This window comes from Rutilus rutilus (assembly GCF_951802725.1).
Source record: "Rutilus rutilus genome assembly, chromosome: 2".
In the NCBI taxonomy this organism is placed as follows: domain Eukaryota; kingdom Metazoa; phylum Chordata; class Actinopteri; order Cypriniformes; family Leuciscidae; genus Rutilus; species Rutilus rutilus.
Genome location: NC_140210.1, coordinates 7,081,794 through 7,225,972, shown reverse-complemented (window position 1 = coordinate 7,225,972; position 144,179 = coordinate 7,081,794). Strand labels below are relative to the sequence as shown.

Below are 144,179 nucleotides of genomic sequence, written 5' to 3'. Positions count from 1 at the left end.
AGACTTAAATTCTGAGCTTAAACCATGTCTTGAAATGAATATAAGATAATCAAATCCAACACGTTTTGCATGTTAACAATCCAGGGAACAACAAATACTTTGCTGAAGGTATTGGTCATATCAATGTCTTAATGATTAAAGCATTTGGATTACTTGCTTTTACCACACATCTGCATAACTTAACAGCCAAAGCCATCATCTTCTAATCTGAGGAATCACCATCCACCACAGTCTTCTGATGCCCTCTGCATGGACTCCAGCCAGATAAACATATAGTGAAGGAAGGCATGGAATCTCCACTCTCAGTGATGTTTGAACTTTGTCTGATTGGCATCGCTGCTCTGTAGCGACCGCTATCCTGCTGATCCCGTCGCAGGGAAGAGCAAGATCCCAACAAGTTTAGGAAGCGGCGGTGACAGTGCATTGTCTTCCAACAATACTGCGCAGACAGTGGGCAAAGGAGATGGAGGAGAGCAGAGGGGATGAGGGACAATGGTGAGGAAGAGACACGCATGAACAGTTGCTGCTTCTTTTATTTCGCTTGTCTAGACAGCGATGTTCCACCCCAAAAGTTTTTTTTTTTTGCAAAACAAATGAAAGGGTGAGGTGTGAAAGTGATCACCAATGAGGAGCTGAGAACCTTCTACCCCCCTGATATCTGCAGAGCCGTACTGGCTTTGAGCTGAAGACACCACCGGTATCTCTGGGCTATATGTCTCAAACGTTGTTATAATATTCCCATATTTGACTTCTTCAAATTAAAATACTTTATAATCTCTAAACTGAGATCATTTAGTGTCAAAGTGTGCTGTCATTTCAACCTACCTCACTACCAGGCTGAGTTTTAATGCTAATATGGTAAATCATTAGTTTACATTTGTTGTGGCGATTAAATTGTCAGTGTAAACTGCAAATAAAATTAGAAACAAATACACTGTAAGAAAAAAAATTCCATAAACACACACTGGCCACTGTGAATTTTTTTCTCTCCATGATTTATCTTTTTTTTTTTCTTTTGTCAAATCAACTTATTCACTAATGTTGTTTAGATAACATATTTTTTTGAGTTGCTGTCTCTTTCTCTGTTTTAACTCAATAAACTCAAATTCTTAAGGTAAACAAGTTACTTACTTCTTTAAGTTAAAGCTACACTGTGTAATTTTTTAAGTTGATTCTTAGCAAAAAACACTTTCTTTCAAAATGATATGTGCTCATTATTGTGTAATTACTAACACCAACTAATCAAGTATTCTCGTAAGCGTAGAATCTGCCATTTAGAATACACACCAGCGAGTCGCTCGAATGGCGACAGCCATGTTGCGCCTCCATCTTGAAAATACATTAGCCAAAGAGGGACATACCTGGAAATTCAAGCTTGGCCTTTCACGTTTTTACACTCAGTGGCACCGTGACGAATGCGAGGGGGAGATTACTCACGACTGCCGGTAGATTTGAAATAATACGGCCACCGTAGGAGTTAAAACGCCCTCGGAATGGGAGGGGCTAGGAAGATATATTCAGTTGGTAGTCATAAACAATTTCACTGCTAGATGGGAGAAAATCCTACACAGTGTAGCTTTAAACCAACAAGTTTAGATATTTCCTTTAACCATAAAACAACAATGCAATGCGTAATTCAAAATATAGTTAGAACACCTGTGAAAAATCAATAAAGAAACTTCCTTTAGTAAACCACAGTATAGTGAGGCCTAATTTTAATTTATTTATAGAATAAACACATTTGAACTTGGCATCACTTAATTTGACTTAAAACAAGGAAGCAATTAAACTTGAATATTTTTTCTATAGTGTACACTAATTACTATATTTACTCTAGACCTTTTTTTGTATTGTAAAATGTTGGATTGTAAGCATAAATATTATTGCAAAGCCAGGCCAAATGCTTAGCTTTAAACGCTTCAATGTACTTCACTTTGCTGAAGTATTTCTACTCTCAGAATGCACAGGTGGTAAGACAACTCACTAAGAAACATGGGAAAGGCATGTATGAGGAAGCCTACAAGTACACAAACACTCAATAGCATAAGTGTACACTTGCATAGACTCTCTCTCTCACACACACACACACACACATGCACACACAGTCATGAAGGTCTAGCCATGAATAAGCCAGGATTTACACAGTGGCTCCACCTTTCATCATATCATGTCTTGTGGACCTCATTGTGTCATTGATAAACAGCACAGACAGCTTCACGGAGCAGTCTCACATTCTTATCAACACATCTATGACAGGACACAAGATTCTGACACATACCGCTTCATAGAATATCAAGTGGGGAAACATGAATATAAACCTATTAGTTTTTGCATTTGCTTTAAAGGGTTAGTTCACCCCAAAATTAAAATTCTGTCATCATTTACTCACCTTCATGTCGTTCCAAAGCAGTAAGAATTGCGTTCATCTTCAGAATATGATAATGAAGATATTTTTTATGAAACCTGAGATTTCTGTCTCTCCATTGACAGTATGCGTAACTACTACCACTTTGACACTTCAAAAAGTTCATAAAGAGATCATAAAACGTCTCAGGTTACGTATGTAACCCTGGTTCCCTGAGAGGGAACGAGACGCTGCGTCGAGACGCGGTGGGAACGCTCTGCGTGATTGCGTCGTGAAGCACGTGTATAATCAGTCCAATGGAAAGACGAGACGTCATAGGCGGGTGACGTCATCGACCAGGAAGCTATAAAGCACCCCTGAAAACAGACCGCGACAGCTTCTGAAAAGCCGAAGCAAGTCGATCACAGGCATGCAGGGAGTATGGCAAGGCGACGCAGCGTCTCGTTCCCTCTCAGGGAACCAGGGTTACATACGTAACCTGAGACGTTCCCTTTCAAGGGAACTCGAGCTGCGTCGAGACGCGGTGGGAACCCTATACCCACGACGCCATATGACAAATGCCTGTTCTGTATGAAGACCATGCGCACACTAGGAACAAGCACCCTAGACCCTGGAGTGGAGCCTAGGTCCAAGTTATAAATCTAACAAATGTATGCGGTGAGGACCAGCCTGCCGCATTACAGATGTCATAGAGTGAAACTCCTGATAATAAAGCCTTAGAGGCCGCCATACTCCTGGTAGAATGGGCCGGGACAGCCAAAGGTGAAGGCTGTCCGGCCGCTTCATAAGCAAGTGAGATAGCCTCAACTACTCACTTGCTCATTATCTGTTTAGATGCAGGGCAACCCAACTTAGGTAACCCGAAGCAGACAAATAATTGCTCTTATATATATACGCCACAGGGAGCTCTGTGGACATAAGCATCCAAAGCCCGGACAGGGCATAACAGATTAAGTTTTTCCTGATCTGGGGTATTAAGGTGGAGGACAGAAGGCCTGCAGCACAAAATACCCACAAATTTAATAGGGACCTAGGAATACAACCCGGCAAGGGGTGAGGAAAGACTACCACCATACCAGGTGCAAATCCAAGTACGTGCAGGCCTCAGCCTCATGTACCACGGAGAAGATGAAATAAGGATCTCTCCTCAGAGATAACCCAGCAAAGAAACATTCATTGCAGAAATCAAGTACTGTACCATAGGGCAGATAGCAAGATTCAGATGGCGTTCTCCGCACCAGGCAGAGAACAGTTTCCATTTCAATGCATATTCAGTCTTCTCGTGGAGGGAGCTCTAGACTGGAGTATGGTCTCCACGACCTCAGTCGAGAGACCTGAATCTATGAGCTGGGCCCCCTCAGAGACCGAGCCCACAGTATCCATAACTCTAGATGAGTGTAACTCCCGGGAGCAAAGATATCGGGAAATGCGTACAGGTGAAGCCTCAACCACACCTAATACGTTGCATCCAGTTCAAGCAGAGCTGGACGCGTCAGGGAGAACCACGTAGAGCAATGCGTTGTATAAAACGATGCGAAAAGTAGACTTGAGTCTTGACCGAAGTTCTCCCAAAGGAGCTCCACCACCTCGGGGTGAAGTCTCCATTCCCCGGGCCTCAGCCCCTGCCTCAACAGGATATCTGCTCTGATATACGAGACCATCAGTGCATTGTCCAGAAGGACAAGCACATGGTGACCTCTCAGGTCTGGCAGGAAGTATTTGAGAGCTCGAAATACTGCCATCATTTCTAGCCGATTTATGTGCCAAGAATGTTGATGGTCCCAAAGACCTTTCGCCGAGCGGCCACTCATGACCGCCCCCCATCCCGTGAGGGAAGCATCCATCGAAAGCATACGCGTCGATAAGAAGCCCCCAGCACTGGGCCCTGGGCGAGGAACCAAGGTTTCTTCCACATGACCAAGGCACGAAGGCATCGCCGCGTGACCTTGATCATGCGAAACGGATTTCCCCTCGGAGAAAACCCCTTGGTCCTGAGCCACCACTGCAGAGGTCTCATGTACAGAAGGCCAAAAGAGATACGTTGGACGCAGCTGCCATGAGCCCCAACAGTCTCTGAAACTGTTTCACAGTGAGTGACTGGCCTAGTTTTACCCCCTTTATGGCTGTGAGATAAAACACCCGGAAAAGTGGTCCTCTGAGCTGGGAGGAGCACACTCTTCTTGGCGTTGAGCCACAACCCCAACCTCTTTAATAGAGACAGAACGACATCTCGATGCCGAACTGCCATCTGCTCGGACTGAGCTAAAATCAACCAATTGTCGAGATAATTCAATACGTGAATGCCCTGGAGTCTCAGAGGAGCCAGAGCTGCATCCACACATTTTGTAAAGGTGCGGGGTGATAAACCTAGGCCGAAGGGAAGAACCTGATACTGGTATGCTTCGCCCCCGAAAGCAAACCTCAGGAACCTCCTGTGATGAGGATGGATAGATACATGGAAGTACACGTCCTTCAAGTCTATTGTGACAAACAAGTCCTCGGACTGAGACTGTGACACAATCATATATAGCGTAAGCATACTTTGAACTTGAGATTCTGAAGCCTGTTGTTTAATTGACGCAGGTCTAGAATAGGACGCAACCCCTCATCCTCTTTCGGAACAATGAAGTAATGGCTGTAGAACCCTGACTGTCTGATGGGAGGAGGAACCCCTTCTATAGCTCCTTTTGCAGAAGTGTCAGTACTTCGTGCTCCATAACCAGAGCCTGCTCGGGGTCCACCACTGTGGGGAGGACCTCTAGAAATCTGGGCGGACGAGAACCAAACTGAATTCTGAAGCCCTTTTCTATAGTGTGCAGGACCCACTGAGAAATATATGGCAGTAGTTTCCACGCTGCCAGAAATTCTAATAGGGGAACCAGTCTCTCAAGACTGGCCTCTGGATTTGGTTGAACAGTCACTTTGGTGCCCTGAAGCGGCGAACCGGCAGGGAACAACCGAACTGACCGCTCTACGCCCCTCCTCGGAGGATCGTATGGGGACGCTGACACCTCGGTGCCCTGAACGGAAAACCGGCAGGGAACAACCGAACTGGCAGCGCTGCGACCCTCCTCAGAGAGTCGCACCCCAGAGGGTGCCGAGGAGAAACGATTTCTCAAAACCGTCCCTGCCCCGGAGGAACCTTCAGAAGCCTGATAGCCTCAGCGTCACGACTTCTAGTCTAAGTTTTATTAGAGATAACGACAGTCCTCAGATCTTGCCTACCTCTAACTAGCTTTGTTCCTACGACCCTCCTCGGAGGATCGTTGGAAAAAGCAGGCACCTCAGTGCCCTGAAACGGCGAACCGACAGGGAAACCGAACTGACTGCTCTACGACCCTCCTCGGAGGATCGTTTGGGGATGCTGACACCTCGGTATCCTGAAACGGCGAACCGGCAGGAAAACCGAACTGGCAACATTGCGACCCTCCTCAGAGAGTCGCACCCCAGAGGGCGCCGAGGAGAAACGATTTCTCAAAACCGTCCCTACCCCGGAGGGGACCACCCTCAGAAGCCTGCAGCCTCGGCGTCAGGGCTTCTTCTTCCAAGATATTTTAGAGATAAAACAGTCCTCAGATCTTGCATATCTCTAACTGGCTAGACTGCGACCGCCACCCAAGTCACCTTCGATTGTGGATGAACCCGAATGGCGAATCTCTGTTTTGCCGCACTCTATGCTGCGAGGAGCTTTAGTAGGCTGAGACTGCTCCCGCCCAGCAGTCTCAGGAACATTAGATCGGTGAGGAAGAAACCTCTGGAACGCCGCTGAAGAGTTATTTCTTCGTTTTTTTGAAAGCGGAGCGTCCAGAAGAACAGACATATTTTAATTTCTCTTTACATCAGAAAAAACTATACATATATATATATATATATACATATAAATATATATCACTCCGTGGCCACCAGCAGGAAACAACCGAACTGACAGCGCTGCGACCCTCCTCAGAGAGTCGCCACCCAGAGGACGCCGAGAAGAAACGATTTCTCGAAACCGTCCCTCCCCGGTATAGTTTATCTGTTGCACGACGCAATTCTCGAATAGCGTCAGTGCTGTTACATCCTCGCATTCATCCATGTCCTTATATACTTTACCTACCAGTGCTACCTAATAATATTTATCTAATATTTATGATGGCTGGTGGGTAACATCGGGGTTATGATGACGACCCGGGAGAGAGATAGCTCGCAAGCGTCTCTTTAACCCGAGGCACTGTCATACCATGATACTTTATACCCATAACATTACTATAGTAGAAGTTTAGGGATAAACACAAATAGAAACCGGTTTATTCCACGATCTCGACACCTCAGTGTGGAGATAGGGAAAAAACGGCACTCCCCGACGAGGAGGCTGAGATATAGAGTTTTCCTTATATTTTCACTCTCATATATGTTTGGCTGGCCAGAAATATTTAACTTAGCAACAGCACAGGATAAAACCTCCTTTATAAGCTCCTCTTTATTCAACAGAGTTATGAGCTCACTTATTTATTTATTTATTATGAAAACTCAAAAACATCTGCCTTATATATATATATTTTTTTTTTTAAAACACACTAACGATACCAATTCCTCGGAACTGGAAATCGCAGGATGAATGCCTCATCCCGGGGAGGAGAAACCGCAGAGCGTGCTTCTCCCCGAGATAAAACACTGGATCTAACAGGTGTTTGTAAGAACCATTTGCGATCCCCAAGATGCGCGTCGACGCCGTGCCTCGGCAGCAGCGGGACCCGCGCCTCGGGGCGCGCGCACCGAACCGTCCTCCTCGAAGAACGGCCGGCGGGAGCGGAGCGTCCTCACGGACAGCTTCTCGCAATGCTCACAGTCAGCCCCCTCGAGAACTGACTGTTGGCATGCTCCACTCCCAAACAAGCAACACAAAGCTTTTACTCTGGAGTGTGTGTCCCCACCCGTGATATAACGCGGGCAGGGAACAACACAATGCTTGCTTGCTCTCTTTTGCCATAATATATATATATATTGCAACTTGACAGACAACAATAAATATGACAAGGACAGAATACACAGATCGCTTGCTGAAGGCACAGAAGCTGTCGCGGTCTGTTTTCAGGGGTGCTTTATAGCTTCCTGGTCGATGACGTCACCCGCCTATGACGTCTCGTCTTTCCATTGGACTGATTATACACGTGCTTCACGACGCAATCACGCAGAGCGTTCCCACCGCGTCTCGACGCAGCTCGAGTTCCCTTGAAAGGGAACTAATCCATATGAATTGAGTGGTTTAGTCAAATATTTCTGAAGAGACTCGATCGCTTTTATATGATGAACAGACTGAATTTATAGGTTTTTATTCACATATAAACATTGATCAGCGAATATAAATGGAAGCTCAACTGAACCTGCTTGATGCGCGGGAACAAACCTCTTACTGAAGCTCAAATGTGCTGCGTAACTCGAGAATGAACCTCATTGGTTCTTGCGGAAGCTCAAACATGATGCGTAACTCGAGAATGAACCTCATTGGTTCTTGAGGAAGCTCAAATGTGCTCTGAACTCGAGAATAACTCGAGAACCAATGAACTCATTGGTTCTTGCGGAAGCTCAAATGTGATGCGTAACATGAGAATAAACCTCATTGGTTCTCGCTTGTCAAGCGATTATGCTTGAGCTTCCGTTTACCACAACTGATGTGTGAGTTGATGAATGTTTATATGTGAATAAAAGACTAATTTAAAGCTTTAGAAAATTTTGTCTAAACCGCTAAATTCACATGGATACGTTTTACGATCTCTTTATGAACTTTTTGAAGCATCAAACCGGTAGTTGCGTAGCTGTCAATGGAGGGACAGAAATCGCTCAAATTTTATCAAAAAGATCTTCAACGAAAGTCTTACGGGTTTGGAACGACATGAGGGTGACTAAATGATGGCAGAATTAAAATTGTGTGAACTAACCATTTAAGTCGTTGAGTAACATTTTCTATTTATTACAATTTATTTTAAAAAGTGTTCCATCTTGATGCCATAGGATGACCTTCAAAAGTTCTTATTTGTTTCTTTAGAAAATATGCATCTACAGTACCGTTCAAAAGTTTGGGGTCATTACGATTTTTTTTAGCAATAGATTAATACTTTTAGCAAGCAAGCAAGCAACTTTATTTATATAGCACATTTTCAAACAACAGACGTTGCCCCAAAGTGCCTTACAAAAATGAAAACATTAAAATCACATAACAAAGCAAACATAACTTATTCGAAAGCTAAAGAAAATAAATACGTTTTTAAATAAGACTTAAAAGTGGCAATTGATGGAGCTGACCTCACGTGGAATGGGAGACTATTCCAGAGTTTGGGACCTACCACAGAAAAAGCACGATCTCCTTTTGATTTTAAATGACAACGATGGACCTTTAAAAGTCAGAGGACCTGAGAACTCTAGAAGGAGAGTAGGGAATAATAAGATCATTGATGTACTGGGGGGCAAGGCCTGATAGGGCCTTGTAGACAAACAAGAGAACTTTAAAATCAATCCTGAATTTAACAGGAAGCCAATGTAAGGATTGCAGTACAGGGGTAATATGGTCTCTCTTTCTCACGCCCATTAAAAGCCTTGCTGCTGCATTTTGCACTAACTGTAAGCGGACTAGCATAGTCTGGGGGAGACCAATATAGAGAATTACAATAATCAATCTTTGATAAGATAAAATACATTCTTACTGGATAGAAAATGCTTTACTTTAGCAATTGATCTCAGGTTAAAAAAGCTACCTTTAACAACGGCACCAATTTGTTTCTTAAAATTTAGTGATGAGTCCATAATTACCCCTTTTGTTCAGCAAAAATGCATTCAATTGTGACTGTAAACACATTTATAATGTTACAAAAGATTTCTTTTTCAAATAAATGCTGTTCGTTTGAACTTTCTATTCATCAAAGAATCATGAAAAAAAAAATGTATTAGTTTCCACAAAAATATTAAGAGAACTCTTTTCAACATTGATAGCAACTATTAAAAAAAAAACTATTTTCAACATTGATAATAACAATGAGTTTTTATGGTATTTTGTTATCAAATAAATGCAGCATTGTGAGCATAAGAGACTTTAAAAACAAAAAAAATCTTAATGACCACAGAATTTTAAAAGTTAGTGTACTTCAGAAAATGTGTAGGTTTTTACGCTCACGTAGAACCTGATTTGAATTTTTTTTTTTTTTTCAAGTGTTTCTAGAAAAATATGCGCTAACATATTGATAAATCTGTGACTACTGAAGAAGAGCAGCTTTTTTTAGGCTCATACTAACTGGTTCATTCTATCAACCCCCCGACCTGCTCGGCTGTAAATCGTGCAGCAACTGTGCCGGGATATGCCACCCACTGTGCTACTGCAGCATGCAGAGAATGGGCATGTCGCATGCCAGCAAAGCTGAACTCAATAGGCCTGTATGCTCCTCATGGGTCAGCTGGTGAAAAGGGTGTGTGTGTTTAGGAGTGGGGAGACTTGTAGGGATCAGATCCTCAAGCCCCCATGCAGGGACTAACGCCTCGTTGTGGTAACCTGATCTGTGTGTGTCTGCGTGTTAATGCTAAGCGTTTCTGTTGAAGGCAAGACACTGGCTCTGCAATATTCAAATAGACAATAGTTTTAGTTCAAATCTAAGCGATGATTAAGGATGCAATTTAAAATTTTGTTAAAAATAAAGCTCTCAAATGCAAAATACAGTCAAAGAAAGCAAAACTGATGAGGTGATGGTGTTTCTTTGGCGCCGTTCCATCCGCTGCGTTTAACCAGACGGAGGGTGCTCGGCCTTGCTTGCCAACCACGTTCAGTGTCCATGGCAACGTCTAAGTGATGTCTGCATAATCAGGGAGATTAAACGGAAACAAAGGTGTGGCCTGAGTCTTATTGGGCGGCTGGAGGAGCATGTTTACATAATACTGTTCAAATAGTCCTTTCTTTTCTTTAAAACAACAGTTGTGCAGACACAACAATTGTGAGATGAATCAGCAGTTAAGACCAGTGTCGTTAATACATGTATATACACGCCCACTCACACTTCAAAGATAGGCACAAAATAGGCTTCAGATTTTTTTTTTTTCAATATAATATAATTTAATCTTAATTCTATTTACGTAGTATTTACTTACAGATCAGGTTATACAGTATGTGTGTGTATATATCCACATACATATATACACACCATTTCAATTAAAAATATATATATTTACAATATATTTTATATATAAATTATATATTATATAGAGCTCACCATTTCGTTAGTAATATCCGCTGCCGATCAAAAGTTCAGAATCTGATTTTTTTTTATGTTTACGTCTCTTATGCTCACATATGCTGCATTTCTGTCTTGACAACTCTCAGAGAGATTGGCATGGTAATGGATATGGCTGTAATGTATTTGGTCTGCTACGCTGCTGTCGCTGCAGAGCAAGTACCGATATTTGCTACTGCCAAATACATTCACAGACCTTGTTGTGAGCATGTAAGACATGCTGTTGCTGCTGCACATGTAACATACATGAAATAACCCCCCGTAGCAGATCTATACAAGTGGAGCTGGGAAAGGTGGAGGGTTTCTGAAAGCACACTGCAGACTGATAACAGCAAACAGTATTTGAATATTGAGCTGTAGCTCATTGGCCGCTGATGCAACAACAACCAATCAGCTGCGCTATGTAGATGATGACGCAATCTCTACCAACTGAGTTAAGGACCAATCAGCCTGCGCCATCTAGAGTTTCATGGCAGAACATGGCAGAACTTCATGGCAGAACTCTATTTTAAAATATTTTAAAATTCAATTTATTCCTGTGATGGCAAAGCTGCATTTTTAGCAGCCATTACTCCAGTCTTCAATGTCACATGATCCTTCTAATATATCAGTGTTGAAAACATTTGCTGCTTAAGTTTTTGCTGCTTGATATTTTTTTTGTTGGAGCTGTGATACATTATTTTTAAGGATCCTTTGATGAATAGAAAGTTCAAAAGAACAGCAAATCTTTATAACATTATAAATGTCTTTGGTCAGTTTTGATCAGTTGTTGAATAAAAGTATTCATTTTGTTCTTTTTTTTTAGGATCCTTTGATGAATAGAAAGTTCAAAAGAACAGCAAATTTTTATAACATTATAAATGTCTTTGGTCGGTTTTGATCAGTTGTTGAATAAAGGTATTCATTTTGTTCTTTTTTTAATCTTTCTTACTCCAAACTTTTGAATGGTAGTGTATCACCATTTCCACAAAAAATATTAAGCATTAAAGGTGTTCTTTTAAAATGTAATCATTTTTCAAATTATGATATATCAATGTAGCCACACATGATTAGTAATATTGCTTCGTTTGTTTTGTTTTTTCAGTGACCATAGCTAATACTTCATGAACTAAATCTTAGGAGCTGGCAACTACAATTTATTTTCTTGTATTTAAATTAGTATGTTTTTGAACATATGATACACACATACTTGAGACGTCGCACTGTGCGGTAGTCCCTATTTAGCACTGCCCTTCCCCCTTTGTTCATTCTTACCCTCTCAACCCAAGCAAACCCCCCTGGTCTCAGTTCCTGTTTAGGCTGGTATCATCCATTCAGTGCTATGCTAGCCCGGGATGCATTAGCATGAGAAAGTGCCGGGTGCTGCCTGGTGGCCAGGGAGTCGCTGCAGACATCCAGCTGTCCATTGAATCCAATTTCCCCCTCTCCGACAGCCTCCGCCTGAATCAATCATGTTTACTCTGCCTTTTTTGATTTGCATTGTCACTACGCTCAAGACCCCCTCTCTTTCTGCGGTTCACGCTCATCTGCCCATCTCGCCGATATCGTCCGCTCCCCCTCGACCTTTCGTAGCTGCTCATTCTGTTGGGCGACACCAGTCCTCCCACCCTACTGCCTTTACACCGGGGCACATGACTTCTGTTACCATCCGTCAGTGCTTGACAGCTCTTGGAGTGCTGATTTATCTAATTAGCAATCAATTAGCTTGTTACAACTGGATGCAATTACCTTTTACAGAGAGAGAGAGGAGGGCAGCTGGTGGAGGTAATAAATCCCGGTTAAGTGGACCACTCCCTCCCCTTTCCTCCTCTTCACAGGAGTGTCTGACAGAATTACAGGGCCAGCGCTGAAAACGCAAACACAGTCTCCAGGGGCTACTTTCTCCTCCTTTGCTAATGTGCCGAAATCCCACTTTAATGAATATTGGATGACTGAAAAGAAAGAAAAGGGGGGGTCGAAAATCGCCAGGCTTTTTAATAATAAGGCCAGATTTCCGCCCGTTATAATCCTTGACAAAGGCTGGGTTGTTTTACAGCTGCTCCCGACGCAGAGGTGTGTGAAGGGTCAGTGAATAATTTTCTGCATGGTTTGAAGCCATTAAGAGTGACCGGTGACTAAATACATAGCTCCCCTCTCACTATAACCTACTGATCGTGTCATTCTACTACACACCATAAATAGCCTGAAGAGACAGGGCTGTCAATGGTTGATGTCACCTAAACATCTCTGTGATAAAGGTTATGCGCATCGTTTTTTTTAGAATGTTCTAACTTAATATGCAGAGAATAACTATAAATAAGCCATTTGTATCAATACATTGCTCTGTTAGTTTGAGTGTCCCGACCACCCTGTACCTTTATCTCAACCAATGGTCTGAGTTTGGGGCAGGACTATTTGTTTGGCTGACCAACGTAAGACCAATGAATGACACATCAGTTTGGTGACGCTAGTGGCACCAAAATGATATACATCACCTTTAAAGAGATAGTTTACCCCCAAAATCATTTTCTCACCCTCATGTTGTTCCAAGCCTGAATGACTGTTCTATCTAGAACACAAAAGAACATTTTGAATAACATAGGTGTCCTAACTCATCTCACCACATCTCTTTAGCCAAGTATTCGCATAATGCCAGTGCTTGTGAAGACTTCAGATAATGCCAACTTTGAAATGATATACAAAACTGTCAAATATTATCCTTATATATATATATATATATATATATATATATGCTATGTGGTTAGTTAACATGTATTCAGTATTCAATATTTCCTGATTATAACATTGAAACAAGCATTCTCTGTGAAGCTGCAACTTGAAACAATTTGTATAAACATGAATTGAATTAAAATTAATTTAAATCCACAGATCTTTTGTGTTCGGTTAAAAGTAAGAAACCCTAACCCTAAGGTTTGGAACAACATGAGGGTGAGAAAATGATGACAGAATTTTTATTTTGGTGTGAACTATTGTTATTTCACCCATTCCATCTGCATTTTGTCCCAAATGTTAGATCCCAATTACAATTAAATTATGTTCTGAACCTCTAAACTGAGATTGTCTAATACTCCTACAATAGTTAGCAGTCTTAATTTATTCTTTGATTGATATGCTCATTACCGCACTGGTCTTGACAGCAGGAGTTCAGCTTAACCCTGATTGAAGGTGAAAGGAGAGGAAGTCTTAAAGGCTAATAAGAGAGAAGGGTCATATTCCCGAGGATGTCGTGATTAAGCAGGCTTAGTTATCATTAAAAGGTCAGGCCCATGTATATGGTAAGTGTAAAATATTTTAAAGTTCACTTGAAATACATCCAATTCACCCACATAAATAAACTGAAAATAGATTTGCATCATCTGTGGTAGATTTCTCTCAATTACATTTATTCATTAGGTAGACGTGATCTCTGGGAATTGAACCCATGACCTTGGCATTGCTAGTTCTGTAAACAACTTGAGTTGCAAGAACACTTGTTTTGAACAATGGTTATGATTGGTAAATGGTAATGATAATCATAATTTGATTTGAAAATTTAAGTTATAATATTGCAAAGCTATAATTTGCATTTAAAAGCTTAATTTGTGCTTTGGCGTATTAGGTAAAAATATTGGATATGGTTGTTATATTTTGGTTCAAAACTCGATTCAATGTAATTCTCCGAAAAATCATATTTAAAAAAAAAAAACAAAAAAAAAAAACTTATTTTTATATCTGGTAAAATAAGTAAACCTTTAACATTAATAGTTCTCACACATTACCAAAAAAAGAGAGCATATATGACTCTGGACCACAAAATCAGTCACAAGGGTAAAACATTTTTAAATTGAGATTTATACATCCTCTGAAAGCTGAATGAATAAGCTTTCCATTGATGTATGGTTTGTTAGGATATAATTTTTGGCCGAGATACAACTATTTGAAAATCTGGAATCTGACGGTGCAAACAAATCCAAATATTGAGAAAATCGCCTTTAAATTTGTCAATTTTTGTTCGCGATATTGCTGCATCCACTCACAAAAATATTTTTTTTATACATTTACGGTAGGAAATTTACTAAATATCTTCATGGAACATGATCTTTACTTAATATCATATTGATTTTTGGCATAAAAGAAAAATCGATAATTTTGACCCATACAATGTACAAATATATCCATGCGACTTGTGACTGGTTTTGTGATTTTATTTTTTATTTTTTAACTGTATTGAACTATTTTTAAGCATTTTTTCCTTTACAAACTATATTTATAAAAACCATTGTAAGTATTTTTTAAATAATAATAATAATAATAAATAAATAAAACACTTATTCTGTGTGCTTTCCTGAAGCTCAAAGAGAAGCAGCATGGCTAAAGATTCCCAGCTACGCCATCAACACAGTGAAAATTTCTTCAGATAAAAGCATATGGAAAATGCATAAATGTAAACACCTATAGAGGGTAGATGAGCAACTGACTTGAGGAAATAAATAATTGTCTATTTTACTTTATTCTGTATTAGCTTTGGGTCAAATTGACGCGCCAACATAATAATCGTAATAGAAATTTGGTACGCACATTCCACAACACATCAGACTGATGAAATTTTACATGCATGTTCATGTTCAATGAGAAAAAGCCACAATATCAAGAAAAAATCATATGGGTTAACCAGTATTTCTCAACTTGCAACTTAAAATCAGTGTCAAATTGATCAATAAAATAATATGTGTTAAAAAGTACAGATTGCCATTGATTGTGGATATATTTCTGCTAACACCATGTAAACATTTTCTTCATATATTGGTCTCATTTCATAATGCTGACCATTTTTTTTCCCCCATTGAATGTCTATATGCTTTCAGATTAGCTTTAGCAAGCTATATCTGTAATAGAGTAAAGGTGAAAATAAAGAGTCTACGCCGCCTGATGTCTTTCACTTTCTCCCCTATTCAATGAGAGGTTTATTTTCACTACCTCTCAAAGAAAAGACTATCTGTTTAATCCTTCTCCGCAGCTTAGCCGCGGCCCATGAAATGAATCTTAAATCCAGGTATAGGTATTGGTATAAATATCTCTTTTCCCCTGCTTGTGTACTCCGCCGCCGCATTCGGGATAACAATAGTGGCGTCTGACAAGGCAAGGTTAATCCTATATGCTTGCGTATTATGCAGGGTCAAACTCCATATCGCACGTTTGCCGTGTCATTAATTTCCAAACCTGCGGCCCGGGGTCCCTGGGCACACAATGACTCGCTACATTAGCTAAATGGCCAGCAGTCTGTAGTTCGTAATGAGATGAGTCGCTAGCATGGTCGCTCGTTCATCATCCTGCTCGGTCCAATACAAGTGTTCTTTTATCTAGTTTCTCTCAGAGCTGATGTCATCACAGTGGACATTAATCAGCTGTCAGGGGAACCAGGGACTCCCATAATGCCCTATTAGCAGCCCTGTTCCAAAATCATTACCTGCAAATGAATGACCAGAGATTGGCCATGACGACCACTCCCAAGTCTCTCAAAGTGTGCGGCAGGACCGAACGGACACCTGGAGTTGAACTTGGGTGCTAAAGGATTCAGCAGGTATGGATGGGACTGTTCCATTTCTTTATTTCAGATAGTATGGTGTTGTTTGAAGTTAAGCAGTAGAGAAGGGAAGATAAAATAAGCCAATGCATTTGTAAAGCCATGCAAAATAAATTCAGACCATACTGAGTTAATAAAACATCAAACTATGGATGATTAAAATTCAGCTTTAACATTCCAAGCAAATATGTTTGGGCTATGGTTTGTTATTTGTTCCATTTCTTTTTCTTTCTTTCTTGTCCTCAAACTATCCCTCAACTTTTGCCTCGCAGTCTCAAAGACACAAATTCCTTTCAAGTGAGTCCCAAGGTTAGCGATGTCATTTCCTGTCTTTTAAAATCGGTGCAAAGGGAATGTCATCAGCTCTGCAAATAGTATGAAGTGGAAAAAAGCTCTCCAGTTTCCCATGAAGCTCACAGAATGCTAAATAATTGTACATATTGTCAGATATTTCTCCTTTGGGACTGCATGAATGAGAAGACATTAATGTGAGGACCCTTGCCTCCCTTCTCTTCCATTCAGAGCATCTATTTCAATAAGGTGTCCATATGTCGAGCTCCTCTGAAACACCGCACCAGCAAAAGTGATTACTGTGGTTAATAGGTGTCACCAGTCTATTGTAAAGGACATAATTACTGGGGGTCAAGTATCGTATTAATCAAATGCCATTTTGCCAATTCATCTAGTGTCACTGGCCCCAGTTGCTTTGAATGCGTCCGCTCGTCCCCTCATGTATTTCAATTAAACTCCAGATGAGCTTGTGAACATTAGCAGTGGGAATGATCGGCATTATATTGGACATGTGGAAAATATGTGGCATTTATGGGCATGTTATTTAACATTTTTAAGAAATATAACACACACACACATTGTGTTTTCACATTTTATGGGGACTTTACATAGACATAATGACTTTTATACTGTACAAACTGTACATTCTATCCGCTAACCCTAACCCTAAACCTACCCATCACAGACATTTTTGCATCTTAAAAAACATCACTTTTAGGTTCACGAATTATAAGCTGTTTTCCTCATGGGGACCAAAAATGTCCCCACAAGGACAAGGATTTCAGATATTGACATTTTTGTGGGGGACATATTGTCCCCATAACGTAGGGTGACCAGGCCACACACACATACATACTATTTTGGGGATGCATGATGACTTTTCATTATCTCATAATCCATAATAACTAAAAAATAGTCATGATAGTATTAAAACCGCAAAAGGTAATAAATAAAAAACCTAAATAATTGCCCAAATAAAAAACACTAAATCATCTAAGGCCTTCGTGACATTTATATGCTGATGCCGTTGTGTGCTTCACTTATACTCATTCATCTCAGCCATACCCCGTTTGTGCTGTATTTAAGAGGCTGATATCAGATTAATACCCCCATTAAGCGAATGAGAGGATCCATTTGCATAGATGGGAAGGAATATGCAGATAAGACAGGACAGCCCATGATAATGTAGGGGGAGGGGCACGGAGGGAATCTAGCTGGATAATATAGCTGAGCACTATTCAAGGCAAGGAAGGAGCTGTCAGTCAAATTTGATTTCCTTTTTGTGTCGTGCACTCTGGTATCAGTAAAACATGAATGGGTCATTTCAAATGGCCTGTGAGCTTATTCCAGTTTTGGAATTAGGGGGAAATGGAATTAGTTTTGGGGATATTAAAAGCCTATGTGTGATAAAATGAAAACACTGTAACAAGTGCATTGGTAATGTTTGAGGAATACAATCACATAGGAATATTGAAAGGGTTATGAACATCAAGACTTACACTCTTAAAAATAAATATTCCCAAAGGTTTGCATCAATGCATAGAACAACATTTTTGGGTTCCCCAAAGAACCCATCAGTGAATTATTCTTAAAAAAAAAATGCATTCAAATTCATTAGTCAAAAGCATTAAGTAATAGTATTTTGTACTTGTAAAATGAAAGGGATTTATATCTACATTTTTGGGCATGTCTAGGTTGGTGCTTTAGAGAAGCACCTCAGCTCCTCAACAAATAAATGGAAAAAAAAAAGATGCAAAAATTCTGCTTTTATCTTTGCCGTAATGTAAATGTATTTCTCACATTGTTTGGTGAAATGAAAAATAGCACGACGTGGTTGGATGAGCTGTCTGAAAATAAAAAAAATACACCAAAAGCAAGTGAAACCATTTTTATTCATAACATATTTCTCTCCCATATGTTTCTAACTTCCCCCATTTTTCTCTCTCTAGCTTATAAATTCTCATTCTTCCTCATTTAGAAGTCATTTTCCTCTTCTGTCACCTACTTTGTTTTCACTCCGTCTTCTCCTTGGATCCGCCGTTGTTTGTATAAATTACCATTCATTGCAGAGTCACTAAAGCATAAGTGGTCTGCTATCCTGTGTCAGTAGCTTGCCTCGCCAAGCATGGCAGAGAAGCGAACCCTTAAACGAAACAAAAGTATCGCATGGGAGGTTGAGGAGGAGTCGCTGTTGCAGATGACACAAACACGGCGCCAAACGTTCTCCCTCGTAATCAGCCAATAAGGCGGAGAGATGCGAACACGGGAAGAACAGCTTTACCATTCCAGCTGACTGGTGGCGAGCCAAGTGCGCAGTGGCGTTCAAATGGCAACACTCACTCAACACCTGTTCTCACCACCTGGCTAACACAACCTAGGCCATGGGAGTGTGTCAATAAAGGCAGCGGGGAGAACGTATATGAGTGTGTGTGTGTGTGTGTGTGTGTGTGTGTGTGTGTGTGTGTGTGTGTGGAGAAAGAAACTGAGAGAAGGAGAATATGTGTGTGTGTGTGTGTGTGTGTGTGTGTGTGTGTGTGTGTGTGTGTGTGTGTGTGTGTGTGTGTGTGTGTGTGTGGAGAAAGAAACCGAGAGAAGGAGTGTGTGTGTGTGTGTGTGTGTGTGTGTGTGTTGTGTGTGTGTTTTACGATAAAGGTAGGCCTATCTGCGGCCCTTTCAAACAGTCCAGCATCATTTGCATGTTGTAATTGGATTGTGTGGAGTGCCAGCTTTGCAGCGTATTGTAATGAGGCACGTTTTTTGTTTAGGTCTTTTATTCACTGGAAAGAGGCTCCTTATTATCAAGCCATATTTTGCGGTCTAGCTATTTGATAGATATAGCCGATTCGCAATAGGCTGCTGTGTACTAAGTTGTAGACCTGGAGTTACTTAGTTAATTCTATGCATTATTTGTTTGTTCAAATTTAAAGGAGTCAGAGTGAAAATTAGCATAAAATGAGAAACTAGACTTTCACAATTTCTAAAGAAAATGTGAGTGCTGTTTGCCTGTGCATTTAGCAGACGCATTTATCCAAAGCTACTGTTTGAGCTTGTGTAGAACTACAGGTTGTGCAACAAGGGTGGACATTGCAAAGGTGTTCTGGTGGTTGCTACAATGTTAAGACCTAAACCATTTTAAGTCCTTTAAATCCCATTTTAAGGAACAAATCATCCTTTCTAAACGTTTCAATTACCGCAACACTCGTTGACTTATAAATTAATTTAAATCAAAAGTCACCATAATAAATTGATGAGCAAAAAACAACAGTAATTTAAAAGTACAAATGACTCTGGACCTACACCTACCTATCCGAGACCTAACTAAGACCTCTCTAGTCTTCAGAAGGTACCAGTTGAGAGGCATTTTGGAGGAATACCTCCAAAAACAACAAACTAAAATAATAAAGAAAACAATAAATCAGTAAACCATAATGAGGGCTGGTGCTAGACACGGTCCCCCTGGTTTACACTACCAACCCGGAGATCACTTAGCACCATAACTATTATCTGATCAACAAAACAAAATTAAACAGATCTATCCCGGACGAGCCCCCAATTTTTGTTACAAACCCCTATTTAAATTTGGCAGGACCCTTCCTGATTTGCATGTTCATGAACGTAACATAAAGAAGGACATATGAAACCAAAATACAATGCGTAAACATTTATTAAATAACGAAATTATCCATAACACGAAGGAAACACGCATAATAATAATAATAATAATAATAATAAAGATATTTCTAAAATAATTAACAAAAGATAATAAACCCAGACAAACTCCAAAGGTGGTTGGGTGGTTGCTAGGGTGTTGCTAAGTTGATTTGGGTGGTTGCTAAGGTGTTCTGGTGGTTTGTAGGGCGTTGCTATGTGGTTACTTAGGTGTTGCTATATGGGTGCTAGAGTATCGATATGTGGTTTTTACAGTGTTCTAGATGGTTGGTAGGGTGTTGCTATGTGGTTGCTAAGGTGTTCTGGTGGTTGCTTACTGGCCCTAGAAAAATATAAGCTCAACCCTGGTCTGTAGATATGGCCCTGCTTTCAATGTACAACTGTGGGATTTTTATTTTATTTTATCATCCACAAGGCAATGATTTTAAAGGGTTAGTTCACCCAAAAATGATAAAAATTATGTCATTAATTAGACAGACTCATGTCGTTCTAAACCCATAAGACATGCGTTCATCTTCAAAACACAAATGAAGATCTTTTTGATGAAATCTGAGAGCTTTCTGTCCCTACATTGACAGCTATTAACATCTTTACCTTTCTGAGGCTTGAAAGTGGTAGTTGCATAGGCTGTCAATGGAGGGAGAGAAAGCTCTCATTTGTGTTCTGAAGATGGACAAATGTCTTATGGGTTTGGAAAGAGATGATGATGAGTAATTGATGACAGAATTTTCATTTTTGGGTGAACTATCCCTTTAAGTCAGATTGTTTAAAAATAGCACACCTCTACTCAATAATTTGCACATATAATTCTCGTTTGTAACATAAATGTTGTGGCATGCATTATTTAACAGAAGTTTTCAACCCCAAGTATGAACAATAGTGATACTTGCCTATAAGCAAGCACCATTAAATAGTAACATCTGTCAGAGCAAAACATTTGTATTGCATTACAGTTATAGGGAATGCTTTTCCAAACTGTACAGCTTCCTGTGGCACACTGTTTTTGCTTGTGTTACCAGCAGCGATTACCGCAACCCCCCCCCCCCCCATGGACAGCCTGCACGCTGTCACTGAGGAGCAGTTATTGATCTGTTGTATTGGTAACAGAGGGGACAAGCAGATTGGGACGATTTTCCACCCACCAGCAGTGCAGAATGCTAAGCAGAACGCTGGCTGTGCGCCAGGATATCTCCAAGAGTGAGCAATACTCAGGAGGAAACAGATTTACGGCATGTTTTTGAACATATTGCCAAACAGCCTGCATTTCTGAGAGGACACTGACCTTTTGACATCTTTTTGAAGGCACGTGTCTCTAAAGTACACAATGCTATGATATTTCATTGGAGATACATTCTCGCTAATGCCCAAAACTGATTTGCCTTTAAATTCCTTCTTGTATTCTCTGATTTATAGATTTTAAAAAATCCACAAGCAGATTTCCACTGCCATATTGATTAAACAAATCTATACATGTAAAGTTTCTAGTGCTCGGCTGCTTGTTAATTATGAGGAATGGAAGATTTTATTTGACACCGATCAATGTTTTGTGGTTCTAAACTGACATAACATGCTTGGATAAGATCCAAACATGGAGTTATTGCATCCTGTTGATAGCTAGATCGAATTTGAGATGTTTTACATAACTAATAAACATGCAGGCAGATTGTGTTGCTGTCTGCAGTCTTAGAATAGACTTTATAGCATCATCAGCAACCCAGAGGAAAATATTATTGCGCATAGGTCTTTTCATAGGAAACTTAATGGAGTTCTCAACCAGTAAGCGTCAGCTTTATCTGAAATATTTCTCCTGAAAGTCCTTTAAAGCTGGAAACATACACTTTGGAAGTATAGGGAGAATTTGATGAGAAAAGTTTGCGTTGACACCTCTGACTTGGCAAACCTGAGCACAGTTTGAGATGTTGATATATGACATTAATGGTTTTTTTTTTTTTCTCAAGAGAAAATTCTGTCTTAATTTTCTTAATTTTCTTATTACTGTCTAAGAGAAGCAATTGAGATCTAATTTAGAAATATGAGTGATGCACTGAGTAGAATTGTCTTTTTAATCGATGTTATATCCTTATAATGTCCAGTTTGATCAACAACAAAAAAATACAGTAAAACTGTAATATTGTGAATTATTATTATTATAATAAAATTATAATATATATTTTTTTAATTAAAAAAAAATTTATATATATATATATATATTATTTTTTTTATATATATACTATACCAACCTCAAACATACAGAAACACATAGAGATACAACTTATTTTAGAAAAGGCAATCTTTAGATGGATAAACAGCAATAGCATAAACAAATAGTGTTTCAGTGATGCACAGCCTTATGTTTAAAGTTAAATGTATAGCTTCTTATAGAAGCTATGTAAATCAGAAACAGATTCTTTAATTACGCACCATCATTATGGAAAGCTTATCCCATTCTGCATGATAGTTTGGAACTCACACTTGCGTAGGCCACTTTTTCTATGTGTGTGTGTATGTGTGTGTTGTGTCAGCAGTGTTTCCTCATCTCTCCTGAGTCGTACAGGGAAGAGCTGACAACTGGATAATAGCTTTTTACTTTTCCACAGCACAGACCTGCCACTTTAATGTGAGTATAATTCATTATTCAAATAGAGAGGTGGGGTGCGATGTGCAGGAGAGAGACAGGAGGAGCATTACAATAGCATAATTACATTATATTTTATTATTGACTTTATGCAAAGGTTGCAAGGATTCTGAAATGAGAGTGGTAAAGGATTATTCCTCCTTCAGTGGAGTATGAGTACACGGATGGAGAATGGGGAGCGATTTTTGCATCCGTTCACCCATCCACTATCAATTTTTCGAATATGAAAAATGAGCATGCCTGATCATGATTTCCAAGACCCACAATTAAACCAGTAATTAGGTCTTTAAAATTAACTAATAGTTCGGTGAATAAAATTATTCTTTCATCACACTGTACATTTCCTTGTTGTATCAGATTTATTTATTTTTATTTATCATCCAAGTTTATTTGTTTTGATCTATTCCGCAATGCAATGATACTGTGCAGTGATAATATCTGATGCTAACATACTGCACAAACAACAACAAAAAAAGGAAACGGTCTACATTTAACAGTAAACATATCCATAACAGTATGAAATGCAGATGAACTTTACTAGTTCCAGGCCCTGAATACTGAAAGCATAATGAATAAATACAATGTGAAGTATGAGTAATTTTATATTCTTTTTTGTAACACAGTTAACATTATGAAAGCAACAGGGTGAGCCAAGGGTTGTGCTTGGTACTTTCACATGAAAACCATTAGGCCTTTTGGCATTTTTAGACTTTGTTCTGTGTAGCACATCCACGTCACATGAAACGCGAACAACTCCTGTCATGAATGCGTCTAGATTCACTTGACCTCGCTTTGTTCTACATTACTGACATCTGAATGTTTATTCTAAATGTTAACAACAAAAATCTAAAGACAGATATCTTTATACACACAATTTCAGCGCGTCGACAATTAAAATAATAATATGTAAATGTTTCACTGTCAAGAGAGAGAGAAGTCTCACATTTGTGTTGCAGCTGATTCCCTTAAACGCTGGAGGCCCAGCTCCATAACTTTATTTTTGGCCAGCCGCTGAGCCTTTAAGTTCTGCAGATGTGAAAGTAAACTCCTTATGACTCCTAGCCTGGAAAACCTTTCGACTCTGGGGACAGGGATACCAAGCGTGCTCTAAAACATTTCTCCCACTCAATACTGAGGTGCTTGAACCAAAGCCATTCTCACACTCTCTCTAACAATGTTGCTAAACCGAAACAGAAAATGTGGGAGATTTGAAGGAGGGCATAGGCGCCATAAAATTCAGATGGTTTCAGCAGGACGTAACTGATTTGCTGGTGCTGATTGGGAAATATTTCACATGCACAATAAAGACACAGAATGAAGTAGAATGCATTGTGGGTAGTGGAATCTAATTAAATTCCTTGTTAATCTCAAAGCTGCAGCTGTCGTATGGTTGTTCATACAATATAAATTAATTAGCTGTACTAATTTTTATCTATCTATCTATTTATCTAGAGTCTATCTATCCATCCATCCATCCCTCCATCCATCCGCTTTGCTTTTCTAGCTAAAAAGTTACGATTATTTGGATTTGTATAATTCCACTTTCTTAGATTCTAATTCTAATTGCAATTCTGAATCCTGGTAACTTTCACAGACTCTAAATCATGTCTTCAAATAATGGAAGCTTTAAAAACTGATCATCCTTTGGTGGACTGCATTTTAACTAAAGTGGAACACTTACAGGATGAATTATTTTATTATCATCTTGTCCGGGTCAAGTTGGTCTATCAGGAAATGAACAAGCTAAGTAGAAGAATTTCAGATTCCTCCTTCAGACCTTAGACCTACAGTCAATCATTATGTATTAAACAAGTGGCAAGAAGAATGGGATAGGCCATATACAAACAACAGATTACTTGAAATCCTAAAATCCCCAACAGACTTTTAATCTCCTTTATTTGATCAAGTGGTGTTCACTATATGTCCCATATGTCATACAAGATTGCATTTTTGCTTAAAGGCAAAGACCCAAATATATGCATGTCCTGCAAGACCCCCCTTCCCATTAAACATATTTTATTGGACTGTCCCACCTTTAATGCAAGTAAACAAAAAATAATTGTCTATGTAGTAAGCTCACTTAAGGACTTTTTTAATCAAATGTTAATGTAAAATATGTTGTATAATATTAACTGCTTTCTTTTTCTTTTCTATTCTTTTAAAAATGTTGTTGTATTTATGGAACTCCTTTTTGTAACTCCGTTTTTGCCGTGAAGTTAGCCTCATGCTGACATGGCGTTAAAAAGCTATATTACTACTACCTCAATTCAAATTCAGGTATTCACATTGTTAAATTCAATTCTAAACACACCTGATTTTGTAATATAATGCAATGACATTCACACAATTTTTTAAAAGTGTAGTTTAAGGGTTCAGCATATACTTCTTAGGGCTTAAATATATAAACTATTCTCACACGCTCAGGATACCTCTACAGACAGACAGAATAAATCTTTAATAGCTGTCTACACGTACACCTCTGTTTTTGAGCAAGGAAGAGAGAAGATATCTAGTGTCGCCCAATCTCTCAGAATCATGGTTCTCTACATCTCTTAGATGGCTAAAAGGGATCCAGGAAGATGATTATTCCCAGCTGTAGTGCAGTGTCCACAGTGAGGATCGGATCTCCAGTATGTCTGTGGTAGCCTTGATTAATGACACTCAAAGCAAAGGGAACCCCCATGTCCACGTCTAATGAATGTCTCTGGGAGCAGGTAAAACTAAGCCTCTCTTGCCTCCACGCTGAGATCATTTTGACTTATGACTTCAGAGAAGAGCCTCTATATGTACATCTCGTGGTTGCTGCAGTCTTCACTGTGAAACTGGAGCAATGCGAATTACATATCTGGATTTGCATTTCCTGAGGGAAATACCAGTGCTTTACAGGCAGCAAAAGAATCGTGTAAAGTTTTAGATAAGCGTAGCTTTTAGCCTTTGAGTCACTGTAAATAAAGTAATGATTCAGAGCTGCTTTAGTGTTTTCAGGACACTTGCATGGTTTATGGTTGCTGTGTATTCACAACATTTTTGCAAAAATAAAGGTTCTTATTGTAATCAAAAAGTGGTTTATTGCAAAATATTACCCTTACGTCATTGCAGTATATTGATTGATTTGTTTAGCCAGTCATATTTAGTCAGTTAGTTACTTATTTAGTGTTCAAAGTAATAAAGGGAATTGGATATTCTCAAACTTATTATAATATATTTAAATGTACACTATGTAACTTTTTAGTTTTTAAAATAAAAAAAATAAAAAAGTCAAAGTAAAGAGTCAAAACATCATCAATCCTTCTTCCAAAACTTGTATTTGGAGACACTGCATACATACGACACACACACTTGCCTGTCTTGCCATGTCGGTATAGTTCCTTTGACACGTGTATGGTGTGGGACTGTCACAACTAGCGAGAAGGCTTGACATGAAACGTGCTAAATCTCCAACCTCCGGGAATCACCTGTTCAAAAAAAAAAAGAAGCCAAACTGAGGAGAGTCTACTTGCAAAAAGGGATTAGAGCTTGCAATAAAACGAGAACAAACATTGGCTTGGCTTTTCGGAGATGCTTTAACTGAGAGATTTTAAATGTTGTAAAAGCGAAGTGGAGATGGATTTGTATTACTCAACGGGTGAGTAAGGTATTTAATTGGACAGATAAATTGCCATATGTCGCTCTCTAACAGAGTTCATTGGAAAGCATTATCTATTGTGAGGGATCATTTCATTGTGGTTGTTGTAGCGCTGTGCTGGAATTTATTTTCAAGGAAGATTAATGGGTAAAGCTAGTAACGTCTAAGCTTGAGAAACTGGTTATCTCTTAAGCCTAGTGTAGGATAATCTTTCTCTCTTTTTTAGTTTTGAGAAAAAAACATATTCATCCACACAAGTCATGCAGAGCAGAAACACAACCATAATAATGTTCTTCTGCAAAATGCATGCAATTTACCTCTAATCTTATAATACATAATATATCTTATTATAATACATTGTTAATAAAAAAAAAAAACGATAGCACACTGACAATTTAAAAAACTTATTGACAAAAAGTCTAAATGGAGTATGTACATTAAGTGATAAAAAATGAATTAACTGCAGAATATTGTGTAGAAGAACAAAAATGTAGCCATAACATTAATTGTACTTATATAATGAATTGTTCTTTATTGTCAAATAACAACTAGAATGCTAAATATTTTGAAGTTTTGGTTTAGGGAAGTTAATCCAAAGAGGAAACACTGCTATTGTTCAAGAGGTCGGATCGATCCAAGGAATAAATTTGAAGCCAAACATATCACGGGAGCAGCGATTGTTTGTGTATCTTTTCTTCCACAACTCTCCACACTTCAGATGGCGACTGCACATTGCACGCAGGCCACCCGCGATACCTTTCAACGTCCATCCAACAAATCTACGTGTTTAGTGCCATGCCAGATTTACTTTCACCCAAGGCTGACTCCCAAACTCATAAATAGAATTGACAAACTGATCAAGAAGATGCTTAATTGTTGATTTTGGCTCCTTTGTCTGGCTTTTGATCCTGTTTTTGAAAGGCCTCGGGTGCTAGACTAAATATATGCACCTCCCTCATTTAAGTTCATGCACTGAATTTGCACCAGTTCTTTGTTGTGAAACTCGATTTAATGAAAATCTGGTGGCAGCATGTGATTGATGGAACTTGCATCCAATTGGAACCCCGCTAGCTGCAAAATTGATTTCACTTAAACCAACAGTGGCAGCAAAGTTCTTCATTACATGAAACGTTCAATAATTCTTTCCATCTTCCATATAATACAAAGAATGCTGCGAATAACGGCAGAGTCTGACCGATTCTAAACCAGATGTTCAACAGCGTACCCAAAGTTTCATTTTTTCATTATTAAATGACGTGCAGCCGACGAATTAAAGTCTTGCATATTTTGCTGAATGATTTCTGGGCAACGCTAGGGTCATGCTCCTCAGGAAGCTATAGTGAAGCCTCCTTGAGTTATCATGTTATCATTCTTTGCTGACAGTACATTATTATTTGGAGGATGGTTGATACTTGTATTATGTTTCACTCCATGTTTCTCTGCCCCCGAACCTGCTGTGCCCACTCATAACCAAGAAAGTTTTAGGACTTCATAAGTTTTTCCCAGGAAAAGCCACAAGACTGATTTAGCCGTAATCTTATACAATGTCTTTATAGAAGCCAGATCTTCCTCATTGTTCTGTATGAGTCAGAAGATATAAGCTTTGGGACTGAAAGAGTATACTTCTTTTTCCTGACTTCCAGTCCCTAAGAAAACAAAACCAAGCAGACAGATAAAAATACAAGAGGTACGTATGGGGAAAAACCTTCATCCATACAGTATATAACACTCAATACGGCATGATGAATAGGAATTCTACTTGCTATTAATAAGACATTAAAGGGAAAGTTCACCCCAAAATGAAAATTAGCCCATGATTTACTTACTCTGAAGCCATCCAAGGTCTATAAACTAACTATCCCTTTAAACTAACTATAAGCAACTTTGCAACTACAAGTCAGCTAGCAGTCATTAGAGTATAACTTGACTGTCTGCTTAATATCTGTTAACACTTTATTTTGATTCTCCCTAAACAGACATTTTTACTGACTATAAGTAACTTTGCAAGTATGTCAACTTATTCTACTAACATGACAGTTAGTTGACATGTAGTTGTCTAGAATGTCTAAAATAAAACCTTGTAGAACAGTAACATGTTCCCATGAGATCATTTAGTCAGTCTGTCTGGTCAAGCTCTCGAAACTCTAAAAACATTTAGCTTAAAGGGATAGTTCACCCAAAAATGAAAATTCGGTCATCCTCATCCTCAATTTATTCCGAATCTGAATTTATTTATTTTGCTGAACACAAAAGAATATGGATAACCAAACAGTTGATGGGCCCCACTGACTTCCTAGTATGAAAAAAATATATATATACTATGGAAGTCAATGGTTACCGTAAAAAAAAAAAAAAAAAAGAATACTATGGAAGTCAATGGTTACCATCAACTATTTGGCTACCGACATTCTTCAAAATATCTTCTTTCCTGTTCATCTTTTCTTTTCTTTTTTAAAGGAGTGAACTCTTTGGAGTGCATTTTCTCTTTGAGATTGTTCCTACTGTGGATAACTGTGCCATCAGCAACACAATACCGACCGAAAAAAGTGAGCCATAGAAACTCAAAATGTACTCAAACAGTCCCTTAAATACACACTGCTTGCCCTAAAATAACTGAACAAGCTTTCTATAAAAACCAGCTCTGCTGTGGAATTCAGCCTCAACTTTGAACAAACATTTCGGAGTATGCAACTGTGCAGATGTTGGGATACTGCATTGTAAGGTATTACCATGGTCTATTTGATCTGACATCGAACATAGCATATCTATCTTAGTAATGTATAGCAGAGAAGAGAAAGTGACCCGATCTAACCGACTTAGACAGACCTCAGCATTTATTGTCTTTGCCCTTTAATAGTATCAATATGGACATTGATATGTTGCTTTTAATGACGTATTTGATTTAAGAAAATTGAAAGCATGTTCGAGGAATTGGGCAACAGGAATCAAGGCATGCAGCTTTTTCTCAGTAGTGGGTTTGCACTGTAAAACAATGACTTGAGAATGGCTTCGATTTTGAACCTATATGAGCAGTCCCTTTCTGTTACCATGGTTAAGAATGCCTGGGATCTTGTGCTGTTTTACTTTCCTATTCATTTTAAGATGTAGTTGTCAGATTATTTGGATTTAAATGGAAATGCTTACCATAGGCACTGTTTAATGGTTTTGAGAAATGCATAATTTGTTTAGATATAGAAGCATGCAATGCATGTAATGTCTATATTTGTAATGTATTTGAGTGTATATATGTATACGTTTATTTACATGTATATAATATTTCAATTAAGGACAAAGATTGAAAATTATTTTCCCAGACTCCTCCAATATATGTCAAAAGCTTCAAAATGCAGCCAAGCATTGATATCAAAAGATTCATATAAGTAAAAATGTGGTCCAAATTGTATGGTGTTGATATTTAGATAGCTGTATAATTGTTTTGACACTATTGAACTGGATGGATGGATGGCTGGATGGATGGATGGAAAAAGTGAGAAAGCGATAGATAGATAGATAGATAGATAGATAGATAGATAGATAGATAGATAGATAGATAGATAGATAGATAGATAGATGGATAGATGGATAGATGGATAGATGGATAGATAGATGGATAGATGGATGGATGGATGATAAGGAAAGTGAGAAAGCGAGAGCTGTTTAGTGGTTGTAGACATCTGAACTCTGGCTGAACCCCTGACTCTGGCAGACTCCTTTAGGAGGTTGCATGGAGATGAGGCTTTTGGGTTTGAATCTGCGAGGCTGACATAAGGCAGACAGAAAGACATGATATCTTATTTTCTTGAGCTGGCCTGACACAAAATCCACCACACTTATTAATCTCTTATGCCGGTTGTTTTTTTGTGTGTTTTTTTTTTTGGTAAAAGTTGCACTCTGCAATCGAGTGGCTCTATGAGCAGATGTGCCTGTGTAGTGCTTTTTGGTTTTTATATAGGCAATTTGTTTCTTTTGGGGAAGAGGATGAAGACATTTACCAATTCTGATTTGGGATCATGATCCTGTAGCAAAGCTTGGCACTCAGGAGTCCTCAAATTAAGCAAAGTTGACTCTTAAGCATGTGCATGCAATTGAGCCTGCCAATCTTAAAAATGGGGCATATGGATAGTATATGTGAATATGTAGAAATTGAGGACGAGTGCACAGAGACAGACAGATGGAGTGAAGGAGTGCAATAATAATATTTACATCAGTTGAGTCCTGACAAATGAATTAGGATTAGACAGTGATCGGAATCAGTCTATTCACACGTTTTCTGCATGTGTTGCAAAGATGCTCCCTCCCTTTTTAATTAGGCAACATAAATTTTCCATGGGTTCTAAAGGGTGAAGCAAACCGTCATTGCAATTGCACATAATCATCTTTATGTTTCTCTTACTCATTGATATTGTTATCAAAACCACAGAAACTGATTTTGTCCTGCATGGTGTCACTAAAAATAAAAGTATTCAAAAGGAGATTTGCCATAAAATAACCATTTTTGGATCCCCAAACAACCTTCCAGTGAACAGTTAAAATATGTATTTTTTTCTTAGACAGAGAAATATGTTAATAATCTAATGAACCTTTTTCAATAATAATGAACTTTTTGTGTAATGAAAAGGTTTAATTGATGTTAAAGGTTCTTCAAGAAACTATCAATGCCAATAAAGACCTTTTACTTTTAAGATAATAAGGTAAAGTACAGGTGAATTTCTCAACAGCAAAAGTATTTATCAGTTATTTAATAATTTGGCGGAAATAAATGTGTTTTTTTTTATGCAAATGTACTTTTTTCTAAAAAGTATAGTAATTGTCAACATTCTGTGTAAACATTGTGACTCTCATTGATTGTGTGTTTGAGCATCTCACTTGCAGATGGAGACATGTTCATTCAAAAGTTTGTCAGTAATATTTTTTTTTTTTTTTTTTTTTTTTTTTTTTTTTTTAAAGAAGTCTGGAGTAATGATTCATCTTTGTCATTGCAAGAATAAATTACAATTTAAAATGTGAAAATAGAAAAATCGCAAAAATCGAGACATTTTAAATGAATTTTTCCTCAAATAAATGCATAACTCTATGTGAGCATACAAATCTTACTGACCTCAAACTTTTGAACAGTGTGTATCTTTTAATTCTCTGTGCTAGCAGTAGCTTACTGTCCAAAAACCTAACCCCAAACATCACCGACTGAGACAAACACAGACAACAACTTCCTATTAATTCATTATTCAAACTTAATTTGTCCCACAATCGCCTATTAGATTCCCATCAAGCCCTTAACCAAACATTCCTCAAAGAGGACAGACAGGCAAAAGAGGCTGCCAAAGCACTGTGAATTAGCATAACTGCCATGTCCCATATGTCAGAAGAGAACTTTAATGATTTCTGCCCGCTCCCTTCTCCTCACTTGGCCATGTTTTGGAAGGAAGTCGTGAACCCAGCGCAGGGAGAGGCAGTGTGGACTGCTATTGCTCCCAGTGTAATTTGAAGCAGATTCTGACGTTTGGGGTATTGAGCTCATCATAATTTCCTTTCATGCTCATCTTCGATGCCTAAACACAGGCATAAGGAGGCCACATGCAAACAAACATGATCACTACATTTGTATACTGATCCCTGACTTTATAGAGAGGGTTCTCCCAAAATTGAAAATAATGTCATTAATTACTCACCCTCATGTCGTTCCAAACCCGAAAACTTTCGTTCATCTTCGGAACTAGACGATGCCATCGCCCATCGCGATGGCTGACAGACATCACGATGTTGAGCCGTGGTGACGCGTCATGCTTGGCACGTGATTCACCACAGCCAAAATAGCGCTGACAGATGTAGCGCTTTTATTTCTCAATATTAAACTTGCTTACCATGTCATCAACTATCTTCTATTCTGATTCTCAAATACGTGTAAGTGAGTTTGTTTTGTCGTTTAAAAACCTTTATAAATGATCTTGATCTTTAACGGGTGGGCGCCAAAAAAACGGGCGCTGCCGTGTTTGTTTGGGCTGCAGTTAAGAGATTCCTGTATTGGATTTATTTAAGCACGTGAACTCATCAGTTTCTCCCGAAATACATGAAAGTAAGTGGCCGGTGAACTGGGAGAAGAATAGAGTAAACTTTATAGTTACTTACACTGTATCTGATGAATAAAACACGTCGGCAAATATATTTGAAAGGATTGTTATTGCTGCTTCCATAGACACCATTGTGTATTTTACAAACTATAAATGTATTGTTTTGCTATAAATGTGTATAAAAATGTAAAGTTGCTGATGAGATGTTTTGCTGATATTAGATATTTTCCACTAGATAATATGAGATTGTAAAACTAATCCATATGAATTGAGCGGTTTAGTCCTAATTTTCTGAAGAGACAAGATCACTTTATATGATGAACAGATTAAGTTTAGGCTTTTATTCACATATAAACATTGATCAGCGAACATAAACAGAAGCTCAACCTGACACGCGAAAACAAACCTCAATGGTTCTTGCGGAAGCTCAAATTGCTGTGTAACACAAGAATGAACTTTATTTGTCTCGCACGTCAAGAGAACATGCTTGAGCTTCTGTCTACCACAACTGATGTGTGAGTTAAGGAATGTTTATATGTGATTAAAAGCCTAAATTAAATCTGTTCATCATATAAAGCGATCATGTCTCTTCAGAAAATTTGTTTTAAACCATTGAATTCATATGGATTAGTTTTACGAACTCTTTATGAACTTTTTGAAGCGTTAAAGTGGTAGTTGTGTAGCTGTCAATGGAGGGACAGAAATCTCTCAGATTTCATCAAAAAATATCTTTATTTGTGTTCCGAAGATTTATTTGCTTGTTTTCATCTGAATTTAAGTTACAGAATTTATAATTGTTCCATAAATTTAAAATTAAAGTTACAAATTTATCTTGTACCAAGATGCATAAAAATATAGAAAGCATTTACAGAAATAAGGGTACACTTTCATGTGTGTTTATTTTGGGTGAACTGTCCCTTTAAGATACATTTGTAAGGTGTAGTATATAGATGTGGATTGTCTGGCTAAGAGATCAGGAAACACTTTGACATTCCAGTCTTTCATATGCAGGAATCAGAGCAGTGGCCAGTGTGGCTCCACCACTGCATGGCTCGTATGCCAGCAGGCATCTGTTACTGATCTGCCCGGCTGGTAAGTGATTCCTCATAAACATCGCTCACCAGTTCATTAGCAGTGTGTGTGTGTGTGTGTGTGGACTGGTAAGTTGGCCTGATGAATGCAGTGTGGTAATGCCCTTCACAGTTCCTCTGTCTTAGGGCTTCCCGCCTGAGAGAGATACTTAGAAAGACAAACATTTGAGAGAACCACCACCAGTGGACTCTTTTTTTTTTTTTTTTTTGGAATACCGGATAATTTATTTATTAATTTAGGCCTATTTATAATAATTGTTTACAAAATCATTAAACTAAAACAAAATAAAGTGTCAAGCACTGCAGACAAAAATTAATGACCCACAAACTGAAAAAGAAAATGCAGCAAATTGCAATTACCCTGAAATCAATTTTTGTTTAAGATCATTGATGATTGCTGTGCATGTAGGCTATGCATCTAATGTATGTGTCATTATGTGTTTGCGCATGTGCATAATATGTGCATGCATGTGTTAGCAAATGGTTATGACATCATCATCAATCTGTCCAAATTTCATAGTATAAGCCTCTGTAAAATGGTGATGTCTGTTCTGCTATTTTAACCGATTTGAGACAGATTGGTTAACAAGCCAGGAATGTCACTGGGTTGATTTTGAATTTGGCCAGGGGCTTCGTTCCACATCAAGAGATGCTCGGCCCTGTTTGTTAACAGATGATGTTCTGACAAATGTGAAAATGTGCTAAAACATCAACCAAGATCACAGGCCCAAATATATGTATATTCAGATTTTGTAATGAACATGTGATGTCAACCTCTCAACTTTATTTATTTATGGTTGTTTGTTTGTTTGTTGACAAGACATTGAGTGTGCTTACAATAACTATGAGAACTTGTTTCATAGCCGATGATAAATTGAATCTGAACTATGAAAAAAAAAGCAGCTTATTTTAAAAACACGATGACAGAACAAAATATGTATCATAAAAATGTAATAGTGCAATATTTTAAATAAATATTTAAAGAAAAATATATTGATTATACTAGAATACTTGTTTATTTTTTTACTTGTTTATTTAAATCATTAAAATTATGTATTTTAAATAAATTATTATTATTATTATTAATTATTTTATTTATTTTAAATTTTAAATAAAATGATGTATTATCAATAAATGTAATAATGTATTTATTATCTTTTATAAAACTTGTTTTTTATTTATTTATTTATTTTAATTATTTAGCGAGGATAACAGATACTCTGATACTACTACCTTAAAAAACTAATGACAATATTCAATATAGAGAGTTTTACAATTCACTTTAATAAATATGGACAAAATGTTGAGTGTGCTTACATGTACAGTAACTATGAAAACTATGATGATAACCTATAAAACTGAAATATGACAATTCCTGAGATTTTTAAAACCTGACAACAGATATTATACAATATATCGTTTTTTTTTTTACATGACTTAAACATGTAAACAAAGAGACATGCAAACTGAATAATTCTTGCTTGCAGTCAAAACTGGGGTGATCAGATCAGGTGTTGCTTAAACTTTATGACCTTTCCCTGACAAAGGAGCACTGTTTAAAGTGTTTACATTATTAAGCATAATCTGTCTAACATTGTGCATGCAATCTAGAAAATAATAACAAAACAAGGAATAAATGATATACACTGTACATCCAGCTGATTTAAGTGCTAACATTTGAATGATCATGAGTATGTGACATCAGTTTAACATGCATGCACATCACCATTCCTGAGAGCTCATTACAAATTTAAAATGACATAAAAATGGCACGCTCTTCATTTTTACTGTCTCTATACACAAATTATAATGACAAAATGACAAAGTAGTTGTACGTTTCTGCTCTTCTAAGAGCCAACCCCTTACAGTCTCCTCATTATCAGCTCAGTCCATGTGGTTCAACTTTTCACCCTTCTCTTCTCAGTGGGGCCCGAACGCGAACACAAACACACACCTGTGTTCTATTAGGACATCAAGCCATCCATCCCAATAGCCAAAGATAGCACTATCTCAATCAGTGGGAACACTGGTAGCTGCAGAGCTTCCCTGTGAGTAAACATGAAGTTCTGGTTGAAGGGATGAGGGTCATGTTGCAGACAATCCGTCAAGAAAAATACCATACTGTGTATTTCTCGGCTTCAGGAGCAGCACCATATTGTCACCATATTTTAGCCTTCAGCCTCCTGACTCACAGCTGAAGTGACTTGATTCTTCTCAGAGACTTTTGGTTTGCTGCATATTCTGTATTCATGAGCTGAATATGGAAAATGATCAGAAATACCATTTGGGGTCTATAATGAAAATCCTTTAAAGGCCCTTTCCAGTGGTTTCACAGTACTGAGATGATACGGTTTCCGAATACGGTTTACGCATGTCCTTCTGCTTAACCTCTGACCCACTGACCCAAAGACGGGTCTCGCAGTGGCCTCCAGTGAGGTTTTCAGGGAAGCTGAAGTAGATCCTGTCAATAGAAAGAGACTCTGGGGAGCAGGGATGTCTAGTCACCACTGTGGGAACTAATACCACACTAACACCATGGATTATGAGAGGATTAAATGCTTGGATGTAATTGACTGCTTTTGCTCACTGCGCGTTGTAACTCAAGGTGTCAGAGTTTGATAGGACTATGGAAGCCTGTCTTTTGGGAGTAGGGCACAAGTGTAGATTATTTTCTTGATTGATTGATTTCATATAAAATCATATTATCAAGTAGAAACGTGAATTAATTTATTTGGTTGGTTTTATTTTTTGATGTTTATTTTTTGTTAACGATTTTCTTAAGTTTTTAGTAAAATCATATTTTTATTATCTTCTTAACTAGGCCTACTTGTTTATATTTTGTTTGTTTGTTTTTTAAATAAAAAATATTTTTAATAACTAAAATATATTTAGCTTCTAGATATTATAATATATAAATATTCTAGCTATGTTTTTATTATTCAATAAATAAAATATATTTATATTCTAGATTACTTGTTTTATATATATATATATAAATCATTAAAAGGATTTATTATAATTCATATAAAAATTATTTAAAATCATATTAGAGATGTATACATTTATTTGTTTGGTTGGTTTTGTTTTATTTCAAAACTAGTGATTTTAATGAAATTTTACTAAATAAAATATATGTATATTCTAGATTACGTGTTTTATATATCTGTTTATGTAAAACATTAAAAGTATTATTTTAAATAAATATTTTCATCATCTTCTAGATTACTTGTTTATATTTTATTGTTTGCTTGCTTGTTTGTTTATATCATTAAAATGATTTATTAAAAAATTATAAACTTACATATTTATTATCTGTAAAATTATTTGTTTGTATTTATTTATTAATTAAAATGATTCATTTAAAATAAAACGTTTTTATTTTATTTTATTTTTTTTACATATTTAATCAGAAATACGATATTTTTGTGGATACGGATTTATTTTTGAAGGCAGGTTGTGGAACTCATTTGAATGTTTTTTTGTTTGTTTTAATAACAACATAAGTTTCAATATTTAAACATGAAGGCGAAACACACGCATTACAGAACGATCACCTTGATGAATATGAGAACCTAGACCAGCATCAGGTGCTGAATCCTCATGTTAGCTATAGTCCTCTGGAGCTTTTAGGCCAGATGACAGGAACAGCTTTCTGATCAGATATGCTTGCGAGAGAGGCCATTACAACAACATCAATAATGAGCGGCCGGCCATACTAAGACTGCATACTGCGGAGAACAGGCAGAGGAGAGACGTTTATCTAGGCCTGCAGAGGGCAGAGAGTGTTGGAAAAGAGGCCTGGAGAGATTTCACGCTCTGGGCTGTCCAGATGATTTGTGCCGACCCAGGGCTGAAAGCACAGCTACTTGCCGAGAAACGCTCCCAATGGGTTAAACTGATGCAGATGTATCTTAATGCCACACAGACACACACTCATTGTGCAGCAAACTGATATTCACACACTTTCTCCCAGACTTCAGACATGTCCCAGACATCACATGTGAAGCACCACACAACAGACGCATCGTTCTATTTCAGTCAGATTCAACAAACTTCCTCCCTAAATGATAAAACGTTTTATTTATCATTTTTGAATTAGACTATTTTTCATCGAACCTCATCACTGATTGTTTTAGAACAAAATCAATACTGATTTGCCATCCCATTCAAATCCTTTGCAATCCAATCAAGTGATCTATTTACTTAGTCAAGCTTAAACATGAAAACAATTGCTGTGCATCAGACAAATGTGTGTTCACATCAAATAAATAATTACGCTCCCTGTTTTTTTGGGCGCTCAATAGTCTCATCAAGATCAAAGAAAATGTTTATTTTACATTGTCATCAATGGAGGACCCAGACCTATGGAAAGCCGTTTTTCCATTTAAAAATGTTATTGATATTTCGTCTGTCACTTGAAGGGGCTGCATGTTGAATTCAGAAACCCTTGTTATTAGCGGTGGCCATTAAGTGAACTGCAGCCAGCAACATTATTGCTCATGCTCGCGCACGTGCGCACACGTAACATACAAGTAGCGTACGCAATTCCAGGTCCGACTCCAATATATGCTGCTCACAATGAAATTTTTTCATTCTTTGCTTAGAAGTAAAAAGAAGTAGGCAATAGGCATATACTGCTGACATCGACGTTTAGATCAATATGTAAATATATGCTGTGCTTTCCTCTCAATAACAAAATATTAAGCACAACAAAAATGACAGTGGTGAGAAAGCAGCAGTTAAGCAAGCATCTGATCATAGCGATGTTGATATGCAGTGCACAAGCTTCGCAATTCACCGGCATCATGTCGAAAGACGAGGTAATTGAAATTACACTGTTATGATTATAAAGTAGGCCTATATTTGAGATTATAGACTATGAATTCATCTTTTGCATCATGATACATTGACAGTACAGAAATGCTATTATCATAAACATTTTTATAAGCATTGGTTTCATTTGCATAGAACGGAGGAGAGGGTCCTAGGAGCGCACGTGTTGCATCCTTTTGATTTTCCAGGGGGAAAAACATCCCTATTCCTTCACATAAAAAAATCAGTCTACATGCTTTCAGAGACAACCTAGGAAGTCGGGGAAGGTCTTGTTTTTTAAGTTTTGTTTCAAGCTGTTCACAAAAAGCGATTAACACATGAAAATACTTACATATCCCTTTTAAAGCGATCGTTCACCCAAAAATAAACATTCTGTGTCCAGTGTTGTTTTGGACCCCATTGACTTTCATTGTATGGACAAAAACATTCCTAAAAATATCTCCTTTTGTGTTCCACAGAAGAAGGTAAGTCAGAAAGACATGAGGGTGAGTGAATGATGACTGAATTTGTATTTCTGGTTGAACTCTTCAAACTCTTTATCAGTTTATGGGAATTGAATTTGAAGCATTATGTGTATACCATTACATTACATTACACACTTGACCATTTTCTTGTAAACGATTCTTTGCTGGAAGTTTTCAAAACAATTTAGAGAAACCATGAATGAAAGCAGTTTTGACAAGAACTATACGAGCTCTCTGATGATGCCATTTTTTTTCTTCAGTGCTGTCGTTAACTTCTGACAATACTGTAAGTGCTGACATTAGCCCTGAATTTATCTTCACTGTTTGGGAATATTATGTAGTCTGAAGCACTTGAGTGAACGGCTACTCGTCGGTTCACGTTGACTGGGTAGAGTTAGTTTTTGTGAAATTACGTGGTGTGCATCCACATCTGGCAGGGAGTTACTGCACACCCCCCCGAGTCTGTATAAGTGTCTCTGAACATCTGTGTTTCCAGACCCCACATTGTTTTTTGCTTCACATTGCTTTTTTTTCTAGTGTCTCCCATGTTGGCTCTCTTATTCCTCTGGGTTTACCTTTGCAAATATTCTCAAACAGGTTTGCAGCTTTCCAGCATCTCTCAGGATGATCCCTGGAGTATGGCAGATTCTGTTTAATCTATTTATGTGTTTGTTTTTTGTATTGTAATATGTGCTGAAGCGTTCAGGCATTTCACATGTTAGCACAGTACGCTACAGGGTAAATGGCAAAATAACTGTTACATGAAAAATACAGTAGACAGGCATTTCAGCATTATTTCCCTGCCTCTGATCTGAGAATAAGTGTGCACACTCTCACTTTGTAAAAGGTGCATTAAAACATCTCTAAATTGAAACAACACTTAGATAGTGTTTAAGAACTGAATCTGAGGTTTTATGCTCTGTAGTAGTAACTTTAATAAAATTATATGTGACCCTGGATCACAAAACCAGTCACAAGGGTCAATTTATTGACATTGAGATTTATAAATCATCTGAAAACTGAATAAATAAGCTTTCCATTGATGTATGGTTTGTTAGGATATGACAATATTTGGCTGAGATACAACTATTGAAAATCTGGAATCTGAGGGTGCAAAAAAATCGAAACATTGAGAAAATCTCCTTTAAAGTTGTTCATTTATGTTCACGATTGTGCTGCATTCACTCACAAAAATACATGTTTTATATATTTACGGTAGGAAATGTACAAAATATCTTCATGGAACATGATCTTTACTTAATATCCTAATGATTTTTAACATAAAAGAATTATTGATAATTTTGACCCATTCAATGTATTGTTGGCTATTGCCACAAATATACCCGTGCGACATGTGACTGGTTTTGTGATCCAGGGTCACATATAGGTATACAATATAGGCTATATTGCAAGTCAAAACAATATACAACAGTGATCCTGTAACTGTCTTGTTAGTGTGTTGTAAGTGTTCACTAATTAAGATTCTTCAGTACGAGATGGTCTGTGTTTACTTGAACTCTGCACCATTGTGATCGACTGCTGGAGTTAATGACTTGAGGGTAATGGCTAATGAGTGGAGGATCGACCTGTTGCCTAATTTTTACACTAATGGAAAACCAGTCGGTCAGCCAAGCCCATTAAAGCATTTAGAGCTTATAAATAAGAGTAGCCTAATATCATCAGCTACCATAGGAATAGGGAATACACTGTTAAATTACCTTTTTAGAAATATTGAGTTTGTGAGGAATGAAAGAGTGCATAAAAATGTTTTGGCTCTATATATATTTATATACATATACGTATAGGCCTATATATATTAGGGGTGTAACAATATATTGTGTCACAATGTACTGCAAAACAAAAATGCAACAATGCATCGTGGATAGTTCACCCAAGAAAAAAATTACTGTGTGAAAACTTTATCAGAGTTTTAGTGCCGGTACTACATTAAACTAGTATAATGTTGAATACAATGTATAATAATGCAATGGGGGAATATTTGTGTAAAAAGTGGCCTACATTATTTTAAATGTATCTAGTCAGTTACAGAGTGCAAACATATTCATCTAAAATAATTATATATTTTCAGCTTCAAAATCATGATTTTTTTTTATTCTGGTGTCGCAATAGCTTGTTTGCATATGACGTCACCTCACTGCGTTGCCATGGCGCGAAATGCAGATGGAGGGCAGGAAGTGATTTGCTACATTTAGAACCACTATAACAAACTCAAAATGCCTATGTTTTGCGTCGTTTATGGTTGCTCAAATGAAATCGATGAAACCACGAGGAGTTTTTATCGAGTACCAAAAGTTGTTGTTCATAAGGGGGAAAAAGGCAAGAAATTGACCGAAAAACGCCGGAAAAAAATGGCTTTCAAACCTACGTCGGAAAATGCCTGTGTGTGCAGTGATCACTTTGTCAAAGGTGAATTAACTTATGTGGCTATGTTTGTGTAACGTACCAGTTTCTGAACTTTGTAAAGTCAAAGTAATTGTTTCTTCTTTGAGTTTGTAAGTTACCCCTGTAACTGAAGACAAACTCGTAACGTTACAGGCAAAATCTTTCAATTCAGTTGAAAAATCGCTCCTCTTCATAACGTAAGGATCACGTCCAACATATGTTTCGATTTTTTTGTTGTATATTTCTCTTGTAATAGCGTCAAAAGTAGTCCAGTACGGACTTTCCGCCATCTCGTCCATTCCGCTCTTCACTTCCTGCCCTCCATCTGAATTTCGCGCGTCATCACAATCACGTGACTGCAAACCACCTATTGTCCTGTGCATTGGGTTACCAGCACCAAGTCCAAGTCTATTCATTTCCGCCCCCAATGTAATACCAAATTTAGCATTTTAATCAACAGTCAATTTTTTGTTTACCTTTTATCATATGTCTTGGAGTATTGCAATAATATCATATCATGAGTTCAGTATTGTGATATGTATCGAATCGTGACATGATCATCTCTTACAGTATCGTTACACCCAGGGCTAATATATATATATACAGTGCAATGCATAAGTGAATACACCCATGCTAAAGTTGACTAAAAAGAGGAATAAAAAATAATATTTTGGAAATTGAACTTAATGCCTTAATTATAAAAATTAGGAAAAATCCAACCTTTAAGGACACCAATTTTCTTTGTGAATGAATAATGTATCGTAAATAAATAAATGTTCTTCCTTAAAATACATGGTGCATAAGTGAGTACACCCCTATGTTAAATTCCCATAGAGGCAGGCAGATTTTTATTTTTAAGTATTTTTTTTATTTTTTTTTTAGGATACTATGCATCCTGATAAAGTTCCCTTGGCCTTTGGAATTAAAATAGCCCCACATCATCACATAGCCTTCACCATACCTAGAGATTGGCATGGTTTTATTTCAGTTAGCCTATAGTTTGATTTGCATTGAGAGATGATCTTATGGAAAGTACCCCATGCCAATCTCTAGGTATGGTGAAGGCTATGTGATGGTGTGGGGCTATTTTAATTCCAAAGGCCAAGGGAACTTTATCAGGATGCATAGTATCCTAAAAAAATAATAAAAAAAAATACTTAAAAATAAAAATCTGCCTGCCTCTATGGGAATTTAACATAGGGGTGTACTCACTTATGCACCATGTATTTTAAGGAAGAACATTTATTTATTTACGATACATTATTCATTCACAAAGAAAATTGGTGTCCTTAAAGGTTGGATTTTTCCTAATTTTTTAAATTAAGGCATTAAGTTCAATTTCCAAAATATGATTTTTTATTCCTCTTTTTAGTCAACTTTAGCATGGGTGTATTCACTTATGCATTGCACTGTATATATATATATATATATATATATATATATACAGTGCCCTCCACAATTATTGAACCCCCTGGTAAATATGATCAAAATTGGCTGTAAAAAATAAATCTGCATCGATTATCCTTGTGATCTTTCATTCAAAAAATGTGAAAAATTCTAACCTTTCATTGAAGTAAAAGAACTGAAAGTGGGGGGAAATCACATTATGAAATAAATGTTTTTCTCCAAAACACGTTGGCCACAATTATTGAAACCCTTTTATTAAATACTTTTTGCAATCTCCTTTTGCCAAGATAACAGCTCTGAGTCTTCTTCTATAATGCCTGATGAGTTTGGAGAATAACTGACAAGAGATCAGAGACCATTCCTCCATACAGAATCTCTCCAGATCCTTCAGATTCCCAGATCCATGTTGGTGCTTCTCCTCTTCAGTTCAGCCCACTCATCAGGTCAGGGGACTGAGACGGTCATGGCAGAAGCTTCATTTTGTGCTCCACAACAAATTTTTGTTTTGATTTTGATGTTTGTTTTGGATCGTTGTCCTGATGGAAGATCCAACCACGGCATATTATAAGATTTCTAGCAGAAGGCATCAGGTTTTGATTTTTTATCTGTTGATATTTGATAGAATCCACAATGCCATGTATCTGAACAAGAAGTCCAGGACCTCCAGCAGAAAAATATGCCCACAACATTAAAGATCCAGTGGTATATTAAATTGTACACATGGGGTACTTTTTATCCTTGTGTTCACCAAACCCATCTAGTGTGTTTGCTGCCAAAAAGCTCTGTTTTAGTCTCATCTGACCACAGAACCCTGTGTTGTTTGAAGATCCAGTCGTGTCTGACAATTAAATTTGCTGGAATTTGTTTTTGGATGAGCGAGGAGGTTTTTTTTTAAACCCTCCCAAACAACATGTGGGGATGTAGGGGTTGTTTGATAAATTTTTTTTTTAGGCTTTCTGACCCTAAGACTCAACTAATCTCTGCAATTCTCCATCTGTGATCCTTGGAGAGTCTTTGGCCACTCAAACTTTCATACTCGCCGTGCATTAAGACAGTATAGACACACGTCCTTTTCCTGGCAGATTCATAACATCTTTAGTTGGTTATAACTTCTTAATTATTGCCCTGATGGTCAAAATGGGGATTTTCAATTCTTTAGCTATTGTCTTACAGCCACATTCTAGTTTGTGATGCTCAACAATCTTTTGCTACGCATCAGAACTATATTCTGTGGTTTTACTCATTGTGATGGATGATTAAGGGGATTTGGCCTTTGTGTTTCCTCATATATAAACTTCTGTGAAACACGAAGTCATAGCTGGACAGTTTCATGTTCCTAGTCACCCTGGTGTACTAAAAAAGGTAAATATTAATGGGAATATACTTCAGAGATATTTTACTCGTAAAAAATTCTAGGGGTTTCAATAATTGTGGCCAACATGTTTTGGAGAAAAACATTTATTTCATAATGTGATTTCCCCCCACTTTCAATTCTTTTACTTCAATGAAAGGTTAGAATTTTGCACATTTTTTGAATGAAAGATCACAAGGATAATCGATGCAGATTTATTTTTTACAGCCAATTTTGATCATATTTACCAGGGGGTTCAATAATTGTGGAGGGCACTGTATATATAAACTCCAGTTTTCAGTGTTACATGAACCTTTATAAATCATTCTTGACTGTTGTGCTGCTTAAAGGGCACATAACATGCAGTTTCTGATTTTTTCAATCTCATGTTAATCTTAAGTACCTAGAGTAGTATTACATCCTTCATATATTTTATCATATTTATAAAAGACATACACTGTGACTGTACCGATTCTTTCCGAAAACAGACGAGCTCCTGGAATCGTGCCTTGGGCGGAGCTAAAGAGTCAGGCTCACATCATCGCATTATCCCTGGATAACTTATTCGGCTACGTTCGTGTTGTTTATATTATATGCACTTACACGCCGATTGCCAACAAAACACAGACATGTGTTACTTACCGCCTGCAGTTCCGACTCTTGACCGGGATATTTTAGCGATGGTACCACTCCATCTTTCAGTTTCAAACGATCTGCAAATCCAACGTCGAACTGGGCCTTGTTTAAAACATTTGTCAGCGAAATGGCGGGAACAAACAGACACACTTGCACAAATATGTTGCTGCCCCGGAAAAACTAATTGCATCCACTGTTCCCTAATGCTGGGTTCTTTGGAAAGCTGAACAAGGTTATCTTTCCCTCACAACCAAAAACACACTTATTTGGTGACATTGTTGATTTTGTGGTCTAAAAACAAAATGACAGCGCTGCCGACGGCCTTCATAACCCGAACTTGCATGTTGGTGGATGCGCGCTCTTCCTCTGGTGTGCGTTTCGAACAACGACTTTACTTGCTGCTTAACTACCATAGCACCATGCATCTAAGAAATCAACTAGCTAGTCACGACTGTTTCCCCGAAACTGTATTGTCGCAAAGGTTTTTCTTTATTTTTTTCCTTTTTTTTTTTTTTTATTGTTGCAAAGTGGTAGTTCAACGTTGGTTCATGACGTCATGCACGTGGTGAAGTAATAACTTATTTTAATGAATCTGTTTAGGCTAGATGTTTTGCTATAAATTACAGACATGGTAGCCTATCTGACGACTATTTCTCATTTTTCTCAGTTATTTCCTTTATTTCCAGATTCAATCATAGGCTCGTTCTTAGAGCACGTTCGCACATGCGCAGTCTTCAAAAACGGTGCTTTAAATCTCTTGAGAAACTCAAAGACGCAAATGACATATGTATTCTAAATAAAAAACACAGGTTGTACTGAATGTCATCTTGCTTATTTTGCTCAAGATAAGGATTGTCATGCTAGAAACTCTGCTTCTAACCACAGCTCGAGTCATTCCAGCCACACAACTTTGCAATGCTGTTTGCAAATGTTCGTTGGAATGATGGTTTCAGGAAACACGACTCATTGAACTATGCTGATAACGACGGAACTTGCGACCATAGTTGGCTAATGATGCTTTCGGAAATGCACCCCTGATTGATGTGTGCATCTTCCGGGAGAAGTGACCATACAAGGTATTCTGCCCTTTATGACGTCATTCCGGGCCTTAAAAAAAAACGTTCCGAAACTTTTACTAATCCTGAAGGTGTATTTGTCAAACGTCCAACTCATTATTTTTTTATTTTTTTACTTTGGCCATGTTTAGCATGAAAATCCAACTCTTTAACAGTGTAAATAAGTCAGAATGCATGAAATAGAATTAGTGATCCAGGAGCTTTATACAGCTTTCTATACCTTTTTTAACCTGTCATGGCGCTGGCACGCGCTGCTCTTTACTCCATCTAATTATATAGTGTGAACTGGTGAATTATTGCGCTTAAATGATCAAATACACAATGTTATGTCAAAAACACAAAAAGTTAACATAAACACAGTCGTTTATGTCTCTGAACGTAAAGAACAAGTAAAGAAATCATGTGAAAAAAGTGAAAGCAGCGTAATATAGCTACAGTACCTACTGCCTTATTATGCTGTTAATATGATTAAAAAACAAAAGATAAACAGAAAACCACTCACTACTCTTGATTGAATAACTTCAGTAGCTTTAATAAGAATCAATTTCTTGAATGCTGCTGTTAAATGCTCTTGGACATGGTGGACTGTGTACTGTGGGCGGGGCCTACGCATTTGTGACATCACAAAAGCTACAATCTGCAAATGCCTTGTTCCAAGACACTGTTTATGATTTATGAGAATTTTTACCATTTTTACCGAACGGAGGTCACGTTATCTGAGAATTTTCCATCATTGACAAAAAAAATTTAGCAGAGAAGGAAAAATCTTAAAGGGGTCATCCATCGGATGCAAAGTTCACTTGTATATGGTGTTTGCATATAAATGTGTTTTTGCAGTGTGTGGACACAACCACCATACAATGAAAAAAATCCATTCACTTATTTTTTTTAATCCTCAAAAAGCCTAAACACTCTCAAGGGTTTGAATTTTCTGCAGCAATATATTTCATATTGCTGATGCTCCGCCAATGACCACTGACGGACTGTTCTGTATTAGCATATTTCCACCCTCAAAGCAGCACTTTACTGTGTCGACACGCCCCACGGAAGAGAGGGGTGGGGTGAGCAGTTGCTCATTATCATTTAAAGAGACATGCACCGAAACGGGTCGCTGTGAACAGACCTGTTTTTGAGGTAAAAAGGGTGTTGTTTTACACAACCATTGAGGAATTTTAACCAAAGTATGTTACAAACTTGACCCTAAAGAATCATACCAACTTGTGGAAAATGGGCATCCGATGACCCCTTTAAGGCCGTCCGTCATTTTGACAGATTACACTAAAGGTGATCTATCAACTTGTAACTGTAGTTGCCCTTGTCTAGTTAGTGGCAAGTGCGCTCCAGTGTGGCAGCAGAGCGTAGGCTATTTTTATATAGGCTATGCAGCCTACATGAGACATGATATGGATTTCAGTAAGTTGTACTGTATCTTTCAACATATCCCGATATGTTTATGCTTGTAAAGTTTGTGTAAATCTACGCGTAAAGTTTAAGAGATGATCGGTTCATGTGGGCTTCGTTCGCACTGCCGCACTTTGGCCACTTTAAAGAGCGCCAAAACGGTATTTATTGTTTGAATTTCGTAATAAAGAGGACAGAATTTGAACGATGAGACGTTGTTTCATAAAGTAACAAAACACAAAGCAATATTGCAATTTATTGGACAAACATTCATGATGAAAACTGAAAATGGATAGAGTCTCTGTTCAACTTTCTATTCATAAATACATAAATGCATATTCTTGTCCTGTAGGCTAAGTGCGAGAATAAAAATTAAAATGTAAACCAAAACATAAGCTATTAAATGTCTAATCTTACATCATTGAAATATGAAAATTAAAATGACGGGTAATAATAGATTATGACGGATTTCTTTATGACCCTTACGTCAAAATGACAGACAATGCGAAAGGCCGCGACCTCTGCTGCCAACACACATTTATGTTCAAAGACCATGGGAATTTTGCATAATAGGCCTAGGTCTGTTTAAGGAATCCCAACAACCAAGGAATGTCGTTCATTTATGGGTTTTTATTTAAACGTATAGAAAACTGAAGACTGGAAAGTAGAGTCAGGAAAGTAGAGTCAGGAAAGGGATCAGGGTGCGATGCAAGCCGAATTTGAAGTTGCATCCCAGTAAACTTGCACTTTACTGTGTCATGGCTCCAACCCCAATGACCTTTAAAACACACATAGAATGGAAATGTTATGTGAAAGCTACAAGTAGATCTAATTGCAATGAATAGATAGATACTGTTCTTTGAGTGACAGCAGCCGAATGTTTGGTTTGATGGTGATGTCTGACAAGTGCTCTTGTGTTCATTAGGCTTCAGGTAAAATATATAGCACAGCAGGTGATGTGTGTGTGTGTGTGTGTGTGTTTGTGTGTACTTGTACATCTATCTTTGTGAGGACGGTTTGAATTTTAGACAGCGGAGTGAAAACAAAGAGAGTAAAGTGGAGGACATTTCTTTCCCCTTTAAAGGCCTGTTTGACTTGGCTTTAGGGAAAAGGTTATAATTAGGTTAAGGGTAGGTTTAGGGTAAGGGTTCAGGGTGGGCACTTAGTTGTGATGGGTAAGCTAGAGATTGCATTGTGTCAATGAATGTACTGTGTGTGCTGTCCTGGTAAACCCTACGTTATGTGGACAAAATGTCCCCACAAAAATGGCAATATCTGAAATCCTTGTCCTTTTGGGGAAATGTTTTGATCCCCGTGAGGAAAACAACGTGACTAAGTGATTTTTTTTTTTTTTTTGTGAAAACCTAAAAATGAAATGCAGAAAGTTTTCTGTGATGGTTTAGGGGTAGGGTTACTGTGTAATTATGTCTATGGAAAGTCCCCATTAAACATGAAAACACACATGTGTGTGTGTTACTCTTTAACCTATACATTGTGAGGACAAGTGTCCCCACAAAGATAAAATGTGAAAATGTTGATGAGGAAAACAGTTTTTTTGAAAATGTAAAAATGCAAAAAGATTTCTGATGGGTAAGGGTTAGAGGATAGAATATACTGTTTGTACATTATTAAGAACCATTATGTCTATGGAAAGTCTACGTAAATATATAAAAACAAGTGTGTGTGTGTGTGTGTGTGTTTTTGTTTGTTTATAAGGGTGATGGAAACATAAATAGATGAGCATGCAAGCATATATGTGTGATTTTGTGTGTGCCTGAACATGAACATGAAGAGAAAGAGAGAGATGCCTGTTAACATGCTGCACTGTGGACACACACTGCTGTTTAAACACAGATTGATGGAGTAATGTCACGCTGCTTGGAGGTCCATTCTGTAGAGGGCATGAGGGGGAACTGACATCCGGGCCTCCTCCGTAAGTATTTCCATGCTCGTGTTCTACAACACTGCATAAAACATAAATAAAATATATTTATGTATTTTTTAATCAATGATGTACTTGATGGTAATTTTGTTCAGATCAAACAGTGTTTGCATCCATAAAAGTGACTTTGAAAGGAATGTGAGAAGTATGTGACACAGTTCGTCCGTTGATTCAAGGCAGATTTGGGCAGCAGCTGTGTGTGTCAGGATCTCTTTTTTTCATAGACATCTGCGACTGCTCGATGGAAACGTGTTTTTAACCAGTCGTCTCGGCTTCTTAAACACGCCGGCGTAGATTTTGCTTGATTCTTCACCACAAGTGCATCACTAAACTTTGTATTTGGGATAAAAATTGAACGAATACAAAAGTGCAGAAAGACAGGACAAAAGATGAATATTTGGGTAGACTTTTATTATTTTAAATTGCTTTATGACTGAAAATTGATTGTAAGCAGTATTAGTGATCTGGCCAAACTTTTTCCACTTCTACACTCAGAAAAAAAGGTACAAAACCTTTCAAAAAGTACACCTTTGTACCGTACGTTATTTACCATCAAAGAGTGCATATTATATTAGTACCTAAATGGTACATACTTTTTTTTTTTTTTTTTAAAGGGGTACCGCCAGTGACAGCTTTTGTACCTTTTTTTTCAGAGTAAAAATTTGTGTCAGGACTACAGGTGTCTTGGACACCGGCACCTGTTGTCATGGGACAGATCAGCCTGCAATTCTGATAAACCCTGATGCATTCCAGCGTATTACCCTCTTTACGCTACAGCCCAGCCATCCCACCCTGATCCCAACACAAACTTCCTGAACATCCATAAAATGATTTACTCGCATGGAACAGTTGTTGCTGTAATGTGTGTGTCTGTTTTTTTTTTCCCTTCTTGTCTGGGCAGACACACAGTGAGCTCACACACACACAAGACAAAGAGAGAGGATTGGAATAGCACCCTTCGGACCACACATCTCGCAGGCTGTGTAAAAGGACTTCTTCATGCTCAATGCTGTGCGGCTACCCCAGAAATCACTCGTTCTCTTGAGCTGGTTCTGTCATCTGAAAGGGCGAGTGAGTTAGTAAGTTAGTTGAGTGAGCGAGTGAGTGAATGAGTCAAGTGGGGATGATGTGGTGTACTGGTTAAATCTCAGGGCTCGTAACTGGTTTGAGAAAATCTAAATTTGCCTTTAAGCAAGATCCCAGGTTACTACAGGTGAACAAGTGAGCAATAAAGATAAAAACATAAATGACTACTTATACTTGTATAAATAGATATATACCTAAACACTTATATAGTTATACTTGCTATATAAATACACTGTCCGTTCAAAAGTTTGGGGTGGGTATACAATTTTTTAAAATGTTTTTGGAAGAAGTCTCTTTTGCTCTCCAAGGCTGTAATTATTTGATGAATACAGTAAAAACAGTAATATAATGAAATATTATTACAACGTAATTCAAATAACTTTTCATGATTTTATATACTTTAAAATGTGATTTATTTCTGTGATGGCAAAGCTGAATTTTCAGCTGCTTAAGAAACATTTCTTATTATTATCTATGTGGAAAACATAGATAAAAAACCTAATATTTTTGTCTTTACTATCACTTTTAATTAATTTAATGCATCCTTGTTGAATAAAAGTTTTTTTTTGTTTGTTTTTTTTGTTCATTATTTTTAAAAATATATATATTTTTTTGCCTTTTATTTTTATCTTTGTCTCACATTCACTTCATTCATGAAGGTAAAAAACTGTCTCTATACTGTTAGTTTATATCTGTGACTCTCATCCAAAACTATTGAACTCCCATCCTGAAGTGATACTTTCAGAAAGGAAAACAAGCATATGCCTATTATCATGTTATATATTTTCTCAAAAATTTACACGAATCATCTTGCCAAGAAATGATGCCAAGCCTCTCTCTGTTAATAATGTGAAAGCACCCACAAGGTAGTTATGAACAGAAATTGCATTCCTATGTGTTTGTCACACAGTTATTTTACTATCATCAGATATTTCATTCAACATTAATCTTTGGTTCACTTCAAATGAAATCATCTTTAGCTTGAAGATGGCTTTCCACTTCTCTTCTCTTCTGTCGGCTCTGCAACTTCAGCTGTATCGTTGATGCCACCCCTTGACCCATCCCGACCCTGGAGTTTATATTCCTGCGGGTGAAAGCCGACGCCGCAGACCACCCCTCCTGTACGGTACTCCATCAGACCCTGGTACATATTAATGTTATTTTCGGGTCATTTAACTTCGCTGTGCAGGAGGGCTAAGGGCTGACGCAAAACCGTAAATCATGGAGTTGAGGAGCGGGCTGGTGCCATAACAGATCGTCATAAGGATTTTAGGTGAGGTAAAAGTAGTCCCTGAACAGGACCTTATTTGGGTAATGATACAGGCATATGCAGATGCGTTGACAGGCGTGTTTCACCACTGACACCTACACAACATGCATTAACAGGCCTACCACTTTAAATCAGTTTTGAGAATTTAACAAAATGCAGTAATGGATAAAAAACAGACACAAATACACTAAGTCTCAAGCGACTTTTAAACCATGCCTCTTTGTTGAAAATTTTAAAGATGGAGAGATGACACTTAAATACACAGGATATTAAAGTGGCTAAGTTGTATAAGAGAGATTTAGACATGGTTGAAATTAAATGGCTTTTGAAATTGTAGGTATCTTTATACACCATATGAAAGGGGGGTTGTGCCGTTTTGTTCTTATTGCTCAGATAATTTGAGATAGAAATTGAGATAAAAATTTGTCAAGCAACGTAAAAATGTGCGGTAACACTTTATTTTACATTGTCCTTGTTACACGTTACATTTTCTGTAGTAATTACTATAATAATTACATGCAACTAACCCTAAACCAATCCTAATCCTAACAGTACATGTGGTTAATTAATATTACTCAGTGCTTGAATGTATAATTACACTGTAACAAGGACACCTTAAAATCTAAATAAACTGGCTTTATTCAAATCAAAAATGTTATTTGTTATTACTGAACAAACCTGAATTGCTATACATTAGGGCTGCGCACCAATAAAAATCAATTTAAAGGTTGGACCAGATATAGGTTGTTGCATTTTTGTGTTATACAAAATAGCATAAAGAGCTGGCTAGTTATTAAAATGCATGTGCTTGTATGCTTGCAAGTCATTTGACAATAGCCATCTGGGTGATTCTTCAATTAAACTTACTTTTGACTACTTCAAATCAGAGTTTAAAATGTTAAAACATGTAGGCCTATCACATGTCAACTTTCAGTGTTGACATGTGGCTCTTTTTGGAGGAAAAAAAAATAGTTTGGAAAACCCTAGTTTAATGCATTTTCAAAACTGTCTTATATAGAGGGGAAGTTAAATTTTGGGTTAGGACAAGCCCCAAATAGTAGGCTATTAAAATGAAAATGAATTAAACGTTTTTCAAAGGTAATTAAAGCTAATAACCTGTGCTTTGTGTTTTGTGTTAAAATCATTCCAGGGGACAGAATAGTTCCCATAATTGAAGAATCGCCCATTCATAAGCTCATTGTTTTAATATCCAATTTTTTATATAGGCCCTACCCTGATGCTCTGTGGTCGTAGTGCTTGTTTCTCAGATCATGTCTTCTCAAAGGTGGGACAATCGTTCATATTCTCTCGCGGGGAATGACATCACGGCCTGTGACAGCCGTGTGCTAATTGAATATGACGAAGTGTTCTCCGGCTCACCTCTCTCCACCTCGGGACTGCACACAGCCAGCGATGAGAGACCGAGAAGGAGACTTCGCGAATCACTCGCCTTTTGAAGTGCAAGGCCGACGGTGAAAACATAGCCGCTAATGCTAGCGCGCATCGTGGAAGGCCCTGTCTGTCTGTCTGCGTCTGCCGGAGCCGGAGCCGGGAAAGTAATACCACATGTGAGAGGCACGCGGAGTGAAGAGCCTCTTGACCACCCATCGCATATTATGATACCAGGTGTCCCGCGCTTTGTTCTCTTTGTGCGTGTACCTTCATTATATAAAAAAGCGCCTTGACAGGATGGGCTCTGAAAAATCTGCACAGCAGATGCCATTGTGAACGGGGTGAACACCCACCGCTGTCCCACGATAGGACCCCTTCTGTTTGTAATTAGAATTCTTGTCAACTCTTCTTCCTTTCATATATGGGTCAATGACGTGACACTTATTTTTGTCCGAAACTATTAAGTTATTTAAAAATAAATTAAAAATGCAATGCATACGAAAAATGTCTTAATTAAAATCAATAGTGATTTTAAATATTAGGCCTAGCAATTTAAAAACCGGCCGACGATATTTTGTTGTCATCTGACAGTACCCCAAGATTGTGTCAAGGTCATTACGTTTTTGTTTTTGTTTTTAAATCACATTTTGACATTTTATGAAAAGGGATTTTTTTTAAAACTAGATTTATTTTTTTAAATCTCGCACGTTTCTATCTTCTCAGACATTCATATTTGTCATTAACCCACATTACGGTTGCGACGAAACGGAAATTTTGTTTGAGAAAAGTGTTGGGATGGGAATGGGATGGGGTTGAATAGGCTGTCGTGGATCACTGAAAAACTAGTAGCCTAGGCCTAGGTTATTTAACACATCCTAAATATTGCCATAGCCTATATGAAGCTGAAAAGCCTATTATGTTTTATCAACATCGTGCATCTAAACCGGTTGACCAAACTAACTGTGGTAAGACAAATTGCTACTTGAAAAAAGCCTACATTTGAAAAATTAAAAATATATATATAGCCTATATTTTTTTTAAATAATGCATAGGCTATAAGAGGTTTATGCATTTGCAGGCTAATGAATGGACAAACTTAGAAATTTACTGACAATAAATAAAAAGTAAATAAAGTACATTTTTCTGACTCTGAGGGGTTTAATTGCCTCAATAATAAGTGAATGTATTCAAATAATTTCACAAATAGGTCTATTGTCTCTGTGTTTGCAGTACAAATGTGGTATTATTTTCTCTTACTTGTATGTAAATAATGTGTGAAATAAAATAAAATAAAAACGGGCTAATAACTTAAATAATAACGGAAAGTGTGTAGAAAGTCAGTCAGCAACAGATACAATGTTATGCAGATTATTATTATTATTATTATAAATGTGTATTGATATGCGTATATCTCACCATACTCTTCTTTTACAAAGCCTTTGCAGCAGTGTGTTTGTGTCTGGCCCTGTGCTGCTGACCAGTTAGGGGTGGGTGGAGGGGAATGAAGGTACTTGGTTGTATCCACCATGTAATGTTCATTTATCTGCTCCCACATTTGTGGCTGCTCTCCCAGTAGTCCTAATGCCTACACTGGCGCATTGGGAGGTTAACATTCAATGCCATCCTTTGTTGAATCACCCCACCAGTGTTGCCTCTGTATGCATTTGTCACACATTTCAACAGCAAAAACTGAAGTGATGTGGAACTTAAAGGAGGGAGGGGGCATGTTTAGAATAGGACAGTGCATTTTTTCGAAGGCATAGGCTATTCTGAAAACATGAGAGAATTAACAGACGTTTGACCTCAGAGCACCTTTTACACTAAAGGTTAAATAGTTTTGTCATAATGCATAAAAAAATAAAAAAAATAAAAATAGATAGAACAAGTAGATTTGCCAGAGCATGTGTGAATTAACTTCGCGTCTAAGGTTTTTTTTTTTTTTTTTTTTTTTTAGAAGTTTGCGAAAGAAAGGCATCCTCTTTCCAATGCAAGTCTCACTGATTTGATGCTTTTATCACACTTTCTGCTCAGTAATTCCTTGGGGGATTATATTTGAGTTAAGCAGTGGGGCCGCACTGGCGATGATGCCTCTGCATGCGTGCGCGCGTGCGCACAACAGAAACACATGTTAGCTGTGTGTGTAGTACAAGAGCACTGCCGTGTGTAAGCATCAAGGGCTGGTAGTGTTGAGACGCGAATAGCCCCTGAACCGCTGGCCCCCACCCACAGTGTTTTCTAATAGGATTACCAATCACTTAGCTCATATATTTGCATCCTTTAGTCCTATTCAGGGTCACTGGCCTCTTCCGCTGTTCTTTGATCAATGGTGCGCGTTCGCCTCTGGTAAACGAGGGCACAAACCGAGACAACCAAGCGAGGCTGTGAAATTTGTGCAAGCTTTTCCTGTCCTCAACCCCAGTGCCATGGCCTTCGCCTTTTCTCGTGCTTTCTCTTAAGTCCACCACTTGCCATTTTGCAAAACATCATGTCCTCCTCTCCTCCCACCTATTTTTTCATTGAAAATAGACTGGCGTTCTCTTACCTTTGCTTTGTCTGAAGTTGCTAAGTTTCTAGTGTTTCGTTTGCAGCTATACCCTGTTAAATAATCTCCATAGTTTCGTCTTTTATTGCTTTCATTTGCATATATATTAAATACATGTTGAATGGTAGCTGTAGGGCAGAATGTAGTGAGGACGCGCCGATCTCAGTTGCCTTTTGTTTTAGCGAAGCACCTGCTGAACGAAGCAAGGCGGTTTTGTGCCGTTTTTGAATGAGTTCTATATATTTTAACAAGGTAATGTCAGTAATTATGGTCCTTGCAGCAGATTGGATTGAACCTTTATTTGGCCCACCGCATATACGGTTATCTATGGATAAAAATAATGCATAGGCTATAGTAGCCTATAGCCCAGTTCCACAACCTTCATTATATTAAGGTTGATACGTTCATGCACTTTACCCTTGATTTTGAGGCTCAAAAGATTGACACAAAAACCTATAATATGTATAATCGTATTGTTTGAACGACTGAAGGATATTGGAACAATATTATTTTAATGTGTGATATTTTGATGTGAACAGCTAGCTGCGAATTCCGAAGGCTTTCCCCCAAACAATTGTGCAAATAGGATTTGTTAAAAACACCAGATTGCAGGTAAACGCATTAAAGAAAAAAATAAATAATGGGGGAATCTATTTTGTAGCCTACACAATATTTGCCCGGGCCTTGCAAGGATTTTTATTTGGATAGTCGGTAGCCTAAATAATGCAAATTTCACCTTCAATATCTCGCTGTTATTAGGTTATTTTATTAGCAAAGTACCTAAAAAAACATAGGTTCTTCATTCGCTCTTTATTGTACAACTTAAAATGAATAATAAGGCCCTTCATATAACATTTTATTAAATGAGCAGAAAAGCACGAGGGATTGGCTTGTCCAGGAAAGCAAATTAATAATCGTTCAAGCCTGTTTAAATAAGTAATGTCAATCGGTTTATGGCTATTCATATTTAATGTACAGGTGTTTTTGAAATGGTTCTCTTTGCTATATGTGAGTTTGTTAATTAAATTCACTGAATATTATGCGCAGCAGTTATATTAGCAGCAGAATAATTACAAATAAAAGCCGCCTGCGGGCTCCTGCTAAAACCCTCGTAGGCTATTCCACATGGAAAGGCAAAATATTTATTAATTCCACCTTTTTTTTAAGTTAAAGAAAGGAATTATTCTAGTCTATATTAGAAGAGTGAAAGAAAGTATATTTAAATTAGTAAATAAATTCCATGTTTGTCTGTAATTTGTAAAAATTACGTAAAAAATGCAGAACTATAATTAATAACAATAAAACGAGAAATCCTGTAACATTAGGCTATACCTCTGCCTGCCCATTCCGATATTGTCACCGTTGCTATAAAAACACATTTATGACAATAAGTAAACTCTTAGCTTCAATATATCATATCATGTCCCACAATAAATGCTTCAAGAACTGAAGGTTAAAAATTGGTAAACTTATAGTAATGCAAGCACAATTGTCAAGAATTTTTTTAAATCGGGAATTCAACTAAACGATCTGTGGCAGTATACTTTTGTAACAATCGTCCCAAAAAAAAAAAAATATATATTTTTTTTATTGCAACCAGCACAACACCAGTCCCGTAAACTTAGATAGTCTCTTAACATGGAGACAAAATAGCTGTAAATCATTTTCTTACGAATCACCGACAACACTGAATATTCCAAAACAATTTATTTTAACTAATAAATGATGATAGCTACACTTCTGATGTGAACTCGTTCTGTTTATAGACATGCCTCCAAGTCCAAACATTCTAAGGCGAGGCCTGCTGGAGCAAAGAGACAAATGTTTTGTTTTTGCTACAAAGAGCGCTTATAGCCTGTACATTTAGACAGTTGATTGTTGTTGTTAAGTCTTGTTTATAATATATTTTAGTATTGAGTAAGCCTTCAGAAGTAACTGTGGGAATGAACCATAGGCTAATTAAATGTGCCCATAAGTCTCGTCCCAACAATACCTGACAGCGCATTTTACATCAAGACTCATTGTATTATACATCAAGACTGATTTCTTGTCCCTTCTTGTATTGTTTTAGTCATCATGACTCGCGTGTAAAAATATGCACGTGCATACATTGAATGCAATGCATTAGCGGGGTTATTGGCGAATATTTTTTTATTTTATTTGCACCGTTAGACCTCTAGGTTAAAATGATTATATTATTGTAAACAAATTGCTTCAATTTTCTGCACATTTAATGATCAATATAGGCCTAAGATACGTTTCACATAAAAACAAATTTATTATTCACCCAAATACGGGCCGCCAGCATACTTTTATTAAACTAAAATTTCATAAGATTCTTTATTGCCCTATTTTGAAACGCAATGTTCAGTGCGCTTTGTCTTGAGATAATACGCGGACTGTTCAGAGAGAATGTGGTGTTTTTAAACATCCATGATTTTGTTTTGACTGCTCAGCTTGACCTTTTAACCTCGTTGGGAGAGTTTTCTGAATTTGTTCTTTGATCCCTAGACACAGGCTCCTGCACACTGCCTCGCAAAGACACTCCGCAATCCGAGCGCTTTCTGCACTGCTGTTGTCATCGCAAGAAGTCAGATGTGTGACGTTGATGCAAATTATGATAGCCTGCTAGAAGCGAAACCAGCAAATACAGAGATTAATGCATGCAATCGTAGGCCTTCACGTAAAAAAAAATAAAAAAATAAAATAAAAAAAAATTATATATCTATAGATACTTATACTTTCACTTGGAATAATAGTAGCCTATAGATTTTTTAGTAGCCTATTATATATATATATATATATATATATATATATATATATATATATATATATATATATATATATATATATATATATATATATATATATATATATATATATATATATATATATATATAATGTGGGTGTGTGTGTGTACACATTTATATTTATATAGGCTATAGGCTATTGTACATATATTTTGTGGAAGAGAACTATACGCAATACTATCAGCAAGGCTCAATTTGTATAGGCTATCTATTATTTATATTAGCTTCCCTTAAAAATGCCCTTACATTTTGTATTCCATGTTTTATACTTAATTGTGTATCAAAATGGCACATATAGTTAGGCCTACATTTAGTCCTATATGAATTGAATAATCATAAATAGTAAGGAGTTTAAGAATAAATTTATATATGTAGACCTTGTTATTTCTTAAAGCACTTTTTTTTTTTTTTACTCTCCCAATATTATAATCTCTTCCATCATATAACAATTGCAATGCGTTATCCGTAAAACACCTTTCTCTTGCAGTGCAACCACACTGCCTCATTCAAACAAATTAGAGTAGCGTAGAAAAGCATCGTTTTGTGATACATTTATTAAACAAAAATCTCTCAAGGGTTTGGGAGAACGACAAGTCATCGTAGCGTTTAAATAGCTACAGATCGTGTAATTATGTTAAGGGTTTGTAGACTAGGAAAAAAAGCAATGGCACATTCTACCTTTTTTATTTCAGACAACATCATCTGAACATATTAAAATCTTTGGCTTGAAGCGTTGGTTCAGTCACGCATTTGAAGAACTGTGAGATAAGGGATTTAAGAGACAGGGCTATCACAAAAACTCTAACAAGCCTGACACTTAGGCCTACTGAAACGGTGAGCAACCACATTGGGAAAGGAGAAGAAACGTTAGAAATATACAGCAAGTAAGGAGTAATATAGACATCCCCTTACCTGGAATTAAATATATACATCTTACAGTTTTGGCTATATATAAATTTTCATAGTGTTCGTATTTAGATGCATGTCCATATACTGTGTGATAAACAGAAATTTGTTTAAATATCGTATCTTCGTTTCGCAGAATTCGAAGACATCTCCTTTTCATTTGATTCATAAAAATATGAAAAATCACTTTTGTTGGGGTCAGCGTCCATGGCCTTTTCAAGAAGAGGACCCGGGCCATTTTATTCGCTATCTTCTTTTTCATCTTGAACTGTGGTTGTGGAATGGTTGTAGAGTCCTTGAGCCATAAGCTGAAGAGCAAGGCCGTTCTTATAGCCAGTGGCCTTTTTTATTTTGGCCCTCTTATTCTGGAACCAGATTTTTATTTGTGACTCATTGAGGTTGAGTTCCTGGGCCAGCGACTGTCTCCGCTGCTCCGTAATGTACCGATTGGCCTGAAACTCGGCTTTAAGTCTCTGCAGCTGTTCAGCCGTGAAAGCGGTTCTCGGTCGCTTGTCTTCTTTCTCGCTTTTCTTCTTTTTCAATTTTCGTGTCCTTGGGCCTAGTGTAGAAACAACAATAAAACGAAGACATAAATATCATAAAGCAGTATAAACACTACATAGGTTACCCACACCTGACAGAGAATGCAACGATTGATGCGGTGTTAACATGAGGGCCTACCTGACACGTCCGTATTGGACAAGCTATTTCGGCTGCGTTCTTTTAGAAATGTCGACAAAGATTCATACTGCAGTTCATTACGCAGCCCTTTCTCTTTCGTTACTGAATAAACAATGAGTGTTTGCAATGAAACATAATGAGTGTTGGGGTGGACTATATTACGTCAGCTGACAAGTAGACATCCAATTGCCAAACAGGCAGTGAAACAAAAATAGCCGCTGGAAAAAAATAGTTTCGTTTGTTTTATTTCTAAGCCACAAAATATAATAGCTGTAACCATGAAATGCACTGTTAAATTTAGAAGATATTTAATGATAAGCAAATCGTAGACCTGCAATGAAAGCTTGCATGTAGGCCTCAGTCCTCGAATGTCACTTGAGCTTACACCCAGCTAACATGGCGGGAAAGCCGAATGAGTCTTTGTGTGAGTCAGCTTATTCTTACAAAAGTTATCTCTTTTTTTTAGGTTGCATTAAATGCACAGAGTATAATATAGTATATTATTACTACCATCATATCAGACAAAATGACAACATGTCAACACATAGGCTAAGTAGGCCTACATTCGCCGTTTTCGACAACAATAGCAGTAAAGTTCGAAACCACCTTGTTATTGTCAGTCACAGAGAAAAATCAAATCGATAGATTAATACGTTTTTGTTTTTCTCAATATAAAACAGTCAAGCGATTGGGTATTATATATATATTAAAAAAACACTATATTTTAATAAAACATTTCAAAATGCAAGCTAAACTTGAAAGACGTAATGCACATAAAAACTAGCTAGCTCTATAAGGTAACCTTTGCAGACGAGCTGTGTTGATTGCTAAAGATAACTCTATTTTACTTTCTCCCGACATTATATCTTTGATTTTACATTTGTACGTTTTGCTCCATTGCAACAACTGTCTTGTTATTGTTCTAGACATAGTTTTTACCTTTAATGTATCCATGAATAATGCAGCTCATATCCAAACCCATTCATGCACAGTGTGCAATTTAAAAAATAAAATAAGAAAAGCTAAAGATCTGCTTACAGCATATTATGCAAAGCAAATATCACCACGCATGTGACATTACACGCTCGTCAAGAAAACAATTTTCTGCATTATCAACAACAGATCAGGACCAAAAGCTTTTCCTTCAGGAAACTGCACTCAGATGATCGAAATTCTGCTTGCCGTCTGTGAAAGTCCAGTGCCTGATCGCTCAATCAGTAAGTCAATCAGTGAAGTCAATCAAAGCATCTTTTCCAACAAGCCAGCTGACTTTATGGCAGGTATGCCGTGTAAAAATATTTTGCAGTCAACCTAAATATGTAGGCTACTTCGTGTGGTAACATCTAAACGAACTGGCTTTTGTTGAAGTCAAACAATATTTACAAAAAAATAAAAATAAAAAAATAATACTGAAACCATGGGAATACACTGGGTTTAAGACAGGTACAAAAACCGCCTAAAGGTAAGAACTGAACACTTTTACAGCGTGAGGAGATTAATAATAACAGACAACAAAAATCAATCAATTCGAGTTTTAGCCCTATAACAAAATAGTAATTCATATAGGCTATTTATGCAAATATCTATTGAATATCGAATAATATCCTGCTATCATAAATTAATTATAAATATTGCCAGCAGCATAAAGTCATGGTGGATTTAACGAACGCCACAAAACTTGGTTGATTAAATCTCGGCACTTTCCTCTTCTTATCTTTCCTTTATTAAGATAAAGCTGTTTGTACTGAGATTATAAACAAACTACTTTCAGATTAACGCATACCCATGATCACAGACTAAGATAAATTAAGCGCTATACTGAGAAAAGATATGCTCGTTATTGTTGTTATTATGAATTTCATTATGCTGCTGGGAAACTGTGGTTAGACAGACTAATTTAAAACGGATTATTATCTAAATATATAGCCTACTTGTTATCTATTACACATTATCTATAGGCTACTTGACATTAACGTATCCACCATTCCTTTTATTGTCAATGATTGTAAGATGGTTTTATAGTAGGCTACAATTATTTTGTATTGAAAAAGGTTAATACTTTACAGTAAGGTTTCATTAGTTAACACAATTAGTTACCATGAACTAATAATGAACTGCACTTCTACAGCATTTATTCATCTTTGTTAATGTTAACATTTATAATACATTATTAAAATCCAAAGTTGTATTTGTTAACATTAGTTAATGCACTGTGAACTAACATAAACGTTGAACAGCTGTGTTTTTATTAACGTTAACACATATTGTAACAATTGTAGGCCTATTGCTCATGGTTAGTTCATTTTAGTTAATACATTAGCTAATGTTAACAAATGAAACCTTATTGTAAAGTTTCACCAGAAAAAGGCTAGAAATTTAAAGGACGATCAGAACTATATAATGTTTTTCAACTACACAATAAACGCACTTTGCATATTTTGTTTTTCTCCAGAAAGTGAACAAAATGGTGTGCGGCCTAAGTGACTATTGTTCGCTCATGCCTCAAAACAACCCAAGACTGCTGAGTATGACAGCTTCAGACGCTATAAACGAGTTTGATCAAAACGCGCTGTAGCCAATCATAAAAAATAAATAAAACATAGCTCACTATGCGACCTCCAAAAAAAAAAAAGAACAAAAAAAAAAAAAAAAGTTTTTCGCGTGCAGCGTCAATCGCTGTTTGTGAATTATGCAATGCAATTAAGAAACTAGCGCCTTACCAGATGAAGGTCTGTCCGAGTACCTGGTGCAGTACACCCACGCAGGCCATAGTAAAGGCTGCGACTCTTTAGCCGGCGGAGTTCCCCCGTTAGCGTTCACCACCACTATCGACGTCGTATTCTCCCCGTACCTTGCTGTGGTAGTTCCATTTCCCTCGACAAGCTTTGCCGAGGTCTGCTTTGAGGATGGTGAAGACGACGAGGACGAAGAAGTGCTGTCACTACTGCAGTTTGAATCCTGGCAAAGGCTGCTATTATGCGACGGCCTTATTACCATAGGGTTAACATTCTCCCTACCCGAGGTTTGCGCGCGGTCCCTACTCCCAAGATCTTTCTTGCAGCCGAAATCTGGCCGTAGAATATTGTCGATGAAAAAGTTCGTGGTTCTGTGGGCTTGCTGCGCAGCCTGGTGAGGTAAAATCGGAGGGGATGGTATATTGGGTGAGAGCGAGACGCTATCAGATTCAGTCGAATCACGACTATTTTGATCCTTTTGCTCCTCCATGACAAGCTGGATCGTGGTCTGCACTCCAAAATTCCACTTGTTGCAAAGAGCAGTATCCGGATAGCAACAAACAAGAATACAGTCTATACTGTTAAAATAAAGGTATACGAAATACCTTAAGAGGAGCGACTGTCATAGCATCGGAATGCTTTCCGCGATCAAGGCGTTTCAAGTGTCAAAACGCACCCGTTATTCATGTCAGATAATGCATCGCGCGATGCTCCGCAGTCCCCGACTCGCTGCCCCGTGTGACAGCTCGCGCTTAACAAACTCTTTCTAAAATCACTGTGCCCCTCACATACTTTTTTTCCTGAACCGGAAGCACGTGAGCGAGACACACGTGCAATAGACCAATGGGGTACCAACATCCTTGGTGTCACAAGAAGAGAATATCCAATAGAATTTTACAATCTTATGCAAATGGATGGATTTCCAAGACCAAATACGCTGGCGAACGGGAAATCCACTCTAATGAGGACTGGATGTTTTTGGATCGGCATTGGCTTTTGACAGAAAAGATCTGACACTGCTGCCTGATAATTCATTATTTTAGTTGCTCGTTGTATTTTTGTCAAAACTAGACACTAATAACATCGCGAATAGCTATTTTCTGGGATTCTTAATCTAGGTATGGCGATAGACGGAGCTAGTGAAAGAAAACAGGAGTGAGCCTTCATAATTATTATTCTTTGAGACAATGAAATACATAATGGTTAAGAAGCAGAATTACCATAAAATTAGATAGATTGATAAATAATATTAATATTAAAGTTTGCAATTATATGTCAAAATATTATAGTCTGATAGCATATAAGGTCGGCCTATAATTCGCCTAATTATCGTAATAACAAAACAACAGACTAGTCCATATTTATATACTTGTTTACTTATTTTTCAGTCGAAACGTTTTAACCAGACACTGTCAAAAGTGGTAATTAAATTGCAATTGCTAGCCTACCTTAAGGATTTCTACCTGACCTAAACCATAATTCAACACACTTTTGCTGGTGTAACCTATCCTAATGTCTAGTCATATTAATGCAGCCATATTAAATAATATTTTGATTTGAATGAAAGCGTGTTAATTAGATAAATGAATCGCATTCGGGTTACGTTTATAAAACAACGGACAGTTTACTGTTTACTCGCATGATCCTTTAAATGATTCACAAATGGATGGCCACATCAAGAAAATGTGGCAGCAACCGTGTTTAGTTAAAACGAAAAAAGAAAAACTCACAACATAAAAGCAGGACGTGTTAATAACAAGTAGACTAAATGGTTTAAAGTTTCACCAATTAGGCTACGCAAAATAATACGCCAAAAGGGCAAGCAGGAACGCATGCACACAAAACATTTAGAATAATAACACGGAATTTTAGTAGGCTACATGCAGCATTTATTCATATAAAACTGGTTGGGTTGAAATCTTTATTCGAAAAGCTCGAGTGGGTACTTAATAAATTTCTAATTAGGACACTATCAATATGCTATTTGAGCCAAGTAGCCATTGTGAGGCACGCTCCTTTTCAGGCGGTAAATTAGCACTCCAGCTCTTATCTCGGCTGCATGCGACGTCTTGAGAGGGGCTGCAAAAGATAATTTATAGGTTTTAATTAGCGCCCATTCCGCCTGATCAGCTTGGCGTTCATCACTAGCGAGTGAATAAAAGCCGGTCAAAAGCACTGTCACTAGCCGCTGGCAGGGCGCTTTATCAAGGTAAGCAGGGCCGTATTACATGAGGTGTAGAGGCGACGTAATTTCCCCAGTGCTGATAAAGCCCGTTGAATAATGCCGGAGTCATCTGAGACACCATTTACTGAAATGACTTTATTGACGACTTAACGTCGGTAATTCATTTTACCCTTCACGAATCGGACCTGGATTGGGTACAGTAATGGGATGATGAATGTGGCAACGGGCCGCACCTCGTATTATTGAATATAATACACACGCCCTTCTCTAAATGTCTCGAAAATCATGTAAAAATCGAAGTTGTAACTATTTTAATTTCATTATGGACAGGTTGAAATATTGTCCGGTCTTGAATAGCTCTGTTGCAATGATAGCTCACGGGATCTTTAATTACATAAAATAGGCGCTCATAGCGAGAACCTGACAACAACACAATAGGATTTTGGGTTAAACATAAATAAATATTCCATATACAAAACTTTACACACGCATCCATTTTCATCCCAGGTGTGTTTTATGGATTGTGCTTTTGGTTGTGCTTTTCAGAATTGTTTCAGCCAATTAGCTAACAGCATAATTGCCTTGATTAAACTATGAAAAATCCACCTCTGCCTACAAGAATAACTACACCTTGTCGAGCAAAATAAATCAATGTGAAACGCTGCCAGTCGCATTCACTGTGAACAGTGAACACGTTCACTAAAAGGGATGTTTTACTTAGGACATGTTTTCCCGCAAAGAAAATGTGAGCAGTAGCTCTCGGCTTTGCACTTCAAATCAAAGAAAAAGACAATATAGGCTATATTTATATATTAATAGGCTAATGATAAAAAAAGATAAAACAACTTTTTGTTAATTTCCTCCCATAAAAAGGCTGGGGGCAAACTATCTAAACTTGTCTTTTCAGATGTTGATTATAGGCTAACATATTTCTAAATAATTCTAAATCTTCCTGGATGTTTGATCACGATACGACGTTCACAGATAAGGTGAGAGCTTCTTGAAGAAAGATGGTGCTTCATCTCCTTTTGTTATTCGTTCTGCTTCAGTGCATTAGCCTACATAACATTTGCAAAGATTTTACTGTATCGGACATTCAGTTATTTTCATTGTTTAACTTCAGTTTTGCAAAACAGGTTGCTTGAACTTGCCTTTGTCATAAAAATAAAAGGCAAAGTTTCAGGAAGTGCAGTTTAAGCACCGGTTCACAATAGATGTAGCCAAAACGAATTAAATTTTAGCGCATTATTTTTTAGCTCACGTCAGCAAATCAGCCGCTATTATTAATGTTGCATACGGGGTTTACATGACGTTGCCATATGGTGTAGGTTAAAATACCTTTATTACTTTAATTATTCTAGACTAATTTAAATATTAGATTGGCATGATTTAATCACAAGCGATCTGCATAAAAGTGATGAAGCCTATTGTCTAAAAGCCAGAGTTAAATGATGGTTGCTGTCCTTATGATTCCATTCCTTATTTTTATTTCATTTTATTCAAACATTTTTGTATAATTATAATTATTTTGTTGCAATTTCACATGCTAATAATTTCATTTTAATCTAGGCCTATAGTTTACTGTGTAGGCCTATAAAAACAGAGGTAATTCATTGAACAACGGGCCAGCTGCATGTGAGCCGAAAGGTGTCGTTTTTTTCCCATCAAACTGGTTTATATTTTGCAATTACATGAACGCCTCCCAATGGATGTTCTGTGTAGGGTAGAGTGGGTACAGTCCTTAAGGACTGTAATTGTTTCTGTGAAACAAAAGTTAAATGTGTCTAGAATAGTTATCCAGTGACAATGACATAAATTATAAACCAAGTATGAAAAATGTCCAGTTTTCATGTTATTAGATTTAAAATAAAATAAAAAACTGTACCAAGGTGGGGGTAAAAGGCCCCCACTCTGACAAACAATTTGATTATGCATTTACAGCTAAATCAGAGTACACGCAGCTTTAGCTTAAAATGAAAAATAACAGCAAGTTAGATAAATATGAATATTGATTAAAGTAACCATGCTGAAATTCAGCCTTTTTGAAAAATATTGTTAGCTGATTCTAATTGGCTAGCTAACTTGCTAGCTAATGCTAACTTGAGGTAATTTTTTAACATAATTCCAAATATTTTTTTATTCAACCACCTAGTTAGATTACATTTGATGGAAAAACAAAGGATGTGTTGTTCAGAACATGGTAACTACAGTAATAATGATAGTGGGAAGCGATGCCCCCTGGGGGCGTTTTACCCCACAGACTATAGCCTGTTGTCTATGAATTGCCATTCTCAAAATATAATTATATTTTTCTTAAATAACATGTAGGCCTACTCCCTGACGACTATTCTCATATCATGCATAACTGTGATGATGATGACAACAAAAACTACAACTTTAAAACACCTTTTTTTCTTACTGCTAAAAATTACATCACTTAACGTGAAAACCTTTTTCTCAGATAAGCTAGCCTACGTCGCCAGTGCAAGCTTCACAGCGAATACATTACTTCTACATCACTCTTGTCAACTTTTCATAGCAACAACAAAAATGTATCTGGACTCCATCTAATAGCCTATTTATTTTGGGATAAACAGATGGGGGGGGGGGGGGGGGGGGGGGGGGGGATCTGTTGAAGAAGGAGGAAAAAAAAAAGACATGATCAAGGCACGAGGAAATGCATTAGAAGACTTAGTCGTAGAAGTAGCAGATAAACGAATAAAACAACGGCCAAAGAACAAGTTCTTTGGGCTGCTTTTTAAGTCATTTATTTATCTATTTTTAATAACATGTAGCCTAGCCCATAGCCTATGTAATAGCATTTATTAAGAGTGAACCTTTTTAAGTCGAGAGGTTTCGGTCGAAAAACGGTTTACGAGGATTAGCCAAGCTATAAACGGTCCACTGCGACAAATGTCCCGGGCTGAGAGAAGATGGTTGACTTGGACACAAAAAGCAAAACAAACAAAAGTTCTCAATTTCCGAACCTTTATGTCCGAGAAGCGTGATATCGTCCTTCAATATTGGCATTTGGCGAAACCTGGCTGCCATCATGTGGTCAAAGGAGTAAAGTCCACATGAGTGTTGCCAGTCCTTGCTGTTGCTGACATGACATTAGCCTATAAGTTTTATAAAATGAAGTAAATATATATTTCTTGTACACACACTCCATACCAACATAAAGAAAAAGCAACTAAAGGAAATAAATATTAATTAATATAGCCTGGCTATGCGTGTGTAGCTTACTTTACTCAACATCATGCTAAATAAAATAGGCTATTGACAAATTATGTAAAACACATTTTCATATAAATATAAAACAGTTTCCTTACGACATTAAATGAACATATAGCCTACCACCTTGGAGTATTTACACAAAATTTGGTTTTGCTCCATCCATGTATCTCATAGGCTACTTGATTACTGACGTAGCATTTGGGAGGAGTTAAGTCTCATCTTGCAGTTGCTTTATTTGACCAGCAGGTGTCATGGTAGTGTTGTTTTAGTAGGCTACATTTTTGACAAAGACCAAGCTCATGTTAGGGACGATATCATATAAAAATCCTTTTATGTTAAAAGGATTAATTGAAACGGTTTATACTAACGGATCTTCATAAAGGTGATATTAAGATAGTTAATGTGTAAGTCCAAGAGAGACTTTTACAAACATCAAGCTTTGTCAACGTTATACAATTCATGTATAGGCTATAAGGAAAATAAAAATAAATTAATAATTAAAATGATGATTAAAGTTTTAACACAATTTCCTTCAATAGTTCATTTTAGAATTCTCTAAAGCCGGGTACACACTTTAAGAAGAAATATTGGTATGCTTTTATTTTATTTATTAATTTGATCTAAAAAAGCCTGCATTTATGATACTATTTGGAAAATGCTTTTTGACATGGATTTAGTTGGAGTTAGCACCTCATTCATGTAAACTTCCCAAATGCAATTAATATCAATATTCGTGCATGGAGAACCTAATTACATGAAAATCTGTCTTTTTACTCCAACTAAAAATTTTATATCTTGAAAAGCAAGCAAAGCACTGATCGAAGTGAACAACTAAACTCAGGTATTGGTAGTAGTATTAATAAAATAATAATTTTCTTAATGTGTATGATTAAAGGATATCTTACAATTCTCCATCTACATGCTGTTAGCCTACTTCAGCCTTTTCATTTTGGCATTTGAGATAAATTAAATATTCAGCTGCATGCTTTTATTCATAATTGATGATATATATCAGATTGCATCAAGATAGTGCAGGCTAGGTTTCTTATCAATAAAAACAAAGCCTAGTCTTATATTGTTATTATAATGGCTGTTAAAAATAAATAAAAATAAATACATTTTAGAACACATATAGGCTATAATATAATTATGGTGGCTTATAATCAACCTGCTGAATATGGTGATATAGGAATAAACCTATTATACACTGGTCACTACTCCACCTAAACACAGCCAGTATGAATCCTTTTTTTTTTATTTTTTTTTTTATTATAGTTATAATGTTACATGTTCAAAATTAAAATTAAGATCTATCTATCTATCTATCTATCTATCTATCTATCTATCTATCTATCTATCTATCTATCTATCTATCTATCTATCTATCTATCTATCTATCTATCTATCTATCTATCTATCTATCTATCTACAAAAAAAAAAAAAAAAAAAAAAAGCCGGGAGTGATGACTCGGTGGGGAATCGGTTCATTGAACGAACCGTCCAAATGATTCTCTAAAATGAAACGGGCTTCTCGTTTACGCTCCACGCCAGTTGATGGCAGTAATCGATGTAACCAAGTGTCGATCGTCACAACGTAGGAAAAAATAAGAAATTGCATTCTGGGATCTGAGAACAGCCATCCTCCATCTTGCTTTTTAACCATACAAGATAAATGGTACCGTGCAGTTAAGCAATCACGTTCTTATTAAACAATTTATTTCCAAATAAGAGTTTCGTCTTCAAGATTATTGTCATGCAGTCGGGACTGATTCCTTAAGTGTGTAATTTGGGGCTTGTTTGAAAGACGACCAGGTGCGTGCACTCCTCTATCCGATGCTTTAGAGGTGTTCAGTGTTCTGGTTACTGCTACTGAACTCTAACGGCGTTTGAAATGGGTCGTTCGCGGAGCCGCAGCTCTTCCCGCTCCAAGCACTCCAAAAATAGTAAGCACAGTAAAAAGCGAAGCCGCTCTCGATCAAGGTCCCGGGACAAAGAGAGAAAGAGGCGCTCGAAGTCCCGAGAGTCCAAAAGGAGTCGGAAGAGAGAGTCGCGCTCTCGTTCCAAATCAAACACGGCCGCGGCTCGCCGGGAAAGGGAGAGAGCCGCCACGCCGCCGGAGAGAATCGATATTTTCGGCAGGGCGATAAGTAAGAGGAGTGCTGTAGACGAAAAGCAGAAGAAAGAGGAAGAAGAGAAGAGAGTCGAAATGGAAAGACAGAGGAGAATGTGAGTAACGTTACCCACACTTTCCAAAACGAAACGCGTCATGACAGTCATGCTGTAGAGTAGACATCTCCTGAATAATGTGAGCCACACGAAGATACAAAAGTACTGTGGAGGAACCATAAAGTGAAGAAAGCTACCGTGTTTTTGTTGTACATGTATCATCGTATTCTGGGAGTACTGTGCAAATACACCTATTTCAGTACAATAGTGTTTACGTGGTAGTATTTTCATGCGGGTTTTCAGGCCACATTTAAAAGTGCCATCAAATACTAAGTTACCACTATCAAGATACTGCCGTACATAGTACATTATCTGAATTATATTTACTTTAGTACACCGAGCTTTTGCTAAGCATACCATGTTAAAACTGAGGTGCATGTCAAAACAATGACACGCTACCATTGAACCATGTTCAAAATACAACCATAATGCATTGTATTTTTGGGTTGTGGAGTGACTGAATTCTCAAAATCTTAATTTTTGCTCTAATGTGTAAGTATACACCCATCAATCAGCCAGGCTGGTTATTTAAATGAATCTGACAGAAGCTTTGGCTACAGAATGGGTCATTTAAAAAAAATCTTATCAAAACTGATGTAATGCATATTTTTGAGTCATAAACAATGTGTTTAAACATTGTGTTCAGTTGTTAGATAACATTTCAAAGTGTTTAAAATAATTTTTTGACTTTTTATTTCAGGCGGTACAACCAAATAGATGTATAGTCCTGACGTGGAAAGTGTACCGACCTACCCGTACTTGAAATGAGCATTTTTTACCAGTATTTGAGAGAGTCCTACAAACTTTTCACTCAAAGATCAGTTGGGGTCTTCTGGATGATGCATAATCATATTTACTAGGGGTGTAACGAGACCCTCATGTCAAGATTCGATACATATCACGATTCTGAATGCACAATACGATATTATTGTGATACTCCAAGACATATGATAAAAGGTTAAATTTTATATTACATTGTGGGTGTTGAAATGAAAAGGCTTGGACTTGTTACTGATAACCCAAAGCACAGGACACAAATAAATAAATACAAATATGCATGATTCTGAAGCTGAAAATACAGAATTATTTCAGATGAACAGGCTTGCACTGTCACTGACTAGATATATTTAAAATAATGTGGGCCACTTTTTACTGGTAACATCAGACATTTGGCATTATCAGGACTCACAAATATTTCCCCATTGCATTATGCATTATATTCAACATTTTATATATATATATATATATATATATATATATATATATATATATATATATATATATATATATATATATGTGTGTGTGTGTGTTTAATGTAGTACTGACACTAAAACTCTGAAAACTTGATTTTCTTTTCTCATACAGCTTTAAAACTACCAATACTTAAACATTTGTTTATATGAAAGGTTACAAACCTAAAATGATGCCATAGTATTTAGTTTTAAATTTTATTAAGACACCATTTTAAATTGTTTTCTTAGTCTGTTCAGTTGTTCAGACAGTTGACATTTTGGGGGTTTAAGATGATAAAACATAAAATAATAAGCATTATTTAAATGTAAAAATGTATTTAAACTAAATAGGCTTTATAGAATAAAGTGTAAAAATGGAATAAAGGAAAAAGGGATAAATATTTATAAGGAAATACTCTTCTTGGACACAATAATGTGCATGTCGTGTCATTGAATACATACATAAATAAATAGCCTATTGTCTGAATTTGAACTTTGATTTTGTGTCTTCTAGGGAAGTGTTAGACAACAATATAATCTTCATTATCTGTCATAAAACAAATAAGCAGTAGCTTAGCTATTAAGGGATAAATGAGATGCATAATTATGCTTAAAGAAATGTTTACCCAATCATTAAATTACCATTCAAAATTGATTGCAGTTTCAATTTTGGACTTTAAAAAGCCTATAGAAGTGGACCACTACTGAAAAGCTGACACTTTGAAGTTGTTGATTTTCCATGCACAATGGCAGCTAGCACGTGCATTGCATTTCATGTTGTTTATGTTTACCTGTCCTGCTTCATTTCATAATTAGCACTAAGTACATTTTCATTTTGTATTAATGTAAAAATGTAAATGTAAATGTATTACTTACTGACTGTAATCTCTTCTTCCCTAGTCGACAGCAGGAGATCGAGGAGCGGCTCATTGAGGAGGAGACGGCGCGGCGCGTAGAGGAACTTGTGGCCAAACGCGTGGAGGAGGAACTGGAAAAGCGAAAGGATGAGATTGAAAGAGAAGTGCTGCGACGGGTGGAGGAGGCGAAACGCATCATGGAGAAGCAGTTGCTGGAGGAGCTGGAGAAACAGAGACACGCGGAGCTGGCTGCTCAGAAAGCTCGGGAGGTAACTTGCATGTGAACTGGCAGCACAGAATGTATGTGCTTACGAATGCTGGTTAAATGGGTAGGTTCCTGTAGTTTTGTTGGAATTGGATCTGTTTCACACCACACACACACGAAAGCAACAAATATTTAGGCATTCATATTAACTGTGCAATAGGAAATATTCAATATAGTTACTCAGATATCACGTTATTTTCTGTTTGGATCTGCAGTTTATTTGTGGATAAGTGACCTGTGTGAAGCCTGATGTTGCTTTCTTTGCACACTGTATGAGTGTGTGGTGTAAAACAGGCCTTAAGGCTCTGATATACTCACAGCGAAGTTCTCTTTCATTCTCCGTTTAGGGGTAAAAAGAAGTTTGAAATACCGTTGCAGTGTTAGCGAACATCCCGACGGCGCCCACACTGCTGAGAGCGACGATTAGATGAATATGTAAATATATGCTGCGCACTTTCCATGCAATAACAAAATAAAGGCACAACAAAAATGACAGCTTGTGAGAGAACCGCTGCAGTTAAGAAAGCATGTGATCTTAGCGACCTGGATATGTTTGCACCAGCTCTGCAATTCGGGAAAGTAAAGTCACGTCACGTTTATCTATCTATCACTTTATTCAACAGATTGCTTTAAAGCAAGCAGCTTTACAGTATCAAACATGAAAAAACTGTGTCGGTGTCGCTTTCAATTAGAAGTACAACTTAATTTCTTCTCTAATGCAGCTCTCCAATGTTTTAATGTTTTTATTTGCAAATATCTGACCTAAATTTTCCACATCAAAGGCGGCGGAGCCTCAGATTACACCTACCTATTACATAATTGCCACGGACCAATTGTAGTTTGAAGGCGTTTACCAGCTGGAGTGAAAGTTCGCCTTGAACGACCTTCGTTTTGGCCTGATTTTGTTAGAAATTACGCTCAGTTTGTTCTTCGATGTCGCTTGAAGTATGTCAGGGTCTTTAGCCTAATTCCTCTCAAAATTATTACATTTTTTTTTAATTGTAGCTCTAATCTTACGCACATCATAGTAGCACTACCATTCTATTATCTTTAATTTCATGTTTCACAGTTTTCTTGAACAAAACAGCTCATGCACAACTCCTGCGAGTTCCATGAGCTTTGGTTGCTATTCGCCTGAACTTCACTATCCCTCTCAGTTGTTTATGAATAGAAGTGATGAAAGTTATTCACGCTTCTGTTGGTCCTATACATCATTTAAGCTGACTGCTCCTCAGACGGCACTTCACTGTGTGGCCTTTTTTCTGAGAGTGAGATGTAAGTAGAGAAGTACCAAGAACACAGGTCAGTGGTTTGAAAGAACCTCCCTTGCTGATTGGTGGTACATTGTACTTAAAAAAAAAAAAAAAAAAAAAACTATTCCCAATATGACCCTGACTCCTCTAGGAACTTTATTCGTGAGTGAAGGACAAGTTTACTGTAGGTTTATCCATGTCTGGTGAGCTGAATGTATCTTTATTATCTACTCATTTATGTGTTTGCTCAAGTTGTGCCACTTATTTTTGTGAATATTTATGATTTCTGCCACTACAACTCACATTAAAGCGGTTTGACTTTGCAGGAGGAAGAGAAGTCAAAGCGTGAAGAACTGGAGAAAATTCTGGTGGAGAACAATCGCAAGATAGCAGATGCTCAAGCTAAACTGGTACGTGTGGTTTTGTCATGTTTCATTTCATATAAAAGTTTAATTGAATGGTTGAAACAATGGAACAATTCATTCAAGTTTAGTTAAAAAAAAAAAATATATATATATAATTCAAATAAATGCTGCTCTTTTAAACTTCTGTTCATCAAATAATGTGGGGAAAAAAATCACAGATTCCACAGAAATATTGTGGAGCAGCACAATTATTATTGATTATTGATGATAATTAGAAATGTTTCACACCAAATCATCATATTAGAATGATTTCTGAGGGATCATGTGACACTGAAGACTGGAGTAATGATGCTGAAAATTCAGCTTTTCCATCACAGAAATAAATTCTATTTTAAAATATATGAAAATAGAAAACAGTATTACTGTGTTTACTGCATTTTTGAATGGTGAGAATAAGAGACTTCATTTAAAAACAAACTTTTGAGAAGTAGTGTATGTGATCGAAATTAAGGGCAGAGAGGAGCCGTTTAGTTAGATATTAACAATCAAACCTTTATGTGATGCTTGCTGCACAAACCTAGGTCATGTTCAGAATTTTCAGATAAAGCATTAAAAGCTGTCCTTTGTGTCGAGCACCTTGAATTCTTTCTAACTAGCACTCTATTGGCCTTGATGTCTTCTCATATAGAATGAATGTCCCCTGCTCTGTGGCCATGTGGGACATTAATGTTGCATAAGCACTTGACATGTTTTGTTTTGTGGAGGGCTCTTTCTCAACAGAGCAAGTGTTTTAGAAAAAAGTAGATCACAGTTTAGGTTTAGTCCTGGTGAGTTTAGTTACAAAACAGAGCTTATATAAGGGATCCTCTCAGTTTCAAGCCATAAAGGTCAAGATACACCTGTCAACATGTAAAAGTGAACTAACAGATGCGGTCTTGCAACTGTCCCTTTCAAACAGTTATCACAAAATTCGGTTTGTCATAAACGACTACATATTGCAAATGGTGTAAGACTCTAAATTAAACCGACTATTGGTAAAGCTCTTAAGTCGAACGTCACAGAGCACAGAACGATTGCTTGAAGCTTTTAATTGAAGTGTGGGACTAGTGATTATCAATGCATTATGCATGAATAGTCTAGTCTTGAATGATTTTAGTATTTTATATCTTTATTTTTTTAATCTTTTTTTTAAAAAGTATATTGCATGAACCATAAACCGAGATGGTCACCATTCCAAGATATGGCGATGCTGTTGACGGTTAGGCATCAGCCAGTAGTAAATTCGCATTAGCGCTGTCAGGATATCTGATTTTTCACTACACGATTATCATGGCCAAAAGAATTCACGATAACGATATATTGCGATAGTTATAGAAATCTTGAAAAAAAATAATGCTATCAGTTAAATTCATCTTAGTTTATTTTTTTTAACTTTTTTTTTAAACAGTTGCATACAAAAGGAAAAATTACACATAATGGCAACCAGTTTGAAATAACTTCCGTCTGTGAACTGATGTTGCTTCTTATCACAGAACGAGGCAGAAATTATATCATTTTATAGTATTCCATACAGTGCTAAAGGCTATGTCAATTGGCATTGCATTATAAATGTACATTATCCTGATGAAAATACCAGAGATGGCTTGAAGAACACAGATAAACCATAGACTGTCGCAATTGTGTTAACTCTCTTCATGTTTAATCAGTCATAATGTCTCTATCTGTGTTTTATTCAGCTGTAACTTGTGATATCTTAATGTCTTTGTCCATATTACAGTTTTATTACTCGTATGAGTCTCACTTGTGGACTTTCTGTGCGATTGTGCCCTCCGACGTCGAATATCAATGAAACATAAAATAGATGTAAAGAGTTTAGTGCACCACCATGCTCACATCGTCCTTAAAAATGGGTAAAAATAGAAAAAAATACTGCTGTCTAAAGATATTTGAAGTAAACGTACGATAATCCATACGTTTATATCTGAATAAGCACACTTTTGGACTAAAAGACTAAATTTAATAAAACATAGAAAGGTGTCAGCAGTTAACAGGTTAATGTAACATTTACCATTTCAGGACTAGCAAAATAATTGCAACATATTGTCTGTACAGTGGCCAAATCTGCAAGATTATAACAGAGGCGGAGGTGGGTGAACTGGTTGGTTGTATTGGCCACCTTTTGCGCTCAGTGTTGATCGGCAAGTCCTGCAGACTGGGGTGATTGAGTCATTTTGGAGTGTGGGTGGAGTGTCTGTCATATCTGAGGACATGCTTTTGCATGAAAGTAGCACACTGTGTCTACTTGTGTTTTATGACAGTTGGCACCCAGTGTTAAGGTGCAATACCGCCACCTACTGTACGTTGGGATGTCAAACAGACACTGACGCTGGATTATTAGTGTCATATATATGTGTACTGTTTATTTGAAATATGATGGTTATCGCCAATACTGGTTTATTGCATCATCACTAATTAACACCGTATCAATATTGACATTTTTTTAAATCACGATTATCGTCAATACCAGTATATTGCGCTTGTTAATATTTATCTCCTAATAAACACCTTTTTCTGTCCTGCAGGCTGAGGAACAACTACGAATAGTTGAAGAGCAGAGAAAAATACATGAGGAGCGTATGAAGTTGGAACAAGAGCGACAGAAACAGCAGAAAGAAGAACAGAAGATAATTTTGGGGAAAGGGAAGTCGAGGCCTAAACTGTCTTTCTCTTTCAAGGCCACTGAGTGATGAAAACAATGTGGCCAGGATTCCTCCAGACTTTCTCCAGACCACCTCTCCGTGTGAGGCATTTGTGCTGCAGCACAAGTTCTTCTTCATAGGTCTTGTGTGGTGTGTTTCAAATTCTCAGAACAACGGGAACAATCAGTTTGTCAAATTTCCTTACGGTTCCCCCCCCCCCATCCCTGTTTTACCTGTCTGTTTTGTATTACTGACTCCTTGTATAGATCAACTCCACGTAGTATCTGCAAACACATTTGGTGCATTGCACGGGTATGGGTAAAAAAGGACCGGCCTGACCTGCTCTCTTATCCCTAATGCACGTTATGGTTTCCGGTGTCACTAATTCAAGACCTCAACAGATTTTCCTGGCTGATTAGATTGAAGTATTTTTATTTTTTTTAATAGTTTATTCATAGTATAAAGTAATTAGAATGAAAGATTGGCTGGGAAATTGCTTGAACTGGAAGTCCATCCCTCTATTTTGAATGGCACAGACCACTATGATTTAAATGGTAACCAGTCCAACCAAGAAGCATCATAAAACAAGAGTAACCTCCTTTTATCATTTTTACTTACACATTCATAATTGTACATTCAAGAGGTAAGGTGATGCTGTAATAAAGGGTACCTGGTCGTTGCATGTCATTGAGCTTCTTATGTGTTAGTGATGAGATGCTTTTAGAGGTGATTGAGTGAAAGGTTGCTGATTGGCCAGAATTTGTGTTTGTGGTCTGGTTAAATATTTGACCCAGTTATCAAGGATATGTCAAGAATCTCCAATAAATCCATTAATGTGTCGTGTTTCTGATATCTATTTGCATATTTGTATTAACTTGTGTAGTAAAAAATAGCAAGTATCTAAAAAAAACAGGATTGAAGGGATGGTTAACCCACCAAAAAAAAATTTTTTTTTTTTTAAAATTTTGTCATTTACTCACTCAAGTTGTTCCAAACATGAGTTTCTTTCTTCTGCTGAACACACACACAAGGATATTGAATATGGGTAACCAAACATATGTTCTGCCCCATTGATATACGAAAGTCATTCAACTGTGTAGTTACCCATATTCTTCAACATCTCTTTTGTGTTCGGCAGAAGAAACAATCATTCATAGATTGAGTAAATCATGACACAATTTTCATTTTTGGTTGAACTATCCATTTAATATTCCCTTAATTGTTTAATGCCTACCATCGAAAAAAAAAAAAACCATTCGAGATATCAAAGAATCTGGAAGACATGGGATCAACAAGACTAAGTGGGTTAACATTTTGACGTCAGGATGTCAACACATCACCAAATGCTATCAAATCCGCAGCCTAATTAATAGTTTGTTTGACACCTCTGTTATTTCGGCACAAGCCCAAAGCTCAAATACACAATTGATTCACGCTCGAACGCAGACCAGACGATGGAAGTGCAAACGCATCACACCTTAACACCGCTCGACATCCAATTATCCCTTACCTGTTAAGTTTTTCCTTTTGATTATTGTCCAAACACGCAAAGGACAATAAACAAAAGTTGCCCGAACCATTGAACAAATGTTTTGATTTATCTCAGGCATCTAATATTTCAGATACATTGTGCGTAATTTAGGGAAGGCTGCTTTTTTTCTAAACATTAAACGGATGACGAAATTGCTCACACTGTGAGTAGGCCTGAAACAGATTTGTGAGGTTTACATGACTAAGCGGGTTAAGGTCGTGGGAAATGCCTTTAGTTACAAGCTCCCATAGCGGTTTAAATTGAGATAAAATGATTAATCGTTCCTTTTAGAACGCGACGCCACATTCGTGCGTTTAGGCCTAACGGTTACAGTATTATTTTCAGTGTATTTATATGCATTCTGCATCTTTCCATAGACAAAATGTTTTTTATACTGTACAAACTGTAGATTGTATCCCCCCACAGTAGGCCTACACTATACTCATCATCACAGAAAACTTTAGGCATTTTTACATTTTCAAAAACATCCATAAGTAGGCTATATGATTTAAGCTGTTTTCCTCATGGGGACCAAAACATGTCCCCACAAGGACAAGGATTTCAGATATCACCATCTTTGTGGGGACATTTTGTCCCCATAGCGTAAGGTTTACCAGGCCACACACACACTATGTATTCAGAAATGAAAATACGTAGCCTATACCAGCAGTTTTTTTTTTTTTTTTTTTCTCTATCTGTCAATTCAATATTATTATTTTCCTTAAAACTTACCTTAAAGCTCAATTGCCTTATGGCTTTGTAAAGACAACATAGCATGCTTGAATATCTCTAAGCATAAGAATGTGTCTCAGTCTGCTTACTTAGATACAGTCGTTGATAGGACGAATTGCTTAATTATTTTTCATTTCACATGGCTTTTTTTATCATGTTCACTGAGGCCCCCTAGTGGGTCACGGCCTCCTGCCCGTTGAAAACAATAGCATTTTGATAATTTTGATACCGCATTGCACCTCAGGTAAACTTTGTGCTCTGGTAGTAGCCAAATGATTAATATAGCAGTACAGAGTTGCCAGACTTCGTTGTAGTCTCCTTCAATTCGGCTAGGTGTCACTCATTTAGCGTCATCCAATCGAGTGTGATGTGGGCGGGGTCTAACCGCAACACTGGGTTGTCCTAAGAAGTCTCCGAGCACGTCTTGAGGGCACTCCAAGACTGGCAGAGTTGAATGCAAAGACGAAGAACAGGAGAAGCACTGATGCCGCCTTTAGAGTTGAGCTCAGTAACATCAGAATTTTAGAGCTGTGCTGATATCCCACGTAACCTGCACTATTTTACTGTTTTCTCTACATTCATAAGAATGTCAATCACTGGTCATCAAAGGATGCATGTTAAGACATTTAATGTCTAAAAACCCGATTACATGGATTATCTCGCGCCGTCCGGCTATTTTGTTACATTTTTTCTATAGAGTGCCAGTTGCGAAGGAGTCTTAGCGAATTGTGTTCTTTTTTCGTTTTGAAATAAAACGCGTTTTCAGCAGAAGAGAGCGCCCAACAACATCGGATTCTCCTCGCATTAGTGCCTGTGGATCTCTCACTTGTTATAATCAGATTTGGACTGCTGAACTCTTTTTGCATCGCAATGGATACATCTATGTGGACTTATATATGTTGTTTTTTCGTGGTTGCTTGTCGAGTAAAACTGGTTCGATCAACAGTTTTAGAATCAATATACTGGAATACTTCGAACGCCAAGTAAGTAGCCTACACTTAAATAAAGACTCCAAATAGAACCCAAAAAAGCGTTGTATGGCAAGCAGCTTTAACATTTATTCTTCTACACAAACTACAATCTATTTTGTTACTGGTGATTATATATATATATATATATATATATATATATATATATATATATATATATATATATATATATATATATATATATATATATATTAATATTTGTACGTAATTGTGAATGGTTTATAAATTATATAATTCTATAACGAGTATTGCAACGTGATAGTATCTATTAAATCGTTCAGTTGTATGCAAATTCTCCATTTGATAGGCTAGTACTTTACTATATCTTTATTGTACCAATAGTGACACATATCTATTCCATTTGGAACTGGAGCCTAACCAAAATTATTTGCCTAACAAATTGCAAATGATATGCCTTCAGAGTAACTGTAGCCTACTAGTGATTTTCCCAAATGTACTTTACCATTTCTGACAGAAGTGTCTAGTCCCTTTACTGTATATTTTATGTATGATCAAGTGCATATAGCAACAATTATAGTCCTCGTTTTTACAACTAAAAATGAAATACATGCTAATGTCTAATAAACAAGTACATCAAGAATATAACTAGAAATACGTTCTAGTACTCAGTGAATAGTTACCAGTTGAAAGTTGAACTGAACCACAGATGCCCATATAATTCAAAGGCAAAAATATGTACTGGAACTTTAAATAATCAATATATGCTGACTGGTAGGACAAACCTATAATGTAACATTAATTTTTTTTTTTACTTAGTTCATACAAAATATAGCCTACAGCTAAAAAGGGTAGTTGAGGGTTCTGAAGGTGTAGCAAAGAACCATTGAAGAACCTTTCATTTTAAAAGTGTATGTGTAATCTCACTTTCATTTGCAGTTTTAATTAGTTGATTTCTCCATTGATTTTTATTACCATGTCATAGTCATTTAAACACAAGACAGCCCACTAAACATATTCGTAATCCATGGCATTTTTTTGGAGGACCACCCACCTTTCCAGACTGCAGGGTATTAGTTACAATGATGCTTTATTGGCAGTAACATTGAGATGCAAGTGCATTCATTTGCAGAATCAGGCTAAAAGGAGATCACCGCGTAAACTTTAAAAACAGATCAGTTGGGCTATCCTTTACGAACTTCCACCTCATAGACGTTACCACTATTTGTAAATGTTAATTTATATTAGGGCTGCACGATTTGGGGAAAATGTCATATTGCGATAATAGAGGTCAATATTGCGATTGCGATTGCGATATGCGATATAATAAACAAATGGTTTCATGAGTCAACTTGCTTGGTTCTCAAGGAAAATAAATGCACACACAGATTAGTGATAATCTGCCTAAAGAAAAAAGTTCTTTAGTCTTTATTTTTTATTATTTATTTAATATTGATTAAATATGGAAAAAGCAATAACATTGGACGAACCAGGTGCATTGTTTAAAGTATTATAGCACATGTGCTAATTTTCAACACCTGTCCATAGGGGGCTTTTAAAAGTCAATTTCAAAATACTAAAATTTTCAAAAGTAAAAAGCTTGTGCTTTTGTATGATATCACAATGATGCCATCTCGGTTTCTTGTCAAATATCTTAATTGCCTGTTTATATAGAGAAGTGACTGGTTTCAGAGTGTACGCTGATGTTTGTGACAAGAGCAGTGAGTGGTTTTCTCTGTTCCTTGTTTTTCCTTGATTAACTTTAGCGACAGATATAATTACATGTAGTAGCTACTGTGTACTGTCCCTTTAAGACCAGCTGCTGTCAGAGACGCGGATCTCATACGCACCTCATTCTCTCGCGAGTCAGAACTCTTAACGTTCATCATAAGACTAATCTTATGTTATGAAGATACTCGACAAAAAGACATTTTGGCATAAATGTGTGTGTTATTGTTCGTTCAAGCTCGAAAGAGAACTGTATTCTGGCATGCTGTTTTGTGCGCACGCACGATATTATTGCGAGTCTTTCTGTGTGTCACAGGCAGCGCGTTCATTTTGGCATAGGCTACATGTGTGTTGTTCGTTCTACCGCGAAAGAGAACTTGATACTGGCGCGCGTCTATCAGTGGGTCGTGTGTGTGTGTGTGTGTGGGTGGGTGTGTGTGTGTGTGTGTGTGTGTGTGTGTGTTTGTGTCAGGAGGACATTCACTGACTGACAGCGCGTTCTTTTTTGTCTTATCGCGCATGAATGGTTTAAAAGCATTTGCATGAATAAGAGCGGGACCAAAGGATGCCAAAAATTAACAGATGCTGCATTTATAGGCTTATTTGTTTATTTAATATAAAATCGCAGCATTTTGCGTCATATAATCGCGTAGGCTTGACATCGCGATTGCGATTGCGATACGATTAATCGTGCAGCACTAATTTATATGCATTTTTGTTTATAAGTAATTAGCCTGTGCGCGCCCTGTCAAAAAGTGCAGGTAAATGCAATGGTTTATATAAAATATATGGCGAGATTGTAACATGGCTTGCGAACTCCATGCACCCTGGTATTTGTTGAGGAAAAGCTGCCTGCACTTAGAGCAATCAAACTTTTGGAAACCTTACATCATGGTTAATATCGTGTAAGAGTGCTGAGCCACAGCCTAAATTTAGGACTGATTATAAGCTGAGAATTGTAAAATTGAAGAGTGGATTACAACCTCTTGCTGATTGCCACAGAGAGATCTGTTGCCTGAGCTCCTTTTTTCCACTGTGAAGTGTGTCTCCAAAGTCTTGTGATAATTATGCATCTGTTCCTCAGCACACCTTCCTGCGTCAGGACAAATAGTCTCAGTACACTGTTAAAAGAAAGGGAAATGCATTTAAGTACTACTTTCTGAGATTGAGACACCCAGCCTGGTGTTTTCTCAGCTGCCATATACTCTCTTCCTGCCATTGGGAGGTCTTGTCAATTGGTCAACTTACCTGAAACGTATTTGGACATTTGGGCAAACATTTCACCAAACATGCACTTAGATTTCAATTTTTGTTAAAAGTCTTTACGTGTTTTATTCCACCATCTGATCGCTCAAGAGTGAAACTGGTTGCCTTGGTAGCATCGTGGCTGTTGCTTCACAGTGGTGAACCTGTATTCAAATAGATCAGTTTTGTTTAGATGCAGGATAACGTTCTTTTAAGATGCTAAGCCGTTGTGCAGCAGAGCTTTGCTGCAGGTTGTAATCGGTTTTCATGAGTTCCAGTAGCTCAGTGGGTCATCTTTATCACAGAGCTTTGGAGACAAAAGGTGCGCTGGGATGAAGGCACTGTTCAACCCCCATCCCGGTTTATCCACACAGAAGTTGGTACTGCAGGGGGGGGGGGGGCGGAGGAGGGGCACTGAAGCTTCCTGTCTTCTCAGGACCCCCAGCAGAACCTTGAGGGTCCCTTTCTTAATGACTTTATGAGGATGGAAGCTAGTCTTAGAAAGTGACTCTTTTATTCTGCCTTATGGTGTTAGCGAGAATGAGACCATGTCTAACTTTGTCACGGTAGATTTAAAATATAAAGGGATAGACCCAATGCACACAAGTCTGTTTACAATGGAATTTGTGTGTTTAATCAGAAATCAACTTAATCTGAGAATCTGCAAATAATTGAAAGGTCAATTTCAGAATCCTTTTACAACAAGTGAACATTGTAATAGAGGCTATAGTGAGGTTGTAATAAACATTGAGGGCAAATAAAGGACTGCCAGCAAACGGTGAGGGCAGATAAAGGACTGCCAGCAAACGGTCAGGAGTGAGTGATTGTTAATTGTGCAAATGCATTACAGAATAGAGAAGTATGTAATGGGGGGGTAGTATGAAAAGTATGAAAAGTTGCAGACATTAGTAGAAAGAGAAAAAAAGTGTAAGTAAGCCAAGGTCCCAAATGCTTTATATGCATTTGCATTCTGCTTCAAGACAGAACTCTGAAAATTAGCCAAAGGAAATCGCTTGTCTCAATCCATTTCAGTCAGTTGCTTGTTTTACTATGAATGGAGGGGGCAGCCTTGGGTTCTTTGTGTAACTTTACCAAAGATATTTAGATAAATGTCTCTTTTTTGTTCTTTTTTTTCTTTTCTTTTTTACCATACAGAGAAAGTCAATGGGGTCCAGTGTCGCTTTCGACCCAATTGGAACTCTTTTAGGGCCAATGTTCTTGTTGTTTTTTTTTGACTGCTTTGGGTGAACTATCCCCATCTAGATGAATTGACCCTCAAAAGACATAATTGAAGCCAATGATTCTTTGGTTAATTACCTGAAGAAACCACCAGATACAGATTCATTTATTAGACATCCAAACATGATATATTTTACATTACCTTTAAAGTTCTCATGCTTAATTGATTCATAATTATTAGTCATGCTAAGGTTTTTTCCCATCTCTGTAACACTATAAGATATTTAACATCCCTCGTTCCCTACAGGTTTGTTCCAGGAAGGGGTGTAGTACTATACCCTCAGATCGGAGACAAAATGGACATTGTGTGTCCAAGAATCAAGGCAGGCTCCACTGAGCAGATGAACATTGAATACTTCCGGGTCTATCTTGTTCCCAAAGAACAATTGGAGACCTGTAGAGTTACTAAAAGCGACATGTTACTGCTCAACTGTGACAAGCCGGACCAGGACGTGAAGTTCACCTTCAAGTTTCAAGAGTTCAGCCCCAACCTGTGGGGCCTGGAGTTCTTCAAAGGAAAGGACTATCACATCATCTGTAAGTTTATTTCCAGTCTTACTCAAGAATTTTCCCTTTAGGTGCTGATTCATGATAGTTTTTCACCTCCATTGCCAGCTGAAACACTGTGTAGAAGGAGCCAAATGCAGAACTGATCCCACCCATGGGAATTTCAGCCTCCAGCATTGTCTCCCAAGATATCTTTTCCGTCTTTTCGTCTGGGAAGGCGACTGTCTAGTGTAGCCCTCCAAAAATAATGAACAAATCAAGTTTATAGTTAATGGAGATGTGTTAAATCCGTTGGCAAGTGTGTTTACCACACAAGATGTCTTTGTCATTACCATAAATATATTTATGCTCATTAATCATTGCATTGTTTAGCTTGCCTAGCACACATCAATTCTTTGGTTTTTTTTTTAAATGTAGTTTTTCCCAGGTCTATTTTTGTCCTCTTCTCATGTGGGGAGGGAAATGTCTCGAGTCTGAGATGTTCTCTGTGAAGCAAGTCTTGTTGATGGCCCTTTACATGTTATTAGTATCATTCAACCACTTCGGAAAGTGGTTATCGTTCAGTTTAGCGTGTGTTGATCTCAGCCCCTTTTCAGTTGGCACATTCCTTAATGGCCGTTTATGTGATTTTAAGATTTACACGCTCTAAATCCCCCAATCCTTTGCCAGTATGAGACGGATCGGTTTGATGTGATTGTTTAGGGCAGCTCGGCCTGCAGCCCGAGGGACATGGATATCTGACCTAAATGATTCTAAAGAGACTTACCTCGATGTTTGAGTGTGTGTGTGCCTTGTGTGCATGTGAATGTCAGAACATGTGCATGTAACTGTGATGTGTGTGAGAGTTGACAAAATGAGAGGAAGAGAACAATTTTTTACAAACTTTTTTTAGGCGTGTTGGAAAGTCCTGACATGCACTACCGTTCAAAAGTTTGGGGTCAGTGCAATTTAAAAAAACAAAACAAATTAATACTTTCATTCTGCAAGGATGCATTAAATTGATACAAAATGACAGTAAATACATTTAGAATGTTACAAAAGATTTGTGTTTCAAATACTTTCTATTCATAGAAGAATCCTGAATTTTTTTTATCACACTTAGCAAAGAAAATATTACGCAGCGCAACTGTTTTCAACATTAATGATAGTAATAAGAAATGTATATTGAGCTGTAAATGAGCATATTAAAATTATCTCTGGCGGATCATGTGACACTGAAGACTGGAATAATGATGCTGAAAATGCAAGTTTGCCATCACAGGAATAAATTACATTTTAAAATATATGAAAATAGAAAACAGTGGTTTTAAATTGTAATAATATTTCACAATAGTTTTGTTTTACTGTATTTATGCTTTGGTGAATGTAAAGACTTAAATAATTAAAACATAAAATAATGGTACTGAGCCCAAACTTTCAAGCTGTAGTTTATATTCGTTTTTTTTTTTTTTGTGAACAAGACACTAGCTACTATTAGTTTCTTATCAATTTAAGTTTCTAAAGAGACATTAAGGTTTTTGTAACAATGAATATTTCATTTAATTAATTGACTTTTGGTACGGTAAATTAAGAAACGTAAATTCACTTCATGTGGAAGTAATTGGAAAAATGGACATTTGTTAATAATATTTTATTTGACTGAATCAACCTGACTACATTAAGTTTCTTACATATTTTACAGTGTAGTTTTAAAAGGAGAAAGAGAGACTGTTAAATTGCATTTATATGTTTATGACTCAATGTATATCAGCAAATAAATATGTAAGAAATTACGAACAACCATTGAATGTCTGCGCAACCAGTGCAAGACATCATTATGTCCTGCTACAACTTACAACAAATAATTAGCATGTTTCCTAGACAGACAGACAGACAGACAGAATATATTTCACTGCGTATATGTGGTTAAAATATGATCTATAGGATAGTTAGACTTCTTAATGTCTGCTAAAAGCAAAAAAAAAAAAAAAAAATACTGAAACCATAACATCTGCTTGGACACTCTTTTTTTTGTGTGTGTGTGTGCGCGCAACTTCAATTTTCCACCTCCACTTTGTTGCTCGGTCGCTGGCTTCGTGAGTGACTGAGCTGCGCCGGCCCGAGGCTCTAAATGTGCTTGTTGTGGTTAGGAAATGAGCGGGCTTCATTCAAGCCGAAGAGTCGGGTCACATCTAGAGTGGCCGCTGCAGATGAATGTGGGAATGGTTGCAGGGAACTGGGACATGTTGGGTAAAAGCTCTCTCTCTCTCTCTCTCTCTCTCTCTCTCTCTCTCTCTCTCTCTCTCTCTCTCTCTCCCTCTCTCTCTCTCCCCCCTCTGTTTTCCCCTCTTAGCTCTCTTTCTCGTTTGCTTTCTCTGCCAACCCCCCCCCCCCACACACACACACACACACACACTCTCTTGCCCTTTCACTTGCTGGTCACTCAGTTCTTTCTGTGCCCTAAGCAGTTTGAAGGGGAAGTCCATTTGTTCATGTGGGATTGGTCTTAATCCTCGCAGGGAAAGAGAGATTACGGCCCAATGAAATTCTTTAGCTCTGCTATCAGAGGACACAGCATGGGTACCCAGGCACAATGGTATTTAAATCGTTCCACCAAGCCACTCCACTAGCCGTGGATTGACGGTCAAAGCAAATCCTTGATATTCTGTGATAATGATGTGAAAAGGCTTTGGTATTATGCTTAGTTTCTGTAAAGTTCAAACCTGTGTGATTACACTGGGTTTATTACTCACAGTATGAGGGTTTTCTAAATTAGCGTGCACGTGAGTGCGTGCGCGCCCCTCTGAATGCTTTTCATAAGGATTTACTAGCAAAGAAACGCAAGCTTTTAAGAAGCTTTGCCGTGCTGCAAAACTGTGATTTTTCCTTTGTGCGAGCAAGTTGAACCTTCACCTTCTGCATACACATACACAGTGACTGATGAACATGTGACTCGTATGTCCGCAAGGAACACTTTAAAGATTTTAAAGCACCTGTGAGTACACTTGTGGAAAGTTGACCCGGTCATAAACTAGCTCACTTAGCGCTACTAAACCTTATATGGCCAAATTCATCCACAAGACTGTAAGAGAAATGAGCCTCGAGAGGAAAGAATAATTTGGTGGCATGCAAACGTTTTTAAGATGGATGATGGCTGTAAATATTCAGCATCAGAAATGTAAGCTACTAAATGTTGGATGGGTGACTCTCACAATAAAAAACAAATAAATTGCATTAGAAATGTACTTTTTTCATAACAAACAAAAATCATAACACCCCCCCCCCCCCATATTGTCATTACTGTAATCCATGCAGATGTTTTGTAATTCTCATTATTATCTCATTGTTGATTCTTATATTCCCAATCACATTATAATTAGCAATAATAAAAATGATTATAAACGATTTTTTGTTTCAAATAGAGATCACGATTCTCTCTGGATTCTGAATAGACAACTAAACAAAATAGCATGCAATTTACTATAGGTTCTGACAAAATGTTAATTACTGCAGTCTATTTAAAAATGTTTAATTAACTTGATTTTTAATCAAAGTTAAAAATGAACTTTTTTTTATCGGTTTGAATGAATGATTCAATGACTCACTCATAAAGACTTTTTTGCTTCATTACTGCATGAATCAGTGTTTTGAACGATTCTCTTGAATGAATGATTCATTGACAAATACATTGTTAACACTCACTTGTCGCAACCTACTGGTGTAATGATGTATTTGATACAATATTTATTTAAAGCTTCACGTTACTTTCTAAAGGTGATTTACTCTATTTTGATCGCTACTTTAGACATCAGTGTTTTTCAAACTTTTATCCCAGTACTTAGCCTATGTGATCATTGTAACCCAGATATAATGATACTGTGTGGTTAAAAAGACCTGTTTCATACATATACATAATAAGTTTAATTAACTGAGTGAGTGTATGAATCTAGATTATGATCTTTTAACCATTAATTGCGCAGCTCTAATACTGAATGTATTATTATTTTTGATTCATTATAATGACATTTGAATGTGTTTAATTGTTTTGAAAATAATGTCACAATGCAAAAAAATATATTTCCATCAGAAAAAATATGATCCAGACATGTTCTTGTGATTTTTGTGTGTGCGATTAACAAAATTATATCAATGGCTAATTAATTTCTCCTTCTTCCCTCTTTCAGCCACATCCAACAGCACATTTGAAGGTTTGGACAACCATGATGGCGGTGTTTGTAAGACCAAATCCATGAAGCTGGTTCTGAGAGTTGGACAGAGTGAGTACCACCCACAACCTTTCTCTCCATACCTGCAATGATGAAGATCACTGCTTCCATAACAGTCTTTCATGTCACCGGTCTTCTAGTGGGTGTCCATGCTAGTGTGCCTCAGCGTGTAATTGAAATGTCATGTGAGCTTGTTTCCTATGGCTATGCCAGCTGTCCCTTCTTTGGGCTTGTGGGGAGATACTTGCAGCTTTACGCCAATTCATTAAATTCTCTCTCAAAACCTGGGGCATAATGCCTAGAAGCCAAAAAGATGTAAGGGTGGTCCGATATTATGTTCAGATCAGTTTTTCAGTTCGATGAACATTTCGTACTGCTTGAGCTCCACTAGTAATCTTTGTTGCTGCATTATATTTAATTTTCTGTTTTGTTTTTAGGTCCAACAGATTCAATCTCAGCAAAAAATCATCCCACAAGACATCCTCCAAAATACCCTGACAATAAGGACCAAAACATCTTCAGCAAAGAGAATGACGTTGTCAGCAAAATTGGTAGGTATTCATGTATATGAGGGTAAATCTCATTAAATCATAAATTATGCAATTCAAATTTCATCCAAAAAAAACAAACAAACAATATTTTGCCTAAATAATGGGAATAATATGTATATATATATATATATATATATATATATATATATATACTTTATACAATATATAATATCATTAAATACAAATAATGAGGATTAATGACACAATGCAAAAAGTCTTAATACAATTAGTCCTAAAATTATATATTTCTTTTGATTTTGATTTGAAATATGACCCAGATGTGCAATATGCTAGATGTTAATAAATCTCAGATGTCAAACTTTTCCTCAAATTTAAACTACAAAGAGTAAATTTAGAGGGTGACCAGTTTTAGCCCTTTTGTTTGTATGACAATGGATGACAGATATTCACAAATGACAAAAGACTAGTAAAGTAAAGTAAAACCTTTTGGATGTAAAATGATTGCATTTTTTGGATCTGTATCACAGATGCAGATTTATGTAAAAAATAAAACAAATGAAGTGCTGACAGTTTAGTGTGGATGATGTTAAATAATTTCCACTTTGACTATCATTGTGTTTTTACCCAACAAAGCAGAAACTACATCTGATCATAAACTCTTTCTCGTTCCCCAGACACTGTACAGAATGGTGAGTCCGGAGGGAAGAGCGGAGAGTCTGTAGGATCTGCTGGATCTGAAGTAGCCCTGTTTGCTGGTGTTGCATCCGGTGCCGTCATCTTCATCCTCATCATCATTGCTCTTGTAGCACTCCTTCATCGGCGTCATCAGAAACACTCCGCGCAGTGCTCTGCCCAGTTGCCGTTAAACACGCTGCCCAAACGCGGAAGCGCCGCCAGTGGCGGGAGCAACAATAACGGCTCTGAGCCGAGTGACATCATCTTTCCACTGCGGACCTCAGGAAGCATGTATTGTCCGCACTACGAGAAGGTCAGTGGTGACTACGGACACCCTGTTTACATCGTCCAAGAAATGCCACCACAAAATCCTGCAAACATCTACTACAAAGTTTGACAGAGCATGGACAAGCTACGGACACTGAAATGGTGTTGTTTTTAATGATGGACATCAGTCTTTTGATGCCGCTCAGATCAGTTGCTTGTTGCAGTTGATTTAGCCCTGTTGGCTGGATGCTACTACAAGGGCCGAAGTGTTGTCTAGTTCAGAAGAACTCATTCTTCGTTGGTCATGAGGCCTGGTTTCTGGATTAGATGCTGGTGCACATGGGAATTCGCCCTCAGTTTATACCTTAACATGGAAATCTGGATGACTTTCAAAGCATAGAACAAATGAACAAGCAGTGAAGAAGTGCTGCAAAATCATGCTGAATAAACATCTCACGTGAAGAATCTTAGAATACTCTTAACAAAAAAACTGGTTTTGTTAGGAAAATACAGGAATTTTCTTTTTTTATTTATTGTTTTTGATTGTTTTTATGTTTCTCAACTCCCAGATCTTGAATATCGAACTTTAATGCACGAGAAGAGGCCTTGATTCCTGTACTTTGCAGTTCTTCAAGTTATTTGAGTCCATCCGGTGTAATTTTGGCTGCCTGCATCCCAAAGCTGGCCTGATGGATGCATATTACATATCAGTTCAGACATTTGTAGCCCTTATGCTGTTGATGTGCAAGCTGGTGTGGTCCAAAACGCATGTGGTTCTTTTATCCCCATTTGCTTATAACTTTTCAAACATTTATTCAAACAGCAAACAAACAAAACTAAAGATCAAAATAAAGAAAGATCCTTTGTTGACTTGGTAATGTAAATACAATAGCCAAGCATTGAAATTATGCTCTAAGTTATGTTTTCTATGAATCTGAATATTGCTCGTCCGTTACGTTTCATCATTGAATGTTCAGTAAATTTTGTTAAAATACTTCAGGGTTTTACTTCAGCAAACTTGAAGCAACACGTTGGATATAATGGCTTTTTTTCTTCTTTTTTTTCTTTTTTTTTGTTAAACTTGTTTGTTGGTTCTAACCAATAGTGTGTTGAGGAAATTTCACATTCCAGATGGCTCATAAGGTTGAATGAAATGATTTGCCATCGCTTGAGCTGCTCTCTCTCTCTCTCTCTCTCTCTCTCTCTCTCTTCGTTTGAATGAATGAAAAGTTCAAATAAAATAAGTGGCCTCTTGTCAAAATTTGACTCAATATCTGAAAGCATCACTGTTAGTAAATCATTAATCATTAGCTTAGAGGATTTTAGTTTGAAAATTGTTTAAATATTAAGATGTGACAATTGACAATTGAGATATGCATCATCAATACTTACCAAGTTTGCTGATTTTTAACCAATTTCGAAAGCAAAAAACAAATCAGGGTCACACTTTAGATTGGGTTCCAATTCTCACAATTAACTATGACTTTTGCCTCAACAAACTCCTAATTACTGCTTATTAATAGTTAGTAAGGTAGTTGTTAAGTTCAGGAATTGGGTGGATTAAGGGATGTAGAATATGGTCATACAGAATAAGGCATTAATGTGTGCTTTATAAGTACTAATAAACAGCCAATATCCTAGTAACATGCATGCTAATAAGCAACTAGTTAGTAGTGAGAATCGGACCCTAAACTAAAGTATTACCTTAATCAGAAACAAGACTGTCCGATCATTGTCCCTGATGACTACATAGGAAGCACAAACCATTTGGCTTGATTTCCAAATGACGCATTGGGTCACAGGACACTCAGAGCTCTCCCACGGTGGGGAGTGTAGTGTGATGCATTTCAAAAGAAGCACTCACACCTCATGACCTCAGACACACTTTACCGCCTCACACAATCCCAACTACACACATGATGTTCTCACACTGCGTTTGCGCTTTTTCTTACAGACTCAGATAAGGACCTCTAACCTTCCACAGCACATTATCTGTGGCCCTTCCTCTACCCTCATACGTTACAAACAATATTCCACCCTGGATACTAAGCATGGGTAGAACAGAGCAGGAAACAGTGTGTTTTTGTTATGGAGGGACAGAACAATGGGGTGGTAAATCTACAAGTCAAGCCAGCTGCCTGTCACAGACGGCCAAAAGAAACACTTCTGTCATTTTATAAAAACCTGCATCCTGGAATGTACACATTTATGATGTTGTTTTGCAAATATACTTTTCTCATCTCCACAATCATTGAAACGCGAACTTCAATTTCTTATGTTCAGGATTATGAAATGACAAGGTCTGGAGGTCTCTTAGATAAGGTTTGTTGTACTGATAGGCCAATATATCAGCCAAGCTGTTTAATAAGCTTATATTCAATTTGAGAGAACCAGCATCATCTGATGCAGCTCAGTTTGTTAGTTTCCCCATGTGTCATGTTCAAAATGTTTTCCAATTTCAAATATTGCGTAAAACAAGTTCAGTATACATATAATTTGCCATCATTGTATTATTTGTTAATGTTGCTATCATTTGTTGTTTGTTTCATATTGTTAATGAAACCGGTGAGAATTCTGTTCCTCCATTGTAAGGCCATTCAGCCAAAAATGTGGCACTTAAAAGATGTCTTCTGAAGATACATGATTGCCTAATACAATGAACAGATTTAAGTTAGGCTTTCGAAGTCTTATGGTTTTGGAACAACATGAGGGTGAGTAAATGATGACCGAATTATCATATCAATCAAGCAACAATTTGTAGCAAAGTTTCTTGATTTTATTCTGAAGAACTTACAATGAATTTAAACCTATAGCAGTGTGCAATGGACCAATATTCTGGCAAGTATGGATAACTTGAGAGGTTTTATTCCACACTATACCTAAAAACTAACAATGACTGAAATACATCATCCGATTCCGCGACACACAATGCTTCATTAAATCAGAGAGAACAGCTGAAGTCGCATATCCGGAAGAAAGCACACATCTGGACTAGAAATGACAAAAGACCTTTTCTAGTTGCCCCAAACATTTACAGCTGGTTAAAAATCAGGAACAATTACTCAGAGACCACAATGCCTTATGCCATATTGAATAACTTTTGGAGACGTGGTTGATTGTGCGCCTTTTTGTTAATGTCTGTGAGTCAGAACTCACAGGAAATGGGAAACTTTTGGGGAAAATCAAGATATCATCATGTGGCAGGCACATTTCCTCCCCACCAAAGCGTGTAGGATGAAATAAAGGACCAGTGAGGAAAAATAAGGGTGCTGGAGGGGGAGTTAGTGGGGGAAGGGAGACACATCTGTCATGCAGGGTGAGAAAAGAAAAGGGAGGAAAGGCCTCAAGTATGTTTTTACTCTGGAGCAGAGCCATAGATCATTTGAGACCTGTCACAAAGGCTCTGTGTGAAAACACTACTGTACACAAGTTTGAATTCCTTAAACGACATGAGGTCGCTTAACCTGTATTAGACTAAATCGAGGTGCTCACTTAGACTCCACAAAATGTCTAGCAGGCTTCTGTTATATATCATTGGGCTATGAAAGCATATTTGTATAGTATTTTTGTTATCAGGAGATATCACTAGTCATAAAGCATAAAGGATGCTATCTTTTTATGTGATAGTTCCAAACCTGTATGACATTCTCTTTTTCTGTTGAACACAAAAGAAGACTGACATTTTACCAGTAAATGATGACAGAATAAAAAAAAATTGTGTGAACTTTTAACTTGTAATAGTTTATAGTGCACAACGTGCTCAAGGTAACCGTTTTGAATTGGAAAAATAAATGCAGTGCTCTAACAGATTGTCTCTCGATCTCGGGCGGAAACCTTGTAGGCCAATCTCATTTTTCTTTTCTTTCATAAATCTTTACTCTTGGTCACCCTTTATGTCTGCCCGTGGGTTTTGCAAATGTTAAACCGATGAAAAGTATTAAAAACAGCTTGCGATTAAACCTCGTGACTCCATTGGATCCTCAAACTGTCAGTCAACAAACCTCATAACTCCACCCGCCTCTATCATGAATGAAGTGCCGCAAGCATTTTGTCAGTGATGTTATCATCCAGCTTCGTCTTCGTCTTCGACACAAGATTTTGGCCAAATGACAGAAAAAAGATGAGCTACAGTAGATGAACTTTATAACATGTAAGTTGATGAAAAACTAATGCAATGCACTTACTGCCTCAGATGCGGCCTCTCTAATGATGGACCAAATATAGCCTATGTCTGAATTCCTAAATTCCCCAAAAAATGGTAACTCCATTTTAAGTTGATTTTGGTAAAATATAATTGCACATACAAGTATCTGACCACATATAAAGCCCCATTATCAACTTTGACAAAGTGGTGTTTAATAAGTGAAAAAATACTTTTCCATTTCCTGTAGCGTTAGTAGCTTTTTTGGAGAAAGGCTACGCATCCGCCAGCGATGATATTGAGCCCTGCACAGGACATTCAGGGACAAAAAAAACAAACAAAAAAACAATAAGATATCATGACCATGAATTAAGAATTCATTCCCACAACTTATTCATTTGTTTTAGGTAAATCATGGCCACGCTGTACTACTTAGTTTCCTAATTTTTAATTAGTTCAATCGTGACCAAACCAAGGGACGAATTTGTTCAAAGTGGCCACAATTGACCTAAACCGAGGGAACAAATGAATAAAACATGGTCACGAATTTAGTCATGGAAACAAATTCTTAATTCATGGCCATATATTAAAAACAAATTCTGCATGACATACGCTGAAAAATATCCAGACTCTTTATGAAGTGCCACATAAGATGCAATATTCCAATATTATATTGGAAGCAATAAGCTGGCTAGCACGAAAGACAAAAAGCAATCACTCAGACCTGCAGACTAACTGCCTGCGGATGATGCCTTCAAAGTTACCCGAAATTTCAGTGTCTCTCAATGCCATATATCACCCTCCTTACGTTCAAGTGACAGGGAAAGTGGAGGAAAGATTAAGGGCTTGTGCACCGAGGAATGTTAAGTGTGGTTGAAGCATGTGTGCTGAGTATAGACTAGCGCACGTTCAAGGCCAAATGGTTTGGAAACAATTAAAGTAATGGAGAAGAAAAGGCGGAACGCCTCCTCTGTCTGTCACCCCCCCATCCTCACCCAAGCAGATGACTAACAGTCCCACCGAGGCCCCAGCCTCACCTTTTTGATTGTGCCTTCATCTCATTTCTCACTTTCTAGTGCCTAGTGTCATTGCTGCCACGGCTCGGTGCATCTCGCAACATGGAGTTTTAATAAAATGTGTGAAAACATTTAAAAAACACGTCCATTTTCTACCTCAGCTACACTTAATGCTCAGGGCACGGGGTTAATAGCTCGATTAAATCAGGTTGCCTTTCCGGCATGTCACGCCAATGAAGTGAAGGTCAAAAAATGTGTTCTCTTTTAAGGAACCTTGCGTATGCAGGTAATAAAGCAGCAACCAGTGTTAAAATTGCAAATCCTTCTACATTTGTTCCACCACCCAGTAAAAGCAAACCAACATTCAGCTGAAAGGAACGCACATTGACAGCCAGATGTGCTGTCTGTCGTTTGTTTGGCACTAGAAAGACTTTGGCCCAAGGGTGTGGAGTTCCCCTTCTGTTCAATCTGTGATGTGACATCCCTGTCTGGAGGCCTTTTTTTTACATTTTAAGTATCTGCCGCTTTCATTCACGGTGTCTGTAATTTAGTCTTTGTAAAGTTAGTCAAAGCACCGAATTCAAAACGTGACTCAATGAAAGCAGTTTGAAAGAGATGTAGACCTCATTCTAGGGAGACAATTAGTGGAGTTCAACCCCTCGTAGCTGAACCTTGACCTCGTAACCCGCACAGGCCTTTCACAAAACAGGGTTTAGAAAGCCATCTGATTGCATTTTGTTACAGATCATTATGGAGAATGAGACAGAAGGGGATGAATATTTTATTAGACCGCCAAGGAAACAATCAAACTTTTGTTCCTCTATCTATCTATCTATCTATCTATCTATCTATCTATCTATCTATCTATCTATCTATCTATCTATCTATCTATCTATCTATCTATCTATCTATCTATCTATCTATCTATCTATCTATCTATCTATCTATCTATCTATCTATCTATCTATCTATCTCTGGATTGTTTATACTACATATTTTCTGCAGAAAACTTGCTGTGTAAATTGTGATGCATTATTTGTGCTTCACGTGAATATCTCGACTTTGGCACCTTTTTGGAGGATGTGCTATTACTTTTCTTAATTGTAATTTATTGGGCTTAAAAACCTCAACATAGGCTCAATAAAAAACTTGAATCTACCCACATTTTTGCTTCAAAACGTACCCACACAAAATTCACTGAAGTTTCCAGCTGAAATAAACTCTAGTGGCAGTAAAACACCAACAACCTTTATTCCTTTTCACAAAAAGGAAGCTTTCTATCCCTCCATAGACCGATACGCAACTATTTGACGCTTTAAAAAGTTCATAATGTGATGTAAAACTAATCCACATGAATTGAGCGGTTTAGTCCAAATTTTCTTAAGAGACTGTATTGCTTTTATATGATGAACAGATTGAATTTAAGCTTTTATTCACATGAGCATTGATCAGCGAACATAAACAGAAGCTCAACCGAACATGCTTAAAGCATGAGAACAAACCTCATTGGTTCTTGCTGAAGCTCAAACGCATGCTTGAGCTTCCCTTTACCACAACTGATGTGCGAGTTCATGAATGTTTACTGTATGTGAATAAATGCCTAAATTGAATCTGTTCATCATATTAAGTGATCGTGTTTATTCAGAAAATTTGGACTAAACCGCTCAATTCATATGAATTAGTTTTACAATTGCTTTATGAACTTTTTGAAGCGTTGCATAAGCCCCTTTCACACAGCGCTTTGAACCCGGGAAATTGCCGGCAAATTGCCAGAGTGCCTTCTGTGTGAACGCAAACACGACCCGGGATTGATGTAACATTGCCGTGTTCAGTCCCGGAACGCGCGCTGTGTGAACAAAAGCCGTAATAATGCCGTGTCATAGTGATGACGCTGAAGCGCGGGATCGTTCGCCAGCTGTGAAACGGTACGTAATGCGCAAGTTTATGATCGAATCAGAGTAAAAAATGCACAAGCGTGGTTTCTCGAGAGAGAAATCGCAGCTCATCAGCAAACTTAAGACGCTGCTGAGACATTACAAGTCACATCAATGTCACGTGTCTTTACGGGATTTTTACGGGTTGTGTGTGAACGCACTCTCTGATTGCGGAAAATCACTGGCAGTGTGAATGAACAAAAATCGAACGAACCCGGGTCAAATCCCTGGTCACTTTATCCGTGTATTTTCCGGAATCTCTGTGTGAAAGGGGCTATAGTTATCTATGGAGGGATATAAAGCTCTCAGATTTCATCAAAAATATCTTTATTTGTGTTCCGAAGATGAACGAAAGTCTTACGGGTTTGGGACGACATGAGGGTAACAAATAATTAATGACAGAATTTTCATTTTTGGGTGAACTAACCCTTTAAAGCCCCTTTCACACAGTGCGATGATCCCGGCAAATTGCCAGAACGCCTTCTGTGTGAACGCAAACACAACCCGGGATTGATGCCGGCATCGATGCCGGGTTGGGGACCTAGTAACATTGCCGTGTTCAGTCCCGGAACGCGCACTGTGTGAACAAAAGTAATCGTAATAATGCCGTGTCATAGTGATGACGCTGAAGCCGGGATCGATCGCCAGCTTTGAAACGGTAGCCTACGTAATGCGCAAGTTTATGATCGAATCAGAGAAAAAAATGCACAAGCGTGGTTTAAGCAAACTTAAGATGCTGCTGAGACATTACAAGTCACATTGATGTCACGTGTCTTTACGGGATTTTTACGGGTTGTGTGTGAACGCACTCTCTGATTGTGGAAAATCACTGGCAGTGTGAATGAACCAAAATCAAACGAACCCGGGTCAAATCCCTGGGCACTTTTGGAAAATGTACAAGAAGCAATTTAATATAGCCTAATTTTGTAGAAATGGAAGGTTTTTTTTTCTTTCTTTTGTTTTTCTCTAAAGAGCCTGGTTTGAAAAATCTGTAGGAAATCTGTAAAAGGAATCAAAGCAGGTTTTTTTTTTGGCCTGTAAACTATAGCAAGACTCCCTCAGAACACCCTAGAAACCATCGGAATGTCCTAGAAACCATTCAGAACACAACAGAATAGAATATACTGGGAAATATGTCAGACCAACTTCAACAGTGTGGTAGGTGAGTTTTGCACAAGAAAGAACGTACACTCTTCAGAAAAAAAAGAAAAATAAACAGCTAAGACAGAAGAACAAAGTCCCCAGATCAAACCTCAATAGAGAGACTAGCTTTGCAGAGAAGTGTGAAATGTTCGCAGGGAAACAGGTGAGAGCCAAACCTGCTGTGAGAGCCTTACGGCACACCACAAACAGTCCGCCTGCCACCTTCATTTCTGTCCTCGCAGCCAACTGGTTTGTCTGCTGTCACTTGCTCGGTAAATCGCTCTAGCTAGTAGATTTCACACCCAGATAGAAGCAGCTAATTGGAAGTGTGTGGACCACAAAAGAAGATGACACCTTTGAGCATTTGTTCTTACAACACTGAAAACCTTTTGTTTGCCGCTTTGTAATTGAATTAGAGAGCCTGCTAAAGTTGCCCTGTATGTTTTGATGAAAAAACTAGCAGATGGAATCCGCTATGCAAACATCTGTTGCAAATGATCACCATGTTTTCAAGTGAGTATTTCACCAGTTTCCATTCTGAGTTGAGGTTTCTTTGTTGTGACAGGTAAAAGGGGAAAGAATGGAAAGGTTTGCATCTGGAGCACACTTCTTCTAATAAATGTCATTGCAAAGTAACGACTTTATTGTCTCTGTTGCATGTGCCTTTAGCCAACAAGGTTAAATGTCACATCCAATATTCAATGACCAAAATAAGTATAGAATTGTCAATACAATGAGTAAAATGAAATAATTTGCAGGCAATTACAAAATGCTGAATACAAGTTGCATTGAGCAAAGAGGAACTGCAATGGAATAGCAATCATTAGGGTGAATTTTCTCTTGCTAAAAGCCGAAACTGATCATCGTTGAAGCATTTTGATATAAAAGTGGCCTCTTGAGTGAAATATAGATCATGACGGCATTGTTTCTGAAAATTTGAATCGGATCATGGATTTAGTACTGTGGAGTTAACAAGCATTCAGGGAGCTTTTGATTCTAATAGCTTTCTACTGCTGAGGAACGGATCCCATCCTGAACATCTGTATGAAATTGACTCTAAACAGGCTTAAATGCCTTCCCCCGTGCCTTTCACATACTCATGAATTCCCTCATCTCGAACGTCTTCGATTTCTGATTGAATACACAATATAACCTATCACTCTCCATTGTAAGCAATTCTTTGCCTGAGAATAATGTTCAATCACGTCCTTTTCAATCTTGCGGAACCGCCGCTGGAAATTCAGGAAGATCCATGTAACATGCCAGCAGGGTTTTGGATGTTTCTGCCGATTCGACAGAATCGTGAAACACGACTCAGTCCAACAGCAACCTCCCTTTCCTCAAGCAAACGTGTGATTTGACACAAAAGTGCCACTCCAGTGAGTTTGAGGCCATATGGGCGCTCTGTTGTAACAAGCATGCAATTAATCCTGAATTAGTCCACCCAATCTGCCACACGCTACAGTCTGACGAAGACTATGTGTGCACCCTGGGAAGCGGGCTGGAGAAGAGAGGAGAGCGTGTTAACGCTACGGTACACACACGGCTTCCAGGAAACATCAGAGCATCCGTTCCACATTTGCCTGACACCAGAGTGATCATTCCAGCTCCTGCCATCTCCAGAGATTCAGCACGGGAAGACACGACGATGAATAATTTAAACAAATGACAAAATCCATCCTGAGTAGGTGAGGATGGACTGCACGGAGGGATTACAAGGTTTCAGCAGAATATGATGGATTTGGACTGCTGCAGGATTTAGATAGTCTGGATTACAGTTTTAATATTTAGCTTTATAGTCATGATAAAAATTAATAAATAAATAAAAGCCGCTTTGGCATTCTAAAGGAGACTAAATCTGTTGTAGGTTGTTAAAGCTGGTGTGAGGATCTCAGGAGAGGATCTTTTGATATTCTATTGTACATCAAAGTAAGATTGTCTGAGACATCAAAAAAATAATCTTTTAAAAATCTAGAAATGTTGATTTCAAACATTTTTGAAAAACAAATGTTGATTTAATGACTAAAATGTCAAGTGGTGTAAATATAAAACAAATCTTGAATACAAGATTGAAGTGGTTTCAAACACATTTTTTTCAAGGTAAAAATATTTGCTAGTTACAAAACTCTGTTGTTTTGTTCTCACTTTCAGTGTGATTAATTTTCTTTCACAATAACAACAACACCATAGTCTTCTGTTTCTGCACAAACAGATGGTCAACAATAAATTAGTCACCATGAAATCAAAAAAGAATTTTGCAGTATTTATTATAAATGATTTATCTGTGCACATTCTTTTTTTTATGTAATGTGCCCGCATAATCTTTAATCAAAATAAATAACTTCCCTCCATCTTGCAGCGTATCTCTTTTCTTCTGACGTGTTTACTGGCGCAAGGGCGGGGCAACCTGTCACTCACATGAGGTCGACCAATAGCAAACAACAACCATTCAATCAATTCCAGATGGACAAAATCAAGTCCCGCCCTACATTTCTTCTTTCTTCAAGAATCTGTTTCACTTGGATATACGTCACAATAGGGAAGGAAATACTATCGCACCATCTGTTTCATGCCGTAAAAGAAACACCATGTGGGGTTCTTTTTACCATCCTACATGCAGCACTATCCAACCACATATATAACTTAAGTAGCTTTGAGAAAAACTCATCAATTTGTGGTTTACAGCAACAGCAGTTTTTAATGTTACATTTTTATTACCTTACTGCGAACGGAGGTAAACAACCACATTGCCGGCTCTCTCTCTTATGTAGCGCTGCTAAGTCTGATTCATTCTATTCTTTCTGTGCATCTTAACACAGTCCTATTTTTTCATACATTTTTTTCAAGTCCGATACATTTTAGTGAATTAGTTCATCCTATAATCTCATATGTAACTTTGTAAAGTCTGATTCATTCTAGTAAGTCAGTTAGTCCTAAATGTCCATCACTCATGTAATGAACAGATTACAAAAATGTTTTTTACATTTGGTCAATTTAATTCACCTACATGTATTTCAACCAGACAACGTGCAACATTTTAGACCTGCTAAAAATGTGCAATGAAAAACAATTCAATCTGTTCAGATCAATATACACTAATATAGATCTGCAAGCTTTTAAAGTCAGTTATATGTAAACGTAAAGTAATTGTGCTGTAAACTATATTCCTACATTAGGCCGCATTCAAATATCAAGGTAATTATTAAAGTCACCATGAAATGGCATTAGCAGACCATTTTTATGGTACATACTTCTATGTGAAAGAGTAAAATCAACAAGAAAAAAAAAAGTAGGACAGGATTTGGATATTTTCTTCCAGGGGATTGATTAAATGGTGAAAAGCTGACTCAATATGACAGGTGGTTGGAGGATGAAGGATTGCAAAGACAAACATTTTTTTTCTCTGGAATAACTCCCGCTGATTAATCATTCACAATAAGACCAGTGATGTGTACTAAGAAAGTAAATAGAGTCAATTTGATTTAATGTAGAAAAAGTAAATCAAATATGTTGGCCACAGTAAATCAAACTGACTGTTAAGGCTTTAAAACGTTTTTTTTTTTAAAGCTTTTTAAGTATTATTTTTTGTCTCTCATGATCATTATTAATCAAAGTTAATCATTATTAAAAAAACGTTACAATAAGCAATAAATCGTTATTGGCCGTGTCAATATTCCTCTTTCGATCCATCACCTTGTTGGCCAAGCTTGGGAAAACATTTAAAGCCACAGTATATTTCCAACTTGGCCACAACCACCATCTTTACTTTGTTTAACTTCTGTGTTTGTTTTGAAAAAGAGACCACTACTGTTGTGTCTAAGGAACCCATGAATCACAGAAAACCACAGCCATGCCACATACAGCACACTTTACATGCACATCCTGCACCAGTTATTGTGATACAGGCTCAGATACTCATGTATCTAATTACTAATTATTATATTCATTACACAAAAGTTTACTGGCACAAATCCATAAATCAATATGAAATGTTTTTTCCTTCCACCTTCGATTTTATCTATCTATCTATCTATCTATCTATCTATCTATCTATCTATCTATCTATCTATCTATCTATCTATCTATCTATCTATCTATCTATCTATCTATCTATCTATCTATCTATCTATCTATCTATCTATCTATCTTGCCTAACATCAGTAATGTTGCATGATTCTTTTGGGCTTTTTTCTCACTTAATCCACCAAATCTTACGCTTCTCCAAACTTAGGCCTTCACATGTGCTACTGGATCACCCAAAATTTGTTGTTTTTTTCCTCCCAGTATGTGTGTGTGCTCACAAAGCTTTGTCTTTCTAGACTTACCCAGAAGGCAGTGGGCCAAAGGTTGATTGCTGGCAGGGTGTGTCCACGCTTACAGTGTACTTGCATGGGTGCATTTCTGAAGCCCATGCTGCTTCAAGATCCCGTTAGGCTTCCCTGAAGGCTGCAAAACACACAGTGTGGAGACTCAGCAATAGTTCTGGTACTGGAGAGGCTTTAAATCAACAGATCTGGCCAAGCTAGCCAGCAGCAGAAAGCTAAAATATATGTGCTAAACGAGTCACAGCTAGTGGCAAGGTGCAACACATGCACCCTGTGAATACCTGCAAACACACAGTGACAGCTGAAGGCAAGTCATTTGTGAATGAACGTGAGACAGCAAGAGAGAAATTAGAGAAGTAAAGAGAACATGAGAAAGGGAAAAAGACAGAGAGAGTATAAAAGAAACAAAGAGAAAGAGCCTGGAAAATATTCTGTGTTAAAAAAAAAACATAATTTCCTGTGACTGGCTTTTCCAGTGCGGGGGAAGGGAAGAGTCGTTGTACCAAGGCTGACATCATGCCACGGCAGTGGTTCTCTTACTATATTACTGACTTATATACATGCACATCAGCGTTGAGGAGTTACTTTTAAACCGTTCCTTATCAAGCTACAAGCTACTCACAATTAAAGTTTTACATTTTGAAAAAGAGTAATAGAATGTTTGTTCAGAGTTATCTGGTCTTTAATAATGTTCTCAACATGTTATCATTAAAATTGTATTTATCGTTCGCAAAATAGTTTTTCTTTTTGAAACATTTTAGTTGGATGTTCATCTTAAGTTTTTTTAAACGTTCCCAGCTACCGATTGTTGGTTCCCAGAACGTTCTGTGAATGCTAGTTTTGTTCCCAAAACATGTATTTGTAATTGTTATAGGGGAACGTTTGTACAGGGAACGTTCAAAGGTTCTCTTAAGTTTAAAAAAAAGAGAGAACCTACAGAGAACGTTCTTATTTGGTTTCCCAAAAATAACCAAATGGAAACCATTTGGGAATATTAGGGGAACGGTCTATGTTTGCTGGTTACTTACTTGTTTGAGAACGTTCAGAAAACATTAAAAAGTAACGTCCCTGTACTGTTTGCAAAATGTTTAAAAAACTGGACCTTTTGGACCTAATGGGAAAGGTAGTAAAACTTCCTAAGAAAGGTTTTTTTTTTTTTTTTTTTGATGGGTCACTAATGGAGATCCTTATTTTTTGTACCAGATAAATACAGCTCAAGAGAGTATAATTTTCTTTTTAATGTAAAATTTATAATTTTCATTTTTAATATATAACTATTATCTTTGCAGATAGATAGATAGATAGATAGATAGATAGATAGATAGATAGATAGATAGATAGATAGATAGATAGATAGATAGATAGATATTCCTATAAATTAAGAAAAGTAATTGCACATCCTCCAAAAAGGTGCAAAAGTTGAGATATTCATGTGAAGCACAAATGATGTATCACAGTTTACACAGCAAGTTTTCGGCAGAAAATATAAAGTAGTATTGAGGCACGTCTTTGCAAGCACCGATAAATGGAGAACAAACAAACCAGATAGTATACGTATGTACGTACGTTTGTTTGTTTGTTACCGGAAGAATGTTTGCTCATAATTTTGAGAGAAACTTGCCAGAATGTTAGCCAAAGTCCTGAGAACATTCCCTGTAAGCTGAGTTAAAACTGAATGTACACTAAACAACTAATAAAAGTGGCAAAACACTAAGTTGAAAACAGGGAAATCAGCATTATTGTTGAAGATAGCTTGTTACTGTAAAATCTACACTATTTTTAAAGAAGCTGGGCAACCTAGTTAGCTTCCCAACACTGATGTAGACAGTTTATTAATCATATAGATGTTAAAATGAAAGCAAAATATTTTGTTCAAATTCTGAATTTATTAAATGTTCCTTTTGAGACACCTCGCTAAATATATACCCATCAATGGCTCATAAAGGTTTTATAGGCTTTTGTACAAAATAGCACATCACAGTACTACTTTATTTGCAGTATGCAATATGTAAATTGTGAAATAATGTGTAAATGTAAAATGGAGCGCAAACTGTAACACACACTGTCAATGATGCATTGGGCTTGACTTGTGACTGAGGAGATACCTGGAAGTGATATTAACATTTTTAAATTCATTTTTAATCAGGCAAGACATTTTAGATAAAACTGGATTAAAAATGCAAAATATGTTTTTGAGTGCACTATATGCCACTCGCTGAATAAAACAATAATGAGGTCATATGGCAAATAATGTAGCATACTTCTGCTTGAAACCTTTAACGTTACATAGTTATACCACATAGTGTTTAAAAATAAATAGTATATAGGATACAGTACCTCCACTGGGCAGTATATGCAGTGAGCAGGACTCAAGTTTTGACTTCCCTAAAGTCTCCCTGTGCATTGCACTTGCACTTAAATACCTTTTTTCCACTTGTGTGGCAATTGTACATAGTGAGCTGTGCACGTAAATGGATTTCCAGGCCTGCCGTGAGGGGACCGTTTCATAGTCCAGAAGGTTCCAATTTAATCACACAGAATGTATATTTTGTATGGGGGACATTCTCAACATGTCAGAGAAAAATGGCTGGTGTATATCTGTAAAATATATATAATTATAAGTCGCAAAAATCGTTTCAGACTGTTTCGTTTGCAAAAAGGGGTTAACAAAACATTTCACTGTCACAAGTGCAGGCTCCGAGCGTCTAGGGAGTGAAAGTTAATAAATGCTTTTCACAGCTTGTGTTTTGCCTTCCCGCTATACTTTGACTAGGCAGTCAGCATTCGCCTCAGCGGCCATAAATTACAGTGCGGTGTGTTTGCCCCGGGTCCTGATGGTTTATTTCAACCCTGTTCCTTCATGACAGATTTGACAATGTGGCTGTGAGATCCCCTCTGTTTCAGCTTTTTAGCCCCGTCAGATTGCGTGTGATTCTGTGTCAGAACATATGTGAAGCCATGGAGGAAATACTGTAGATTTTGTCAGGTGAGCACTTTAGCATTTGACTGAGTATGTGGCACAGTTGCACTCGCTAGTTTCCGTTTGCCCACCTAAAGTCTGTATGGCATTGATGTGTGTGTGTGCGTGTGTGCGAAAGAGGGAGCAGGAAAAATGATTTAGCCCCAGAGGAGACTCGCCGTATTATTTCAAGACTGCATTAGCCAGATTCTGCTAATGGAGCAGGACTATAACTCAGCAGTTTGAAAGAGCTGTTGCCCTGAAGCACAAGCATCCCTTTGACCCTAAATTTGAATACAGATTACAGTGTTGATGTGCAGTGACTGTACATAAATAGTGTTCACATGCAAACAAATATCGAGTACATGCAGGGCAGAAACAGATTCGCACTCTCTGTCATGAATACAAACATATATACACACTAATGTATGATGTAATGCATTGCATGTTGGGTTGTATGACCTTTTATATATATAGGGATCTTACATTTATCTATAAAACGGTAAAAGGGAAATTATACAGATATCTTTATGATATAAATATAATGATATCGTAAATAGTTAACGTTTTGTAGCTGTACATTTTGTAGATGTCCATATCATATGTTTCAGCATCTATCCAAACGTACAAAAAGTATGTTTTCTATCTTTGAAAAGTACGTATTACGTATTAACAATGAGACCAGGCTGGATTAAAAGGACTTTTCACTCTTTGTTTGAAGAATAGCCACAGAAGTGACTGTTGCAAAGCAAAGCAAATCTCTTGGCCGGATAGAGCCACCAGTTTCATCTTGGTTTAAGCTTTCTGTAATTAACTCAACAACAAATATTGTCCATAGATAAGAAGTGAAGGGACCAGAAGTCTTTTTCTGGTGCAGTCACTTACTTCAGCTGCTCCTCAAGGCAGAGTGGGAGGAAAGGAAAAGAGGCACAATGTGGCGACAGCGCGCTCCGGTCCACACCCGGGCTCAGACAATAGGGGAAGTCCTGCCCCATAATGTATTGTGTTTAATACAGAGCCAGGACGGGGAGAGGGAATTTGTCAATCTAGCTGTGTGCTGTAACAAGGTACACAAATCAAGCTTCGGCATCGAGCCAAACCTTTGGAGGGTTCTCATGTGAGAAGAAACCAGCGATTTTTCATCGTGTTGTACAGTTCTCAAAAACACAAAAACACTGCTTTAATGGGTTCGAACAATACTCTGTAAACAGGTGATTGCCATATGCACCAAATACCCATGACATTGCAGACGTTTATGATTTAGTACCATTTACAAACTCTGGTGGGGAAACGAATGTGGTGTAAACATGTAGACAATTGTGCACATTAAATCGGAAAAGCCTTGTCTTCATTATTTAGGCTAATGGGTTTGCAAGCAATGAGCACATTGTTTGTATTGCTTACTGTTTAATATAAAGGTGCTTTACTGAAAGAGAACTAAAACATTTTGTTCTGTTTATTTGGGAAAAGGTTAAAAACTATATATTTTTTTCTGTTTTGTTGTCAGTTAGTCATGCTGGTCCCAACATAAAGAATGTACATACAAAAGTTTTTTTTTTTTTTTTTTTTTTTGCATGTACTGTGTATTTGTGCTTCCTCATGTCATCATATATAATTAGTTGAGTTGATTTTTGGCACACAAAGTTACCATTAAGAAAAACAATAAATTGCAAATGCAACATTAGCCTACTTGAAATGTAAGGTTTTGGAATCAAGCTATTGTTTAAAAATCCATATTTTTTTTTACTATTAGTAAGTACATTTGGGGTCAGTAAGATGTTTGAATGTTTTTTTAAAGAAGTCTTTAATGCTCACTAATTTAGATTTGAATAAAAAAGACAATAAAAACATTAATACTGTTGAATATTATTACAATTTAAAATAACAATTCAAATAACTACTAAAATGTATTTATGTCTGATGGCAAAGCTGAATTTATTTCAGTATCACATGATCCTTCAGAAATCATTCTAAAATGCTGATTTGGTGCTCAAGAAACATTTCTTATTATTATCAATTTTGAAAAGAGTTAATTTTTTTGTGGATATATTTTTCAGGATTCTCTGATAAATAGAAAGCTCAAAAGAACAGCATTTATTTTAAATATTTAAATGTTCATTAAAGTTCCCCTAATACGCTATTTTAAAGTTCCTAATTTTACATGCAGGTTTACATGCATCCAAGGTCAAAAAACACTTTAATTTTCTCATAATATACAGTCTCAAAGAGTCTTAAAACAGGGTCTTGACATGTCGACAACACAAACCAAACTTCCAGTCTCAGCTAGAACTACAGTGAGGGCGGGTCAAAGTAAATGTCATTCGCGGACAGCCAATGAAGACTATAGGCTGGCATTATGCAAATTTGTTACATTGTTATGTAGGAATGTAACAGGATGGGAGACTGGAACTGCTGAAGACTCAGCAGGAGACAATAATTTGCATCTGTTGTGCACTTTTCTACTTTTTACATTCAAGAACATATACACACTGCATGAAAGGTAAATTATTTAGGACAGAACTTTAAGGTTCAAGTACCATTATTTAAAAAAAGGCCTCACAAAAAAATCTAAGCAAGTGCTATACACAAGTTTCATAAGGAATTGTGTACAAAAGGGATCTGTTACTTATTTTTTTATTTATTAATTATTTATTTTTTACAAATCCTTTCTTAAAAGATTAACATTTGCAGTGTCTTTTTCAGACATAATTTGAAAGTCGTTGTATAACGTTTTCAGCAAAAGGGAACACATCTGTTCTTTGCCATGCAATATGAGACCGTTCTATAATACAGCACAGACAGCAACATAAGCAAACTGGCAGTTGTTATTGCAAATGAATTATGACAGTATAACAGTGATTAATCAGGAGAGAATTCTTTTAATGCATGGCTTTACATATTCATCGCATAAATCACCACAAAAAAAGCCCTGCGCACATAACGAAGACAACGAATGAGGTGTTTCATGTTTTAATAGAAAGAAATAACAGCTTGTGGTTAACAAAAGCATAAAAGACATGAAAAATGACAGCCTGTTCAGGAGTACACAAGTGGTGATCTCACTCAGACGGTTTTGACAAAGTGACCAAACGAATGCACAAATAGAGGAAGACGTTTGAGCTTAGAGGTAGCTTCAAGTCTCAATATGAAGGAGAACATGGTCTCTGTGGGCTACATCAGGCAGGAGCGCGTGGGTGAGACTGTTTCATGCTTCTTGGACTATGTCATGCTTCCCATTTTCAGCCTGCCAGCATCTATGATCCCAGGCTACTGAGGGACCTTCACTCAAAGTGGTGGGCGACAACAGTGTAAAGAAGTGCATGGGATGAGATATGCAACAATGTACTGAAGGGGTTGTGTGAGAACTGACGATTACATCATTTTTTTGCATGCTTTATAGATGAAATGAACTAATTTAATAATTGATGATCTTTACAATGGAACTGAATCAACACTGAACTGACCTGAACTGCCGAAATGCATCATTTTCCTGTTATCACTGTAAAGCTGCTCTAAAACAAGCTCTGTATAAAGCGCTATAAATAAAGGTGACGAACTCTACAGTGATTGTGGGAAAGGATGCAATAACACTAACATTGTTTTGTTAGTTCTAACATCAAGAAGATTCGACTTAAAAAAAACAAAAATGGAAATAAAAGCATACTGTTGTTTTTAAAAGCCGAACTTGTGCATACACGCACAGAAAAACCAAATTGATGCATTTTCTTAAACATGTTATTGTCAGTGACAAAGGTTATAAAAATAATGTCATTTTGTATTTCTTTTGGGTTGTGGTAAAAGAAAGGAAAACAGCAAAGAAAAAACAACAGTCCTGGTGTTTGTCAAATTCAGCTCTGGTTAAACTGACATCCTTGATGATGAAAATGTCCCTTGAGGAGGGCCATATGCTTAGACTAGTCTTCTTTCCATTGTCAAAGTGAATTTGACCTTTTTAGATAATAACTTTGAACTAGACGTTGGAAATGTCTTTGTGAGTAGTTTTTAATTTGTGTTATTTTACTTTATTTATTTATTTCAAATTTTGTGCAAATGCCCGAACATCTTCAGCACACAACATGTGATGCTGGCATATTCCATGTGCCTGTTTCTTGTTATTTTTAATCTCGGGCTTTCTAAACAAGGGCCTAATGGACTTTTTAAATAACTGGGTGGCTCTCCATACAAAAGCATCTGGGAAAAGGAAGGAAGCATGGCTCAATGAGGGGAAGATGCGTATGTGTGTGTGTGTGTATGTTTCATTTGCATGGGAAAGGATTCAAGTAATAACAGACTGGACATTGCAGGGTCCTCAAACACATGTGGTCCAGTCTGCTTAAAAAAAACAATAAAAAAAAAACATCTGTGCACAAAAAGTGTGGTGTTACAAACTGTTACACATAACAAAAAGCCAGATTAGAAAAAAAAAAGAAAAAAAAATCTGATCCTGTTCAAACTAAACAGCTCCAAAGAGTCAAGTGTTTAGTATATATATATATATATATATATATATATATATATATATATATATATGTATATATATACACACTCACCTAAAGGATTATTAGGAACACCTGTTCAATTTCTCATTAATGCAATTATCTAATCAACCAATCACATGGCGGTTGCTTCTATGCATTTAGGGGTGTGGTCCTGGTCAAGACAATCTCCTGAACTCCAAACTGAATGTCAGAATGGGAAAGAAAGGTGATTTAAGCAATTTTGAGCGTGGCATGGTTGTTGGTGCCTCAGTTACTGGGATTTTCCCGCACAACCATTTCTAGGGTTTACAAAGAATGGTGTGAAAAGGGAAAAACATCCAGTATGCGCAGTCCTGTGGGCGAAAATGCCTTGTTGATGCTAGAGGTCAGAGGAGAATGGGCCGACTGATTCAAGCTGATAGAAGAGCAACTTTGACTGAAATAACCACTCGTTACAACCGAGGTATGCAGCAAAGCATTTGTGAAGCCACAACACGCACAACCTTGAGGCGGATGGGCTACAACAGCAGAAGACCCCACCGGGTACCACTCATCTCCACTACAAATAGGAAAAAGAGGCTACAATTTGCACGAGCTCACCAAAATTGGACAGTTGAAGACTGGAAAAATGTTGCCTGTGTAACCTGTTGTAACTCTGAAGGGGTCTAAATAAACTGATCAGGTTGAATGGGCACAGTATAGTTAATGTCTAAGTTCGGAAAGGAGGATTGAGACAGCAACCGACACAACTTGAGAAATTAAAGGAAATGTACTGTATTGGTACCAGTTTGTGAACACAGTTAATAAAACAAAAAAAAAATACAATCAGGCCTGTTGAGTATAACCAATCAAATAAATGGTTCCCCAAACACAGTTCCGAAAGTATTTTCCTTGTGTTGTTATTTCATTAAAGTCTGATCCTTCCAGGAAAGAAATATTGAAGTAGGAAAAAAATAGAAGCAGAAGTAGTCACGTGACAGAAAAAAAAAAAAAAGAATTTACTACCCGGGTAGTTTTAAACTCAGTTTCACTCAAAGTATCCAAAGTGTATGGTGTGTTGTATTCTCTTATCTGTTTGATGACAGATTAAGGATACTGAGCTCGCTCCAGAGAAAGATGCGTTGTGACATCAACTAGGCACTGTTGGCTCGCCATTCGCTCGTCCACGGTCAACTCAAGAAGCACACATCAACCGGAAACAAGAAGGAAGAAAAAAAAACAACCTGCATAATGCAGAGAACTTGTCACTCATTCACATTATCTGAATTGACAACAGATATAAATCACATGAAATTTCAGATCTTTTGCTTTTCTTTGTTCAATTGTATATTAACTTATTAACTTGGTTTACAAAGAAAATCCTGGAAGAATATACCCACTTAAATCAACATTAAACAGGGCAATGTCTGACATATTATTATTGTTATATGACTCAAAACCAAATGAAACTACTAAATGTCATATCCATATTCATCAAATCACTTACTCTGATTATTTTACAACAATATATCCCCAGAGTTAATTAACATCAAACCATCGTCAAATGGCTCGGTTTACACAAACCAATGCACATTAATTAGTATGTGACGCAGTTAATTTTAACATCACATTGGATTCAACTCCGATTGGGTTAATGACAAAACTATCCTTTATCTCTTCGTCACAACATGCATATTTGAATATTTACTCATCATCAGTTAGTTATCAATCATATTTCTTATCGTAAATCATTAATTGAACACATATGAATGATTACAGAGCAACAACAGAGTAACAAAACACTCACCGGAGTTCTTCGAAATAAAAGTATGAAAAGATGTTTCTTCCCCCCGGATTTCACTTGAAAAGAACTTAAAACTTTGTCTTCACACTATATTACTCTCTTTTATAATAATTACACTCTAAATCGTTTTTTTTTTCTCCGCTCTCTTTCTCGTTTTGCAAAAAATGGCATTTCTTTTCAGCTATTTTTTTTTTACTCATCACGGAGAAGCTTTTTTCTTCAAATTAAGAGTCTGTTTACTTCCTACATTTAAAGGGGTTACACCTGGTCTGATGAGTCTCGATTTCTGTTGAGACATTCAGATGGTAGAGTCAGAATTTGGCGTAAACAGAATGAGAACATGGATCCATCATGCCTTGTTACCACTGTGCAGGCTGGTGGTGGTGGTGTAATGGTGTGGGGGATGTTTTCTTGGCACACTTTAGGCCCCTTAGTGCCAATTGGGAATCGTTTAAATGCCACGGCCTACCTGAGCATTGTTTCTGACCATGTTTATCCCTTTATGACCACCATGTACCCATCCTCTGATGGCTACTTCCAGCAGGATAATGCACCATGTCACAAAGCTCGAATCATTTCAAATTGGTTTCTTGAACATGACAATGAGTTCACTGTACTAAAATGGCCCCCACAGTCACCAGATCTCAACCCAATAGAGCATCTTTGGGATGTGGTGGAACGGGAGCTTTGTGCCCTGGATGTGCATCCCACAAATCTCCATCAACTGCAAGATGCTATCCTACCAATATGGGCCAACATTTCTAAAGAATGCTTTCAGCACCTTGTTGAATCAATGCCACGTAGAATTAAGGCAGTTCTGAAGGCGAAAGGGGGTCAAACACAGTATTAGTATGGTGTTCCTAATAATCCTTTAGGTGAGTATGTATATATATATATATATTCTTTCATCATTTACTCTGTTCCAAACCTGTATGAATTTCTGTCTTCTGTTGAACACCAAAAAATATATTTTGAAGAATGTTGGTTACTAAACAGTTTAGGTTCCCATTGATTCCCATTGTATGGACAAAAAACATAATGGGAGTAAATGGGAACCAAAACTGTTTGGTTGCCAACATTCTTCAATATATCGTCTTTTGTGTTCCACAGAAGAAAGAAAGCCATACAGGTTAGGATAGAAATGTCATGAGAGTAAATGACGACAGAATGTTCATTTTGGGTGAATCCCTTTAACATTTTAGTGACATCTTCATTGCCAGAAAACATCCAGGCATAATAATCAAACTCCTGATATGTTTATTGATTATTCCATTTCTGTGAAAGTGAGGACACAAATTATAATAAAAGAACAGAATTGATACATGGTGGTCTGACTCAAAAAAAAAAAAAATTCAGTTTTTTTTTTTTTTTTTCAAATGTACAAGTTTCAATGGGAGTGTAAAAATACTGAATACGATTTTAAATGTGAATGAAATTTGAAACCAGCTTTATTGAAGATTCAAAATATGAATTGCCATGGATGAATAATCTAACAGCCAAGAGAGGTGTTAGGACACAACATTAATCCATTAAAAATCAATAAAATAATACTCAGTTACCGAATGTTGAAGGAATTGTAGCTTTTGGATTCATATTTGCTGAATAAACCATGACAGGGTGAAAAAGACACAGATATAAAGAGTCTTGTATCACATTAAACAAGGGGTTAAATTTGCGACAAGCACTGTAAACTTCACAGCAGTCCATCTGGTTGTCTATGCGTATTTGGGACAAGGCCTTATTGGCACAAATATGTTGCCATGGTCAACGTCATGATTCAAAATATATTTCATCACTCAATGCTGCAAATGACTAATCAGTATAACGTAATCTAGAGAGACATGTCACAATTAGCTGTATTCAACAGATAAAAATGACGAATAAATAATCAAAACATATCTTTACAGATATCTTTGACTACATCCTTTAAACTAGTTGGCTGACTCTAAAACTGGAGCTCAGTTTCCATTCCCACCCAAACAAAAACTTCAGGATGGCTTGTTTCAGCTGCCTGACTTTCAAAACACATCCAGTCGTGCTGATAGCACCACATGCAATGTCTAATACTGAGGCTTGGGTGGGCTTGGAGAACCAGCTAATGTATAAAATCACACGATCAAATGGGGTCACAATAATGCTTCTTCGAGACTCTAGATGTAATGGGAAATATCTGACACAGAATAAATATTTTAAAAACTCATTTATAACAATATTTACAACATCTTTCAATGTCCCTGAAAATGTGTTCTGGTCAATAAACACTGGTCAAACAGCCAGTGATACTAACAGTCCTCCAAGGCATTGAGCAGAGTTTTTGCATTACTTTGAACTTGCACCTTGTTGGTTTTGAGAAGAACAGTCTAAAAGAAAGCACAAAATGAATTAAAACCATTCTTTGAAGCAGTTTTGGTAAACAAACAGTATAAACAACTGCTGTACTTTTTCAGTAACAATTTACAAAAACGTCATATTTGAAATTATGCAGAATACAATATGTTGACAGAAGAATTCCTGTTCTTTTTTACAGTGTTAAAAATTATGTGATGACCTGAGGAATAAAAAAAAAAAAAAAAAAAGGATTTGCCAAGAGCTATACATTAATTAATTTCAGCTGTTCTGTGGCTTTCAATTGTGCACATTGAGAGGCTGGTTTAACTTTTAAATGAAAGCATTTTCTTTTTTTCATAAGTCATGATACATAATAGGCTACAGCATGTAAGGGTTTAAACTTTAGAAATTACTTGTTCCTGCTTTTATTATCATGGTCAGAAAACCTGCTAGTCAGACAGTGCTGCTCTGTTCACCTAATCATCTCTGTAGTCTGATTATGGATAAACACCCCCCTCTACAGGGTATTTCAGAGATAAAAAAAACGATTTCAACAGAAACTAAGCATGTAGCCTAGTAATAATGATTTAACATTAACATTCAATTCACAAAAAAATAATATATTTTGTGAATGAACTTAATTAAGTTATATACATAACATTATAGCCTATCATTATGTTTCAAAATATCAATAATATTGCAAATAATGTATGGCTATAACTTTTTTAAAGTGGGTGATGATCTGGGAAGATTAGGACAGTGAGAACAGTGTGTATTATTTACTGATAAATTGTATAAACAGTAGATGACTGATTTTATAATCTTAGTCAAAGCTGAATGACCATATGAGAAAATGGATGGATTTAGGCAAGTATGTAAACTATAGGCCTATTAAAAAAAAAGGCCCAGAGCTAGAAAAACTTACAATGCAGTAAAATGTAAAACAGTTACATAAATGATTTCTTCAGTACTCTACTCTAGAAAAACGGTTCTAAATGGTACCAAACTAGGGTTCGTCGGCTTGTAACAATATAGCAGAACCCTTTTTGGTGCTAAATAGAACTCTTTTTAAAAGGTTCCACAAAGAACCATGCTCTGAAAGTGCTATATAGGACCTTAATGGTGTTATACATAATCTTTTCAATTATATTTATTTTCATTAATATTAGTATATTAGTATCTTCATATTGTTAATATTACTATTATTACTATTATTTTTTATAAATTATTTGTAAGCATCTGAAATGCACAATTGAGTTTAGAGTTACATTGTGTCTCTTCCATTTGATTATGTAAAAACAATTATGTTAATGAAGGCCCAAATGAGCAAAAATTGACATTATGAGCCCTTTACCATGTTAAAAGGAAAAAGTGATATAAAATCATGGTATAGCTTTAATGTTTTTGTGACTAGGTATGTTTAGGCATAAAGTCATAATAAAAAAAAATCAAACAATATGGATCATAAATTCCATATCTCTGTTACTTACTTTGTGGAGAAGAGAAGATGAGTATCCTAGAGCTGCTCACACTTACATGTTCTGTTAAACTAAAAAGAGAAAAATACATGATTTTTAGGAAATGATTGTTACAATTTTGTTACAAAATTATTACAAAGTTATAATTTATAGACATTTTAAGAAAGAAATCATTTACCTGTTGAGAGTATGTTGACAGTCTGTGTAGTTGTATAGCTGAGCTCCAGAAAATCAGTAATGAGGTGGCTTTGACAGTTACAGATAAAAAAAAAAAAAAAAAAAAAAAAAAACCGGGAATAAAGAACCCTAAACTCTAAAACAAAGAACCATTTCACCATATAAAGGGTTCTTCAGGATGATACGGTACTAAATATAACTGTTACTACGTGTAAATAACCTTTAAAGAACTATCTTTTTTTAAGCCAGGTTCACACTCCGTTTGCAGTGCGTATGCAGTAGGTCTAGGCCTATTTGTAGTATGCAGTGCAGAGGCAGAAAAAGCTCACTGTGCTTTCACATGACATGTTTGCAGTTCGCAACTGATCCGTGGCTGTATAACACAAACTGAGGCTGTAACCATCGCTGCGTCCCAATTCGCTCATTTCTACTACTGTGAAGAAACTTTGAGTGTGTAGCAGAATAGTAGGCAAGCTTTGTGACATACTGGGCATTTCTAAATACCAAGTATGCAAAGTTCAGACTTGCGTCCTTACTTCGGACTTGCCAAGTTCGACTCAGGAGAACGGACTCCGCAAGTCCTAATTCTGCAAATGGTACAGCAGCATAATTGATAGCTTCACTCAGCTTTCTCTGGCTACTCGGTTATCTCTGAATACACTGTAAGAAAAGTCCATAAAAAAGGGCCCTACACTGTAAAAAAAAAGTTTCTACCTTAAATTGTAAAGTACAATCAACTTGAATGTTTATGTCATTTCAAATTAAATTGACTTAAAAAATTAGTTAATCTTGTATGACATAAAAAAAGTAGAAAAAGGCTTAACTTGTTTTGATGAGTTAATGCAATGTAAAAACATTTGTTGTCATAACTTATTGATCATATAATTCTTTTTACAGAGTATATTTTAGGCAACAATAAAACAGTATATGTTATAAAACGTCTTGGGGAGGGACACAGTGTCACGGAACGAGACACTGTGATTCCATTGCTATGGGAACGACGGTGTGACAATGTCTGAAGCCTTTATACCATCACGCCAATATTATTGGCCAATAGCGCTTAGCACCACCCCAAGAATACGTATTCATATTAGTGTGCTGCACGCTATTTCCATGATGAAGGAAGCACTATTCAAAATATGGGAAGGCCGGCATCGCAGTGTTTCGTTCCCTACTCAGGGAACAAAGGTTACATTCATAACCGAGACGTTCCATTTCAAAGGTCTCTCAACACTGTGATTCCGTCGCTATGGGAATGATATACCATAATGCCTTCACTGACCTGAGAATAGCTGGAAGACCGTGGAAAGTGTCCGCTCAAGCAGATAAGACCTGGGAGCCAGGAGCCATCCTCACATCCTGATCGTAGAACCTGATAAAGGTGTTCGGAAAGAACCATCCTGCTGCAACACAAATATCCACTAAAGAAGAGTCTCTGAAAAGAGCCTGAAAAGAAGCCATTCCTCTAGTGGAATGAGCCCGCACACCTAGGCGAAGCCAAACCACATACCTCATAGGCCGCCCAAATAGCCTTAATCACCCAAATGAGACATTCTCTGTTTGGTGACAGCAGCTCATCTGTTTTTACCACCAAAACACACAAACAATTGCTCCGATCTACCACTAGGCTGAGCGGTCGACATAGATCTGCCGCCCTCACATGGGCAGAGGCCGAGAGGCCGCGAATCATTCCCAGTCTTCAAGTCAGGAGGGGAAAAAGCCTCCAAAACCACTTGCTGGGAACGAAAAGGGGTTGACACAACCTTAGAAACATACTCTGGCCTAGGTCGCATCAAGACTTTAACCACCCCCGGGGCAAAGACCATGCAGGAAGGGCTGATAGAAAGAGCCTGCAGGTCCCCTATTCTCTTAAGAGAGGAAAGAGCCACCAAAAGAACTGCCTTAAGAGTCAAAAACTTTTCTGACAAAGATTCTAATGGTTCGAATGGATGTTCTGCCAGACCTTCCATAACAATAGCTAAATCCAAGAGGGAACACATATTCACCCTCCCCGGGGGAAAACAGGAACGCCCTCCCCAGGCTTTAGCCTCTTAAAGGACCTCACTATTGAATAGTCAGTCAATACGTTAGGATACAATAGCTACAATACTCTAGGAGGCTACAATGGTAAAGTTAAATAGCTTTATTATATAAAGTCATTAAACTTACTTGATAAAAAGGGGTGGATCAAAAATACACCATTTGAACCATTTTGGTAACCATTTTTTTTATATACTGTACAATAAAGAATAAAGAAATAGAACCGTGAAGGACATTCTATTTCTAGTAGGGAAATAATCATTTCGAACTATTTACAAATAATATTTGCATTAATTTGCATTCAAATATGTACATATGAATTAGGCCTACTTTTATTTGTATGCCTATTTCAAAAATGTCTCATCACACTAAGTTATGAACTAGCTAAACATTAATCACGTAAATGCATATTTTCAATTCAAAACGGCCTTGTCCCCCTCAATGTACACTGGCGTTCAAAAGTTAGAGATAGGTATGATTTTTAACGTTTTTAAAAGAAGTCTCTTATGCTCACCAAGGTCGCATTTATTTGATTAAAAAACAACAACAACAACAACAACAAAAACAGTTTAAAATAACTATTATCTATTTGAATATATTTTAAAATGTAGCCTAATTTATTCCTGTGATCAAAGCTGAATCTTCAGCATGACGACTAAGTGTCCCATGGTCCTTTAGAAATCATTCTAATATGCTAATTTGATGCTAAAAAAACCATACTTTATTATTATCAACGTTTAGAACAGTTGTGGATTTCTTTTCAGGATTCTTTGATGAATAGAAAGTTATATTTCATTTATTTGGATTAGAATCTTTTGTAACATAATAAATGTCTTTACTGTAACTTTTTTTTTTAATCAATTTAATGGATCCTTGCTGAATAATGTTACAAAAGCTTTCTATTTCAGATCAATGCTGTTCTTTTGAACTTTCTATTCCTCAAATAGAAAAAAAAAATGCACATAACCATTTTCAACATTGATAATATTAGGCTACTTTGAGACCAGCAAAATCTGCACAGAACCGATCACTGGTGATCACCGCGAGATGCATGCCGGTTAGAAATGTGTCCGAGCCTTCCTCTGATGTCATGCTGACGTATTGTCAAAAAACTCTCGCGACGGCGAGGCGGACGTGTCAGATTCTGTAGTCAGGCGCAGTTGCTCTCCACCGACTGCTGATCGAAAGCATGATGGGAAACGACTTGCTGACAACACAGCTTTATGCTCATTGGTTTAAACAACCGTGATTGTTCTCTTTTAAAATGTTTGATAACTCTGATATCATGTTTTTATGTTTAAAAATGTTTATGAATATTTCCTTTACATATTTCCTTTATACTCTGTCAGTGCGATCTCTATATGGGTTATGTGATTGTTTATATATATAATGGAAATAAATAACAGTACTTTTGTGTCTTGTTCATTATATTTATTTTCATATAAAAGCAAGAGAACTTAAATTACATTCATTTTATTAGCAATACTATGCATGAGTGTAAATCGCGCAATATCCACCTTTGACATCGCAGGTATCTGATCCATTATTTCTATAGGTTATACAAAAAAAGACAAAAGAGGACAAAATAAATAGGCTGAATAAGCTGATCTATAGCATGTAAAATGGTGGTAGCCTAGTCTATGAACGGTACACCCCCCTAAGCTCACAGAAATGGTTAGACCCAAGTCTTCAGCAGCCAATGACACTGACCTGTTCAAACTGATTTTTAACGTTTCACACATATTTTACATGTATTTAATGCATCTCACGTGTTAAATACGCGTTGAATAGGCATATTTAACGCGCTGATTTGTCACGCGTATTCAACGTGTATTTAACACGTAAAATACGCGTTGTTGACGTGTTAAAATTCACTGGCGCTCTTGGCTTTCCACATGGGACACATGGGACACTTCTAAACGCACCTCGTCGCGGCTGGTGTAAACATAAGCATTTATGTTAGAGTGGCTGCGATCAGCTCTCGTGGCCGTGTCGCAGCCTAACGCGCCGCAGACGTGTGCAGTGTAAATAAGGGGTAAAAATAAACTATAATAAGATAGTTTACAAGTAGTATTAGTAGGCTATAACTACAAATAATTATTTTCCCTAATAAATTTCCAGTCCACTTTGACTGTACAATAAACCTCACGATATGATTATTTTTCATGTAGGCTATTGAAACTGAGAAATTAAACCGTTTCGGGGGATGAAACGAAACTACTGTGATATCCAGGAAATGAAACTAAGCAAGTAGCCTACATAAACACTCTAGGATTCACTTTACCGGTAAAGAGCAGCATCACTCTGAGACAATCATTTCGAGGAGTGCGCGAACATACAGCGCCAGACATATCGACTTGAAGTAGCCTATTTCTCTTTTTTTTATTTAGATATTTCCGTCGTTGGTTGAGGATGGAGAAAATTAGTTATACATTCAGTCAGCAATATGAGGAAAAAATCCGCCCTTGCATCGACACTATCGACAATTTACGGTCTTTGGGAGTCGAAAAGGACCTGGCGTTGCCTGCCATCGCCGTCATTGGAGACCAAAGCTCAGGAAAGAGTTCTGTTCTGGAGGCGCTGTCAGGAGTAGCGTTACCCAGGGGTAGTGGTAAGGACTGTAGGGAAATATATGATATATATAAATATAAACTAAAACAGAAATAAATAAAGTATAACTTATGTGATTAACTATCCTTAGCAACGAATATGGCACAGTGATGGTATACCGGGATATCTTTCTTTTTTTTTTTTCATATTCATATAGAGCGCGGGGTACAGCGTAAGACGGGGCTAGTTGTAACACACTTGTTTTAAATACTTCCACACATGCTAGCATGACGAAACTTGGTGTATTTACTAATTGCCATATTAACACTATAGAAAAAATTGCGCCAAAATTAAAAAAATTTTGGAAGATATCCATAGACATTAATTAAACCATAGCAAAAGTAAATTTCTTACTTAAGTTAATTTTTCATCTCTATTTTTTTGTGTTTATTTAAAATTAGACAAATCTGATATTATTTTAATCTCCAATAGCCTATGTTATAACAGTTAATGCTTCGCTAACTAGCAGAAGACACCAGCCGGGTTTAAATCCCAGTTGTGCAGGCGGGGCATGTTGTCACACTGCGTTACAATGTGCCCCTATTAGAAATATGCTATTATATTCTATACTTTTATTAATTCTATTGAGAAAACATGAGAAAAAGGTGAATAAAGACTGAGAGTCAATGTTCAGAAATGTATTTGTTTCGAACTATGTTGTATAGCTGTTTTCCTGTGTTCGTAGTCAAAACTCAAAAATTTGTTTATATTTAATTATTAAACAATGCCATTATTTTATATGAAAAAATTAATAATTGAATTTTATTTAGAAAATATTTTAGTTTGTTTTGTATATTTTTTTATTAGATCAGATAAAAACATTTTAAGCTGTAATATGGTCATGTTACAATGTGCCCCTCACATGTTACAATGTACCCCACCTATGGGGCATGTTGTCACATTTCACTTCCATTCTTTCTGGGTATATCAAGAAAAAAAGATATACTGTATTAATAAAACAAAACCACATAATTGTAATGTCACAAATCAGACTGGTTATTTTAAACACTCAGGGAAGGGTTAACTAACCCAAACAGAACTGTGGAACCTTTCACAAATCAGAATGGTTAATTTAAACACCCAGGAAAGGGTTAACTGACCCAAACTGAACTGTGGAACCTTTCACAAATCAGAATGATTATTTTAAACACTCAGGGAAGGGTTATCTGTCCCAAACTGAACTGTGGAACCTTTCACAAATCAGAATGGTTAATTTAAACCCTCATGGAAGGGTTAACTGACCCAAACTGCACAGTGGAACCTTTCACAAATCACAATGGTTAATTTAAACACTCAGGGAAGGGTTAACTGACCCAATCTGAACTGTGGAACCTTTCACAAATCAGAATGGTTAATTTAAACACCCAGGGAAGGGTTAACTGATCCAATCTGAACTGTGGAACCTTTCACAAATCAGAATGGTTCATTTAAACCCTCAGGGAAGGGTTAACTGACCCAAACAGCACTGTGGAACCTTTCACAAATCAGAATGGTTATTTTAAAACCTCAGTGAAGGGTTAACTGACCCAAACAGAACTGTGGAACTTTTCACAAATCGGAATGCTTAATTTAAACACTCAGGGACGGGTTAACTGTCCCAAACAGAACTGTGGAACCTTTCACAAATCAGAATGCTTAATTTAAAGACTCAAGGATGGGTTAACTGTCCCAAACTGAACTGTGGAACCTTTCACAAATCAGAATGGTTAACTGACCCAAAGTGCACTGTGGAACCTTTCACAAATCAGAATGGTTATTTTAAACACACGGTGAAGGGTTAACTGACCCAAACTGAACTGTGGAACCTTTCACAAATCAGAATGGTTAATTTAAACACCCAGGGAAGGGTTAACTGTCCCAAAGTGCACTGTGGAACCTTTTACAAATCAGAATGGTTCATTTAAACCCTCAGGGAAGGGTTAACTGTCCCAAAGTGCACTGTGGAACCTTTCACAAATCAGAATGGTTAATTTAAACACTCAGGGAAGGGTTAACTGTCCCAAAGTGCACTGTGGAACCTTTCACAAATCAGAATGGTTAACGGACCCAAACTGCACTGTGGAACCTTTCACAAATCACAATGGTTAATTTAAACACTCAGGGAAGGGTTAACTGACCCAATCTGACCTGTGGAACCTTTCACAAATCAGAATGGTTAATTTAAACACCCAGGGAAGGGTTAACTGACCCAATCTGAACTGTGGAACCTTTCACAAATCAGAATGGTTAATTTCAACACCCAGGGACGGGTTAACTGACCCAAACAGAACTGTGGAACCTTTCACCATTCAGAATGGTTATTTTAAAACCTCAGGGAAGGGTTAACTGACACAAACAGAACTGTGGAACCTTTCACAAATCAGAATGGTTAATTTAAACACTCAGGGAAGGGTTAACTGATCCAAAGTGCACTGTGGAACCTTTCACAAATCAGAATGGTTAATTTAGATCCGAAGATGGCGGCGCGAGTACATCGCGAGGCTCGCGGTCTCTCCAGATTCTGTAATTTAGCAGTATTTTTCTTGCTCATTTCGGGTCTGTTCGTCCAGAACAGTTGTGCCTTAACATCGTACACCCAAGGTGAGCTTTTGGATATTGGTTTGCGAATTTCCGACAGTTTTATGGACAACCTTCGACTCCTTCCTGAGATCGCCAGATCACCCGAGGCTATGCACTCTGCCCGGCCGGGCGGAAGTGCTCGCAGGCGCCGGCGAGATCGTAAACAAAGGCGGGGGAAGCGCGGAGGACTAAGAGCTAAGCTAAAGCTAACACCACACCGGCTCTCTTTACCCAGCATTTTCCTTGCCAATGTACGGTCGCTGTTGAACAAAATGGAGGAGATTCGACTCAACATCACATACAGCAAGAGACTTTTGAACTGTAATGTTCTAATTTTCACGGAAACATGGTTAAACAGCGGAATACCGGACAACGCTATTGAGCTAGCGGGACGCCATACATTCCGGGCGGATAGAACATTACATGGCTCCGGTAAGACCAGAGGTGGTGGATTGTGCATTTACATTAACAAAGCTTGGTGCACAAACTCTGCTATTGTTGGGAGACATTGTTCAGCTAACCTTGAGTTTCTCATGGTTAAATGTAGACCGTTTTATCTACCGCGGGAGTTCACTTCCACTATTATAACTGCAGCCTATATTCCCCCGGATGCTGATGCCAAGTTTGCTATGAAAGAACTTCACGCAGCCATCAGTAAACAACAGACCGTTCACCCGGAAGCTGCGTTTATTGTTGCGGGTGATTTTAATCATTCAAACTTAAAGTCAGTGCTACCGAAATTTCACCAGCATGTTTCCTGTCACACCAGAGGAAACAAAACCTTAGACCATGTTTACACAAACATGGCTGAAGCTTACGTCGCGACACCCCTCCCCCACTTGGGACAGTCAGATCACCTTTCTTTGTTCCTCACCCCCAAATATGCACCTCTGATCAATCGCGTGAAGCCATCAGTGAAGACCATCAAGGTGTGGCCTGCGGGGGCAGATTTCTCACTCCAGGAAAGGTTTCTACACACAGACTGGAGTATGTTTGCTTCTCAAGCCACCAGTGGCTCTCACACGGACATTGACTGCTACACCTCCTCTGTACTGGATTATATTAATACCACCATTGACAGTGTTACAACCCAGAAGCAGATCACCACATACCCAAATCAGAAGCCATGGATGAACAGGGAAGTGCGACTCCTATTGAAGACACGCAATACTGCCTTCAGATCAGGAGATGCACAAGCCTATAGCACATCCAGAGCAAATCTGAAAAGGGGCATCAAAGAGGCCAAGCACTGCTACAAGCTTAAGATAGAGGGACACTTTTCCAACGCTGACCCTCGGCGCATGTGGCAGGGCATTCAGGCCATCAGTGACTACAAACCCTCTCACTCCACCCCCGCAGCCACTGATGTCAACTTCCTGAACGAGCTAAATGACTTTTATGCTCGCTTTGAAAGAGACAACAGAGAAACTGCCACCAAGCTCAAATCCTCAGCTGACCACCCACCGATCACACTCTCCTCCACAGATGTCTGCAATGCACTGAGCAGGATCAGCGCGCACAAGGCTGCTGGACCAGACAACATCCCTGGACGCGTACTCAGGGCATGTGCGGAGCAGCTCGCTGGGGTTTTTACAGACATTTTCAACCTGTCTCTTGCCCAAGCAACTGTACCAACATGCTTTAAATGCACTTCCATTGTGCCAGTGCCAAAACACTCCAGCCCGAAGTGCCTTAATGACTACCGCCCTGTAGCACTCACACCCATCGTAATGAAGTGCTTTGAGCGGCTGGTCCTGGCACACCTAAAAGACTCTCTACCATCCACATTGGACTCACACCAGTTTGCCTACCGTAGCAATAGGAGCACAGAGGATGCAGTCTCCATGGCACTGCACTCTGTGCTCACACATCTGGACAATAAGAACACTTATGCACGCATGCTGTTTGTTGACTTCAGCTCAGCATTCAACACTGTCATCCCAACTAAGTTAATAGCCAAACTTGGAGACCTGGGCTTCAACACCTCCATGTGCAACTGGATTTTGGACTTCTTGACCAACAGACCCCAGAATGTTCGATCAGGCTCCAACTGCTCCACATCCATCACACTCAACACTGGTGTACCACAGGGCTGTGTGCTAAGCCCGTTCCTCTACTCCCTCTTCACCTCCGACTGCAAGCCTGTGTACGGATCTAATTCCATCGTCAAGTTTGCGGACGACACTACGGTGATTGGTCTCATCAGCAACAACGATGAGACTGCCTATAGGGAGGAGATCAAGCACCTGGCCACATGGTGCACCGAAAATAACCAGCTCCTCAACACCACCAAAACGAAGGAGCTCATCGTGGACTTCAGGAAAGTGTCAAGAGGCACACACGACACCATCTACATCAATGGAATGGCTGTTGAGCGTGTCTCCAGTTTCAAGTTCCTGGGGACCCACATCTCGGCGGACATGACCTGGACAACCAACACCTCCAGCCTGGTCAAGAAGGCTCACCAGCGCCTCTTCTTCCTGAGGACACTGAGGAAGAATCAGCTTTCCTCCACTATCCTGGTGAACTTCTATCGCTGTGCAATAGAAAGCATCCTGACCAACTGTGCTACAGTGTGGTATGGGAGCTGTTCTGTTGCAGAGCGCAAGGCACTGCAGCGGGTGGTGAAAACCGCCCAGCGCATCACTGGGACTCCACTACCTGCCATCGAGCACATCCAGAGGAAACGCTGTCTGCATCGAGCTCGCAGCATCCTTAAGGACTCCTCTCACCCAGCCCACAGACTGTTTTCTCTCCTGCCTTCCGGCAGGCGTTTCAGGTGCCTCCGGACCAGGACCAGCAGACTAAAGAACAGTTTTTTCCCCAGAGCTGTCTCTTTATTAAACTCTAACCCTCATTGATCCCACTCCCCTCATATACTGATTGACTCTCCTCTCCCTCCTCACACCTGCCTCCATTTTGTTATTTGCAATACTATAATGTTCATTTGCACTGCTGACTGTTATTACAGTAACAACTGTTTACATATGCATCTTGCACTACTACCTTGACTGGAATATGCTCATTTGCACTGCCGACTGTTTATTTACAGTACCGACTGTTATATATACATTGCAATATCGTACCTTAACTGTAATATGCAATTACTTTCCACTGCACTCACTCGGATAGCTTCTGTCCAAACTTTATTTGCACTACTTTAAATCCATTGTTATACTGCTCATTAGCCTAACTTATACATATATCTATTTGTAAAATTCTGTTTATAGTAATATCCATCTGTATATTATGCTCACATTCTGTTTATAGTAACAGCCATCTGTATATATATTCATAGTACATATCTATCTGTAAAATTATGTTTATAGTAACAGCCATCTGTATATTATATTCAGTACATATCTATCTGTAAACATTCTGTTTATAGTAATAGCCATCTGTATATTATTATATTCAGTACATATCTAGCTGTAAATTCTGTTCACAGTAATAGTTATCTGTATATTATATTCATAGGACAATCTATCTGTAAATTTTTGTTTATAATAGTATTCAACTCTATATTTATTCAGTACATATCCATGTTCTGCACTTATGAACCACTGTATATCCTGCACTTGCTGCTATTGCACTTCTGGTTAGACCTAAACTGCATTTCGTTGCCTTGTACCTGTACTTGTGTAATGACAATAAAGTTGAATCTAATCTAATCTAATCTATACACTCAGGGAAGGGTTAACTGACCCAAACTGCACTGTGAAAGTTTTCACAAATCAAGCTCAATATAAAACAAGTGTTTTTGTAATCCAGCGGTCTGTGTTTATTATAAATTGATGTTAAACGTGAAGAACGGCTATTTACCAAATTCCTGTCTAGCGGACTTGCCAACCGGTTTACAGACAAGAGATTTGCTGTGAAAAAATTCACAAATCAAGCAGGTCAAGATGAAACTGGGTTCATTCTTCTAAGTGACCGACTTTTGGAGTTATACGCAATTTAAAAATAAAAGTCAGTATAAAAAAATACATGTATTTCGGACCGGAGGACCGCGTCACACGAATTCACAAATCATGAATAACGAAATGAGATATTATTTGCATGTCTACGACATCACACGGCGGGACAATAGCCAAAAGAATACAGAATATCAAACCGCAAAACTATCTTTACTCCGGTGACTCACCGAACATCTTTTAGTTGGGCTAGTGCCTATTACCAACACAATCCAATCTTAAGTTAATTAATACATCGTTCGACCAGACATATAAATATTAAATGTGTTTGCGCACCTGACATCAGGAAGCAACATAATAGGTGAAGTCAGGTAAAGTGGGACACTTTTTCGTAAATTGCATTTTAAACAACCTAAATCAATGTGTTTTGTTTAAATAGATTGTAATGAAGGCCACTATGGTGAAATTTTCCCAATTTATGTATTTATTAACAAACTGTTCATCTTTAAACACCATCTGACACCCTCTTCAGCAAACTGGAAGCAATCAGGTTGAGTGGGACACTTTGTTAGGGAAAGTGGGACACTATTTTATGGTTAAAATGAACATGAGAAATACAACCCCAATTCCAATGAAGTTGGGACGTTGTGTAAAACGTAAATAAAACCAGAATACATGCATTGAAAATGTGTGGCGCATTATCAAGCGTAAAATACAACAACGGAGACCTTCAATTAATGAATACTTGGAAGGATTTAAAAAAAAATGCATTTCTGGAAATAATGCAAAAATTGTAACACTGTAAACTTCACTCTACATTCAATGAATGGATCTTTCATTAAGCCTACATCCTTTTACCACCTTTTAAAAACTTCAGTGAACACATCCAAGACAGATGAAGTCATCGTCATCCATAAGTCCGTTGAGCTCTCCGCAGGACTCATGATACCACCATTGGCAGTAGCAGCAAGCCACCCATTCCTCATTGGCCTTTGGGTCGCTTGCATCCCCATAGACCCCCTTGCAACCAGTACAGGGGTCACTTCCCTGAACTGTTTGCAGGGGAGGAACGGCAGCTTTTTGGGGGCGGACACCAGCAGGCTTACGCACTTTGGGTGTTTTTGGTTTCTTTTTGTCTGCTTTGGCCTGGACAAAGTTGAATTTTTCCTGGCTTGTTAGGTGGTAGCTGGGTGGCCTCGCCATCATCCTCTTCTTTCCCCTCTCTCTTGTAGGTACTTCAATAAGGTCTGAGAACCTTACAGTGGAAGCCCACTCAGCTGTTGAAGTGCTGGGTAGAGAGGGTGGCCCAGTTGTGAGGGTGGAGGCATGGGGGGCTGGCCCAGTTGTGAGGGTGGAGACATGGGGGGCTGGCCCAGTTGTGAGGGTGGAGGCATGGGGGGCTGGCCCAGTTGTGAGGGTGGAGATATGCACGCGCGTCCTCATCCGGCTGGCCGGTTACCACCACTTCTTCTACACCAAAATAAATGTCCTCCTCTGACAACAGAAGGGTTTCTGATCACCCTTTCAGTGACACATTATTATTACTTATAACTTTAAAATGTTATCTTCTTGTTCATGAAATGGCTGCACTGGGTTTGCTAGCATTAGCCCTAAAACTGTCCCACTCAACCTGTAATGCACTGTCCCACTCAACCTAACACTGTCAGGTTGAGTGGGACAGTGCTGTGAATCTAATTTTCACTAAATATTTTACACACATGACGACAGGAGGGTGACGGCGGTGTGTAAATCGAGTTACCCCTCCCACTTCTGCTAGTTTTACTGGGATATATTATCCCATGCGAATTGGCCATTACTATTACAGACGTCCTGTGGTAAAATTACATTACTCCATCTACCCTTGTAAAGCTAATCCCGTCCGAATAGGGCTTAAGGCTAAAACTATGTCTGTCCTCTACCATTTTGTACAGGAATTGTTACACGATGCCCTCTTGAGATCAAGATGATAAGAACTAAGGGCGAGGACAAATGGCATGGGAGAATCAGTTACCAGAACTATGAGGAAGACATTGATGACCCAGCAGAAGTGGAGAAAAAGATTCGTGAAGGTATAAAATGCTTGCTTGAATGTATCCAGAGGTCTCTCTAAGTCAGCATTTCAACAATATCTTATTATTTTTGTAGCCCAAGATGAGATGGCTGGAGTAGGTGTTGGTATTAGTGATGAACTCATCAGTCTGCAGATCCATTCTGCCAATGTTCCTGACCTCACTCTCATTGACCTCCCCGGGATTGCACGAGTGGCAGTCAAAGGTCAGCCTGAAAATATTGGAGATCAGGTAAATTTAACTGTCTCATAATGTTCTTTTTGTAGTCTATGATTTGTTTTGTTTTTTTACTTCACTATATTTTTCATATTATATTTTGTTGGAAAGAACATTGTGATATAATGGTCTGTTTAAAGACACAGGAACATTAATGAAATGCATTTCCAGATTAAGAGACTGATCAGGAAGTTTGTTACGAAGCAAGAAACAATCAACCTGGTTGTGGTGCCATGCAATGTTGACATCGCGACCACAGAAGCATTGCAGATGGCTCAGGAGGAGGACCCTGAGGGCGAAAGAACTTTAGGTGTGCATTACTCACTGCAATGCTACACATCAAACTGAATCAGACTCAGTATAACTATTGTTTGTCTACTACAGGCATCTTAACAAAGCCAGATCTGGTGGATAAGGGCACTGAAGGGACAGTGGTAGATATTGTGCACAATGAGGTCATTCACCTTACTAAAGGCTACATGATTGTAAGGTGCAGGGGACAAAAAGAGATTGTAGATCAGGTCACTCTTAATGAAGCCACAGCAACAGAGAATGCCTTCTTTAAAGACCATCCTCATTTCAGGTGGGTAAATGGTCACAACATAGTTAGTTATTGAGATTCAAGCTGAACTTTTCAACTTTTCTAAGTAAATCACCAGTAGTATGTATCACCTGCCTTTTTTTTTCTCCCAGCAAACTCTATGAAGAAGGTTTTGCTACTATTCCTAAGTTGGCTGAGAAACTAACAATTGAGTTGGTTCATCACATTCAGGTGAAATAATCTTTATTAAAAAAAAAAGGCCTACAGAATTTTTTGACTTATAATAAACACAGCTCATTTTCATAATTGCTGTGTAGAAATCCCTGCCTCGGTTAGAAGAACAAATTGAGGCGAAGCTCGCTGAAACACAGAAGGAACTGGAAGCATATGGCAACGGACCCCCATCAGATCCTACAGAAAGAATGAGCTTTCTCATTGATGTGAGTACAACCATGACATTTACACAACTACTATATCAAAGAAGTGTGAATATTTAGTCATATTAATATAAGTGAGTAACTAAAATCTTTCACATTTTATCACTGAATTTAGAAAGTTACATCTTTCACACATGATACCCTCAATCTGACCACTGGAGAAGAGGTTAAATGTGGATCAGATCTACTGATTTTTCCAGAACTTCGTGAAGAATTTGCAAAATGGGATGGCTTCTTGGATCGTTCAGGATATTCCTGTGAGTGAAGCACTGTTGCTTTTGTTTGTCTGTTTGTTTAAAAATACTTTAACCATATCCACATCTGCACAATTTTTTTCCAACATAAATTGATAATTTAATCTAAGTAATTTTTTACTAAGTAACATTTTGGATGCTTTTATGAAAAAAAAAACTTAAAATTTTAAGTTTTTTGGAAAAAAATTAAGAATTTTTTTTTTGGATTATTTGACAACTTTTATTTCCTTTATTTTTATTTTTATTTTTATATATATATATTTTTAATCTGATTTGAAAAAAAAAATCTGTGGTAATGTAAATGTAATAGTGCCTTCTGACATTATTCATAAATCCTTTGCAGTCAACACAAAGATTGAAAAAGAAGTTGATAACTATGAAGCCAAATATCGGGGAAGAGAGCTTCCAGGATTCATCAATTACAAGACCTTTGAAGGGCTTGTTAGGGATCAGATCAAGCTGTTGGAAGAACCTGCCTTGAAGATGCTGAAAACTATCTCTGGTTTGTGTTTTTAAAAAAAAAATTATACTTTGTTTCTGCAGTTTTTTTAAAATATTTTTATAATGTGTTGAATATTTTTATATGGATCTTGCTTTGTGCACAGGCCCTTTGTCATTATGAAACTGGTGGAGTTTTAGAACTGCCAAGAAAACCATGAACCAGGAAAATCTAAATCCATTTTAACCACAAGTGAACTTTCCGGTTTATCCAATAGATATGTTGATTTTCATTTGTTGACAATACGTTTTGTTGCCTAGTGGATAAATATCAAATATCACATTGAAAGGTGACTCATTAACTCAACATTCTGTCTTCAAGTAAAGCATGTAACCTTAAGTTGCTACAGGTAGAGTTTCCTTTAATTACATTAAAGCTACACTGTGTAATTTTTTAAGTTGATTCTTAGCTTACTTAGCTCACTTTGTTCTTTCAAAATGATATGTGCTCATTAATGTGTAATTACTTCTACCAACTAATCAAGTATTCTCGGAAGCGTAGAATCTGCCATTTAGAATAGATACGAGCGAGTCGCTCGAATGGCGACAGCCATGTTGTGCCTCCATCTTGAAAATACATTAGCCAAAGAGGGACATACCTGGAAATTCAAGCTTCGCCTTTCGCGTTTTTACACTCAGTGGCACCATGACGAATGGGGGAGATTACTCACGACTGCCGGTAGATTTGAAATAATACGGCCACCGTAGGAGTTAAAACGCCCTCGGAATGGGAGGGGCTAGAGAGTAATATTCAGTTGGTATTCATAAACAATTTCACTGCTAGATGGGAGAAAATCCTACACAGTGTAGCTTTAACACCTTGCTTTGGATAAAGGTATTACAGTGCAGTTTCTCCTGACACCTGGATTCACTGGATAATCAAACTTTCAAGCTGGAAGTTTGGTAAAGAAACTATATCAAGTCAAGTCATCTTCATTTATATAGCGCTTTTAACAATGTAGATTGTTCCAAAGCGGCTTTACATTGATAATAGGAAATTAAAGTAACAGAGATTGTTTTGGCTTTATAGCAGCTCTAGAATAAAGTTATTGTCCAGCTAAAGTTATTTTGATTGATTCACTTCCATCGCAACAATCATTAGTTATTAACTTAGGGGCCGCTAACACTACACTGTTTTAACAGAAAACTCTTAAGTTCTTTCTGCGCAAACTTCAAAAACGCGAACCAGTGAGAACGCCGATGGCGTGCACATGCACATTACGAGTTCGGTCTATAGGTATGCGCGTTTGAATATATGTGCGCAGACCTGTAGTCCTTTCCTACAAACCAACCCTCAACAAACTACTTGTCTTAAAATTTATAATACAGAATTTTTATTGCTTCCGTGTAGCCACGCGAACCGGAATTATCCAGACAACGCTTTATCTGTAGAGTGGTAAAGGGAGGGGGGGAGGCCTTCACAGGGGAGAGACTAGTTGACACTTCAGGACTGCGTTGTCGTCGCATCCAGGCGCAGGTCCTTCATTAGATCTGGATGCAGCCTGGATCCAGCGGACTGCAGTAAACCTCGGGATAAACAGAGAGACTAATATTAGCATAGATGCCATTCTATGATGTAACGATTTATGGGAAGTGTTCCCAGTTCCGGCTGACCTAATAATCTATGCAGCCTAACATTGAATTATAAAAGTCTATAATGTGTTATGTGTATGCTAGGTTAAAGAGATGTGCTTTTAAGTCTAGCTTTGAACTGACAGAGTGTGTCTGCTTCCCGGACAATTTTAGGAAGACTGTTCCAAAGTTTTGGTGCTAAATAGGAAAAGGATCTACCACCAGCAGTCGATTTTGATATTCTAGGTGTTATCAACTGGCCGGACTTTTGAGATCGCAATAGACGTGAAGGACTATAATGCGTTGAGAGCTCGCTCAAGTACTGTGGAGCTAAACCATTTAGTGTCTTGTAAGTAATCAGCTATATTTAAAAATGTATACGATGTTTAATAGGGAGCCAATGCAGTGTTGACAGAACTGGGCTAATATGGTCATACTTCCTGGTTCTGGTAAGAACTGTAGCTGCTTCGTTTTGGACCAGCTGTAACTTGTTTATTAAGTGTGCAGGGCAACCACCCATAACAGCATTACAATAATTTAGCCTTGATGTCATGAACGCATGGACTAATTGTTCCGCATTTGTCAATGAGAGCATATGACGTCATTTAGATATATTTTTAAGATGGAAAAATGTGGTTTTACAGATACTAGACATGTGACTTTCAAGTGAAAGATTGGTATCAAAGAGCACACCCAGGTTCGACAACGAAGACTTGACAGAGCAGCCATCAAGTGTTAGACAGTATTCTAGATTATTACGTGAGGACATTTTTGTCCAATAATTAGAATCTCATTTTTTTCAGAATTAAGTAGTAGGACATTACTAGTCATCCAATTTTTTATATCACCTATGCATTCCGTTGATTTTGTGAATTGGTAAGTTTCGTCAGGGCGTGAAGAAATTATAGAGCTGAGTATCATCAGCATAACAGTGAAAACTAATTCCATGATTCCTAATGATATCTCCCAAAGCTAGCATGTACAGAGTGAAAAGCAACGGTCCTAGTACTGAGCCTTGTGGTACGCCATACTGAACTTGTGATCGATGAGACATCTCTTCATTTACTGCTACAAACTGATAATGGTCAGATAAGTATGATTTAAACCATGCTAATGCAATTCCACTAATTCCACTAATGCCAACATAATTTTCGAGTCTATTTAAAAGAATGTTGCGGTCAATGGTATCAAATGCAGCACTAAGATCGAGTAACACTAATAGAGAGACAACCACTTTCGGATGATAAGAGCAAATAATTTGTAACTCTGAGAGCAGTCTCAGTACTATGGTACGGTCTAAATCCTGACTGAAAATCCTCGCAGATAACATTTCCTTAGGGAGACTATAATGCACTGCCTGATGCGATACTGTAGTAGACGGTTGCATAGTAATAATTTGATCCCTGATATTATCAATTTTATAGGTGAAGAAGTTCATAAAGTCATTACTGCTATGCTGCTTGTAAACTTCTGGGCTTGAAGCTTTATTTTTCGTTGGTTTAGCCACTGTTTCAAATAAATACTTAGGGTTTTGTTTATTTTCTTCTAATAGGGTTGAAAAATAAGCAGATCTAGCAGCTTTTAAGGCCTCTCTGTATGCAATCGAGCTCTCTTTCCATGAAATGTGAAATACCTCTAGTTTTGTTTTCTTCCAGTTGCGCTCCATTTTTCTGGCTGCTCTCTTAAGGGCCAGAGTGTGCTCGTTGTACCACAGCGTTGGACTATTTTCTTTAATCTTCTTTAAGCGCAACGGAGCAACTGTGTCTAAAATGCTGGAAAAGAGAGAGTTAAAAGTTTCTGTCGCAGTATTGAGTTCTTCTAAGCTATCTGGGACGCTGAGATGATGAAACTGATCAGGAAATGTATTAATAAAGCAATCTTTAGTGGCAGTGATAGGTCTAGATAGATAGATAAGTGATAGGTCTAACATATTTGTAACACGGAGTCGGCTTTGCAGCCTTGGCTAAATGAAGTTTACACGAGACTAGATAATGATCTGTGATGTCATCGCTCTGCTGCAGAATTTCAACGGCATCAACATTGATTCCGTGTGATAATATTAGATCTAGAGTATGATTACGACAATGAGTAGGTCCTGACACATGTTGTCTAACTCCAATAGAGTTAAGAATGTCTTTAAATGCCAATCCCAATGCATCTTTTTCATTGTCTACATGTATATTAAAATCACCAACAATTATGACTTTATCGGCAACCAGTACTAACTCTGATAGAAAGTCAGCAAATTCTTTGATAAAGTCTGTATGGTGGCCTGGTGGCCTGTAAACAGTAGCCAGATCAAATCTCTCTAACGTGATTTATCATTTACACTATATATTGCTATATTAAGCACCAACACTTCAAAAGAATTATATTTTAAACTAGACTTCTTAGTAATTCTAAAAATAGTACTATAAATTACAGCAACACCTCCCCCTTTGCCTTTCAGATGAGGTTCATGTTTATAACAGTAATCTTGCGGGGTGGACTCATTTAAAGTAATGTAATCATTTGGTTTTAGCCAGGTTTCTGTCAAACACAGCACATCTAGATTATAGTCTGTAATTAACAGTGTGTTTTTTTTGTTTACATAGATGTGGTTAGAAGGAAATTCATCCAGTTGGCCCAGTGCAGCTTCATTGGATTCCCTAATCTTCTGAAAACAGCAAAGGTATTTTTTTTTTGAATGCCAATGTTTCTGGCAATACACAAATTCAGTGTTCATTTCGAACTACTTTCAGTTGGCTTTCTTGGTCTGTCAAGTTGACAGTTTGACAAACTGATTGAGTGTTAATATTAAATTTCATACAAATAAATCACATTACTTTTCAGTGACAAATATTCAGTAATGCCTTTAAATAATAATAAAGGTTTTAAGGAATTTTCTGTTTTGTCACTTATAGAGAGTTACAATTTTTCTGTATTTTTTTTTAATACTTTCTAAGACTAAGATCGAAGCCATCAAGCTGGATAAAGAATCATTTGCAGAATCCATGCTGAGGACCCAATTCAAGATGGAGCTCATTGTTTACAGTCAAGATGGCACATACAGCCGGAGCCTGAGAGATGCAAAGGAAAAGATGGTAGAGGATGAAGACACTAAAGACCGTTTGAATTGCATAGGCATTAGCACAGACAGTCATGCCACCTTGCGAGAGATGAGGTTGCACCTTGAGTCCTACTACACGGTAAGTGTGCCAACTAAAGCTTTCTGTTCCATGAGTGGAAGCTCAAACTGTACTGTATTTCTGAGATGCTGTCTTATATACCTTACCAGATTGCAAGCAAGCGTCTAGCCGACCAGATCCCAATGGTGATCCGCTATATGTTGCTCCAGGAAGCAGCTTTGGAGCTGCAAAGGAGCATGTTGCAGTTGCTACAAGATAAAGATGCTGTGGACAACCTGCTTAAAGAAGACTTTGACATTGGCCAAAAGCGGGAGAGCTTACTGAGCCGCCAGAAACGTCTGATGAAAGCACGCAGCCTCTTGGTTACCTATTAGAATTCACTTCATATAGTCGATTTCAACGGTTTTAAAGCAACAAAATGCTCATGAGGTTATAGTTTGAAATATACATTTACATTACATTTAACATTTAATCATTGAATCATGGCATGCTGTCTTGCCCCACGAGCAATTTTGAACTACTGTAATTGGCTGTATAATGGCATTTCTCAGCGTTCCATCTCTCGTCTGCAGCTGGTACACTGCTGCTAGACTAATCAAAGGGAAACACAAACATGACCACATTACACATATTTTAATTTCTTTGCACTGGCTCCGTCAAGTATCAGATTGATTTTAATCTCATTATTTGCCTACAAAGTCCTCAATAACCTGGCACCTCAATACTTAACTGATTTATGGGTCCTGTATACCCCTTCTAGAACCTTAAAATTTTGTGACCTTGGCCTACTCACTGTCTCTAGAGTTAAACTTAAAAATTGCGTCTATTGCGCTTTCGCTAAACTGCTGGACCGAAACTCACTTGGAATAGCCTTCCTCTTACATTAGGCATGGCCCATCTATCACTGCTTTTAAATCCTATCTTAAGACATTTATTCTTCCTGGCTTTTTAACACACCTTTAGTATGTTATTTTGTGTCTCTTTTTATAGTGTTGATTGTCTTTCTTTTTTTTTTTTTTGCTTTTATTTCTATATTTTGTTCTTTTAATTCATTGCGATTATTTTATCCATTGTAAAGCACTTTGGTCTACCTGGGTTTTATTTAAATGTGCAATATTGATTGATTAATGTGCTGAAAAGTCTTAAGCAATACTTTGTAGTATCTGCCAGTCTATCACAGTCTTGGGGGTTAAAATCAACTTGCATCAACTGTTGCTTCAGCTGATCCTCATAGCACTTGCATGGGGATCCTCGATTTCGCTTATGAAAAGAAAATATATTTCCCTATATATGAATGATCAATATATTAAATGGTTTAGAAGTATACAGAATAATATATTACAATATATTGAATAATACATAAGGAATTGCCGCTTTTCATATACTAAAAAAAAATATGTGACACTATATTTACTAATAATGTATGTGATTTTATATTCAGTAATACACTTCATAATATATCGATGTATATGTGATCAGATATGGTACTGCATGTGTAATATGTTGCAGATATATTTACTCATGAAGCATAAAAACTTGTATAGAAAAAATACATTGTGTAACATATTTCTTTAAAAAAAAAATTATTATCATTATAAATGTTTTATATTTTCAAGCTAGTTAATAAAAACACATGCATTCCTGTATGTACTAAAGTATTTAGCCAAGAGTCATCACAGTGCTGAGGAGTGCACAGTCATTACTTATAAAATATAATAATTCTAGTCTTAATGGTTTTTGGCCAGTAGTTAACCTAACCATAGGCTCTACTCTTCAGCATAATGATAACCCCAATACCTCACACATACCAGAAACTTTAAAATTCCAACACTTTTAAATTCCAAAATAATAGAACATTAAACACTAATAGTAACAGGGCTGTTCTACTTGAGGATACTCTCATAATGCACTTCATGACCAATGTGGACACTTGCACATTGATGATCATTAACATCTTTACCATTTTAACATGGGCCTCACTTTGTGCTTGGGCTCTTGGTCATGCTGAATTTTTTTTTTTAAATGGCATTCTCCAGGCTGTTGCCTCAAAGATGGAATCTTAGAATTGACAAGAAAACCAGGACCAGGAAATACCAAACCCAATGAACTTTCCAGTTGGCACAATGCATTTGTAGTGTGTTTTTTTTGGTTGAGAGGGATGTTGATAATCTTCTTTGTCAAAAAAGATAATTTGTGTCTAACTGTACCAAAGGTGAATCACAAGCCCTTTCTTCCCTGCAGAAAATGAGCAAGGTCATCGTCAAGCCTGCAGACAAAGGTGGCGGTATTGTTCAAACATCCAGGGAATCGTATGATCAAGAAGTACAATGTCAAATTAATAATGATGATTTCTATGTAAAGTTGAATGGTGATCCTACCTAGTCTTTTAAGAAAGATATTGATGGATTTCTTATATCAGCTTTCAATAACCAAACTATTACTGAAACGGAATTGCCGTTTCTAGCATGCAAATATGCAGTGAGGCCAGTTCTGTATGTTTTACCTAAAGTACATAAGACACTTTCAAATCCTCTGGGACGTCCAATTGTAAGTTGTATAGGATCTCTCACAGAACCTCTATCAATTTTCATTGACCATCATCTTTTTTGCCAACCAGCCTTCATATTTGAGAGACACAATTGACTTTATTGATCAGCTCAAATCAGTCAAGGTGGACAAAAAGATCAAATTAATGACTTTAGGAATTAGTCACCAATATTCCACATTCTGAGGGCCTTACAGTGATGAGACATTTTATGGATTCAAAAAGTGACCCTACACCTCCTAGTCAATTTCTTGTTGACATGACAGAACTTGTATTGACCAAGAACTACATTTATAATAAGGAGTTTTATTTGCAAAAGAATGGAACAGCAAGTTTAAAAAAAAAAAAAAAGCTTTTTGGATACTTACTGTATCTTTGTGTAAACGATAATACTTTATTATTTACAACTCTTTATAGAAAACCCATGAACCGTAACAGTATTCTTCACACTAAAAGCTTTCATCATATCCCTCTGAAGAAAGGTCTGCCCTACAGCCAATTTCTTCGAATCAAGAGAATTTGTATGAACATTGACGATTTTGAGGTGGAGTGTGACAAGATGAACATATACAGTTCCTTCTATTAGGATATCCTAAAAATGGCCCAAACAACAACTGTAAAAGTCAAATGTACATCAACTAAGTCACAATCTAAGTCATCTCATAGATCGTCTCACATGCTTTACCACCTATTCTGTCCACAGTCAGACAATTAAATTCATCATTAATAAACAATAGCATCTTCTGAAAACTGATGACATTGGAAATATAATCTTCAAGGAGCCTCCCCTTTTTCACACTAGGGGATGTAATATAAGAGATTATCTGGTCAATTTGGAAACTTTCATCGAGCAGAACAAATGTGACTTTGGACCACTCTACTGGCTTTTTTCCATGTAATTATGCTCAGCTTGTGATAATGCCATCAAAACTGATTAATTTATGAGCACCGCAACTCAGAAAACATATAAAATCAGAGAGTCACTTGCTCATCGTCTTTTGTAATTCACATGTTCGTGCGATATACTGGTAAATATATACTGGTAAGTTACCTACAATATATTGGTAAGAACAACCACCAATTAAAGATCCGCATCAATGAGAACAGGAGTTCTATAAGAAGGACAGATATCCATTCTCTTGTGGCCAGACATTTTGCAGATGCTGGTCACAAGCTTACTGACATGAGATTTTGTGGCATTCAGAGACTGTCTAACTCAAGAAGAGATGGTGACTTTAACAAAAAACTATTGCAATGTGAAGCTAAGTGGATTTATTATATGGATTGTGTGTATCCACATTTTGGATTGAATGAAGAACTTCAGTTGTCATGTTTCTTATGAATTATACCTTCTTGTTAATCCAAAGTACAGCAATCATTCTCCAATTTGATGTAAACTATTTACCCATATCATGATGTTTACAACATTTTTGTATTGTGATATACATTTTTATGGGTTTATTTATAAGGACTGTGTAATTCAGCATGCAAACTTAAATTGTAAGACGTACAATTTTTTTTTTTTTTTACAAAATTTAACACCCACATATTCTTACAATTGTAAGAATTATTATTATTTATTTATTTATTTATTTATTGATTTATTCTTTTTTTTTTCAATCTAATATATATATATATATATATATATAAATTGTAATGTATGTAGATAGGTGCACCTAGCCAATCAAGATGCCACTTAAGGAGCTTCCATAGAGGAACATAACCAATGTCCATCGTATATGCAGATGATATCTAAAAGTAGTGATGGGCGCTTTTAAAACACACTACCTGAAGCTTCGAACCGTCTACAAACACATAAGTTGTCTTTTTATGGGTTTTCATCTTAGTCCAAGAAAGTATATAAAAGATTTACTGAAAAATGTAACAACAACACAGTTTACAGTTACAGTTGCTTTTGCAAACTTTCACTTCCAAGGTTGATCATACAATGAATCCGGTTTTGCCACATGCCGCAAACAACTGCAGCAACTGAAGAAAATAGAAAAAAAAAAAACCCACATGCAAATAGAAAAAACACACACATGCAAATAGAAGAAAAAAAACACCCGCAAATTCAGAAAACATCTTCATCAGTTTCACAACACAACCAAATACAGAAACGCGCTGCAAATAGCACAGACCACAACGGAAATTTTTCCAGGGGAACCAAATAAGTGACATACCCGACTGGGACGTGCTTATTGCTCGTGAGCATCCCTATGCCTACTCCAGGGATGGGCAACTTCGGTCCTGGGGGGCCACTGTCCTACAGAGTTTAGCTTCAACCCTAATCAAACACACCTGAACTAATCAAGGTCCTCAGGATTACAAGAAAAATACAGGCAGGTGATTTTTTCAGGGTTGGAGCTAAACTTGGCCCTCCAGGACCTAAGTTGCCCATCCCTGCCCTACTCCCTTCTAAGGGCAGATGGCAGAGCCTTTGTAGTGGGACTTTGGAGTGAGCAGGGCACTAGTGTGCTATTGTGTAGCCTCTTAGAGCGCACTTGATGAAGGGAGCAACGAAAGACAACGTAATTTCTTCATTAATTTCACCTGAGATGTTCCCATGACATAACGGTTGCAAATATATATATCCACGGAGCAACCTTGGGTTGCGCATGCCTTACTGAAGGAGAGAATGTTAAGTTCATGGCTTGCACTTCAAAAGAGTCTCACGAGCAATAAGCACGTCCCAGTCGGGTTCGTCACTTATTTGGTTCCCCTGGAAACATTTCCGTTGTGGTCTGTGCTATTTGCAGCGCGTTTCTGTATTTGGTTGTGTTGTGAAACTGATGAAGATGTTTTCTTAATTTGCGGGTGTTTTTTTTTTCTATTTGCATGTGTGTGTTTTTTCTATTTGCATGTGTTTTTTTTTTTTTCTATTTTCTTCAGTTGCTGCAGTTGTTTGCGGCATGTGGCAAAACCGGATTCATTGTATGATCAACCTTGGAAGTGAAAGTTTGCAAAAGGAGTTGTACTAACAGTGTGTTTGTTTTAACATAGATGTGGTTAGAAAGAATTTCATCCAGCTGGCCCAGAGCAGATCTTTTTTCAGATCTTCCCTTATTTTCTGAAAATAGCAAAGGAACTTTTTGTTAAAAGTGTTTAAGTCATTTTTATGGGCTTTTCTTTTAATTATGCATGTTGATGATGCTAATAGATTCCACATAATTACAAGTCGCATTACTTTTCAATGTTCTTTTATGCCTTTGAATCACAATACAAATGTAAAGAAACTGTGTTCTTGTCACATTTTTCAGTAAATCGTTTATATACTTTCTTGGACTAAGATCGAACCCATCAAGCAGGAGAAAGAATCATTGGCAGAATCCATGCTGACTGAGGACCCAATTCAAGATGGAGCTCAGTGTTTACAGTCAGCATGGCACATACAGCCAGAGCCTGCAACATGCAAATGATAAAATGATGAAAGATAAAAAGACAAAGACAACTTATGTGTTTGTAGACGTTTCGAAGCTTCAGGTAGTGTGTTTTAAAAGCACCCATCACTACTTTAAGATATCATCTGCATATACGATACGATGGACATTGGTTATGTTCATCTATGGTAGCTCCTTAAGTGGCATCTTGATTGGCTAGGTGCACCTATCTACATAAATGACATAATTTATATAGATCAGTCCTATAGCATGTGCACAAGATGGTGCTATGGGAGCTTTGGTGATGAGTGTGTGCATGCCCATACACAAAAGAAATATATTTGAAATATATTTTCAAAATAAATTTTTGAAATATATGAAAATATTTGAAATTGGCACAATAAATATATTTTAGTTAAATATATGTAAATATATTTTCTTATATGTTTACATATATTTTTATATATGTTTTAACTTTTGCAAATTGTTTCATTTGAAATATATTTTGAAATTTAAAAAGTTAACATTTTCACAAACAAACAACCCATTTTCAAATTATTTTTTAGATAGACCACTTCAGCCGTGGATATGGGCATGGGAGAGCAGTGCTCTACCACTTCCCCCGCCCACATTTTTCCTACTGGTCGGGGATTGAACCGGCAACCCTTCAGTTACAAACCCAAAGCCCTAACCAGTAGGCCAAGGCTGCCCCTTTACTACACACAGAATGCAGAGTTTTTTTCCCCTATTTTTACAGAATTGAATACAGTTATTTAATAGTGTGTATATGCAGTGTTAGACACTGAGTACTATCTATTGTTTAAGTGCACTTCACAGTTGGAGTGTCACTGTTATACTTGCATCATAAATATTGTGCATATTTTCAATATTTAAATGACTTCAGGAAAGATGTCAATAAAACAACAAATCTAATAATTGCACTTAGTGTTAGGTACGTGCCACCTAATATGGCCTAATAGTCCTAGAAAAGCAACTATCTGTCATTTTACATTGCAGTCATTTCACGAGTTCACATCTACATATAATTAGTACAATAAGTTTATGCGTATTTGGCGTGCTGTCCGGGGGGAGGGCTCCGAGCTCGGAGTTAGGCCCGAACCCAGAGTACTCCCCCCAGTTGGTAAGTGTAGATGGAACTGTAAGTGAGGAGATGGGGTGGAGGAGGGATGCTGACAAACTTTCAATGAACAGAGATAGGTCTGCTGTGAATTTATACTTTGTCATTGAGTTGATTACTGATTAATCTCCAGCTGTGCATAATTTGGTTAATTATCTGAACCTGCTCCTCCCGAACTTTGTTAATAAAACATCATTTAAATGTAAGTAGTATTTATTATAGCTGTGTGTAAAAATACAGTAGTGAAATATGGTAGCCTACTGTTGTGTATAGGGGAAAAGGTAGAGGAATTACTATGATCAAAATACATTTTTGACCCTTCTTTAGGGTTTTAGGGACCCATTTTATGACCATTTTGTCATATATTTTACATTACATGTTATAAATGTAAATATACTTCACACTTAACATCATATATTTTTGTTATATTTCAGAATATATTTCAAAATGATAAATATAAGTGAACAACAATGCAAATATATTTCAATGTATTTGGAATATATGCCACATATATTTTTGACACTTTAAAATATATTTCAATATTTTTTTTTTTTTTCTGTATGGGTGTTTACTTGGTGACGAATCGGGTCCTCCTGCGTTCAGCCCCGACAAAACGTTGCACAACGTTTTTTAAACAGAAACGGGGATGCATTGAACACACTGTTCTGATGACGCAAGAGTTGCAACTATGGCAGCTGAGAAGACCATTCTTTGTGTTCTTTGGGAAGAATTTTCGGAGCCTGATGAAGTCGGTATAAATATGTGTTTAATACTACAAAATATGCCCGATGTTACAGTTACTGCACTTTCCGCCCAGAACAAAAGAGAACAACCCAATCGAGTGAAGGGATTGCTGAAACTGAAATGGAAGCACAGGCACACATCTTAATTCAGAATAAAACACATCTATTTAGCCTCACATACTGACTTTATTTGTAGTTCATACTGTTTTAATACCCTGTATTTTCTTTCTCATTTTTAGGAAAAGCACTTTATTACCATTGTTTATTTCTATACCAAATGTCATACACTTGCAATGAAGCTAAAAATATAAACAACTACATCATGTTGATATCCTATATTTTTACAATAAAACTTACGACAAACATGTCTTC

At 37.4% G+C, this 144,179-nt stretch overlaps 4 protein-coding genes across 4 annotated transcripts; 3 read left to right on the top strand and 1 right to left on the bottom strand.

Annotated features, from left to right (window-relative positions):
* Nucleotides 1-58,614: 58,614 nt before the first annotated feature.
* en1b (engrailed homeobox 1b) lies at nt 58,615-63,260 on the bottom strand. Its single transcript, XM_084397085.1, has 2 exons — nt 62,480-63,260; nt 58,615-59,637 (listed from the first exon to the last, which is right to left on the bottom strand). Exons 1-2 carry the CDS (start codon nt 62,982-62,984, stop codon nt 59,318-59,320), a joined length of 825 nt encoding a protein of 274 aa, XP_084253211.1. The 5' UTR covers nt 62,985-63,260; the 3' UTR covers nt 58,615-59,317.
* Nucleotides 63,261-69,532: 6,272 nt separating this feature from the next.
* Nucleotides 69,533-77,656, top strand: arglu1b (arginine and glutamate rich 1b). Its single transcript, XM_084392443.1, has 4 exons — nt 69,533-70,142; nt 72,275-72,500; nt 74,076-74,159; nt 76,697-77,656. Exons 1-4 carry the CDS (start codon nt 69,808-69,810, stop codon nt 76,859-76,861), a joined length of 810 nt encoding a protein of 269 aa, XP_084248569.1. The 5' UTR covers nt 69,533-69,807; the 3' UTR covers nt 76,862-77,656.
* A 1,837-nt stretch (nt 77,657-79,493) lies between these two features.
* Nucleotides 79,494-93,150, top strand: efnb2b (ephrin-B2b). Its single transcript, XM_084400656.1, has 5 exons — nt 79,494-80,059; nt 84,483-84,772; nt 88,906-88,998; nt 89,385-89,498; nt 90,134-93,150. The coding sequence occupies exons 1-5, from the start codon at nt 79,947-79,949 to the stop codon at nt 90,529-90,531; spliced, it is 1,008 nt and encodes a 335-aa protein (XP_084256782.1). The 5' UTR covers nt 79,494-79,946; the 3' UTR covers nt 90,532-93,150.
* Nucleotides 93,151-120,485: 27,335 nt separating this feature from the next.
* LOC311286638 (interferon-induced GTP-binding protein MxB) lies at nt 120,486-137,614 on the top strand. Its single transcript, XM_084402900.1, has 12 exons — nt 120,486-120,814; nt 129,218-129,355; nt 129,432-129,586; nt 129,743-129,881; nt 129,956-130,154; nt 130,265-130,343; nt 130,430-130,552; nt 130,665-130,806; nt 131,147-131,305; nt 135,468-135,544; nt 135,819-136,061; nt 136,151-137,614. The coding sequence occupies exons 1-12, from the start codon at nt 120,616-120,618 to the stop codon at nt 136,373-136,375; spliced, it is 1,878 nt and encodes a 625-aa protein (XP_084259026.1). The 5' UTR covers nt 120,486-120,615; the 3' UTR covers nt 136,376-137,614.
* Nucleotides 137,615-144,179: the final 6,565 nt, after the last annotated feature.

Excerpts from the sequence above, each read along its gene's own strand:
- LOC311286638 (XM_084402900.1), top strand. The coding sequence starts at position 120,616 with ATGGAGAAAATTAGTTATACATTCAGTCAGCAATATGAGGAAAAAATC. Across the intron at positions 120,815-129,217 it reads AGCGTTACCCAGGGGTAGTG|GAATTGTTACACGATGCCCT; the intron begins GTAAGGACTGTA and ends CATTTTGTACAG. Across the intron at positions 135,545-135,818 it reads ATCTTCTGAAAACAGCAAAG|ACTAAGATCGAAGCCATCAA; the intron begins GTATTTTTTTTT and ends ATACTTTCTAAG.
- efnb2b (XM_084400656.1), top strand. The coding sequence starts at position 79,947 with ATGGATACATCTATGTGGACTTATATATGTTGTTTTTTCGTGGTTGCT. Across the intron at positions 80,060-84,482 it reads TGGAATACTTCGAACGCCAA|GTTTGTTCCAGGAAGGGGTG; the intron begins GTAAGTAGCCTA and ends CGTTCCCTACAG. Across the intron at positions 88,999-89,384 it reads GGTTCTGAGAGTTGGACAGA|GTCCAACAGATTCAATCTCA; the intron begins GTGAGTACCACC and ends TTTTGTTTTTAG.
- en1b (XM_084397085.1), bottom strand. The coding sequence starts at position 62,984 with ATGGAGGAGCAAAAGGATCAAAATAGTCGTGATTCGACTGAATCTGAT. Across the intron at positions 59,638-62,479 it reads CTCGGACAGACCTTCATCTG|GCCCAAGGACACGAAAATTG; the intron begins GTAAGGCGCTAG and ends TTTCTACACTAG.
- arglu1b (XM_084392443.1), top strand. The coding sequence starts at position 69,808 with ATGGGTCGTTCGCGGAGCCGCAGCTCTTCCCGCTCCAAGCACTCCAAA. Across the intron at positions 70,143-72,274 it reads ATGGAAAGACAGAGGAGAAT|TCGACAGCAGGAGATCGAGG; the intron begins GTGAGTAACGTT and ends CTTCTTCCCTAG. Across the intron at positions 72,501-74,075 it reads CTGCTCAGAAAGCTCGGGAG|GAGGAAGAGAAGTCAAAGCG; the intron begins GTAACTTGCATG and ends TTGACTTTGCAG.